The 139,352-nt window shown below is 57.9% G+C and overlaps 2 protein-coding genes and 1 long non-coding RNA gene across 10 annotated transcripts; 2 read left to right on the top strand and 1 right to left on the bottom strand.

The window, feature by feature from the left end:
- Positions 1 to 51,161: 51,161 nt before the first annotated feature.
- ATP2B2 (ATPase plasma membrane Ca2+ transporting 2) lies at positions 51,162 to 122,606 on the top strand. Of its 8 annotated transcripts, none has more exons than XM_040995189.1 (22): positions 51,162 to 51,415; positions 70,973 to 71,170; positions 72,010 to 72,267; positions 72,825 to 72,950; positions 79,625 to 79,750; positions 81,079 to 81,111; positions 82,141 to 82,200; positions 85,719 to 85,760; positions 86,293 to 86,451; positions 88,161 to 88,375; positions 91,551 to 91,793; positions 99,007 to 99,248; positions 99,528 to 99,762; positions 105,809 to 105,988; positions 106,107 to 106,194; positions 107,508 to 107,614; positions 107,825 to 108,016; positions 112,175 to 112,388; positions 112,890 to 113,101; positions 113,195 to 113,302; positions 114,457 to 114,639; positions 121,536 to 122,606. In XM_040995189.1, exons 1-22 carry the CDS (start codon positions 51,217 to 51,219, stop codon positions 121,845 to 121,847), a joined length of 3,732 nt encoding a protein of 1,243 aa, XP_040851123.1. In that variant the 5' UTR covers positions 51,162 to 51,216; the 3' UTR covers positions 121,848 to 122,606. The 8 variants fall into 8 exon arrangements, with proteins under 8 accessions (XP_040851123.1, XP_040851130.1, XP_040851124.1 ...); XM_040995190.1 differs by lacking the exons at positions 81,079 to 81,111; positions 82,141 to 82,200 and adding exons at positions 81,191 to 81,196; positions 116,232 to 116,318 and having other exon boundaries at positions 51,217 to 51,415; positions 79,625 to 79,759; XM_040995194.1 differs by lacking the exons at positions 81,079 to 81,111; positions 82,141 to 82,200; positions 85,719 to 85,760 and adding exons at positions 82,907 to 82,918; positions 86,180 to 86,194 and having other exon boundaries at positions 51,217 to 51,415; positions 79,625 to 79,759.
- On the bottom strand, positions 121,642 to 124,743 carry LOC121166105. Its single transcript, XR_005885342.1, has 3 exons — positions 124,575 to 124,743; positions 124,103 to 124,177; positions 121,642 to 121,769 (listed from the first exon to the last, which is right to left on the bottom strand). It is a non-coding gene; the product is annotated as an uncharacterized LOC121166105 (long non-coding RNA).
- A 2,557-nt stretch (positions 124,744 to 127,300) lies between these two features.
- Positions 127,301 to 138,264, top strand: SEC13 (SEC13 homolog, nuclear pore and COPII coat complex component). The gene is made up of 9 exons (XM_040995186.1): positions 127,301 to 127,357; positions 128,206 to 128,250; positions 129,580 to 129,695; positions 132,509 to 132,660; positions 132,834 to 132,967; positions 136,473 to 136,606; positions 136,725 to 136,848; positions 137,279 to 137,425; positions 137,890 to 138,264. Exons 1-9 carry the CDS (start codon positions 127,355 to 127,357, stop codon positions 138,001 to 138,003), a joined length of 969 nt encoding a protein of 322 aa, XP_040851120.1. The 5' UTR covers positions 127,301 to 127,354; the 3' UTR covers positions 138,004 to 138,264.
- The last annotated feature ends 1,088 nt before the right edge of the window (positions 138,265 to 139,352 follow it).

Below are 139,352 nucleotides of genomic sequence, written 5' to 3'. Positions count from 1 at the left end.
GTGTGGGTGCTTAGCTGGCTGGAGAGCACATGAACTAGGAAGAAGCCTCCTGGCAGGGTGCACCGTTGACAGAGAGGGGTAGAGGGGCCTATGGCCAGAGGACACTGCCCTGGGGAGGACACATGGCCAGGGTCTCAATACAGGAGACTGGGCCCCACAGGGACCCTCCAGTGTGTCACAGTGGTGCTGAGCCAAGGTCCCAGGAAGGCTGTGTGGGCAGAGGGCTGGCCTTGAGGGCCCAGAGTTTGGATCGTGACCAATGGGCAATGGTGATGCTGCTGGTAGGTAGGTTCAATGATGTGACAAGTGTCTGAAATGTGACGGCATACAGCCAGGAAAGAAGCAGGAAGGGCTGTACCCTGAGGGGGGCGAATCAGGGAAGGGGACGAGGAGGAACCCCTGGCCTCAAATGGTGACCCGCTTCCCAGATACAGAAGGGACCTCATCCAAGGTGACACCGAGTTTCTTGCAAGGCAGCTGTTGGAGAGGGGTAAGGTGCTGGCATGACGCCATTCCTCAGTGTCACCAGCTGGGCCGCCCTCCATCCATGCTGGCTGAAGGAGTGCATGCAGTAGCAATGCTGGACGTAGCCACAGTGGCCACTGAACTCTTGAGTGCTGTCACAGTAGGGGCCCTTTGTCCCAATAGCCTCTCACCCCATGGGGGCCCATTTCACAGACTGGGAGGCAGAAACCCAGAATGGGAAGCCCTTCACCCAGGCTGGAGTCTGGATAAGGCCAGCATTCTGCACAGCCATTCACTTCTGATTCTGCCATGTCACCTGACTCCCTGAGCCAAGGAAACAACTGGTGCTTCAGGCTTTAGTGACTGACTCTGCACCCAGCCCCCCTACTCCTTCCTGTCTATGTGGCTCCTAGGATGGCTGCCTCTGAGCACATAGCCCAGCAATAGCCATTCTCTTGCTCTCTCTCCCTCCACACCTTGTTCATTTCTGACCCTGGTCTGTGACACACAGCAGATGCTCCGTACTTGCTCAGGAGGCTGCCAGGTGGGTGGCGGGGCCAGTTGTCAGCTTCTGGAAGCAATCCCAGGCTGCAGTCTCTGAGAGCCTGGAGGTGAGGTTGGGAACAGACGCAAAGTAATCGCGGGAAGAATTGGTGTGACGTAGACTACAGCTTAAGTTGGCCTCCGGGCAAAAAAGGTTTGAAGTCCTTGCATGATTTCCTTAATAATATGTATTTCCCAGGAACTTTGTGAAGACCCTGGGTGTGCATGGGTTTCAGATTTTGACATCAAAATAAGTTTATGTATGGGGTCCGATTTCTGGAACTTTCTAAAATGACCTCATCCAGCAGTGGTAAGGTCTACACATCCATGGAGCGAGCCAGCAAGAGATGCAGGGGCCAGGAGGCAGGGGGCAGGGCATACTCTGTTGCCCTTTTCCCCTTTAGTCCTGAGAGACTTCCTGGAGGAGGGAAGCTTCTAGGCTGTTTGGCCCAGACTCCTGCCAGCTGTTCCCGCCACATGGGCTATTTCTTTGAAGCTGCCTTGTTGGGCTGCTCCAGGTGCACGTGGCCGAGTTTCCCCCACATTCCCATGGACAGGGTGTCCTTGGAACACAAGCACTTCCAGGTAAGCAGGACCCTGGCCAGGGTGCTGCTGATAGGATCGGGAGCCTCGTGCTCGCAGAAGCGCCCGTCCCCCACGTGGCTCCTGGCAGAGGTCGCTCTTCTGGCTGTCACAGCATCGTGGAGGCCCCGCCTCACTTCTCTACCGCTCCCCACCTGGCCTCCCCACTCTGCCAGAAAGGGAGGTGCTTGCCTGCCGTGACCACCAACCAGGGAGCAACTGACCGGCAGCTGCCAGCCTGGGCACTGGGCATTGATGCTGAAGTCAAGAGGCCACAGGAGAGCTTGTGTCCCAAACCCTGATGCATGTACCACCACCTCCAGCCCAGGTATGCCCTACTGGGTATAGGAAATGGAAAAGCCTGCTGCCAGGGGAGGGACTTGCCAGGCTTTGAGTCCTGGGTACACAGGAGGAGGCCTGGCCCGGAGAAGCCCTCTGAGCTCTCAGCAGGGACCGGCCAGGCATGGGACAATCTGGCTGGACCCAGCTCTCTAGGGATTCTGTGCAACCTTGAGACCTGGTTTAGGTCCTGCCACAAGTATACTGCTTTGTCTGCTTACCTCACGTTCACTGTGCACAGTGGGGGTGCTAAGAACTGTAGTGGGGCAGATGGAGCCCTTCAGTGTGAGCTGGCCCTCCCTGAGTGTGGGGCGTGGAGCCTTCAGGTCAGCAAGGTGAGTGGGAAGGGACAGTGAGAGACACATGTTGCTGCCTGCACAGTTCACAGGTGTATCTGCAGAGGAGGCGGCCTCAGTTAATCTGGGGTGGCCAGGATCAGGGATTGAATCCTGTGTCTACAAACTAGCAAGCTGTCAGGCCCTCAGTGCCCTGTCCTTGCCTAGCTTGTGCAAGAGCAGAGAACAAGGAGGACTTGGCGGGGTGGTGGGGGCACCTGCTGTGGGGAGGGCACCTGTGAGGATGGGCTGGGGGCATATCCTGCTCTGCCCCACCCACCATCATCACCACCATGGCCGCATTCCTCCTTTTGTTGTGAAGGTTGGGACAGGATACTTGGGCAGGGACCCAGCTCTGGCTTCAGCTCCTCTACCTCTTCCCATGCCCAGGGAGCATTCATGAGGGAAGTGGGGGTACAGATTTGGAGGACAAAGGCCGGAAAGCACACAGCTCCTTGCACCCCAAGGAGGCTTCTTAGGGAGAGAAGGGCCCAGACTCCCAGTGTCCAACAAGGTGTCCCCAGGACTCTGGGAACTGCCGGGGTGGGGTCTCCTGCTGACAATGCTGGGCCATCAGTTGTTGCTCTCGGGGTCTTCCTCTTCCTGCACTGTTGGCAGAGAGGGACAAGTGGGAGGAAGGAGGAAGCAGGCAACCTGTTGCAAGGAGTACGGCCTCAGCAGTCATGATCATCGCTGATAATCACTCCCATTTATCGGGTCAAGAGCTTTTGGTCATCTCAGTTCATCTCCCCTGGTCCCAGCCTCGTGGGATGGGAATGTAATTGCATCCATTTTTTTCAGATGGGTAAATAAAAAGAAGCTGCTTCTCTGCCTTGCAGTGGGCAGGATGAAGGAGTCTGAGTGGAATGTGACAGGGAGGGCCAGGGCCCACGGCCGGTTGGAGAGTTCTCAGTGGTCTTTGAGCTATTTTTGGAGAGGTGTCAGATTATCAGTGCAGACCCCGCTGCTTCAAAAAGTTCTTAGAAGACAGAATTTAAAAGTCAGTTTACTTTGATGCAGAGAAATTTCAAAATCCATGTGAATGAGGGAATTTTTTTTAAGTTGGTAAAAAATGCATAGTATGGAAAAACTACACCCTGGTTTCAAAAATGTTTGCACCAACGTAAACTTTTTTTTTTTTTTAAAGATTTATTTTTATTATTTTTTTATTGGAAAGGCGGATATACAGAGAGGAGAGACAGAGAGGAAGATCTTCCATCCGATGATTCACTCCCCAAGTGAGCGCAACGGGCCGATACTATGCCGATCCGAAGCCAGGAGCCTCTTCCGGGTCTCCCACGCGGGTGCAGGTTCCCAAAGCTTTGGGCTGTCCTCGACTGCTTTCCCAGGCCACAGGCAGGGAGCTGGAAGGGAAGCGGGGCTGCCAGGATTAGAACCGGCGCCCATATGGGATCCCGGGCGTGCTAGGTGAGGACCTTAACCACTTGCGCCACCGCGCCGGGCCCCAACGTAAACTTTTAATCCCATTTTCTGCAAGCTTTTTCGAAGTCCCCTGGATGTTAAAGTGGGTGAAAGTGTCCTCTCCAGAGCACATGATGCTTTGAAAAATCTTCCCAGTAGCTCAACACATTTCTTCTGTTCAATTTTTTTTATTATTATTAATGCCACGAGAGAGTCACAGACCAGAGGAGTTGAGGCAGTGATGGGGATTGAGGGGACACGAATGGTGTCTGGGACAAAAAGGACATGGGGTACAACAAGGGAGATTCGAAGCAAGCCTGGGATTTTGCCGATGCCAGAGTCTCAGTTTTAATTGGCTGGTACTGAAGAATGTACTGCATTACTGTGAAATGTTGGTTGGTAAGAGAGGACCCTGGGTGAGCCAGATGGAGACCCCAGTACTGTCTTCACTATGCTTTCATAAGCAAGAATGCTCTGCCAATCAGCCAAGGATGTCCCTTGTACTGCCCCTTGTACTGTCCATTTGCCACCTCCAGGGTTCCGATGCCCCCACTGAGGGTGCCACAGGAGATCCATGGCTGAGACGAGCCACAGGACTAGTCAGTGCTGAAGCTGGAAGGGATGGAGCCCCACTTGTGGGCCTAGACACTGCCCAGCTCCCAGAATGCACCACTTCCTCCCGTCAATTCACCTTGCAGGGGCAGCCGGGACCATGCTCCTCAGGAGTTGCAGAGCTGTCAGAGAGGGAGACCAGTTATTCCCCTGGATTTGAGGATGGAGGGAGCTGACAGAGGCAGTATCCAGGCAGTGTTGGGAGCAGGGTGGCATCTTCCCAAGTTGGCTGGCAGCACCTTGCAATAGCCTCTTATTCACAGGGTTCGGTATTGGAGGGATGGGTGGACAGATGGGTGGATGAGCACATGGTGGGGGTGAGGGAGAAATGGGCAGTGTGGTGGGCAGGACAGCAGGACCAGGCAGGCACAGATCTCTAGGGTCAAGCTTTGGCTCTGCAGCCTCCCGCATGTGGCTTTGGCTGAACACTTTTTCTGTGCCTCACTTTCTTCATCATTAAAATGGGGGTGACAGCAGTGCCTGTGCTGCCCATGCCTGTTGACAAGATTAAAGAAGCGAACTGACATGGAGGCAGTAACTACGGGGGAAGAGAGACAGGCAGTGAGATTGGTTGCAGGAGTCTTCACAGCGAGAGATGGCCACTTGCATGAAGCCCTCAGAGTAACCACTTAGTTAAAAAGGGAGGAAGGAAGAGCTTCGTTGGATGGCCACAGCTCAGATCCGAGAGCCAGGCCCGTCGATGCACTTCCCTGTTCTTCCATGGCCTCGCCTGTGAATTGGCTGTGATAATGATGCCCCTGGTGAGGTTATGGTAATCAGGTATGTGAGTGAGTGTGTGTGCACACGTGTGTGGCTTACACGTGTGATGCGCCTGCTGGCATTTGGCGAGGGTTGAGTAACTAGGAAGGCTCCGTGCCAGGAGCGTCCACTCTGCATCCCTGAAGAGGCCGCACGCTTGGGAGAAGGGCTGGGTGTTACGGACTCTGAAGGCCGGCATGGGGGGGGGGGAGGGGAGAAACTGCCCTTCTAAGCTGGTGGCCAACAGCTGCCCGTGCTCATGGCCTCCCCCACCCCAAGGTGTTTGTAGCCAGAAAATCTGCATTCCTATTGCGCCGCCCTCCAGCTCCCAAACCCTGGCATTTAATTCTGCTTTATTTTAAGCTCTGAGAAAAACAAACAAATTTATTTTAAGCCAGCTGCTCTCGCGGTGACTGGTACACCGCGTGTGCTCGGGTCTCGCCCTGCCAGTTCGCTGCCTTCGGTTTTCCTTGCCGCTCAGAGAGGAGACTGAGGCCCAGAGGGAAACGGGAAATGCGCGGGCTCTGCTGCGTGTGAAGTGACACCCACCGGTTGGCCCCCAGCTACCCCTCCTCTGCTGCAACATCATACAGGACCTGGGTTGGCCCCCAGCTGCCCCTCCTCTGCTGCAACATCATACAGGACCTGGTGGGGGGAGGATTGGAGGGCTCCCCGCCAGGGGCCCCTTGCACTGTTTAGCCACCTTCATGGTTTCTGACCCAACAGTGTGGGAACCAGGTCCCTAGGAGCTCCTGACTGCCCTGGCTGCTGTAAACAGTGTTGGCGACAAGGAAGACCCCCATGCTCTAAGGTCACAGGAATCGCTGAAAGCTGACGGAGTTGAGGAAATTGGGCCATGTTGGGGTTGATTTGGAAGGTGTGTGTCAGCTCCGTTTTCTATCTAAAAGCTTCTGCTTGGTTCCCACCAACCTTTCTGAAACTCTACTTCCCCATCTGTAAAATAGGATAAAAATTATCTTCACTTCCCATAAGGCTGAGACCACACACAGAGAAATAGTGTTTATCACCCACCCAGCCGCCCACCTGCTGGTCAGAGCAGTGCCCTGGGGGCCCGGGATCCTGGCCTTGCTTTCCTGTTCATGTGGTGCCCTTGTGCGTCAGCCGGCTTGGGAGCACTTCATTTTGTCATGCCCCTGTTCTGGACCTTTCCACCAATGTTCTTTCCCTTAACTCTCAAAGCAACCCTGGGAAGCCAGCCGCACCAGCAGCAGCCCGCTTTGCAAACTCTGGCTCTGGGAACGTACTTGATGCATGCAAGGTCACACCAGGTGTGGAAGTGACCTTGAGCAATTACCATTGTGTTTCTGACCTACAACTTCCTGTCTGTCCCTGGAGGCTCAGGAAGCCCACCCAGGGCTGCTGTGAGGATGTGAGAGGCAGGGACCAAGGAGCAGGCTGAAAATCCCAGAGTATCCCGGAGTGCAGACATGAAGAGGAACCTGGTCACACACACTTGGCAGTGCACACACACAGAGGACAGGAACATGGTCATGTAGACATGCAGTTCATATACACACACAGGACAGGAACCTGATCGTGTGGACAAGCAGTGCATACACACACACAGAGGACGGGAGCCTGGTCACATGGACACAGCAGTATACACACACACACACACAGGAAAGTAACCTGGTCACATGGACATGTTATTACACACACACACATACGGAGGACAGGAGCCTGGTCACGTGGACACAGCAGTATACACACACACGCACACAGGAAAGTAACCTGGTCACATGGACATGTTATTACACACACACACACACACACACGGAGGACAGGAGCCTGGTCACGTGGACACAGCAGTATACACACACACGCACACAGGAAAGTAACCTGGTCACATGGACATGTTATTACACACACACACACAGAGGATGGGAGCCTGGTCACGTGGACACAGCAGTATACACACACACGCACACAGGAAAGTAACCTGGTCACATGGACATGTTATTACACACACACACATACGGAGGACAGGAGCCTGGTCACGTGGACACAGCAGTGCAAGTGCACTGTCTATGAGCTAACCATGTCAAGATGCATGTCTGTGAGTTAACCATGTGTGGCTAGGCCAGGCTAGAGCCCCTGGCAAGCTCTGGGTCAGCAGGTAACTATGGGTGCTCCTCTGATGGCTGCTCTCCTGACTGTGGGACCAGGCTCTGCCTCCCTGTGTGACTATAAGCTAGTGCAAGAATAGGCCTAACTCCCTGAGGCTGCAGGCCGAGGGATTAAGGACTGCCCCACTGTGTGTCCTGAAGCCCGTGTTCCTGTGGGAACACAGTTCTTCAGCTGATGCCCTATCCCAGGAGTCCTCAGCTGGGACTGTCCTGCCTTAATGTGGTCCACTGCAGGTCAGCAGGCAGAGGCACCTGGCTAAACCCACCTGCTTGCCCTCTGTTTCCTTAAGCTCTCCTCCACTCCCAGAGGCAGCAGAGTTCTCGTGTGCCCTGTTACCTGGCATCCCCCCTCCTCATTCTTGTGCTTGCTGCACTGCTGCCCCAGCCCCCTGCCTCTCCTGGGGGGCCCTGAACTAATTACAGACTTCCCTAAGCCACTGCGAGGAGAAGCTAATTAAATCAGGGTCGGCCATCCATTTTCTGGCTCTGGGATGGGAGCCCAGCACCACAGAGCCTTGGTGGAGTTTGGGAACGACGTTCAGCCCTTACAGCTGGGCCCGAGGAGAACAGGAAGCTGGGGCATTTTACCACCTGCTCCTGTGTGCATTGTCGGGGTGACCCTTGCAATCTGATTGCAAGCCTAGAAATTAGGGGTGCAGCCTGAGGAAGTGGAAGAAGTTATGGCCCATCACCTATTAGCAGGTGTATGGTGGGGGCAAAAGCCCCAGGCATTCAGTCCCAGCCCTGCCCTTGCCAGGAGAGTCCCTGTGGGGGGTCCCCCACTGTGACTTTCATCCCCTGCTATTCAGCTCCCTGCTTAGCTGTGTCCCCTGATTCCAGCTTCCTGTTAACACATACCCTGGGAGGCAACAGGAGGTAGCACAAGTGTGTGGGTGCCTGCCATTCTGAGTTCCCCACTGCCCACTCTGGCCCAGCCCTATTGGGACCAGAGCATTTGAGCAAGTGAACCTGCCAACAAGAGCTTGCCCTTTCCATGCCTTGCCTCACCCATAAGTAGATCAATAAATTTAAAACACCATGAAATGTATTGCACAGCCTCCAGGGTATAGCAGGTGCTCCACAGGGTGTCTCCCAGCCATCCCATGGTGCAGACAAATGCCAAGTGGCAGTGACTCCATTTGGCAGACAAGGTTTGCAAAGGCGAGGTCTCTGGGCCCTGGCCACACATTACAGTCCCATGGAGTTGCCCTGGCCACAGAATGAGGTCCCATGGATCAGGCCCTGGCCACACAGTAGAGTCCCATGGAGCAGGGCCTGCCACACAGTAGAGTCCCATGGAGCAGGCCCTGACCACAGAGTATGGTCTCATGGAGCAGGGTATGTGACCCCTGCAGAGGGCAGCCAGGCCAGAACAGACCTAGAGAATGAAGCAGGCCCAGGTGCCCTCAGAGGCACAGCAGTGACTGCGCTGGGAGGTGGCTATAAATACGGGAGGCTAGGGGCTCGCTAAGTAGGCCAGAAATGTGTGCTAGTCATTGAGGTCAGAGCGGCAGTGCGGGCTGGGCACCACGCATTCAGGAGCCTGCTTTCCCTGGGCTCCTGTGAAGCCAGGACACAGAGGCCAAAGGCCATGCCAGGCCAGGTGCACGCCCTCTGCTCACCTGGGGCACGTGGATGCCCACACTGAATGCTCACCTCCTTGCAGCCCAGATCCAGATCAGGTCCTCCCAAAGCCCTCCATGGCCAACACAGCAGGGACAGTCCCCCCAGAGGGCAGCCAAGAGCCATCAGCTTAGGAGATGGAGCCACCAGCTGTGGCCACGTTGACAGGAAGGCACGGTGGCGCAACAGCCACATGCCTGAAGACCACACGGTCCGTGGCCACTCGCATCTGCAGGGAGGCAAGTGTGGGACCCCTAGGATGCCCCTAGTGTGCTGATGCTCATGGTGCACCCTCGACTATCCTGGGAATTCACTGTTCCTAACGCATGGTGTACTTCTCTCAGTCCAGCTCTTTAGGACAGGTGACCTTTGAGAGATCACACGGACCCAAGACATGTCCCACCTTCCCCATATGCTATTGTGGACCTATGTGGGTGCTTGTGCTTTTAAGGAGGATATGGCCCCAACAGGCGTCAGATGCCTGCTGGCTCTTGCCCACGGGCTACTTGCAGACCTCCTAGCTGGGGGAAAGGGTCCTCCCCAGCTGTGATTTGTGTCCCTTGCTGTGCCTGCCACGTGAGGGCCAGGTACGGTGAGCTCTCGACAAGCCCTCCAAGAGCTGCCAAGGGCCTTGTGCATCCATTACCCTCCCGCCTGCTCTGCAGCCGCTGTATCTGTGACCATTGCCACCTCAGCAACAGGGAGCAAGCACTCTAGGTCATCTGTCTTTCTAAGGGCTGTGACCTTGGAGCCTGGGGTCAAGCACAGGACCAACAGATGATGCCTAACCTGCATTCCAGATCCTCCAGGACTCACTGGCCCTGAGATCCCCCCAGTGTGTAATTCGCCTGCCCAGGCGCAGGCCACCCCCTCATCGGTCAGAGGGGTGGGAGGAACTCTCCCTGCTCCTCAGGTGCGTGGCTTCAGTGACCCCCACCCCAACATGGGGCCCTGAGACCAGAGTGGGGAGCCTCCAGGTGTTAGCGTCAGTGATACCAGTGCAGGGCCCACAGCGGTGCAGGTGAGAGGATGGCCTCACATCGAGGATGGATGGAGAAGTCCCAGCAGCTGTGGATATGCCCCTCTCCCTGTGAACAGTGGGGCGTTCTGGCCCAGGCCATGCCCTACCTTCCACCTTCAGTCTACAGTGGCCCACTGCCTCCTATCCCTGGGCTTGATGGGGTTGCGACTGAGGCCAGAACTCCTACCTGCACTCACACACACGCCCCACCCCCTGCCCACAGCTGTGGCCAGGGCAGCCCTGAGGACTCCCAGGCGCTGGGTCCCAAACAGAGCTGGTGGGAGGGTTCCCACCTTGTTGGATTCCGCACAGCGACAGGAGCCGGTGTGACCTTTGCCATGGGTTATTTTTAGCAGAGCAGGTGAGGGACAATAAGAACCCGCATGGGGAGCTAACTATAAACTGGTGCCTGGAGGGGTACTGGGTTTTTCCGCAATGCTTGTCTGAACACTGTAGCTCTCGAAAGCACTGCCTTGCCAAGTGTGATGCTGGCATCTGCAGATGCCCATTGCACAGAAGCTTTTATCGAGGACGGACACCCTTAGTGCCCTATGCTGCCGACAAACAGCCACAGGCATAGCGGTGTGTGACCACAGCCAATAAAGCCAGCTGGTGCTGTGGTCACATAATGAAAGGCTGAGTGACTTGCCAGAGCCCCATGGAGGAGCAAGCAGGCAGGGCCAGGCCCTATGCCAGGCTCACCTGTCTCAGTCCCAGGGACCTTCCACTGTCCGTGGCCCCTCTGGTGCTAGAGGAAGAGGTGCTGGCAAGGCTGGGGTGCAGGCATGAACATTTGAGGGGGAAGATTCTGTGGGGGTAGGGACCAAGAAGAGACAGCAGGGGCGTGGAGGGAGCTGAGAGCTCACCCACAGAATTCCAGGGTGACAACCATCCCAAGTTCAGTGCTGTGCTATTGGGGTTCAACAACTAGTCCTTGGGGAAGTAGGTCTAGTGCTTGGGGTGGCTGAATTTGGGGGACCAGTATCCACTCCATCAGCTCTGGCAAGCCAGAGTGATTCAGGGCAGGGCAGTACAGGTGTGAGCCCTTGGCTGAAGTTCTTGTGCAGGCATTGGAGAACAGGGCTGGTGGTCTTGTTGAGGCTGCTGACCATGCAGGAGACAGGTGCCTGGCAGAGCCCCTGGCAGGCAGAGGCTTGCTGTGTTCCAGGGTGAGACTCTGTGACACACATCATTGCCACATTGTCCATGAGGAAATGGGCTCAGAGAGGTGCAGTGAGCAGCCCAGGATCACACAGCTCCAGGGGGTGTATTTCAGAGCCCTTCCTGGCCACAGGCCATCTGGCCTCCAGCCAGGTTACTGCCTGTGGACCTGGGTCAGAGCCAAGTTTCTAGCCAGGAGCTCACATTGGGCTCCCCCCATGGGGGTAGACCTGGCAGTCCCAGGTGGGTCTTGTCGGAGGTCAGTTAATGCTGCAGGAATGAACGAATGGCTGGCATCTTCAGATTTCTCCTCATCTTATCAGAAATCAGATGCCAGGACACATCTGTGCCTTCCCATATTCCTGTTTCCCAGGCACAGCGCTGAGGCTGCAGTTGGCTGGGTGGCTAACTGCAGGTCACCCCAGAGTACATGAAGAACCTGTCAGAACCTTGCATGCGTGGGCTCATGGAGGAGGCCAGGACTGACCCGTCATTCCAGGGCTCCTGTCCCCTGCCTGCACCCCCGGGAAAGCTGCCTACTGGTGGACTCACAGAGCCCAGGTGCCAGAGTAGCCCGCCAGGCCAGCCAACCCTGCTGCTGGGATACATCCCAGGGCCAGCCTGCTGCAGGTAGCTCGAGTACATTGCCCCAGAGCAAGCTCCCACTGGATTTACGGCACATGTTGGGGCCTCAGGCCCCCCTCTGTTCAGTGGCTCCAAGTGGACAGAAGGACATGACAACACATGCAGCTGCATGGGCCACAAGTCCACACCCAACAGGTTAAAGGCAGAGTCCAAAGAAAACTCCTGGACCCAGCACTCTGGTGAACTCATGGGAGACCCACATGTTGAGCAGCACCCAAGAGATCCACCCAGACAAGGTCAGCGCTGCCCAAGAACCTTATCCCCCAAGGACAGTCAGTTCAGTTGCCAGCCCCCTCCCAGAGGCTCCTGAGGCCTCTCCCTTCTCCTGCTGCTCCCCCTGGTCACCTGCAGGATACTCCAGCAGGACCTCCTGGAGCATGCAGCAAAGGATGGCAGGGTGGGGTGGGTTCCTTCAGGCAGGACTGCCAGGGGAGCACGGCATGGAATCTTGGGCCACAGCTCCATCTCAAGTCCCATGCCCATAGGGCCTGGGGCTGTTTCCTCTCTCCTGGCCTCCATCTCCCTGTTGGCCAGGTGGCACCCTCAGCTATCCCACCTGTTTTGGATTTGGTCAGTGTCTGTCTGGTGTTCCTGGCTTGGTGGCTGTGGCCTCCTCATGATTGTCCCTGGACCAGACTCGGTCCAGGATGACAGCTGCTTGCGTGAGCGAGTGAGTGTGGGAAGCCCTTGCCATTGGTCACTGCATCCCAGAAAAACCACCCCAGAGGCTGCTTTCTGCAGAGTGTGCACAAGGCCCCACTCTCCCCTCCTGTGAGTTCTTTGACTACTCCCTGGCTCCCAACTGGCCTCAGGGCTATTGCACAGACCAGTCTGTTGCCAAAAGCATGGCCTCTGCTTTCACTAGTGAGCGTCTGCTTAGTCCTCACATGCAGCCCAGCCACCATCCCTTTGGTGGAGTGGACCTGCTCCTGCCACGGATGTCCCAGTTCTCCACCACTAAGGCTAAGCTCCCCCTGTGTCCCCCCCACCTCCGCCGTGGGCAGCCAGGCTCTTTGTGATCCAGGCCTTGATAAGGAAAGGTGCTGCACAGCACCATGTGCTCGCACTGAAGAGAGGTGGTCAGTTTTCAGTGGGTTTTACACATGAGAAGTCAAGCCAGAGAGGTTGTGGGGCTTACACACAGTCGCACAACCAGTCACATGGAGCAGAGGTTTAGAGGTTTGAGCTGAGCCCGCCCAATCCAGCTCCTGGCTCTGCACTTATCACTGGCTTCCTCATCTCATCTGGGTTCAGTGGAGGATGTGGGTGGATGAGCCCCCCTCACCCCGTAGACCTACTTGACTTCTGGTTCTGGCTCAAGCTCGGTGACCCTAAACTCACAACCTGTGCCCTCCAGCCCTGGGCTCCCTCCCGCCATGGAATAGAGCAGGTACTCTGTATGTAGTCGGCTGTTGCAAGGGAAGTCGGTGTTGGGCAGGGGGTTGGCACCCAGGAAAGTGCTCAGCAGAGGGAGCCAAGGTGGCACCGTGGTCCTCCCCAGCATGCTGGCTGCAGTCCCAGCAACATCCACTTCCAGTCACTCAGCAAGTGGGCTCCCCTGGTGCCCTGCTGCCCCTGTCCTCTCAGCCAACCCTTGTTCTCTGCTGCTTTGGAGAGGCCCCAGTCCTGAGACACACTGCTGTGTGCCCCCAAGCAGGTCACTCTCGCTCTCCGGGCCAAGGACTCAGTAACAAAGTCTGCTGGGGTGGCGGCAGGCAGTGGCTGGCACAGTAGATGCTCAGTGAATGCCAGGTCCCCTCCCCTCTTATCTGACGTTCTTGGATCCATGGTCTCCACTTCCTCCGTCCCTTCCTCTTCCTCCTCCTCTTCCTCTAGAGAGTCAACTTTCCAGCAAGCGGGCACACACGAGATTTAATATTAACTAGGAACCCCAGCAGTGTGCCAAACCTTCGATGAGAGCTGAATAAACATTGTTGACCACAGGAGCCAAAGAAACGAATTGCTAATGCTGGCATGTCAGGCTCTGGGTGGTTGAGAGGAAGGGATCTCAGCCCCGCTGAGTACCACCCCAGGCTCCGAGGTCCTGGTCCCAGGACGGATGCTTCCAGATGGGGGTGTCTTAGTGAAGCTGGGGTCTCCCTTTTCTCTTTGCCGGAGGGACGCCCACTGACTGACGGGCTCTGGGAATAGCAGTTCCTAACCCAGAACCCAAAGAAGGGGTTCAGTGCACTGGGAACTTGGCAGTGAGGGTTGGGGCGGGAAGTGATGGCTCTCTGTGCTGCAAACCCACGCTCGACAGTCCAGCCAAGGACTACTGAGGCCGGCCATGTGCCCAGTGCTGGGGACGCCACAGCAAAGCAGACCCAGTTTCCTGTCCCCAGAGGGTCCCCTCACCCAGCACACGGACACATAACAAGGTCACTTGCAACTCTGTAGGGGGAGGTGGATGGTGGGGAGGAAGCTGGAGAGGCTTCTTGGAGGAGGGGCTGCTGGGAGGAGCAGGGGGTCGTGTGAGCCACAGGAGACATCCCTGGATTGGAACACCAACACCCCACCCCCATCAGCCCTGGTGAGGAGCTGAGGTTCCCACTGACAGCACACGGGAGCCAGGGCAGGATTTAGAGATGTGTAGGAAGCAGCAGACTGAGCTGGGTCTGTGGGTGTTACATGCCAACGAGGCACCATTTGCTGCAGAAGGCAGCTCCCATGAGGCTGTGTTTCCTGGGCCTGGAAAAGGCGGCCTCCCCCAGGGAGTCCTCCCGGAATTGCTCCTGATTGCCTAGGCTCCGTGTCCCCCAGGAAGAGACACTCCAGGTCTCTGGCTGGTTCCCCTTGCCAGGCTGGCCCCACAGGAAGAAGGTGGAAGCAGCACTGACAAGCACAACCCCCAGTCTCACACAGTGGGAGTGCCTGGCAGCCAAGGACCCCAGTTCTTGCCCAGCCATGGCAAGGCCCCTGGGCTGGGAGTGCAGCTTCACGCAATCCTAATTCCAACCCGGGCTCCCTGCTCACTGAATCAGTTCACCTCGCTACAACTTCAGCTCTCTCCCCTGTGCAGTGCAGCTGAGGCTCACACAGGCACGCCTATCAGAATGCCTGACACACAGTGGGGTGCTCATGAAAGAAGGACTGGGGGCTGCCAGGGGAGCCAAGCTGCAGGCCCAACCCCCTCTGTGGCAATAGGGGACTCAAGGGAATGGGGCCTAATGCCAGAGGTATGGAGTGGGGCCTGTCAGGGTCCTGGAGAGCCTGCTACTGGGACACCTGCCATTCTGCCAAGTAGGCATCCCTGGCCCCATCTTGCAGGGAAGCAAGCCGAAGCTTGGGGCAGCGGGAGTTGTGGGGAGGCACGGCTAAGCTCTTTGCCTGAGGTCACACAGACCATCAGTGAGGGGGCCAGAGGGGGCAGGAAGTCGAGCCACAAAGCCACACGCAGTCCCCAGTCCAATTAACTCAGGGAGTGGGGGTGGAGCCCCAGGATGGGAGTGTCCTGCAGGGGCCAAGTCAGGCGGTAGGGCCCTTGGGAGCAAGGGTTGTAGCCTGAGAGACCCTGGATTTTGTGTCTCACTCGAATGCCAGACAGGAATGGAGGGAGGGTTTCCCTGCTCCAGCGGAACAGGATCCGGTTCTGTCAGCCCCGACGTGTACCGGCTTCGTATTGCAGTGTCTCCAGGCCTCTGCTGCACTTCTGCAAGATGGGGGCAGCCTAGCATCCCTTAGGGCAATTTTTGGAGGTCAGACAGATCATCACCCCAGGCAACACCCTTGGTGGCCACCAGCCAGACCCCTGCCCACTTGTCTTAGGACCCTGAGCCAGGTAGGCGTGGGTGTAGCCCTGCTTCCTGTTCTCTGAAAGAAGGGGAGGTGTGCCCAGTACTTGGCTGCACCGCCCTTCTCTCTGTGCCCTGTGTGTACCTGGCGCATCCTCCCCCTGTGCTTGTGCCTCTACTTCAACTCCTGAAGGCTGATCACCGTGGCTTGCCCCCAGCTCCCACCCCTGGCAGAAAGCTGGCTGCCCTGCCACTCGTTTCTTGGCTCCTTCCCCAGCCCCTGTCTCTTGGTCTGCATCCCCCATAAACCAGATGGTGCCGCCACCCACAGCAGCTGCCAGGGATCCTGCGCTGGCCTCCTGCCGTGCTCCCCCTTTTGCCTGTGGGTGACCCTGACCTGCAGTCTGCAGGCTTCCCGGAGTTGCAACACTGGTGCCATTGTTTGTCTGGTTTCACAACAACCCTGCCTAGCCAGCACCCCTTGCACCCAAACATATCCTGGAAGGACAGGCCCCTAGGCAAGGGTGGTCGGAGACCCAGCAGGGATGTCTAAGCCAGGTTATCTACCCCCCCCCCAGCATAGGCTCAGGCAGCAGGCCACTCACCTGCATCTCAAACCTCCATTTGCACAACTGAGAAATGGGAGAGTGTGATGGGCATTCCTGAGGGTGGTTCCGACCCTTGACGAAGGACAGTCACTCAACTGTAGACTCATTCAGGTCTTGCCTGCAGGACTTGCTGTGTGTTGGAGCCTGGGACCCCAAGACACATCTGATGTTGTCCCAACCCCACAATGGAGGCTGTAGGGTGGGGTCAGAGCTGGGACAGCAAAGGAAGGAGCCAACTTGGGACTGGCGATATGAGGATGGGACATTAGAGTTGGACTTTGAAGAGTGAGTAGGAGTTCATGGGCCTAGAGGCTAGCAGTTCCTGCCCCTCCAACCACACTGCCCCTGGAGGTAGAGCATTGTCTGGCCACTGGCTATGGACCTAGCAGCTGAGGATACAGCGCCTGCAGTGCCAGAGAGATGGGCATCTGGCCAGGTGTCAAGTCCATGCTCGGGTTCTGGGGGTCTTTGACCACCTTGGGGTCTGCAGCAGAGAGCCCCACCCACCCAAGTTGAGGGCTGTGGGGGCAGGGACAGACAGGACACAGGATCTCGACCTCCAAGTGGCCTTATCAGAAGCCCACAAGCATGATTGACCCAGGGATGGTTATGCAGCCCTGCCCCTCCTTGCCTATGCTGGGCAGCCCAACGTCAAACAACCTGCTATTGCAAACTTCACTGGCCACTACAGGGCTGTGGGTCGTGGGGCCTCCCCAGCCCAGCCCTGCCAGGCACCAGTATACCCCAGCCCACGTGGGCCCTGTGCTGGGCTGGCTAGAGCCATTGTAGATTCAAAGGCCTGCCCAGAGGGCCAGCCGGCAGCCTGCTGCCTGGAAAATAGAGCCCCCATCTGTACCCTGAGATGGGGGCATGTGAGTTTGGTTTGGGAGCTTTGCCCCACCCAGTGCAGGTGTGGAGGCAACAGTCTTAGTGAGGGGCATTCCCACCAGGCTGCCTTCCCAGGGCCTTGGAATCCATCCCTGCCCTATGGGGCCAGGTCCCCATGTAAGCACCTGGGGTACAGTGGTCCTAGCATTAATGCCTGACTGAGGGGCAGGCAGGACCCTCTGATGAGGCGTAAGGGCCAGGGTGTGCCCAGTGGGTCCTGCTGGCCAGGGCCCTGCGGGCAGGCGCTGGAACCCGCTCCCTGCCACGGCCCCTGCGCACGGCTTGGTCTGATTTTGGTGCAGTGCAGACTTCCAGCTCCTCTAACGAGACAAATTGATAATTCTGTGCCAGCGCCGGGATGCAGTGGCTGCTCGTGCGGGCAGCTCAGAGGTGGGGTGTGGGAGGGAGGTAGGGACAGAGCACGGAGGTCCCTGGCCCCTGGGGTCTGCACCTGCCTGCTGAGGCAGTCACTAGCCCTGCTCCTGCCCCTTCCCCAAACCAGGGTCTAGTCCTGAAGTCCTGGCACCTCCGAGTGCCCAAGCTCTGGCAGGGCACCCTCTGGAAGAAGGGGTGGGCCACGGAGAAGGAGCCTCCCACACACTGTAGAGAAACACCCCTCGCCCACAGTGACCTTGCTGCTTAGGCAGTGGTCTCTCTCCCCCACCTCCAATCTGGAGTGCATGGGGCTAAGTGTCTACAGGTGAGGCAAAAGGAGAGGGGGCAGCTGCCTGGAGGTGGCGGGTGGGGAGAGGGCAGGGAAGGGGGAGAAGGGTCCAGCCCTGCAGACTTCTCCCTGGGCTCCCGGGACATGAAATTGGCAGCCCTAGGCTGGTCATGGATGCCCTGCAGAGAGTGTGGGTGCAAACCACCTGCTACTAGGCAAGCATCCGGCGGGGGGGGGGGTGGTCTTCTGCCCAGTGTGCTGTGGGCAGCCAGCAGCTGGTAGATGATGACAGTAAGGAGCTTGCTGTCCTCTGTACCGGGGTGGCCCCACAACCACAGGTGTGTTTAGACCTATTCCAGATCGGCTCTCCTATGCACCCTTTGTTCCCCAAGTCTGGGGGTGCCCTGACCTCTTATGGGGGTGCCCCTGCCCAACTAAAGGAGTCCCCTAAAAAGTAGGGTGAATATGGGGCCATGTGCACTGTATCCTCCCCGCTGTGCTCCCTCTGTCCCCGTGCCCCAGCCGCCCCTCAAGGGACCCCTAGCTCAGCATCCCACTCCCCTCCACCCCTGTGCCCTTGACATTCGCTCCAGCTTCTGGGGAGCGGACGTACGCCAGGGACACCACCAGCGCGGGTTCCCGCGGGAGGAATGGAAACCGCAAACAACGGTGGTGGTTCGGTCCTCCGCGCGCCCCTCCCTCGCCCCCGCCCCTAGCCTCCCTCCCTCCCGCGCTGCGTTTCGCCGTGGCAGCTGCGAGCTCGCCCAGCAGCGCCCCCGCCCCCGGCGCGGCGGGATGGTACAGTCTGCAGAGGGACCGCGCACGCCGGCCGGGCTCCGCGCGCGGCGCCAGCTGCCGCACCGCGCTCCGGGGCTGCCCGCCCGCCACCGCGCACCCCTGCCGCCGACTGTCGGAGCCCCGTAAGTACCGGCGGCCCCCAGCATGAGGAAATAAAAATAAAAAGCGTCGCGCTCGGCTTGCCCCTGCCTCGCGGACCCGTTTCATTTGGTTTCTCTTGGTTTCTCCAGTGCTGATGGTGGCGGCGGCGTGTGGGGAAAGGGGGGGTGCGGGGGGGGGGGAGCCGCTTGTTTATCTGGGAGCCGCGGAGGGAGACGCGGGAGCGAGGGTCCCTGTGTTGGGAGGTGGGGGGTAGGCGGAGGGCGTATGCGCGGCGGGGTGGGGGGGCTCGGGCGGGCGGCGCACGGGGTCTCAGGTGGATTGGGGACAGCTGAGGGCTGCAAATGCCCCCCGAGGATGTTACGCAAGGGCTTGGGAGCCAGTGGCGGCGAGCACGGGCTCCTCTTTCAGAGCTGTGTCCCAAAGAGAGGACAGCGACTGAGGGGCGTCCCCTGCCCACCCTGGCTGCGGTCCAGGGAAGGAGGCAAAGGGAGACCCCACCACCACCATTGCCGCCGCCGCGAAGGGTCTCCAACAAGCAGGCATGGGCTGTGCCGGCTGCCGGCGCTGGTCGGCCAGGGCAGGTGGCAGCAAGGCTGTGTTCCTGGGTCCCCTGCATGGCTGGTGAGGGGTGGCCAAGCCATTTTTGTAGCAGTCATGCTGGGTGGTGGAGTTGGCACTCCCGCCCGGAAGCCGGCTCCTCCTCGGTGGCCCGGCCGCTAGGACACCTGGGGCTCTTCCCTCCCTCCTCCCGGCCCGCCCCGCAGGACCAGCATCTGGAAACGCAGCACAAAGGTGGGCCACTGCCTCTTTCTAGTGGCCCGTGGGCGTGCTGAGGCCACCCTTTGCTCTGGGGAGGGGTCTTGGCGGCACACCAGGGCGCTGAGGGTGTAAAGTCCCCCACCCCTCGGAGAGGCCCAGCCCCTCACGACCTTCAGAAGGGTGAGTGAGCAGCGAGCCTGCAGTCACCCCCGGCCGTGAGGAAGGGGCTCGGGGGCTCCTGCATTTGCTCTTCGCTGGCTGGGAGGAGGCAGAGCTGACGTTTGGGGCAGTGCCAGTCCCGAGAAATTCTCCGTTGACGTGTGCGGTGGGAGGGCTCACAGCACAGACAGTGAACTTTAGAGCGGCAGTGGCTGGGAGGGGTACGACCTGGGGGCGCCGCGGGCTGTCAGCCCCACTGCAGCGCACTGATCAGTACGGGGCCACCGGCTCACTCCAGCCCACACGCATGAGCTCAGCCACCCACAAGAGCCTTGTCCCCGCCCAGATCATACGCATGGGGAGTCCCCAAGTCCACATGGATACCATAGCACCTGAACACAGAGCTCACAAGCCAGGAGACTGCACATCACATGCACAGGACACGCGTGCCCCTGGGAGTGCAGCATGCTGGTGCTCATACATACATGCAAGCAAGCTGCATACGCCTCCCCACAGGCACGCCCCCCAGACCCCAGCGAGGCATATCCCTGTGGAAGAAGCCCACAGGCTCCCAGGGCCGACCACGTGCTGGAACGCACCCACAAGGAAAGGTTGTCCGTACACAGGTGAGGGAGTCATTTCCATGGATGCCGCATGTACCCCTGCCTTTCATGCCCTTGTGTGAAGGGGGCCCTGGGGCCTGCCTGAAAGGACAGAGGGACACTGCGTCCACACCGGCCAGCGCCCAGGGCAGCCCCACAACCAGGAAGCCAGGCTTGGGCATGGCAGGGCCATCTGGGGATACTGATGCTTTTGCTGAGGAGGCTGCCCTGAACTGGAGAGGAAGATGGAGGGGTGAGCATTGCTGCTCCCCACAACCCAGACCTTTCCTGCCAGCTACCTCCTCCCACCAGGACACCCTACCCCTTGATGATGGGGTTGCATGGATTTGAAAGCTGGGGACCAGGGTCTCCTCCAGCAGCTCCCAAGTCCACCCCCCACCCCAGACCAAAGGTTGGAAAAGCTGTCTAGTTGGAGCAGATGCAGGGCCTGAGGTACTGGCCCTGCCGCTGCCCATCACACATGTGGGTCCAGGATCTGGGTGAACAGCCGGCATCCACTGTGCTCACTGCCCCACATACTTCAGCTGGCAGGTCACCTCCCAGCCCATTGTCCTCTCTGCCCCCTCCTCCAGGTGAGGATATGGTGTCCAGAGAAGTGAAGTCACCCAGAAAAGGTTACCTGGCAGGGTTTTGGGGAGGCGAGGCCATCAGGATTCTAATCAGAGAGTTTGGCATGTTGTTTTACAAGACTCCAAGAAAAGGATGAAGGCCTGTGGGGGAAGACATCCTAGGCAGGTGTGGCCTGTCCCAGGAAGCTGGGTGCTCCCGCCCCTTACCCTGTGGCCAGGTGTGTCTCCAGCCAGGCCCATCTCAAGGAGGGAGCCTGAGGCCTGGCTAGAGAAGAGGTTGGCCCAAGGTCATGCTGTTTTCTTGGCAGAGGGGGGATTCTGGCCGAGCTCCCTCAGGCCCCAGGTCCCTGGCAACACAGAGCTGCCTTGAAGCCTGGTTCCCACCAGGTACCTGGCCCCAGGTCAGAAGGACAAGAGCCCCAGGCCTGGCCTGCCTCTGCTCCTGGGCCACTCTGACCTTGGGGACCCTGCTCGCCTTGCCTGCTTCTTGGTGACCCCCTGACCCTGCCCTGCCTTCTCAGAGCCTTGGTCACTGCCTAAGGTTGTACACAGTCGTGAGATTGGTTTCAACCTGGAGCTGAAGCCAGAGAGCTACAGCCTGCTGTGATTGGGCAATTCCAAGGTCAGGAGGGGAAGAAGGAAAAAGTCTGGCAGGTGTCCAGTGATTCTGGGGGTGCTGGGGCTGTATTACCATAGGCACCCTGGGTTTTTACCCCTTCCACTCTGTACCCAGAGACCTGGGGGAGTTGAGGAGTGGACTGGTGGTACCTACAGGCTGGCTCCTGCTCTTGCCCCGTCAGTGACAAAGGAGACTGACCCTACCCTGGCTTCACCCTACCCAGCTTAGACCCTTCTTGTCGGGAGGCTTAGCTGTCAAGGGCAAAAGGAAGCTGCCTCTCGGAGGGCAGCCAAGAGGGCTACTCCAGAGAGACATGCTGGGCTTGGGTTCAAGGCCTAGGGCTGCTGCTGTTGCCCAGCTGTGGGACCTCAGGGAGACATGCTGATCTCATAACCCTCTCTGTTCCCTTCCCTGGAGCTGGGGCCCCAGACTAGGGCTCTGGGAACAGCGGTGACGCAGGCTGAGGACCCCGTGGTGCAGGACACAGCTCCTCCAAGCCACCCCAGCTCTGGAGCGGCATGGACTCCTCATGTATGTGTGTTGTGGGTGCTAAACCGCCCCCAGCGCCCCTGGCCCCAACCCTGCCTAAGGTGCAGTGCAGGGTGTTAGTAGGGGTCTCTGTGTCTCGTGCTGATGGCGTATGTGGGAGACGGAATGAATGTGAGATGTGCAGCAAGGCAGGGTCTATCTGGGCTGTCAGGGGGTGTAGAATTGAGACCTACTCTCGACTCTGAAGAGCCAAGTGACTCAGTGCAGTGTTTTGCCTCTCGCATGCAGACTTGGTTTTCTGTCCTGTAAAATGGGTGTGTGTTCCCCAGGAGCTGGCTGCAGAGGGACAAAGCCCTGGGCCCTGCTGCCTCAGGGCAGATGTACAGAGGAATAGCCAGGAAGACTCCATGGGATTGGAGTCCTACAGGCCTGACCAGGGCCGGAGCTGACTGCCAGGAAGGCAATGGAACAGCCTAGGGACCCTGAAGCAACAGGGGTTTGGAGGTGATGCTTGCCACGGGTAGAGACCTTGGACACATCGTGTCAGCCTCCCCCCACCCTGCACTGTGAGCTGACACCTTGCCCTGGCCCTCTTCAGGTCCTCAGTGAGCCCAAGGCCTCTAGCCCTCGGGGTCCTGGGGCTGCGACGCTGGATGTCTGAGGTATCTTCTCCCTCATGGTCATCAAACGCCATGTAAAAAGCCAAGGCCCAGAGAGGCTGAAGATCTTCCCCAGTCGCACAGCGAGTGAAGGGAAGCCAGGCCCCTGGGGCTCCTTGCCCTCTGCCACTTTAGGGGAGCAGCTCTGCACCCAGAGACGCCTGGGGCAGACACTGAACCAGCCCCAATAGAAGTTGGAGCCTGGGAGACCAGTACTCCTTCTAATCTGTGCCTCTGGCCAGCTGTCACCGTCAGTGTTGTCATCTGAAGAATGGGTGTAACAGCACGGAGCTCAGGGGCTGACTGCTGTCCTTGGTGGCTGCGGCCGGTAGCTAGCATGTCCCCTCTAGCACCTCATCCAGGCCAGGCCAGGCTTCATCCTGGGCAGCTGTGTGCAGTCAGACGAGTGACTTGGCCTGTTTGCTGGCCTGTGAAATGGGGGCAGCACATGTGCCATCTTCCCCACGGTGGGGAGAGGCACGTGGGGTTCAGGGACAGTGCTCAGCCTGGGATGTGGTCCAGAGCACACTCGGTTTCCTCGCCCATACCAGGGAATAGCGAGTGTTCTTGAGCAGCCGTGGGCGCCTGCGGAGTAGGCCAGGCTGGCTCAGAGCTGGTCTGCTCTGGGGGTGGTATATGCTGAGCACCTCCATACCCCTCCCCATTGCTGTTCCCCGAGTGCTCAGGAGTGCCAACCGCTGGCACAGGTGCGTCAGGTGTCAGGATTACGTGGACTGCAGGCAAGAGCCACACTGCTGTCCTATCTGAGTTTGGGGGCCCGAGACTGAGGGGTGTCCCAGAGGCTGTCGCCGTGGCTGCCGAGGCCCGGGGACAGCTGTGCATGCCTCCTCATTGTGTAAGGGTTTGCTGAGGTCGTGCAAAGGAAACACTTGGCTCTAGGCCCGGCCCGGGATCGATGATGGAGTGGTTTCCTCCGTAGTGTCCAGAGACTTGGGTTTCAAGCCTGAGGCCCGTGTCAACCTCTGTGTGACCTTGGGCGTGGAGCCCTGCTTCTCTGAGCCCAGAGTCCCAACATCCAGGGACCCATCTCGCAGTGTGTGACCTGATATGACGGGTGGGGACAGGCCTGTTCCTCTTCGGGGTGTCTGCAGTCATCTTCATGGGGACATGGCGTGATGGAGGGAGGTTCTGGGATTGGGTGATCTGTTTCGGGCCCCAGCACTGTGAGGCTCGGCTAGAAGGGGGCGTAGGGCTCATGGGTGCCTGGGCCCCCTCTGCAGGTCATCCTCTATACACCCTGACTGTCCACTGGATGGCTTCTTCCCAGGCAGGCTGCCTCCAGCCTCTGCATGCCACGCTAACACCAGTGTATGTCTGGCACAGGGAGGTGGTGTTTAGGTGTGGGATCCTTGGGTAGCCTTTTTGGGGTGTGTCCCAACCTGCCTCACACCTCCATGCTGGGTGGTGGCCAAAAGCATATGTGGAACCACTTAATGCTTGCTCCAGCTATCTGTCCCTGTTAGGAGAGTGCCCTTCCCAGCAGGTATGGCTTAGCGGTGGGCAGCACAGTGGGTAGGGACGATCCTGGCCACTGACCTGCTGTGTATCCTATGTCGAGACACCTTAGTCCCCTGAGCCATGAAGCGGGTGGATCAGTATCTACATGACCACAGGACTGGGAAAGAGCCTGGCTTGTGTGGGCAATGAAGGTGTATGCCTACCATGTGGCACTCTCCCCACCTTTGATTTTTTTTTTCTCTTAAGTTCCAGGGACCTTCAAAAAAGATCTTAGGAAAAATGAGATTAAAAGATAGGTTGTTCAGATTTAAAAAACAAAAAAAGTTTAGAAAGCCCAGCATAGATAGCGTCTTGGGAAAAGTTTGCAGAAAAACTCTTATGAGAAAGCTATACATGAAATGTCCAGTTCTCTCACACATTTCCAAAGTCTCCTGGTTGATGGCATCGAATTTCAGGGTTGCTTTGGACTAGAGTGAGAAATGCTTAGGAAGCTGGGTCCTTGTCAGGACTCCAGGCTGGTGGGAGGGAGCAAGCAGGGCCCAGCCATCTCCTGGGAGGATTTGTGCATTGCCTGAGGCCATCGGTCTCTGCCACCCTGGACTGCTGTGTGGGCTCAGCCAGCAGATGTGTGCGTCCACGCCCTGGTGCAGCAACTGCTTAATAAAGAACAGGTCTCAACCGGTGATGAGATTCCAGCCCAGGGAGGAACTGGACACACACGGGACCTCGGTCTCACCGTCTACAAGATGGAAATAACCAAAGTGCACAAGATGATGTAACAGAATGAATGTGCTCTGGCAGAAGCTGCAGAACCCATCCCAAGCTTCAGCCCTTCCAGTCGATGGTGGCCAGGCTCAGCCCTAGACTCAGACGACAAGACAATAGGGATCGAAGCCATGGGACAGCTGGGACAGCCGAGGCCCACGGTGCATGCTGGCTCATGCCAGATTACAGAGTGGGCTCCAGCAGACAGACGTCGACAGCAGTGCGTGTGTTAGCTCAGGATCCGAGGTGCCTTCTGAGAAGGGAGTCCACAGACAGAAGTGGCCTCAGCCAGCTCGGCACTCCACTGGGCTGATAGGATCCTCATCACACATGGTTCCACACAGGGGAAGGAGTGGGCTTGGACCACATGCTCTGCCCACCAGTAACCCCCACCTGGCAGAGCCTGCAAGCCAGACTACAAATTCTCCTGGCCTCCCAGTGGCTTCTTGGTGGTGGCTGCCCAAGTGGTCCAGCAAAACCTTCTGAGCGTGGCACAGGCCCTGGCTGGGTAGCCAGAGCAGGTGCCACGGCCAGGGCCAGGGTGGGAGGCAGAGACCCAGCCAGATATTCCAAGCGACCCTGGATGAGTCATGCCTTTCTGAATGTCAGTCTTCTGTGTTTGAGCCAGATGCTCTGCACCCCACAACAATAAATGTCAACTCTGGTTTTGCACCAGGCGTGGTTGCAGGGCTAGGGCTGGAGGGAAGGAGCAGGTGCCTGCGCCTTGGGCCAGGCTGCCTGGGCACAAGTGTGGCAGTGATCAGGAGGATTGGGCAGAGGGCAAGAAGCAGGTGGCGGCAGCTGTACAGGCTCCTCTGTGGAGAGCTCTGCATCTTGGCTGTACCCTAGTGTGGTCCCGCCATGGGCAACAGAATGGCCTGTAGCACCTGCATTAGAACCAGGTGGCTGTGCCCCTCCTAGGAGGCTCCGGGAGCCCAGGGGCTGGAATGGAGCCCTACCCTGACCACTACCTCCTGTGTATTTGGGATGCTTAGGCTGTGGGCTCCCAGCGTCTCCCAGCAACTGTCTGAAGGCCAGCAATGAAGAGCTCTCTGGGCCTCTTCTAAATTTATTGACTTCCCCGACTCACTCCAGCTGACAAGGAGGCTCTTCTGCTCCTCCTACCCCAGCCACTTGGGCTCTCTGAACTCAGAATGACTTGAATAAGGGAGCAAATATAAATCAATGAAACCAATATCAGGAGAACCTGAAGCAGTAGCAGGCTCCATGCCAGCCCCCAGAGATGTTCCAGCACCAAGCTCTCTGGAGTGAAGGGTGGGGAGTGCAAGGAGATGGAAAGTGGTCACTGAGGGTGGGTGTGCAGCTGAGACCCTCAGCAGGAATGACTCGCGGGTCAGGGACTGGGCCTCACCATCACCCTGTGGGGGTCCTTGAGGCCTCAGTTTCTCTGTGTGCAAAGAGGGGTCCCAAGGGTGAGTAGTGGTGGCTTAGGCTTTGCCGCTTCTCAGTGGGGATAAATGTAGTAAGGGTGACTTCTCTGCCCCCATAGGCTCTGGGGTGGGGCACCTGAGCCGAAGGAAGACATCAGCTCTCCCTGCCCCAGTCCTGGGCCTCTCGAAACCCATGCCTGACCTTCAGGTGCGTGAGGACAGCTGACCATGCTGGGCCCCTCTGGGGCCCAGTTCCTTCTCCACCCCACAGCTGCCACTGGACCCATCTACAGACAAGTTGTGTGATGGTCTCGTGGGAGCTGGGAGGGGCAGAGTTGAGGACAGAGCTAGAGTGGGGCTCCCCTCCAAGGTTGCAAAGCAGCAGCAGCCCCAGGCTCTGTTCCTGGTCCTGGCCACACCCTAACCCTCCAGGAAAAAAGGCAGTGCCTCTGGCCAGACTGCAAGCAAGCAGGGGAATAGAGCAGTTAGTGTCCAGCCTGTGTAGCCAGCCCAGCAGCCTGCAGAGGCATAGGGATTGGCTCAAGTGACATGGAGCCTGACTCCTCCCCAGCAGCAAGCCCAGGGCCCCAGAGCTGGCCATGCCCTCATCCTCCCTCCTGTCTCCCCAGCAAACACCAGTGACCCTCAGGGGTGGGGTGGAGGGCATGCTTGGGACAGCGCTAACCAGGAGTGGTTGCCCCTAACTGGCCTCCGTTTGGCATCTCTGGAAGGAGGGAAGTGTCCACAGCTGTTGTGGGAGCCATGGGGCTCCCAGGCACCAACCAAAGCTGACTTTCGGTGCCAGTGCCAGGGTTGGAGGAGGTCAGAAACCTCCATAGTGTGTGACCTTGAGCAGGTGACACCCCAGCTGTGCCTCGGTCCCTCCACCAGGCAGATGGGGTGAATGACAGCATCAGCTTCCTCGTGAACAGCAGCACAAACCTAGAGCAGTGCTCGGTGCCCAACAAGCTCCACAGGGTACCCAGAGTCAGGGTGGGGGACAAGGTGGGGTCCTGGACACCACTTCCTGTGAAGGCCATTCTGAGGGGCAGTTGGGCCAAGTGCAGGTTCTGTCTGATCTTGGTGCCACCATGAGAGGACCCTCCATGTCCCACCTGCCCTCTGGGAGACTCCCGGGGTCCCTGGTCTCCTATGGTACATGATCTGGCTGGGTGCAGGGGGCACGAGGAGGCACCTCTGAGGGCAGAGTGTTCAGCTGTGCCCCTGGTTTGCAGCTCCACCATGACCATGGTGAACTTGGTGACAGCTTTGGGGCTTTAAGGAAAGGCAGCTGCTCCCCACGTGGCCCACACGGCCAAGCTCTGCCAGGAACCCAACCCCTCCTTGCCATACTGCCACCAGCCTCCACCCTCAGTGAACACCCAGGAGCCATTGCTTGCTGTGTCCCTCCCAAACCACAAGGCAGCCAGAAAGGAGGCCAAGCAGCAACAGCTTAGAAAACCCTACTTTCCTTGTTTAAACCGCAGTCATCTGGCTATAGAAATAACACCAGCCTGTCACCACGCACGGGCAGCCACCAAGAACCTTGGCCAAAGGAGGAGCTTCCTCATCCCCAAGGCCCTGGGGCAGCAGCCTGGGTGCACCTGCTGCTTCCACTCAGAACAGAGCACGTGCCCTGCTGTGCTTGTTGGCCTTAGCTCCCATGGGTGAGAGCATCCCGTGTTCAGTCCCAGGCCTGGGTCCCCCTCATCTTCACAGCTATATAATGTTCCCTTGTGTCAGCTTTCCCCATTCATCCGATGACGCCCACCTGAGCTGACTGTGGCTTGTAGCTATTGGTAGTGTCACGGTGGACATGCGAGTGCAAGGCTCTCAGGAAGCCACCAAGGTGGGGTTCCCCGAGGGCCAGCAGGAAAAGTACCAGGAGTCCACCACAAAGGGTGACACGTGGCAGGGCACTCAGGCCAGCAGCAGTGGTGCAGGGCCAGCAGCACTTGGCTAGGCAGTGGGTTTAGGCTGTGTGCAGATGAGTTCTGGGTGGGCGGTGCTGTGACCAGAATGCCCTTTAAGACTTGCCCCTGGACCCAGAGAGGATGAGAAGCTGAAGGGACTAGTCTGAATAGGGCAGACCCCAGAGCAGGGCAGATGAGACTAGTGGGCTCAGGGACCAATGGAAGGTGGGAAAGGGGAGGCAGCTGGTATGGGTTGTTTACTTTGTGGGATTGGGAAAAGGGAGTGGGGAGAATTGTGAATTCCACCCCAGGGAGGGGCCTGCGTGTCTGTGTAATGAGGAAGAAGGGCTGATAGGGACAGACAATGGCGCACAGCCTGTCCTGGAGGGCCAGGGTGATGCTGGTTATGGACTTTCAGTAAGCAGCTCCACATGCAGCCAGAAGCTCACTGCCCTTTGGCACCTCCTGGCACCTGCAGTCCCAGGAGCAGAGACCAAGCAAGACACAGCAGGTGGCAGGCAGGCAGGAAACGGAAAAGGTTTGAGATGTGAGTCACAGAAACTTCGTGAGGCTTTGGAGCAGGGATGGAGCTAGTTACACAGGTTCCAGGCAGGAGAGACTGCAAGAACAGGATATATGTGGGGGCGGGCCACAGGTGTGGTGTACAGGAGAATGAGCAGGCACAGGTATGGGATACAGGAGGCAGAGTCAGGCACATGGGGAGCAAAGAGAGGGGGCAGGCCTGTGAGCAGGAGTGTGGTGGTGTGAAAGGACTTTGGAAGTAGTTTCAGATCATGGCCTGGAGTGATTCCTAGGTTCCAACCCAGCTGATGGCTCATGTGGACATGGACTAGCCAGTCCTGTTTCCTTCTGGCCATGCCTCACTTCGTCCATCCATTCATGAGCAAAATTTACCCAGCGCTTGCTCTAACCATAGATCCTGGGGCCACAGTAAGGATATGCCTGTGGACCTCTACCCAGGGACACAGAACCAACAGTGGTGGGGGTCTGGGGCTGTCATCTTTGTGCTGGGACGTGGATGCTCTCCACCTCCCACAAGGCTGCCCACCTTCTTGAGCACTGCTGTCCCCAGCCCTTGTCCTTGCACAGCTCCATCGGAGTTGTTCTCTTGTCTTATCAGAGGATTGTTTTGGGCCCTGTGTGCTCATGTGTCTGTGCCTCTGTGCAGTGTGCACATGTGTGTGTGCATGGCATGTGTGCCTAGGAGGTGCTGGCAGCTCTGCACACCTTAACCAGGATCTGGTGGCTTCCTTCAGCCAGGAGGACACTGTCTGGCAGTAGCTTGAGGTCACACAGCAAGCAGATGCTGGAGAAGTCGGGCCATGGCCGGTGGCCTTGAGCCATGCTGTGAGTAGCTCTAGCACAGGGGCTCGTGCAGTAGTTCTTTTTAGGCAGTGCTTTCTGGAAGGTGTTTGGAGGCCGGCCAGCGGGCCTTTTCCACCGCCATGGAAATTTCCAACAGTAGAAGCAACTGAAGTCTCCCGCGGCCCAGCGCGCGCCCACTTACTTATGACAAACAGCTCCTTGGTGGCCAGGCAGGGGACAGAGCAGCTGAGCTCCCAGAACATGGCCTGCAGGAGTCCTCCCACGAGACACTCCCATGTGTGTTGTTGATGGCACCCCTGGGAATCCCAGGCTGGAAACCCAGGCCTCAGCTCCGGGCAGCCCCTTGGGGCCAAAGACCAAAGCAGCTGCCTCAGACCTTGAGGCTGGGTGGGCCCTGGGGCAGGACCTGGTGTGACAGGCCACTCAGGAACTCTGCTTAGGTTGAATGGGCTGTGGGCAGAGCTAGAGGGCAGCAGAGAGGGAGACACAGTGGCCAGAGTGTAACCTTGCCACCTTGGCCAATCAAGTGAGTTCCCTGCAGGCTGATGCCCAGTCTGTAAAATGGGGACACTGGTGACATTATCACTGCTGCACAGGCAGCTGAGTATGTGGCTCTGAGTGACCGTTTGCCTGTTACTCCCCACTGCCCTCTATAGAGAGGCTGGAAGAGCAGGCGGCAGGTGCGCCTGGGAGCCTGAGAACCCCCTCCATCCAGCCACTGATGTGCAGGGTCGCTGTGGACAGGCGGCTTTTCCCCCGGGCCTCCTTGCCTTCCCTCTCAGCTTTGGTAGAGGACAGGGCGCCAGGGTCAGGTGGGAGGAATGTCACTTTCCCCACTGCCACCACCCCGTACACCTTGCTTGGACGCCAAAGGCCAGCCGTGTCCAGGGACCAGAGCAGATACAAGAAACTGAGCAAGGCCTTTCTCCAGCAGCAGAGGGGTTGGAGCGGGGGACCCCTGCAGGTGAGCAGCCCCCAAGAAGGGAGGTGTCCCTTCTGAGGTACTCTGGGCACACCCACAGGTCAGTAGACTGACCAGCAGCTCTGGGCCTCCCAGCCCCAGGAACTGTAGCTCCCTCTGTACTCCCATCAGTCTGTCTGAGACCAGGCTGCCCTCAGGCCAGCGCCGACCCACCTGGGAGGGGCAGGTGGGGGTGAGCACCTGCTGACCCAGACATGGGCTGTGTAGGCCCTGGGCTCAATTGAAAGCACGGAACCTGCAGTCCTGGACAGGTCTGACCTCTGGAATGTGGCAGAACTGGGCTCGACCCTGCTACCCTGGGCCCTCGGGCTCCCCTTCTGTCAAATAGACGAGAGAGCTTACAATTAGGTGGGCTGTGAGGATGACCAACAGCCCCGTGACTGCCGGGCCCAGAGCCCGTGATCACTCATTCCCCACCACCACCACCACCACCACCACCACCACCACCATTGCTGGGACATACACACACTGGGTCAGCTGCTCTGGACACTGGGATTTTACGGTGAGCATCCCCCGATGGCCTGGGCTAGCCCTGGTGGTCGTTGACTCCATCTTATCCCTCACAGAACCCTGCTGCCGAGCAGAGGAGACAGAGAGAGGCTGACATGAAACATGCAGGATGGAGATCGGTGTTGTGCTTACTGTAGCACAGGGCTGGGGTGGTCAGGGCAGGCTATGTGGAGGAGGGCGGTAGTGGTGAGGGAATGGAGGGGACAGCATGGGTGAGAGCTATGATTGGGGTGTGCCAGCTAGAGTCACGCCAGCCTCTGTCGGTCAACACACAGAAACCTGATGTGTTGACCAACTTGACAAATGGGCAGGAATGACGTCTGTCCCACTGCATCCCAACCCCACTGGCATCTGTGTTGCCATCAGACCTGGCAACATAGCCTCTCCGTGGCTGAGCTGGAGGAAGCACTGTGTAGTAAGGCCCAAGGTAAAGATTGTGGCAGCAGGAAGAGAGGGCCAGCAGGGCCAGAGCTCCCGGGCCTATCATATGGACCACATGGACCCCAGCATGGACCCCACACCTTCCCTGAGGACCCCAACAGGGACATGGGACTCTTCTGCCAGGGCTGGAACCCTCCAGAAAGTTTTTAAACAGGGAAGTGAGAGTGTCTGGTGCACGTTTGGGGGTGATGGTTCCAGGTGCTGTGAGCAAACTGGGCTGTAGGGGTGGAGGTGTGAGGGATGGCCCAGGTGACCCTCACTACTGAGCACAGAACTAGAGCCAGTAGGATGTGCTTAAAAGATTAGACCAAGCTCAAGGTCCAGGCTGGGTGTGGAGGCCTGCAAGACCTCAGCCAGGTCTGGCCCTGAAGAGGTGAAGGTGTGGGCGGGAGGCAGGTACCAGGCCCTGCTCAAGTTACAGAGCCCTTGAGCCAGAGACCTGGGGTCTTTCATTCGCTTCCTGTTCAGGCCAGTTTGGGTCCCCAAGCCAGGAACCTGCAGGAGGGCAAGGTAGGGCTGAAGGGGTAGAAAGGCAAAGAGGGCACCCACAGGGGACAGCATAGTCATGCTCTTGCCCCAATCCTGGTGCTGTGCAAGCCCAGGTCCCCTGCAGTGGTCAGAGTCTAGGCCAGTCTCCTGGCTGCCTTGGCCATGTGTTAGGGCCATGTGTGACATAGAAAGAACAGCCTGAGCACAGTCCCACCCCAGAGCTGCCCATTTCTGGCCCACCAGAGCTAATCCAGTGGCTGCACACCACTTGGGAATGGATGAAAGTCGGTGTTCAGGCAGCTGTGACATGGTCTTCAGCCCAGGGTTCCTCAGCTGTGTGTGAGCGTGACAGGCTTGGGGTGGACGTGGGCACTTGTCTTAGGCTTCAAGTTTATACACAGCATCTCCTCCTGACCCAGCAACCCTGCAGGGCTGGGGTCCCCTTTTGCATATGAGGAAACTGAGGCTGTGTGTGGAGATTTACATGATAGTTTAATGTAGTTTTCTCAGGGTTTGTGGGAACAATCCCATGGGGGGTTTGGTCTTCATCTTTAGGGCAGGTATGGGGGGGGAGGATGTGATCAGATCTGACATCTCAATGACCCCACAAAGTCACTGAAGTCATCAACATGGGCGCAGCCCAGGTCTGCCGGAGGAGCTGTGGGCAGGGAGTGCAGGAAGCAGGGGAGGCAGCGGGACGTGAGGTGGTGGGTGGGATAGCAGCAGCAGTGACACCTGACTGAGCAGCCGCCAGCAGAGAAGCTGAGGCCCTCGGCAGCAGCAGCGACCAGCCCCAGGCAGGGATGAGGGGTAGCGGGGAACCCAAAGGACTTGACCTTCAGGGAGGTGGACCTCAATCCCTGACCTCATACCATGTGCAAAATCGAAACAGAAGAGCCAGGGGGACATTTTCATGACAGCCAGACTTGGAGATGGCTTCTTGGCTTGTGACACCAAAAGTCCCGACAGTGGCAGACAACAGCACATCGATCAGACTTCATCCAAAGTGGAAAGCTTCTCTGTGGGGCCGGTGCCATGGTGAAGAAAACTGAGCGTCCCGTGTGGGTGCCGGTTCGAGTCCTAGCTACTCCACTTCTGATCCAGCTCCCTGCTAATGCTCCTGAGAAGGCAGCAGATGTCCCCCCCCGCATGTGAGAAACCTGGAAGAAGCTCCTGGCACCTGGCTTCAGACTAGTCTAACTCTGGCCATTGCAGCCATTTGGGAAGTGAACCAGAGTGCTGTCTCTCTGCTCTGTATCTCTTTCAAATAAATAGATAAATCTTTAGAATAAAAGGGACAATATCAGCTTCGTGAGGAGACAGCCCCCAGAAGCGGGGGGCAATGCCTGCACTCAAGAGTCTGAAAAGAAGGGAGCATCCAGAGATGTCAGAGGCGTGCTCACCTCACAGGAGGCAGGCGTGCAGCCAGGCCCCGCCTCGTGTCCGTAAGGATGTCCATCACAGAATCTAATCAAACATGAGTGCTGGCCAGAGTGGGGAACACCAGACAACTGTGCCTTACTGGCCGACGGTGCCTCCCCAGGGAGTTAAACATGGCCTAAATGCATGAGCCAGCAGTCCCGCCTCTGGGTGTCCCTGTCAGAGGGACTCGAGATTTGCACGCCTATGCTTCTAGCATTTATTCAGAGTGACCAGAAGGTGGGGACAGCCCAGCATCCATCGTGGAAGAGTTGATGAGTAAAACAGGGTGCATAAACTGAACATTACGAGCCTGGAAAAGGAGGCAGGCTGACATGGGTGGGCACGTGGATGAGCTGTGGTGGGAGCCTGGGGCGGGTGGACTGTGAGGTGATGGTTCAAGGGGCTCATGGTTTCAGTTTAGGGAGATGAGAAGATTACAGAGAAGGCGATGGCTGCATAGCCGCCGGACAGTGCCAAGGCCACTGTGCTGCACCCAGGGAAGTGGCAATGGGAGCCACACTTGTACTGTGCTACAAAGAATGTTGAGGAGAAGCAAACAAATTCAAACTGCACAGGGACTGCCTCTGGGAAGAAGCAGCGCCCCACTCCCAGACCCCAGGAGCAGGAAGTGGTGCTTCCAGCTGCCCTGCCCCATCCTGGCCCCCAGCCGTGGCCAGGGGTCAGTGAAAGGGAGGTTTGGCAAGAACTTCACACACTCCCCAGGTCCCCAGCTCCCTTCCATCTTCCGGATGATTAAATCTGTTGCAAGTGCTCAGGGTGATGATGAGGTTGAACTTGGTTGCTCTCTTTCTGTCTTGCTGCCTCCCCCTCCTTCTTCTGCCACCCTTGTTCCTCTGTGTTCCAGTGTTCCTCAGTGGCCCAGGCTCAAGCTGGAAGGGGTTAAGCTATGTGTGGATGGCACCTTGCCATGCATCCCAGAGCATCATCAGGTCAACTCAGGGGCTGAGGAAGGCTTCAGGGCAAAGCCCCTGCCTGTTCCCCGCCGACATCCCCAAGCAAGGGAACTGCCTGCGCCCAACCTGAACCCTGAAGCCTGGAGAGGTGCTTGTGCAATTGGCAGGAAGGACACGGGGGAGTGGGGCTGGGGCTGATGCTGACTTGAAAGCTTATCCTGGCCAGGGATTGGAGGACTACAAAGGCTTTTGCCTTGGCCTGGCTTTGTGTCTCCCTCCTCCTCCTGTCCTCTCTAGGACCCCGCCCTCTTCCATGGAGCTCTCTCTAATGACATCAGCCTGTCCTTTGAGTTCAACCTGGGCGCCTGTGGTCCCCGTGCCTCATGTGGCTGTCTTCAGCCAGGCGATTCCACTCCATCGATCACAAATCCAGGGTAGGATTCTGGTCCTGGCCACACACCTCCTAACATCCCTTCCCACCCTAGTTCCCACCACGGCTCAAGACATCTGCCTGTTCCCCTCTTTCCCATGTCTTGACTCATCGTATGAGTCCTGTCTGCCAGCCCCCACCTGCTAACACCCCTAAGACCATCTGTCCCCTCACCTGGGTGACCAAGAGGCCTCTTTGCTGCTTCCATTCTCTCAATCCCATCCCCAAGAAGCTGAGCTCTTGCCCCCTGGCTCCTATGAGAGGCCAGTCAGAAAGAAGAGGGTCTGCAAGGATCAGAGACGCAGAGGTTAAGGAAGTTAGGGTTTCATCTTAGTGGCACTGGGAAGTCACAGAAGGTTCTTGAGCAGATGAAGCTGCACTGTGACATTGCAATTCATATGCTGACAGAGGCAAGGCCCCAAGTCTTCCACTCCCTTTGCATTCCCAGGCTCAGGTGCAGAGCTGTGGGCAGTACAAGAGCCAGTCTGATGGGGGAAGGTTGGTCCTGGGCTGTGGGCAGTGCAAGAGCCAGTCTGATGGGGGAAGGTTGAATGCTGGAGTTGTAGGCAGTGCAAAAGCCCCTGGTCTGGTGGAGGAAGGTGGTACTGGGGCCGTGGGCAGTGCAAGAGCCAGTCTGATGGGGGAAGGTTGAATGCTGGAGTTGTAGGCAGTGCAAAAGCCCCTGGTCTGGTGGAGGAAGGTGGTACTAGGGCTGAGGGCAGTGCGAGAGGTCCTGTCTCACGGCGGAGGCGTAATGCTAGGGCGCGGACAGTGCATGAATCCCAGATCTGAAGGCAGGAGCAGGCGGGTATAGGTCTGCTTGCACTTCCCTGGGATGCAGCTTCAAGCCCGGGGGGGGTGGGGAGGAGGCATTTATTCTGAGATGGCCAAGGGAGGCTTCCCAGTGGAAGTGGTCCTGAGTGTCGGGGAGACAGTTTCCTTGAGAGAATATTTTGAGTCAGCAGTGGTTGGCTGTGATCAGGGGAGGAGGGGGTGTATGCTGGCAGCTCCACTCCCAAAAATAACCCAGATCGGAGGGTGGACAAGCCCTGCCAGCCGCCAGGGCCAGCCGGTTTCCCAGCCGGCTTCCAGCGGCCTTGGGATGGCCCTTGCCCTGGCACCATGCTCCTGGTGGCAGCAGGGGCACAGGAGGGGTGTCTGGAAGCAGCTCTCAGCAGGGCCATGGCCATCCCCTCAGCAGGGGACCCAGGCCACATGCTGTTTGTATGACATCTTCAGGACTGGCAGCTTGACCTCCAAGGCCACGGGCTGGCGGGTGGTGACTTCTCTGCCCTTGTGTCTGCTCAGGCCTGTGTCTGTGTCCCTCCACCCCTCCCTGCCTCTCCCTCCTGTCTCTTCCACTGCAGCCTCCCTATTCCTCCTCTGCCTTCTACTTTCTCACCCCTTTCTTCCCTCCTCTCATCCCCACTGATGATTTTCAGGACCCCTCTTGTCACCAGAATGCAGGGACAAGGGAGAAACCGGCCAGAGGTCCTGCAGTTCCCCCAACCCCATTCTGTCCTTGCAGCTGGGGATGGGAGCTGCCCTAGGCTTCCCCCAGCAGATGGAACACACTGGGCCTCTGTGGTTTGTACCCAACCCAGTCCAGGGAGTACCTACGGCAGCAGGGCCCCCAGGGACCTCCTCCTCCACCCCTCTGGCAATCCTCTGGGACAAGGCCCGCCCCTCCTCCGGGCCACCAGTGGGTCTCCAGGTCAGTATCCAATGTGCTGTCAGCATGGCAACCTGCGTGTCCTTTGCCGCCATGGCTCAGGTTGCGGGCCATGGGGGCAGCAGGGCATGGAGGGAGGCTGAAGGCCTGGGATCAAAGGTCAGTGCTCCCTGCTGGGCAGGTCTGGTTCTTGGAAGATGGGGAGCAGGGACCTGTCCCTCGGGAACCCTTTCTCTGCTGGGGCAGGTTGGGACAGAGTTACCTGGCGGGAGGGCCCTGCCCCGGTTCTCAGCGAATCAACCCAGGCCCCAAAGCCAAAGGGAAACAGGTGCAAACCAGGCCCTCATGCTCAGCTCCTATTGCAGGCAGCCGGGGCCCTCAGCACCCTGCTTTGCCCTTGCCTGGCAGCTACAAGCTGGCCCTTGGGGACCATGTGGGATCAAGGGAGCTGACCAACCCCACAGCCACACTGACCCAGGTCCCTGGCTGGTCTCTGCTTAGGCAACTCACTGCTCAGTCTTCTAAGTCTTGGTTTTCCCATCTGTGATATGGGCATGTCAGCAGTGCCTACTCCTTGTGTCAGCACTGAACCAGTACACCCCATGTGGCAGCTTTGCTTGGGGTCAACCTCCTCCCCTCGTTCCACATCCCGGACAGAAGTGGCTGCCCTTCCCACCGGCTCCTTGGGCTTTGTCCTGCCTCTCTCTTTTGTCATGCTCTCCTGTGTGAGATAACCTCCGGCCGACTCAGGCATTGCCTCATACTGAGGTATGTGGGTTGCAGCTGCCCCCTACCCCATCACGGCTACCCTCTCTGTTCCCATCTCCCCCTCCCTCTTGCCCTTGCCCAGGTATGAGCTCCCGAAACCTGAGCTCCAGCTGAGGGCAGTCCTGCGTCGCTGCCTGGCAACGGAGGCAGGGCTGGGAGGCTTGGGTGTCAGGGTATACAGCCAGCCACAGCCCTGGCCTGAAGGCACGAGGAGACTGTGGGGTTCAGAGCAGGGCTGCCTGGGCCAGCCTGGGAGGGACCCCCATATCTTCTCCTACCTGTCCAGGTTCAGCCTGTCTGAGAGGTTGGGGACTGCTGACCTGAGGTGTTTTTAGAAGGGGAGCATGCAGTCTGCCTTAGAGTCAGAACCCGAACTGGTGCTGGCTGCTGTCTCTGTCCCTGCCTTCCTGGAAGTTGGTGACCACTGCCCTGAAGCTCAGAGAGCTCCCTGCACTCTCAGGGAGCCTGGTGTTGGGGCCGGGGGCTCCCAGGGTGCGGTGCTGAAGCCTGGGGCTGCTCTGGGGGAAATCTTGACCTCCTTGTATAACTTTTAGAGGATCGTCGTCCCTCCCTCTGACAGATCTGTTTCGGCATTCCAGCGACTCCTGCGCTGTCTGCCTCTATTCTCATATCTGTGAGATGGGGACGATGATACCTGGCTGTGAGGGCCCTGGCATGGATTGGAGAGTGATTTGGCTCTTCTTGGTCTTCAGCGTCTGCTGTGTAGTCCTTGCTGAGCAGGAAGAAGCAAGGCCAGGCCTTTGGAGCATGGGAGCTGCCAGCTTCCTACCCAGTCACTGTGCAGGGCACAGCCCTGGCCTGAGGTCCACATTAGTGGAGACGAGAGAGGCGGCAGTTCCTCAGCGCCCAGGCCTAACATCTTTCCCAGCTCTTGGTGTCATCTGTATGGTCCCCGAAGTGACTGAACGTGTCTGAAATGGCTTTAATGGGGAGTTCTCTGGTCTCAGCACTTTGGGGTGGGAGTGGAGCAGGTAGACACAGACAGATGGAGGAGGGTGTGGGATCTGGCACTGCTAGGAACCCCCCCCCCAGGCACGTGACCTGTTGGGCTTCAGTGCCCTCTTCTGTAATGTGGACAACAGATCCCTCTGCTACAGGGTCATCCAGCAAAGGATCCCTTCAGCCTGGTCCCGGTGTCTGCCGCTGGTCAGCAAATCTGCATAGAGTGGCCACCAGCCAGGCTGCCAGCAGGGACAGTAGCCAGGCTTCCGGCTCCAGGATTTCATCCTTGACTTCTCCCAAACACAGGCAGGGGCTGCCATCTGCTTCCCATCCACCGCTCCCACCCAACCTGGCAGGTCAGCCAGAGCCCCCTGTAGTGCTGGCTTCATGCTTGTCAGCAGAGGAGGTAGAAAAGGCCCGTGGCAGGCGTGTCCTTGGGCAGGTCCTCAGCCACAGGGTTCCCACAGCAGCTCCTTCCCCATAACACCCCACACTGCTCCGCTAAGTGGAACCAGGTCTAGGGATCCCTGAGTGCCAAGAGTACAGCCTTGGGCCCTGCAAAGGCTAGCCAGGCTACACTCTGGCTCTGTGACCTTGGCCGGTTACACCCACCCAGAGCCTCAGTTGCCTTATCTACAGAAGGAAGGGAACAAGAGCCTCTCCCTTCCCACCATCCCTGGGGACTGGGGTGGGCCCTGGCCAGCTGGCAGATGGCAGCCATGAACTTGGGGTTCCTTTTATCACTGTTGCTGTTGACACTCCCCTGGCCATCTCCTGAGCCAGACCCACATTCCCCGTGTGCTCTTGCGGTTGGGTGGGTCCCTGACCAGCTCATCATTGTACTCATCTTTGTCCTCCAAGGTTCTTACAGACACCATGCAGGCTGTTGCCAGGTGCGGGCTGCATGTGTCAGGTGTGCTGGGACCTAACGGTTCAGGACACTGACAGTCAAGCCTGAGGAAGAGGTCAGTGGCTCTGGGCAGGGGCAGCATAGGGCTCCCAGGAGAAGGGGCCCCTGGGGCTGAGTAGGAGGCCCCCCCTGGCAGAGCAGCAGGAGGCAGGTGCCACAGCAGGTGCGTCACAGGTGGGTCACAGGCAGCTCTTTTCAATGTTTTTAATGAAGCCCTCCGCCCACGTGGATGTGCAGTGGTTGGAAGATGCCTCTGGCTGATCTACATTGTCAGTGTGGATGTAGAGCAGGGCAGCTGCCAGGTCTGCTTCCCCAGACTCCGACCAACCCAATGCTAAAGACAGCATCAGTCTTTTTGGAACCATCTGCTCCAACCTCATGATTTTACAAGTGGGGAAATGGGCCCCGCAAGGGAAACTAGTGGAGTGGGGACAGCTAACTGTCCACAGTTGGGCTCCGCCCAGCACATGCGGTGCCTAGGCCCAGAAGCCCCTGCTGTGTCTGTGTCTGCAGGCTCTTGGGCCACCCCCATCTACCCTCACTGTAGGCCACTGGTCCTCTGGCATGGGTTCTCGCACGCTTCAATCAGAAGCATCCCAAGCGTACTAGGATGGATGCCATGATGTTGCCCAGCCACCTCCCAGACCGAGAGACTCACCCCATTCCCAAGTAAAGCTCTCTGCTGTTCCCTGGCTCCCTCTCACACACACATTCTGGAGTCTTTTCTGAGACACACTTTGTGCACGTCTCAGCACTTACCCCATTCAAGTGTGCTCAAACACACAGACACAACCACTGCCCATCTGCTGTGCCGGGAATACACACACACCTAACAGAAGAAGGTTCACACCTGTGCACACATAAGTTCCCTTCTGTGCACACATATACCTGATACAGGAAAGCTCACTCCTGTGCACACACACTAACACACAAAGATTCCGTGGCACACAGGGGCTCACGGCTGTGCACAGACACCTGGCTGCCCAGGACAGCCTCGCACATACAGACACACGTGTGTGCACACATAGATGTGAACTTAAGTGGCAGAGCTGTTCTGTGAAGCACTGAGAGTGGGTCAGAAAATACCCAGAAAATGTCACATGATAAAAATTGCAGCTGCCTCTGCAAAACTTCACCTCACCCTGCAGAGCTTTGCAACTACAACATTGGCGTCAGCCACCGTGGAGGCGGTAGGGGGAGTTCCTGCCCAGGAAGGTGAGCAGACATGGGCAGGACCCGACCCAGGAGCTCTCGATGCCAAGGGCATCACAGGTGTCTGGCCCCCGGCATCATGTGAGCTCCCTGGAGTTTAGCAAACAGCTGCCCTTTCTGTGGCCTCTCTGTGGGGAAGGAGTCTGGAGTCCCCTCGCCGTGCAGGAAGTGGTGGTTAGAGTCCAGAACTGTACAGACCTGACCCCTGAGCCAGGTCTAACCCATCAGAGGGAGACAAGAGGGAAAGCTCCCTCACAGGGATCCTACGATGGAGGCCCCAGCTGGGACCCTGCAGAAACCAGCACCCCAGACTCCCGCATGGGAACAGCCACAGTATGACCTCAGGCCTGGGGTCTGAGAGGCACAGCCCCTCCCTGCTCCCCCCAAACGTAGGTGTTTGGGGGATCAGAGCTCCCAAGGACTGGTGAAGGGGAGGGAGCACCGTGGGTCAAGGAGGGACTTTGGGATTTCTGGGGTGGAGTTTCCTGGATTCTTGGAAGCACCTCGCTTCTGATCTTGAGCTCTTTCATGTTCCAGCTGGACATCAGACCTGGTCTTGAATCTGTTTAAGAAGCTGAAGGGATCAAACCAGGGCTGCTGCTTGGCAGCAAATGGGACAGGGCATCTTCCCCTCCCAGGGTTAAGGGAGGCCAGAGAGTCCTGGTTAAGGATGAAGGAAGCAGTGTCTGGGAGTCAGGAGGCTAATGATTTAGGGCCTGAGGGCCCTGGAAGGCCCTGGCCTGAGCCCAGCTGAGTAGCACCTGCTTGGTGGCCTTAGGCCAGCACCTTCCACCCCAGGAAGAAACTGTTCTATATTCTGTGTGTCTCTGGCCTGCCAGGCTCAGGCTGCATCCCGAACTAACCCCCTTTGTCCTGGAGTGGATGTTGTTGTTCCTTTATTTGGGGACATGACTACTGAGGCCAAGGAGCTGTCACTGTCCATCTTCCCTAAAGGACAGTCCCTTTGATGGCAGCAGAGTAGGGCTTCTAACCCAAGTTCCTCTGTCTACATCCCAGCTCTGACAAGGCTGGAACATGTTATGTTGGGAGTCAGATGAACAGTGGTCAAACCAGGAAAGACACCCTGGGCCGTGGAGAACTTGGCCCCGAGACTACAGACCTGGGGATGCACCAGTGAGCTGGAGCGCAGGAGGAAAGAGAGGAGCATCTCTATGGCCCTGGTCCAGCATGGCAGGAATGGGGGGACGTGTAGTGTTTCTGCTCTGTCCTGGTCTCTTTTCACTGCTGGGTGTGGGGCCTGGGCATCAGGCCCAGCCCCCCGCATAGTTTTAGCAAAGCTGGGGTCCCCAGGGCCTGTGTGCCCCTGGGAGCTGCATGTGTGTGTGTGCTGGTGCAGATGGCCGGTGAGCACAGTGAGCAGCATCGCCCCCACCTGCACCCCCTTCTGCCGAGGGGACCGGCTGCACTGGGAGGGTGATGCATGTTATTTTTAGAAGTGTCACCATCTGTTCAAGGTGCCGAGTGGGTTCTGTTCGTCTCCGCAGTGGCCAGGGCTGGCCGTGCCAAACCGGGGGAGGGCTGCGGCAACAGTCGGGTCCCCCACGGCCACGCTATGGCTGGAATGGCTGCTAAATGGCCACTGTCCTTTGGAGAGGCGAGAGCCTGAGGGGTTCTGAGAACCCACAGGGATCCCACAGGGCATAAGCTTCTGGGCTCTGGGACTGCTAGGAGCTGATAGCTGCAGGGCTGGAGAGGGAGGTGTCAGGGGCCCACGTGCTCCCTCCTGGATGCTGGGCCGGAGCCCAGTGCCTGCCCCTGGCAAGTGTCCTGGCCCTGACCTCAAAGATTAGGGCCGAGTAGGAGACAGGGAGAGGGGGACGAGACAAGATCCCCAGGACATTGAGCTGGGATGACAATGGTGCAGCCCTGGCCTACGTGGTCCAGGAGAGCTGGAATGTCATCCCACTGTACTTCCACTGTCTATGATTCAGAGCCAGGGGAGCTTCTGGTTGACGCCTGCCTAGGCACATGTCCAGCAACTGTGTAACGTTGGGCAACCTTTTCAACCTTGCAAAACCTTACCCATCTGTGAGATGGGCTTTAGGGGCAGTCACGTCACAGGGCTCAGGCATGGATTGGCTGCCCTGAAGCCATGGCAGCACCCCAAGAGCCATTGTTGCCAAGTTCCTGCACCATGCCAGGGTCTATTTCCATAACAGAATCAGCATAGAGGGGACCAATCCTGTGCTGGGACAGGGACACCTGGGAGCTGATTGCCAGGACTGAGTGAAGCAGGAGGCCAGACAGACTAAACGTACCCCAGGGCAACATGTCAGGGAGGGGTGGAGGAAGTAGGACTGGCAGTGAGGAGGGGGCTGCGTCTTGCAGCAGAAAATTGGAAGCTGGCAGAAATCAGAGTCTTGGAGGTTAAGGATTGGTGAGTGGGAAAGTGAGAGGCAGAACTTTCTGGGTGGTGGAACATGTGTGTGCTGTTCCTCACCTAGGGAAGTCATGTCATCCCGTCATTCGGCAGCCTAGGGAGTCTGGTTCAGAGCTGTGATTTATAATCCAGAGTGGTCTGAAAGTGGCCAAGGCGGTGGGGCGAGAGCCAGCCAGCCCTGACTCCTGGCTCCATCCAGGTCTCAGTTTGCTCACCTGTAAAGCACACACAGAAGATGCTACACTGTGTGGCTGTTGTGGGATGAGATGTGTCCCCAGCCAAAGGCAGCTCCTCCCCCGCAGCCGCTGCTCTGTCCGTGACAGTCACTGTCCATGTTCCCTAAAGGACGGTATGAGGCTGATGCCAGGGACCTGTGGGGGGAGTGAGGAAAAGGACCGGGACCTGGAACCTCCTGGGTCTGGGCATCTGGCTGGCGGGACAGGAGGGAGGCACCAAGACGCTGAGCCACAGAATACCTGCTAGAGCCTGGTCCTCTGGGGGAGCTTGGAGTCTAGAGACCTGAAGACACCTGACAGCTGGTGCATGTCGGCTCTGGAACTTGGGGCAAGGGCTCAGGTGGGAGCCACTGTGTTAGGTTGCAAGTGGGAGCTGGGTGCACAAGGCTGCAGCTGGTCCCACACAGAAACCTGCACAGGCCTGGGCATGTGGGGTCTGAGATTCCCAAGGAGAGAGGGAGAGACATCCACCAAGGCAGGCATGTGGAGGCCACCAGCTGGAGCAGTTGTCCCCACAGCCTGCCCAGGGCCGGATCTAGTGGGATGTGGCATTTGTATGGAACCAGAGATGGCTCTGAGCCAAGGCTGGACCACAGAGCAGGCCAGGACTTGACCTCAGGTCCAGGCCAGTCCCAACTACGCAAGGAAACAAGCCCCTAGGGGTCTTGGAGCCCCCAGAGAACCAGACTGGTGGTTCTGCTCATACTAACTGCACATGTCCATTCACATGTCCTCCTCTAGCAGGTGTCCACACTAGTAGCCCTCAGAGGCTGCATGTTGAACGGTCCAGACCTGGGGTCCCCACAAGGACCCAGCTGTGAACACAGATGTGCCGTCCAAGCTCCCAGCTCCTCTTCTGCTACTGCTACTCCTCTTCTGCCTCTAGAGTCCCCTCCTTCAGGGATGAGGCCAAGTTGTGGCCTCCCACCGAGAAGACTGCATGTTGAGATAGCCTAGGCTCAGGTGTGGAAGGTGACAATGCACTGTCACCAAGCCAGGGGGCACCTCTGCTATCAACCGAAGGAGATAGAGCCAAGGCCATGGGGTCATGAGAAGCAGGAGCTGAGATGCCACTTGCAGCAGCATCCAGAGTCCTTGCAGTACCCACTCCGTGCTGGCTGCTCCTCCCTGAGGATCCGGCAGCCATGCCCTTGGCTTCCTTTCCCCCACCACCTTCTTGCTCACTGTGGTGAGGTTTACTGGTCTTGGCATGCCTAGGCCGGTGTCCATCCGGCTTTGGGCTGCTGCTTCTCAAATCAGAACCCAGGTTCGGCATTCAAAGGAGTCTCCCAACCTCCACGTGGCCCCTGGTACCTCTGAGGGCAACATTGTCCCCTTTCACCCCCAAGCAGGAGAAACCTGAAGTACATTCAGAATGCCAGCTCTTCAGTATGTCCCCAGTGCTAGCCATATCTGGAGGGAGAGGACCGGGCTCAATGCAGAGGGATGAATCACTGATGGCACAGATGGCCCTGGTGGCCTGCTGTGGCATCTCCATTGCTTGCACCGAAGTGACCCTCAGGGTCCTCCTGGCAGCTTAGGCCTGTCCACTGCAACAGCGCCCTTGCTGGACACAGCAGCACCAATATCGGGGGGTCAATTTCCCATGCCTGTTCCAAGCTCAAGGAAAAGGCCTTCTCAGTGTCCCCCAACTCGCACCACTCAGACCCAGCACCACATCCAAGGCAGCGTCTTGCCCTTGGCCTCCAATCCCTATGCAGATGGTCAGCAGCGCTGTTCCAGGCCTCTTCTGGGACCCTGGTGACTCTGCGCTCTGAATTGACACCATCGCCTGGGTATAGCTGCCCTCCTCACCCGCCCCCGCCAGCACCACGCCCAAGGGACAGCTCCTGGTGCAGCTGGACCCCTGGTACAAGGTTCTGTCTTTCAGCACCTGTACCACGTGGACAGCTCCTGCTGCCCTTCATTGTAGCTCAGCTCCACAGGGGAAGCAGGGCCTGTGATGATCAGGTTCCTTGACCTCAGCCACTCAATCTCTCGCTGACATCCACCTCTGCCCATCCATCAGCACCCTGACCCCCCATTTTCCTCCACACACATAGATCCTTGGGCTCCTGCCTGCCACGGTTAGAGGTAAAGCCTGAGGACTCACCAGCCATCCAGGGACCTGCTATGTGTCATGATCACGCTGTCCACAGCAGAAAGCAGAAAGAGGGCAGGGGCATGGCCCACCACGAGAGCGGTGTGTATGAGCCTAGGAACTGAGAGGAGTGCCTGTAGTGGGAAGTGCTGGTTCTGCCCACCTATAGGGGTGCTGGCAAGGCCTGTGTCACAAGTCCCAAAGTGTGTGACAGAGTGCTGGATATGTTATGTAGCAGCTGTGATGTTAGTCTGTCTGTCCTTCAAGTCCTGATTGCACTCCATGGGGAATGAGGGAGACAGAGGGTGAACGGGACAGCATAGAACCTCAAGACTCCAGGCCTGGACAGTAGCCATGCATGTGGCTGGCCCTGGGGAGCAGTGTCCGTCCCAGAGAGAAGGTCTGTCCCTAGCCTCTCCTCCCTGCAGCCTGGCACATCTCCACCAAGCTTCCTGACCTCTGTCTGCTAGCAACCTTCATGTTTTTGTTGGGAAGCTTTGTTAAAAGCTTCTAAAATCACAGACAGCATGAGAAGTACAGATTCCAGTAGATGGGCCCTTCCCTGCAGGGGACCAGGGCAGCGCATGTCGGCATATGTCTCCTGTTGAGCGAATCCCTGCCCCCTGCCACCTGGTGCAGTCTCCTCCTCCAGCCTCCAGCAAGCAAGATGTGGCTGGCCACTGGGCCATCGTTCCTGTGGGAGCTGCAGAGACGGTCAACTGGGCAGCCCAGGCGACACTGTGGCCTCCTAGAGGCAAGCACTGGGGCCGGGAGAATCCTGGAGGAGGGTACTAAAGTGATTCTCCGTGGCTGAGGAGTTGCTGTGCCCTGGCATTCAATGGGAGAGGCCCTTGGCCTGTGCTGCCCCATGAGCTGATGGAGGATAGGCCCTGGGCCAGAACAGGTACATGAGCTGTGTCAGTCCTGTCTACATGGCTTGGCTGTCTGGGTGTCCTCAAAACCCCAGCTTCCTTGCCTTTGAAGTGGCCTTGGTGACACCTGGCAGTCCACAGAAGGCCTTTGCAGCTCCCCCACCACCAGCAGGAGTAGTCAAGCCAAGACCTTGTTCCTAGGCACGGACCACTCTGGCTACATTCTCCTGAAATTGGCACTGGGCATGTGCCTGTGGCTTTGACCGTGGAGCTTGGTAGGGGGCCCTTGTGATGAAGTGAGCAGACACCAAGGGAAGCTGAGCACCTCTGTTGCTCTCCTGGGGCAGGGCCTGAGATATAACCCTGTTCTGTTGGATAGATAGAGGGTGAGAGAGATGGACAAGCGAATGGATGGAGTTGCACAGAACTGAGTAGATGGGTGGGTGGATGAGGAACTGGATGGGTAAGCTGGTTGACAGGCGTGTGTGAGATACCTGCCAGCCAGGAGTGAAAGGTTATCCCACCTTGGAATGCTGGTGGCTCTGGAGAAAGGGGCAGGGGCAGGGGAGGGAGCTGACCCTGGTGACAAGCTGAGGATGTGCCCAGCCCTGCCTTGGGCACTGCGTGGAGCTGAGAAACTGTGCGAGAAGCCCTGGCCAAGGCCCCTTACTGTACCCAGCCCTGCTTCTGCCACCTGTGCCTTCGCAGCTCGCGCAGGGCTGTTTCTGGGGGATTTTTTTAGATTTTCCTTTTCTGGTTAGCAGATAGGAGCTGGCTAAAAATAGCACTCTACTTGCTTCTGAGGCTCCAGCTTCCTCTCCCCACTCTCCCTGGGAGAAGATGGGGCAGGGACAGTCATCAGCACACATGTTGCCGGGCACACTCACGCTGCAGCCCACCAAGTCCAGCAGACCCCCTGTGTACCTTGCTCTCTGGGGCCACTCCCCCCACGGGGACCTGTCACATACACTCACACAGCCTTTCACACTGCTCCTAACTAAGTGAGTCCCAGACCCTGTGCCCTCCTGCTGACAGCATGGACATCAGAAAGCATTTACACACACCCCCTGCATACCCTCACCCTACACACATACACATGGCCTACAAACCCACACTCACTACACGTACTCACACACATCTCTGCACACCCTCATCCTATACACACACACCCAAAATACCCACACCCATACATGCCCTGCGCACACACACACCCTATATACCCACATTTACTGCATGCACACATGCCCTACACACTCTCACCCTGCACACCATGCAGACTTGGCTGCCTCCCCCTACACTCTCTTTATCAAGCCCTCTATCTTCCTCATGTGTGAGTGAGACTGTGCTATGGTCAGGTTCTGGAGACTCTAGACCCCCACTGAAAGGAATCTGCAGCTGTGGAAGGGACTAAAGCAGCCCCCCACCCCCTATCCCAGTGCATGCAGAAAGCCAAGTTAGCATCAGCCCACAGGGAGGAGGCAGCCTTGAGTGAGAAGTGCCTGCCCGGGTCAGACCTGATTTTGTTCACAGCCAGCACTGCTGGACCCAGCGGTGACTCAGTTCCCAAGCCCTCCTGCCGCCATGAACTGAGCCGAGCTTGTATCCTTGCTCCTTCACACAGCCCTGTGGGAAGGGGGAACTGAGGTGTAGATGGGGCTCAGAGCCCTGCCCAGGGCACACCAGAAGTGCCAGGGCCCCTCAGCCTCAGCTGCTGCTGCTGGGATGAGTCCCTAGGGAAAGTGGCCTGGAAACCCCCGTCTTCAGGAGGCTCCAGGCTCCATGCATCTTCAAGTAGGAGGATCCGGCCTCCGGGAGCTATTTTTAGCACATCCTTTGCCACTGTCCCCGCCACCATCCCTCCGTTAAGATTCAGAAAGCTGTTGATTTGGCTTGTTTTGTGGGGTTTTTTTTTTTTTTTAATTCTTCCTTCAAAGGATAGATTTCCGTCTTTGTTAACTTAACTCCCAGGAAAGGGCTGTGCCTGCATCTACCCGCCTGCCTCCTTGCAGGCACACCCACCCGTGTCCTGTTCCTGAATCCCTGCCCTGTAAGCGAGTAAAGAGGTCAGCCAAGGCCACACTGCGAAGTCGGGACAGCCATCCTTGCTGGAGCTAGGTCTGCCCGGGGCCTTGCAGGGGCCTGAGTCAGGCAGGGTCCTCTTCACTCCCCAGGCTGGGGCCCAATGAGGTTAGACGGCCACTGTAGGGTCACACAGTTTTGAAGTGGCCTCCTCCCCACCCCACCCCCACTCCCTGCCAGGCATTTATGTCTCTGCCTGTGCCATCTGGCAAGACGGCAGGACAAGTCCTATGGGAGGAAAAGCCTTGCCTGTCAGCTCCTGGGACTAACTCCCTATCGCAGCAAACCCACCAGATCAGGAGAATCCTCATCTAATTGTCCCCTGACCTCCGCTGTCAGCAACTGAAAGGCAGGGACCAAACAGGTGTCTGGAACCTTGTGACAGGATGAGTGGGCACATGGTTGGACAGAGAGGTAGGCAGGTGTGTGGCCAGATGGGTGAACGAGATTGCTGTTGATCCCAACACAGTGGTCGTTCAGTTCCTTGGTGGCCAGTGAACTTGTGCCTGCTGTTTGATCACAGATCTAGTGGCTGTGAAGCAGGCTCAGCTCCAAAGGTCGGGGAGGTAAATCATTAGTGCCTGTGAACCACACCACAGGTGGACGGAGTCCCTGGTGGCCAGCAGTGTGCTGTCATTCCCCTGTGCTGCTTGCTGTAAGCCACCTCATAGCAGCAGGGTGCAGGATCCCCAGGAGAGGTGGCAGGTGATCTAGGAGGAATGCACCTGCCGAGATTCTCATCTCAGTTCTACCACTGTGGAGCCAGTGGGGAGGCGGGGAGGGCCTGGCCACCGACCATGCCCTCTGTGAGCCTCAGTTTGCTCCCATGCTCCATGGGGATAAATGTACTGGTTCTTAAAGCAGCTGTGTATTCACCATGATGACCCAGTGTCAGCAACATGATTCTCTATGTTTCACAGGAAGTAACTTGCCTGGCCTCATGGTGAGGTGGATGGTAGATGGTCACATTCCTGACATTCACCTGGCCCACACTTGAGGCTCAGTTGCTGGTCACCAAGACCTCCTGGGCCCCACGTCAGTCCTGAGTTTGGACTAGATGGAAGGGGCAAGCCTCCTTTGTACCCTCCATCTCTAAGATGGCAGTGCCTATTCTAGAAGGTTCCCTGCCAGATGGCCTCCAGCCCCTCTCACAGGGTGGGGTGGGGAGGGTGGTCCGTCCACCTTCTTCTGTGCACTCAGCCCTAGCCATGAGCAAGGCCCCAGGCTACCAGGCCGGTCTGAAGGAGCTTAGCCTCCCGGCTGCTGCTCCACCCTTGTCACACACTGTGTGTGTGTGTGTGTGTGTGTGTGTGTGTGTGTGTGTGTGTGTGTGTGTGTGTGTCGGTGTCGCTGTGTCCAGGTCCTATACTTCCACAGAACATTGTGGTCCTGGGCAGGTAGCAGAGCATGCATTGCCAGAACCAAGCCTCTCCTGCCCAAAGCCCAGAGCTCAAGTTCTGAGACTTTTCCTGCACCTCTGGCAGCTGCTGATAGCTCTCAGCTGAAGGAAGGGAGAGAGGCAGGCACTGGTCCCAAGTGCCACACAGCCACACTCGCCCCCAGAAGGACCCAGATTCCTGGCCTGGACCCAGCCAGTCCTTTCCTATGGGTAGTGGGTAACTGTCCAAGGTATCAATTATCCCCTGACTCTTCCTCACTTGTGCTCTGCAGCAAGTGGCATCATCCCTGTGGGCCACATTCTGTGTATGAAGTGGGTCCAGCCACAACGTCCACCCCACAGCATCCTGGTGCTCAGTGGCATGCTGCCTGCCTGTCACTGGGCAGCTCTGTCAGGCGCCTCATCCTGGGAGCCGGCACAGCTCCTAGCCCCCACGGACCCTGCGTACACTCCATGTACCCAGTGTCCGCCTCCGCAGACCCCCTTTGCCATGCCTCACTGACTGAATCCCCTCTGGAGTCTGTGTTCCTGTCTTGAGGACAGGGTGGGGGAACAGGGGAGAGGGAGCAGGAGCGCATAGGTAGGGTCAGAAGTGGGGCTGCTGGCAGTTTCTGGGATGCTCTGGGTCCCTTGTGGAGGCAGCATGCCTGTCCGTGTGTGTCCCACTGGCATCCTTGAGCAACAGTCCCTTTTGTGCAGCGGGATGGGCTCCCTCCACCCCAGCAGGGTAGGGGTGGGGGACGCAGACTGCAGCATGATTGACAGATGGAGCCATGAGACAGTGGCATGAAAGGGGCTTGCCTACAGCCCACAGCTTCGGTGCAACTAGATCTACATCCTCCCTCTTAGCCCTGCCAGCCAGACCCTTCAGGGAAGGGGGCGAGTCCTGGACCAGACACTGTCCCTCTCTGTGTCCCAAGTTCCTCACCAGGAAGACAAGTTAACTCTAGAATGTCTCCAACTCTGAGATTCATGGAAGAAGCCAGATGGCAAGCAAAGGAGAGAGCAAAGGGGGAAGGGGGAGGTGGGCTGGGATGGGGGACCCGTCCCTTGTTCCTCTCCAGTCCCTCACTGCCCTCGGCCAGCCCAGGATGGCCAACCACCCAAGGACACTGGGCAGGACCAGTCCCCGTGCCAGGCCCAGCCGAGCTCAGGAGGGGCCCTTTGTCACCCAACGCTTGCCGGGGCCTCGGCCACCGGTGTTGGGTGTCCGGGCGGATTGAATTCTCCCTGGCAGTCCCATAGGTGCTGCACCCGGCAAGGGCGGCGGGCAGGCGGGCAGGGCAGGCAGGGGCTCCCAGACACAGTGACCGCTGTCTCTGGTGCTGGTCTGTGCCCCCTCCCCCGCAAAGGTGAGGGCTCCAAGGAGGACCTGTATTTAAGGGGTCCTCATGAGTATGCATGAGCTGGCTGCTCTGGTCAAGCTGCGGGTGGAGGAGGGGGCTCTTTCTCTTTCTCGCAAGCCCTGCCTGGGAGACTGAGTGTGGAAGGAACAAGGGAAAGAGAGTGTGGGCAGGCATGGGCAAGGGAGGGGCTGTGTGTGGAGTTGGTGAGGGGCAGGCTGTGTGCTTGGGAGATGGCAGCATCACTGTGCTATGTGTGTGTGCATGTTGGGGACAGTCAGAGGAAGTGGGCTATGCAGGTGTGGAGTACATAGTAGGGGTCTGGGAGGGAAGGGGAGTGAGTGGACCCAGAACCACTGCGGTGTGCACAGGTGTGTGCTATGACATAAACAGGTCAGGGCAGGTGTGTTGTGAGACTGTGCCTTGGAGAAGAAACTCTGTGGGCACCCAGGTGGGCACCAGTGACATCTGGATTGCTGTGCATGCTAATGTGCCGGGCAGGGCTGCCAGTGTCTGGGTCTATGTGTCACCCTGGTGTTCTCGGGCACCTGTCTGTGTTGTCCCCACAGGAGCCGCCACTGCTGACCATGTAGATGCCAGCTCTGGGCAGCAGCATGGGCCCCACTGGATGGAGACTTGTGGGTCTACAGCCCTGAACCCCTCCAGCCCCCAAACCTCATCCCACACCCAGCATCAGCCCTTGGTGGTGTTCTGTGCCGCAGTTGCCAGCCTGCCTCGGCCACCCAACCTCCCAGAAACCCCGCTGGCCAGTGAAGGTACGTGGAAGAGAGTCCCACGCGGCTGCCCTGTCCAGCGCTGACCCTCGGGTCCGCCCGGGAAGAGACTTCGGCAGACATGGGTGACATGACCAACAGCGACTTCTACTCCAAAAACCAAAGAAATGAGTCGAGCCATGGGGGCGAGTTCGGGTGCACGATGGAGGAACTCCGCTCCCTCATGGAGCTACGAGGCACAGAAGCCGTAGTCAAGGTCAAGGAGACGTATGGGGACACGGAAGCCCTGTGTCGCCGCCTCAAGACCTCGCCTGTGGAAGGTAAGAGCAGGAGACTCGAGCCTGAGGTGCAAGCTACCACGATACCCTGTGCTGGGAGTTCCAGGGTAGGCCCGGGGAGGGAGCCTCATTGCAGGCATGGTCAGATCCAAGCCACCTATAGAGAATGCTGGGAAGGGGGCCAAGTCGGGGATGTGTTTCGGGGTAGGCCTGGAGGGTCTGCCTGCTGCATCGTAAAGCTCAGCTCCCACCCCCTGGCTCTGGGAGGCTCTGGTCTAAGAGGCAGGACCAGGAGGGGCTCCTGCTGCCCCCTGCTAGACCATAGTGTTGAATTAGGAGTCCACCTGTGCAGCCCCCACAAAGGAATCTCTCTGGGGGGCTGCTGCGCAGCTCCTGTGGCTGCCGGGTCCTTTTCCCCTGCACAGCTAGCCTGGGACTAGGGATGTCCAGGGCTTGGGACAGCTGGGAGCCAAGGAGCCGTGGGGTTGGACAGAGCAACGGAAAGATGGGCCATGATGGGCAGGGCCTCGGACACCCCACATGTGCTGCCCTGAGGATGGGTTCCAGAGCTGCCAGCGGGCAATGAGATTTCCAGAGAGGAAACTAAAATGAGTTCATTATCAGCAGAAGGGGAAACAAAGCCCAGGTTCCAAGGGGTGACTTCACATGTGGGAGGCAGGTGGCCTCTGCATGGCTGTTCCCCCTGTGGCAAAGGAGAAATACATCTCTTGTATCCTGGCCCTGGCCATGGGCACCACTGGACGTGGACCGTGCCCACATGCCCCCAGTGTGTGTCTGCCCTCGGGTGTCAGCAGCAAAGGCTGGGACGGCTTTCCCTTCTGTGGTGGCCTAGCACACGGGCTGAGCTGGGCCAAGAGTTAGTGGTTTCTTGTTCATCCTGCTGCTGTTGGATTTGGATTCGTGTGGATGCTGGGGAGAGAGGAAGCTGTGCGTGTAGCCTAGTGGTTGAAAATGGCTATGTGTGTCCATTGGGTGGACATCAGCTCTGCTGGGCTCCCAGCCTGAGGAGGTCCCCCAGGCCCTGGCAGAAGGGTTCATGCACACCCAACTGTCATGATGATACCCGTTGGCCCATGAGGAGGCAAGGATGCCGACTGCCCTCTGCCTGTGATTGGGGATCAGGAGAGCTCAGGCGAGTGTGGGCCCTGGCTCTGGGGAGAGCGAGGTAGAGAGAGCAGATGCCTGTGAGGCCAAGCCAGGAACCTCAGATTAAGAAACTCTCCCTCCTCTTCCACCAAAAAAAAAAAAACCAAGTCCCCAGCAGTTGAACAGTACATGACCACTCCCTAGCAGGAGCAGGGCCACTCCAGGTGGGTCACTGGATCTGTCCCCTGTGTTTGCCCTATGCCCAGTACAGCACCTGGTCAGGGAGCTCAGCATTCCAGTGCCACACTGGAGTGTGGCCATAGAGTACGCAGGGTGCAGGAGGCTGCACAGCTGGGCTCAACAGCAGACTCTGGCCTCGCCCTGTCTGGTCCTCCTATTTAGATAAATATTTGGCCCCAGGCACTAATCACAGGGTCCAGGTTTACCAGCTCCAGATACAGACCCAGGTTGGCTATTCCAACAGTCCCAACCCGCCAGCCATGTTCTGCTGTGGGGAATGGGGGTGAGGGGACGTCCTGCTCATGCTGAGGATCCCGTGGCCATTAGCCTGCCACTCTCCAGCCAGATTAATGCAGGCAGATCTCTGTGACTGATGGATAGCGTTGAAAGCCTTAAAAAACAAAAAAAGTTAGCTGCTACCTGGGCCACAGGGTATGCGCCTAGCTCCCAGGGCCCCACGTTGCTGGGCCCTTCCATGAGAAGGCCAGACTCTGGTACTGACCCATGGCTGCCTTGTCCCTGCTCTGTCCCTTTGCTCCTCCACCACGGTCCTGCTCAGTGCCCATTCCTCCCTTGCCAATCCCTGTCCACACACCCCTTCCAGCCTAGCACTGCCGAGGTCTCAGTGGCTCTTTGCCGCTCTTGACCTCCTCTGCCTTCTGGGTGACCCTCCTCCATGCCCATGTTTGGAGATTGCGCCCGCTCAGCCCCAGTGAGAGATGACCCTGGAGATCCAGGAAGAGTGTCATCAGGTTAGAGCTCAGTTAGCTGGCAGTGCTGTGGCTGCGGTACTAGTTAGTGATGAGGGGAGGGAAAAAGAAAGGACAGAGGCTACAGGCCCAGGGAAGGACAGGATACCCTATGTCACCCTCGGGAGCCACTGGCTCTGGCCAAGAGCAGTCTGGCCTGGGGAAGTTGGGCTAGATAACCTAGCCAAGGCAAGTTTGCTGGTGGGGCTGGGCTGAGGGGGTAGGGGTGGATGAGACCTGGGAGCCAACGCCAAGCTTAATGTGACTCAAACGGCCTCAGAGAGGAGACGGGGCCAGTGTGGCAGGTGAAATATGCGGAATGGAGAATGCCCACCAGCCGGCCCCCACAGGAACCCCAGCTCAGTTCTAACACTGACAGTCCAAGGCCCAGGCTTGGGTCAGATCTGGGGCCTGGAGTGGGGAACTCAGTGGGCTGCTAAGGGGCCAGGAGTGCAAGTGCTGACCTCGGGCGAAGTACTTCCACCCTCCCAGCCTTGGTTTTATCTGCTGTGAAGCCTCCGCTCAGTTATTTAGAGACAGGGAGCTGAGAGTTCTTGGAATATTTTCTGGATTTGACAGTCTCGGCTTCAGGACCCTGTCTGGGAGACAATGAGCTCAATGCGGCTTTGCCAAAGAAGGAATTGTCCTGTGGCTTACACAAGGTGGGAAGTCCAGGGGGAAGTCTGGCCTCTTCCTCTGTCTTCTGTGCAGACTTAGCTTGGGCAGGCAAGCAGGCAGGACCTGACCCTGTAGGGGCTCTGGAGGAGGGTGGTGTGGGCAGAGCAGTGGGAGGAGGAGCCCTCAGGGCCACAAGGACGCTCCCTCCAGCTGCTGCCATCTTTCTGTATTCAACACAGTAACACCCAGGCTGTGTGGTAAGCCGCAACCCTGTCCCAATCTTCCTTGGTGCCTGTCACTCACTCGCTGACTGCACAAGCATGCTCGCTCTTGGGACCCCGCCCTGCCCATGCGTGCCTCCTATGGGATTCACAGGACCTAGTTCTGGGTGCGGGAGAAGCCCATCGTAGAAGAGCGCCTGGTTCTGGAAATGGGGGCTTCATGGCTGTGCACAGGGTCCCTACTCTGAGTGCAGGAGAGCCCCACGTCAGTGGAGAGAAGAGGGCCAGGGAACCAACAGGAAGAGGCAGAGCTCCTCCTGGTCCCTAGCCCTGGGCTCCCAGAACAGTCCTGGAAAGCGGGGTAGAGACGGGGATTGGAAAGCAGGCCACCCTGAATGCTGCCCTGGTAATCTAGCTGTGGTACTACTGATGGCCATGGCACTAGTTGGCAATGCTGTGGCTGTGGTACTAGTTAGTGATGGTACTAGCTAGTGATGCTATAGGACTAGTTGGTAATGTCATGGCACTAGTAATGGCCATGGCAGTAGTGATGCTGTAGCACTAGTGATGCCATGGTACTAGCTGTAGCTGTGGTACTAGCAAAGGTCATGACACTAGTAATGGCCATGGTACTCGTTAGTGATGCCATGATACTAGTGATGACTATGGCACTAGGGATGCTGTGGCAGTGGTTGTAGCATGCTGTTGGAGGATGGTTCATTACACTGCCTCTCTGCACGCCGGGTTCTGTGCTGGAGTCTTGCGCTGTGATTTCTCGCAGTCCTCACTGTCACCGCCTCTGTGAACCAGGAGGTGTTATCCCACTGTCCCAGCTCACACACAAGGAAGTGGAGGCCCCAGCAGCAGCAGCAGCAACACTAACAAGCACCCCAACCAGGGTGGCTCCTGAGTGGGCACACGTTTCCTCCTCTGTCTGCTTCTGAGGAAGACAAGGACAGTGAGAGGTGGGGTGGGGCAGGTGGACGCCAGGCAGCCCCCACCTGGATGGACAAAGAGGAATGGACTGCAGAGTCAGCTCTGGACAGTGATGGCAGGAGCGGCACCATGAGACCCGTGGCACAGCGGGGACGAGAACAGAGGCCTGGGGCTGGGCAGGACATTGGGTCCCTGGTACCCAGGCTGGGGCAGGGGGATGCCTGGAATAGGATTCCAGAGTCCCACCCCACCCTGGACCACAGCCAATCCTTTATTGTTTGATGTGATGAAGCATCCAGTGGGATTTTTTTTCTTTTTCTTTAAGAAAATAACAAGTTGAAAAACTCTGTGGCTAGAGCATAGTGCTTAGTCACGGCAGGGTGGGGGGCCAGGTCAGGTGAGTTCCCGCTGCTATCTCAATGACAGACAATCTCCAGTTCCCAGTGCCCCCACCCTCCCCTCACTGGATTCTATCACTGAGCACACAGTACAGCCAGCCCTGCCCCCGATGCTGGGCCTCAGGCACCTGCTGGTAACCAAGCAGGCTGAAGCACTCTGTCCATCCACCTGCTGTGTTCACACTGGGCTGGGAGAGGGTGGCCAGTCTGACCAGGCCCCCTTGGATAGAGACCCTGTCCAAACTGCCACCTCTTCACCTTGTCTGTGCCTCTGCCTCCCCATGTGGCAGTCTCGGGACCCCCACAGGACCACATGGTGTGGAATGGTTTACCCAGCCTCCTGGTGCCCCAGCAGCACCAGTGCCTGGCCAACCGGAAGTAGCTCCATCTCCAGCATCTCGGACAGCCCCTCCCCAGCTGGCAGCTTCAGGGCCCCCTCTCTGCTGGCTCCCTGAGGCCTGGCCCAGTGCATCGGGGCCCTGCCAGCAACAGTCTGAGTTCAGGACCTGTGTCGTCCATTCACTGTTCCCCCTGCACCTCCTCTGTCACGCAGATGAGGTGACACCTGCAGGCTAGATCAGCTCTAACTTCAGCAAACCCAGTGTCACTCCCATACACCAGCCCCAGCCTCCAGAAACTCAGAGCTCAGCTGGGAGTGAGGCAGCCACGCTCTCCAAGGCTGCCTGGTCACCCAAGAGGCCCAGATAAGGCAGTCAGCTCCTCCACCAGGGCCCACTACCCCCATGATTGTCTTACTATCCTGGTCAGACCCAGAACTGTTTACAGTGAATAAACATGAGCACCACGGCTCCCCACACCAGCTCTTCCACCCCCAAGGGAAAGCCCCTGGAAATACCTGTTGTCCCAGAAGCTGTTGCTGGCTAGAAAGGCTCCGTTCTTCCTGGAAGATAGCTCTGGATAGGATGCTACAGAGTGAGGGGCAAGAGGATTGCCCAGAGGAGGCAGCATCTGGAAGGAAAGCTGAAGGGGGCAGCAATGGTATCAAAGCACCTGGGTTGGGGTCCTGACTCCTTGGTTTCCAGTTCCAGCTTCCTGATGGAGTGCACCTGCCAGGCAGTGAGTGGGGGCTCCGCCACCCACAAAGGAAGCCCAGATGGAGGTGCAAGCTCCTGGCTTCAAGCTGGTATAATACTGGCTCTTCTAGGCAGATGGAAAAATGTGTGTATGCGTGTGTCTTTCAAGTAAATAAAAATAAATTTACTTTTTTTGTTAATGTTAGAGGACAGGTGAGCAATATTAACAGACCCAGAGGCAAAGAGGGAGGGTGTGTGACCAAGGGCTGTAGGCTGTTCTTCTGGGCTGGGCTGGGGGGTAGGGAGCAATCAGAAGCAATGACTTGCTGGATTTGCCGACATCCTGGGGGCCCCAGTGCTGGGAAGCTCTGCAGGAAGCGCTGTCCACATTATCATCCTGGTTAATTCTCCCAGCCACTCTGTGAGTAGGCGCTCATGAGATCCTCACCCACACAAGGGAGGAAGCTGAGGGGGGAAAAGACCCCTAAAAAGGGCATGGGTCCATGCGCAAGAGCAAATCCAGCAGGGCCTCAGGAAGGAAGGAGTTGGAAGTCCCCAGGCCTGGGTAGGGCAGGCCTCTGGGGCTGCTGTCTGGAGAGGCAGGAGGACGGCACAGGGGAGCAGTCACACGGCAAGCTGGGGAGCTGCGAGAATCGGGGTGGTTGCTTGATGCCTGCGTCCTGAAAGAGTGGCCTCCGATCAGCACCCCAGCAACCTGATGCAGTCCAGCCATTTCCTCTGCAGCCACACCTGCAGACGACATGTTGTGGATCAGATTTCCTCCTTTCATCCATTAGCCATGAGCGTAGGTCGTTGACCAGGAGCATGAGACTTTGGGGCTCAAGCCTTTCACTTGGGAGCCCTTGGGAGAGCCCTTAAATACCAGTCCAAGCCATAGCGGGGCCTTGGGTGACATCAGCTACTGAAGCAGGCAAAGAAGGAGACAGAGATGCCCAGGGCGTGTCTTCTGCAGCTGCAGACCCATCATGAGATGAGATGGCCTCGCCGTGGACTGGCAGCCGCTAGACACAGTCACTGTGAGGAAGGGAGACTCTGTGATGAAGGCTGGGCTGCTGGAACAGCTCTCCCCTCCACACAGCAGTGTGGCCAAGCATCTGAGGGACTCGTGGGGCCAGAGTCCTGGGAGGACCCTCAGGGGCCATCTCAGGAGGCAGAGGGAGAGGCTGCCATCTGGGAGAGCAGCCCTGTGACTCACGGTGAGGTCACGGTAAGGGGCACTGAGGCCTCTCTTCCTGCTCTTCACTGTCACTGTCCTCACACCTCCCACCCACTCACGACTGTCTGTGTGGGTGCCCAGGGCAGGGGCACAGTCCAATGCCACCTGCCGAGGAGCACCTCTGTGAAAGCTGCAACTTGGAAGTCACAGTGGTGGTGATGGGAGCTCAGGATAGGATGTACCTTTCCCCAAACACAAGGGTAGCCCTCTCCCCGAGACCTGGGCTGGTGGTATTTGAAGAAGGATCCCTGAGGAGAGGGGAAGATCACAGGGACTCTGCCTTCTGATTGGGAGCAGTGTCCTTGTCAAAAAGGTCCCCACTGGCTCCTGGCCTATACTCACAGCACAGAGACAGCATCTGTGGTGAGCTACGACCAACGTGGACAGCATGGTGCAGGCACCTGGCCCAAGCCAGGTCCTGCACACGTCATCTCCTGCCCGTGCTACCTTCTGCAGGAGTCTCTCTCAGTATAGGGAGCTCCTCTGTGTGCTAAGTTTGAAGACCGAGGCCCCAAGAGGCTGGACTGGCTCAGCTGTCTAATATCAAACCAGACCCTAACCACACGCCTGTGCAGTACTGGAAACTCAGGGGAGGATATTCAGAAATGCTTGACATAGGAAAACAGGTCCCTTTAAGCCTTTGAAATGTTCTAGAAAGTGGTTGTTTCAGAGACCGTGAAACTTCGGGGATGAAAGCTGGGAAACAGGTGAACCGTGTGTGATATAACATGAACCATGTGGGGGTTGGCAGTGCCCGTCAGCTCTATAGAAAGATGCAGTGGGAGAGAGATGGCTGGAAGCTTCTAGAATGCAAAGGTGTTTGGGGCTTTAGGGCGATGGGGAGAGGTGACAGTTGTCCTCTTGGCTTGTCTTTGCCTCGGTGGTGGTGATGTCGCTCACAGGCGGGCCAGCTGAGGCTGCGGGAGACAGCCAGAAATCCCAGACTGGCTTTCCAGAAGGAACCTGGGGGCACGCAGGGCTGAAGGGGCAGGGCTGATGCAGCCAGGCGCTCTGGGGAACAGGGGGCTGGAAGAAGTCCCTTGTGGGGACTGTGTGTAGCCCTGGCACCTCTTAGGGCTTCAAGTCCTGCTGGGCTGGTGCCTGATCAGCAGTGACGATGCCAGTTTCCATGGCATGTGAACTCCACGGGACCGCACCAGGGTTGGAGCCTCAGGGCAGACAATGTGACTGGGGGGCTGGGGCCTGGTCACATCTCAGCTAGTCCCCCTCAGCAGGTGGTCTCGGAAGTGCAGGAAGTGATGTGTGCGAGTGATGTGTGGCCTAAGTCACACAGCTGGGCCCACATGAGGCCAGACCTCCTGAGGAGCGTCCAGGACTTTGCACCCCCAAAGTGGGGAACCCCAGAAGCCTGGCAGTTGCCGGGTACTCCAGAACACTGGAGCTCAGACCACAGATGAGCCAGGGGCTGGGCTGAGCCCAGAGCCGCCAGGGAGCATCTGCCTCATTTTTATATAAGCTGCAGGATCCAGCGTGGTCCTAGGTCTGCCTGCCATCCTTTTGCATATTCCCTTCCCCTTTTTTCGTCTTTCCTCCCAGCTCCTCTCTCCACCTGCTCAGTAACCTGTGCCCCCTATGCCGTGGTCTGCAGACATAGCCTAACAGCCCCCACCCTGTGGCAGGGGATCAGCTGTCAAGGTCCCCTCTCCCCATCCCCAGCCTGCAGGCACTCAGGAGTTTGCCCACTCCACTGGTACTGTTTGGAATTCTGGAACACACAAAAGATTGAAGTGAAAATCATCAGCAGTGGTCGTGTGGTCCCTGCTTCTTAATACACCCCCGTCCCTCGCCCAATTGGAGCCTAACGTCAGTCAGAGCCAATAGAGAGGTCCCCCCACCTCCCTGTACAACACCCTGGCTGTGCCTCTTTCTTGTGCCCCACCCTCCTGTCCCCTCCACGCCCACTGCTGAGAACCCAGGCCTGGGGCCCAGCCCAGGCCTGGAGGGTCTGTCATCTGAGCACATAAGGCTGGTCCCTGGCACCTGTCGCCAGCCTCAAGCACACCTGAGCTCGAGTGAGCTCCACTTCTCCTCAAAGCCACTGAGTCCTCTTGAAGTCCTGGGAGCTCCAATTACACGGAGCCACCCAGGCACCACCACCACAGTCCTGAGAGCAGGCACCAAAAGGCCGCTGTCATGTGCTGGCTCCACCGTAGGTCTGTTTGATCTGGAGCCAGCGGCCTGCACGGCTCCCAGGCGTTGCTAAACTGTGCTAACAAGACCCAGTCGGACGCAGTAATGGGGACAGTGCTATGGCCAGGTGGGAGGTTAATGGACACCTTGCCTGCAGCTGGGCGGGCCAGCCCAGGGTTGAATGCTAGGCTCTTGGCCTCCTCTCTGAGTGCTGTGGCTGTCTGGGAGAGGAGGGAGGTGGAGGCCAGGTCCAAGGTCAGAGAATGACAGTGCACAGGTGGCATCCCCGCCCCAGTCGCTGAGTGCCCCCCACCCCCGGGTCCCCCAGGCCTGAGAAGTTCCTTCCTTCCCCTGCTGTGCCCACTGAAATCCCAGAACCTCAGGAGACAGGCCGGTTCTGTCCTCAGGTTTTGTCCCTGAAAAGCACCAGAGATGGCAAGTCTCTGCTGCCGTGCTTTTCAATAATGGATATTTTTGTCTTTTGCTATAAATACATGCGAAAGTGGGGCAAGCATTTGGAGCAGCCGTGGAGGCGCTGCCTGGGATAACTACATCCCATTGGCGAGTGCCCCAGCAAGTCCTGCCTCTGCCTCCCGGTCCATTTTTCCGCACATGCGCACCCTGGGAAGTGGCAGTGACGGTTCAAGTGCTGGGGATCCTGCCACCCACATGGGAGACGTGGATGGAGATCCAAGCTCCTGGCCTCAGCCTGGCCCAGCCCCAGCTGCAGGCACTTGAGTGAACCAGCAGACAAAGAGGTGGAAGATCTCTGTCACTTTCCCTCACCCCCATCTTTGAAACACATACATTTTAATTTTTTTATAAGAGATTTATTTTTTTTTCTTTATTGGAAAGTCAGATATATAGAGAGGAGGAGAGAGAGTGAAGAAGATCTTCTCTGTGAAGATTCATTCCCCAAATGGCCGCAACAGCCACAGCTGCACCAATCCGAAGCCAGGAGCCAGGAGCCTCTTCCAGGTCTCCCATGCAGGTGCAGGGTCCCAAGGCTTTGGGTCGTCCTCGACTGCTTTCCCAGGCCACAGGCAAGGAGCTGGATGGGAAGTGGGGCTGCTGGGACATAAACCAGCACCCATATGGGATCCTGGTGTGTGCAAGGCAAGGACTTTAGCCACTAGGCTACCATGCCAGGCCCAAACACATACATTTTTAAAAAGACGAAGTTTTGCCTCCAATAAATGCTGGCCGAAGCATATGCTGTTTGGGGGTGTTGGGCCCCCTCCTGTTTGTTTGGAAAAGCAAAGTCTAGAAGGAAACAAGGGGAACATCTGGCCCTGGGAAACCCACTTCTCCCGTGACCCATTCATGCTGTGTTTCCTGAGCACCAGCTATGGGCTGACCAAGCAGGAGAAGGCTGTGCCCTGGTATTGGGCAAGTGAGAAAGCAGGTGGGAGAGACGGCGAGGAGCCCAAACCTGGCAGTGAGGCCTCTAGAGGGAAGGAGAAAGGGACTGGGGGAGGGAGGAGCCGAGCCTGGGATTGGGAGGGTGACCAGGGGATGGGAGAGGAGAGCTGGACAGGGGCTGGGACCCGGGGTCCAGGGAGGGCGGTCAGGGGATGGGAGAGGAGAGCTGCACAGGGGCTGGGACCCGGGGTCCAGGGAGGGTGAGCTAGGCCAGGCCACAAGAGTTTGTTGAACATTCTTGCTTCATTTGTGCCAAAGCTGAAGGTTCACTCCTGCAGGCAAGACGGCTCAAGCTTTGGAAGGGTCAGAGCAAGGACCCCATTTGAACCCAGACAGAACGAGGGTCTGTTCGCTGGTCATACCACTCACGGCATGGCAGGAACCCCAGCTGCTGTCCCCCTGTGTCTTGGCACTCTGTTCTGTTTGCGCTGGCTGAAACAGGCGCAATAGGAAGTGGCTGGAGGATTTGCAGGGAACACTGGTTCTCCAAAGAATCTGTGAAGGCCTGGGAAGATGTGGGTTCCTGGTTGCTAGGTAACAAGGTACAGACTAGCATGGGGAAGGGCAGATAATCACCACCACCCTCCCGCAACGACCCCAGCTCACCCAAAGCTTACCCCTCCCAGGCAGGAGGCAGAACCCCAGGGACTCACACAGAGGTTAGCCGGACAGGACAGCGATTACTACTAGGATTTCACTCCCAAAGGGAAGGGGGAGAGAAGAGTCTGTGTCCAGAAATGGAGGGGCAAGTGCTTTGTAACCATGGCCCACACTTTTGCCACAAAGAGTAGGTGCAATACGCTCACTTCCTGCTTATCGTCACAGTGGGCTGCCATCCACGGTCGCCATTGTACAGTCGGGGAAGCTGAGGCCCAAGGGCGTGACCAGGATAGCCTGCAGACACAGGGATGACAGATCAAACAGGACATGTGAGCCATTTGCTGGAAAGCTGGCACAGAGTCTGTCTTCTTTCTCGGACCCCCGCCACGCTGGATCCTGCACCTTATACAAAGATGAGGCAAAGACCTAAGGCTGTGGGAAAGGGGTCATCCCAGGAGGACGCTTGTCAAGCACAGGAGTGAAGGAGAGAAGGAATGAGTGGGCAGCGGCCGGCAGATGCTCTGGGGAAGGCAGTGAGTGTCAGGATTGACTAGTGATGTCTGCCATGGTCGTGGAAGGAGGGAAGAAGGTGGCTTCTGGGTTCTCATTGGCGGGGAGAGAGAATGATGTACGGGCCCAAGAGGAAAGAGACAATCCAAGACGCAGCATAGCAGCTGACTATTGGGATCAGCCCGCAAGTGCAAGACACACAACAGATTTGCTCATGAAGTTGCTGAGTTGTCTGAATGCATAGAGCATTCAGGTGGGGCACCTTGGGGACCACTGTACCCCAGGCTCCAGGACTGGGAGCGAAGACATTAGGAGACACAAGCCAGTCCCCACCTGCTTAACCCAGGCTGTGGCAGACAGCACTAGTCAATCCCAACACTCCACAGTGGGGAGCCCTGACTAATCAATGTGAGACCCAGAAGCCAAGGGAAGGGGGCAGATGGGGGTGAGTACTGGGTCCACAGAGGTGGAGATGTAGTCCTGGGGGGAAGTTTGGCCTTTCCTCTCTGTAAGCCTGGAAATGCAGGAAGAGGAGGCCTTGTAGCAGTGAGATCTGCTGCTTACTGTTCACTTGGTTACTGTGCAGTGAGAGAGCACTGGCTCTTAGGAAAAATAATGATAATATTCTGGAAGTACAGTTTGCTGACCATTTTCCACCCCTGGTTCATGCTCTGGGCTCCCTCCCAGCCAACAGGGAGGTTGCTAACCCCGCGTGGCAAACTAGGGCACGAGCCGGCCTGAGAGCAGTCTAATGTTTCTCATCCTCCAGACTGGGTTTAGCCACTGCAATGAGGGGAGCAGAGAGACGGGGAACAAGTTCTGAGTCTCCTCCCCAAGACAGCTCCAGAAAGGTCAGTGGCATCATGAATGAGCAATGTGGTCACAGGAAGACGGCCAGGAAGCCCCCACTCTGCCTGCACTGGCACTGGCCTAACCCACCAATTTCAGCATCAGTCCACATTGGGGTTCCCCCAGAAACAAAGCTCGAGTCTCTAGCATGGGGTGCAGGGGGCTGTGCCAACCATTGCCAGCAGAACCAGACACTGTTGCCCAAGATGCATAGCCACCTGAGCTTCAATGGCCTGCAGCCTTCAGTAGGTGGCACGCTGGCCGTGCTGTGTGGAGCCGGGGACTGTCAGCTCTATGCACAAGTGTCACACTTTGTGGCTGTATGGTTCCCCCTCACCCCTCACCATGGTGTGAGTCTGTGTGTCCCTACATCTGTTGTGCTCATGTTTGGGAGCCAGCTCAAGAGGCAGTAGTACAAGGTCAAAGAGGCAAAGAGAGAAGCCCAAACTGAAAGACTGTCAGGCCAGCTGCTGCTGCGGTGGTCAGCCAGGGCGGCTGTGGCGTGCACCCAGAAGGGACCCCTGCTGCGGTGGTCAGCCAGAGCAGCTGTGGCGTGCACCCAGAAGGGACTCCGTGGGGTCTAACATTATGCCTGCTCCTGTCCCCTGCCTCACAGGGTATGTGCCTCCAGTGGCTTCTGGACTCCCTGCTCCCCATGACCTCCCTACTTCTGGGAAGATCCTGGGGATGACACAGACTCCGAGGGTGCTTGGGGCTTACCTGGTTCCACCTGGGCTGGGAGGCAGGGACACTGAGAGGATGTGAGGGTGGAGACGACAGCGACTGATCATGGCGCCTGGAGCTGGAGGCATCTCTGCCACGCTGCATCCCTTGGGTGCTTTCTGCCTCTTGAACCCAAAGGCTTATGTTCAGGGTCTGGACCATTGGAGCCCATTTCCCAGATGAATAAATTGAGGCCTGCAGCTGTACGTGTCAGGGCTCCATCCCCTTCTGTAAACTGGGGGCAGCAGTGTGAGGCCGGAGATGAATGAGGTGATGGTGAGTGGGGATTCCGAATTGCCTGTCATCAGGAGCTCGCTGTTGCCTCTCTGTGGTCTCTGGGTTTGCTTCCTTGCTCTGTCATCCTTCCCCATCCCCTCCCTGCCCTGTCCCCCACTTTCTCCTCTGGAAGGGGAGTCTATTTACAGCAAATGCCCCTGCAGTTCTAGTATAGTCCTCAGGCACCTGAACAGTGAGGTTAGGGCTGTCCCAATGGCTAAAACCACAGGCTTGTTCCTCCCCAAAATGCCCTCAAGTGGCCTTGGAGACCCTGGGGCCTGTCTAGACACAAAAGGTCACGTGGCATGGACTCTGGGAGAAGAGGGATCCAAGGGCACCATCCCCTCCCCCTGCTGCCCAGCCGAAGCTGCCTCTCTGAGCAGTGACTGTGGAGCTGAGCTCCAGGGCCCGTGTTCCCTGAGCACCTGCCACTACCTGAGCACACCAGGGAGCTTACAGTCAGCCAGACACATTGTTACCAAAATGGTGATTTATGAAAAGGATTTCCGGGAAGCTGTGAGATGGCACAAAAATGGTGGGGAGGGTCCAGTCTGTGTGAGAGGGGGCAGGATTTCATCAGAGAATGGCAGAGGGACAGCGGGAACGGCATGTGCAAAGAGTCTGAGGCAGGAAAGCAGAACAGACACACAAGCTGGAGTTACCAGAACCTGGGAGTGGGGAGGGGGCTGCGAGACTGCAGGGAGGGGAAGGAGCATGGCGTTGCCCTGCGTGTGCTGGGGGCAGCTGGAGGAATGGGAGCATGGGCTTGACCCCAACATAGCACACTTTGCGATCCTCAAGTGTTTTTCTAGGGTGGACGTTGAGGTTCATGCTGCAGACAACCACATCCCCCCTCAGAATACTGGGGAGACACCCAGCCCCTGTGCATGACCGCAGCTTGCTGTCGCTGTTCCCCGGGAGGGCAGCAGCAATGCCTCAAACACTGCATTCCGGCTTCAGCCCCAACCCTGCCCTGGCCGTGGCACTTAGGAGTGGGCCAGTGGGTGAGAGCGCTCTCTCACCCTGTATTTTTCTTTCTCAAATAAATTTTAGCTATACTGAGAAAGAAAGCATTCCCTGTCTGAGGAGTGGAGAAGAGAAAGGGGGAGACTGGCCACCAAAGCCATTAGCCAAGCAACAATGTGGCCTGGACATGGGGAAAGCCAGGGGACTGGGGATGGAGGGCAGGGCCTGGAGCCCGCTGGATTCTTTCCCGGGGTGAGAGGACCAGTGGATGGGAAAAGACCCTGCTGGGAGATACAGACAGGGCACACAGGGAAGTAAGAACAGGAGGAGCACACATTGGGTGGCTTGCATGGCTGGCTTGTCACACTTTGTCCCTCATTGTCACTGGGTGACCAGGCTCTGGGCTGGGCAGCACAGCCACACTGCAAGGAGGTCACCCCTAAGATAGCCACAGTTTCAGCCTGGGAGTGCTGGACCCCCAGTCCATGCCATGCAGAGGTTATATGGATGCATACTTGTGATTTTTGCTTGTTTTGTTGAGATTTGTCTATTTATTTGAAAGGGAGAGTTACAGAGATGGAAAGACAAAGATCTTCTATCCTCTGGTTCACTCCCCAGATGATTATAACAGCCAGAGCTGGGCCAGACCAAATCCAGCAGCTAAGAGCTTCTTCCCAGTCACCCACATGGGTGTAGCGGCCTGAGTGCTTGGGCCACCCTCTGCTGCCTTCTCAGGCTGTTAGCAGGGAGCTGGATCAAAAGTGGAGCAGCAGGGATATAAAGTAGGCAGCATGTAGAATGCCAGCACGGCAGGCACTGCTCTACGTGCTACAACAATGCCTGTTCCTCCCCCGATTATCTTCTTCCAGTGTGCAATGATTTGCCCTGCAAATTAAACTGTATAACATATTGCAGAGTGGGTGTGGTAGGTTCACCTGCTGCTTGCGATGCCCACGGTCCCTACTGGAGTGTCTGGGTTCAAATCCCCTCTCCTCCGCTTCTGATCCTGCTTCCTGCCAATGCATCCTGGAAGGTAGCAGACAGTGGCCCAAGATGGAGCTATGGGCCCCGACTTTGTTCTGGCATAGCCCTGGCTGATGCAGGCATGTGAGAAGTGAACCAGGAGGTAGAAGTGCTTGCATGTGCATGCTCTCTCTCGCTCTCTCTTTATCTGTCGCTCTGCCTTACAAATAAAAAGCAAAGGCAGGGCCTGGCGCAATAGCATAGTGGTTAAAGTTCTTGCCTTGAACGCACCAGGATCCCATATGGGCGCTGGTTCATATCCCAGTGGCCCCACTTCCATCCGGCTCCCTGCCTGTGGCCTGGGAATGCAGTCAAGAATGGCCCGAAGCTTTGGGATCCTGCACCCACGTGGAAGACATGGAGGAGGCTCCTGGCTCCTGGCTTTGGATTGGCTCAGCTCCAGCAGTTGTGGCTGCTTAGGGAGTGAACTATCAGACAGAGGATCTTCCTCTCTGTCTCTCCTCCTCTCTGTATATCCGCCTTTCCAATAAAAGAATAAATAAATAAATAAATCTTAAAAAAAGGGAAAATGCAAATGCTTCTAACAAAACCAACCCCTACAATCCCTTGTTCAGCTCAGCCAACTGTACTTCCCTTTCAAGTGCTCCCAGAGCTGCCATCTCCGTGAGTGTGGAGTGGCCCCTCACGCACTTTCTGGCTGCATATTGCACGTGGGAAAGTATCCACGCGTCTTGAAAGAAGACACTGTCTTGTTTTTCTGTTTTACAAAACTAGAACCACACCGTGTGTCGTGACCGGCAGAGTTTTCCCAGTTTGCTTCTTGGTTTTGTGTTCCTACAAGCTCCTGCCTGCACGTTGCCAAGGCTCTGCATTCCAGAGGCAAGCCATGTGGAGGACACAGTTTTAGGACTGGGTCATGGTGTGCAGAGACCAGCCTGGAGCCTCAGAGTCTGGGGTTCAAGTCCTGGCTTGCGCTCTGAGACCCTGAACAGGAAGGACTGTGAGTCTCTGAAACACTGTGAACTGGTAGACACGAGTCATGCCACGTGTGTGCTCACGTGTGCACCCCTGGTGCCTGCAAACCCAGCATCATGGGGGGGGGAGCCACGAGGTCAGGGCCTTGTCAGGGTAGCACTCAAGTGCCTTCTGCCCAGGGCCTAGTTCTTAGTGGTTCATCGTGGTACTCAGTGGTACTTAGTGGTCCTGGTAGTAGTAGTTTATGGTAGTGGCAGTCACTGTGGTACTTAGTGGTAATTAGTGGCAGTGCTTGGTAGTAGCACTGTTTCACAATAGTGGCAGTAATAGTAGCAAGAACCATGTTCGTCATTTCTAAGGGCTGCCATGTGCCAGGTGCTGCTGACGCACATCACATTCCTGGTCTTCTGTAGCTCCTGCCACATGCTGGTGCTGCTGTGCTCACCCTGCAGAGGAGGTGACTGGGGCCCCGAAGGGGAGAAGGATGCACTGGGCACTCGCTCAGGCCATAGTGCAGCTGGGACCTGCTCTGAGGCCCCATCCCGGCAGCCTCGGCCTGCTGAGCAGCTGCTGCCCTGCAGACAGGGCCCTGGCTCTCACCCCATGACATGCGCTTGCCACAGCACCTGGCCTCAGCCCTCTGGGGATGTTTCCCATGAACCAACCAGGCAGTAGGGCCAAGCCAGCGGGGCCAGGGCCAGGGCTCCTGAGTTGAAGTCGCTGCTCTAAGCATGGGGAGATCCATTCAGCTGGGCAGAACTCAGCTCCCTCTGCAGACACCCCCCTGGAATGTGAGGTCAGAAGGTAGCGGGACCCTCCCTGTTGCCCTCCCCAAGACCAGGCACCCCAGGTCTCACTGGAACCCAGGCTGTTGGCCTGAAGACCCCTGTGTGGGAGAAGGCCCTGCCCAAGCCCATGCCCCTACCCCCGGTCACCAGCACAGAATGTCCTGTCTAAATGTCCCTGTCCCCCTCCTCATCCTCACCCCTACCTGCCCGGTTTCCATAGCGATCTCCATTGTGCGTCTGCCTCCAAGGAGGCGTACAGACGACAGATGTTCTCCCATGGGAACAGTTTAACAGGGGGAGAGGATCAGCAGGATGGAGGTTGCAGGCACAGCTCAGGCCGCTGGGCCCTCTGGGATGGACAGAGGTTCCAGCAGCATCCCAGCACACAAGGGGAAGAAGCCAACAGAATGCAGTGTCCAGGGAAAAGCTGCTCTCCCCTGGATGTGTGATGCTGTGTAGGGAAGGTCGGGCTCTCCTAGCCTCGACCCAGCATCTGCTGCCTCCCAGGTTGTCCAGCAGTGGGAAAGCACAGAGCTGGAACTTCCATGCCAGCACTCTGTGAGATGGGAGGTGTCTTAATTGTCAAGCTCCTGCCAGGGACGGGGAAGAGTTGTTCTTTAAATTGAGTCTACAGTGCCTTTCCACACTTGTGCCTGCTCCCCAGAAGATGCAGGAAGGTGGGGTGTCCACGAGAGCTAGCCCCTAGAAGGAAGGACAAGTGGGCTAGGGCAGGTAAGCAGTTGCACCTGTGGGTCTTCCAGACCACCATCTGGGTACAGGGTCCCAGAGCCAGCAGCGTGCTTGCCACCCACATCCTCAAGTCACATGTGGGAAGCTGAGCCCCTGAGGGGCAGCCACCTAGGGCAGGCACCAGGCCTCTCTCAGGCCATGTACCCCCCAAAGCTCTGGACCAGGTTCCCACACAGCCTAAGATCAGACAGGAAGCCCACCACCTTTCCCTGTGCCAGCCATGGGCCTGTGATGCTCTGTAACCACAGAAAGCAGGCCCCACCGTGGCCGTGGGATGGCGAAACCAAGGCATTGAATGGCTCCGAGCTGGGGCTGACCCTAGCCAGCTGAGTTCAAGCCCAATTGGTGCTCTGTGGACTTGGTTCCAAGCTCCAGGTTCTCCTGTGTTAAGAGAGGGTGAGGATGACCCCAGCACCTGGCCTCCCACCCTGGTCTGTGTTCTGGGGTGCAGGCACCTAGCATGGGACAGGGGCCTCAGCTTTGCCATGGTGCTGGGCTGGCCCCAGATGTCAGGGCCCAGCAGCTGCAGCTTGACCTCATGGAAGCCTTACTCTGTCCATCTGTGAAACAGGCACAACCCAGCCCTGGACCCCTTATTACTCACTCACAGCGCAGGCAGGATGAGGGCACTGTGGGGCTTGCCAGGAAGCAGACAAGGTCCAGACAGACTTCTTAGGGAATGAGCTGGAACTCCCTGATTCAGCCCCAAAAGGACTGGGACCTTGGAGCCCCAGACCGGGGAGGACGCCTGGAACAAGGCTACTGGCCACCAGGGACACACAGCTCCACAGGCCGCTGAGCCCTCTGGCCCCCCCCAGAAATGAGATGAAATGAGTGGATGGGTGAGGCAGCAAGCGACAGGTGTCAGGACAGTGGGACGCTTGTTCCTTTGATAGTGAAAGGTTCCACTGCTGGGAACCTTCTGCTGGGGGTCCCACCAAATCCTCCTCCTAGGAGGGGCCGTAAGCCAGAGGTCCAGGAGGGTGGGTGTCCCTCCCCGAGGCACCCTTCTGGAGATGCAGGCAAGTTCTGTGGGCTGGCCTCAGTGACGGGATTGGGGATGACCCCTGCATTGACACCCCAGGCCAGTCACAGTAGGGAGGGACAGTCCTTAGCCTCCAGGATCAGACCCTACAAGGCAGGATTCAGACCAGGACTTGACCACAAGGCCTCAAGGACCAAGTCAGCTGTGCACCTGTGAGGGGCCAGCTTAGCTAGGAGTAAGGGTTGTAGCCACGGGGCGGGGGGGGGGGTCCTGTGGCTGACCTTGCTGTGTGGACAGCAGCAAGGGCCATGGCTAGCTCAGCTGGAGTGTGGGCAGCAGTGGTGGGATGGTGATTGGGTGACATGGGTAGCATCAAGCACAGGCGAGCTCCTTTCCTTAACAGGCAAGGGCCATGAGGAGCTGTGTCCCCAAGAAGGACAGCATATGGTGGGCGGAGTTAGGTCAGTGCCAGCCGGGGACTGCCTAAGCTGGGCTGGTTTGTGACCGGATTGTGAAAGGTGGGGTTGCAGGTGTAGTCCTGAGACCAGCGGTGAGGGCTGCACGGGCCACACCGCCTGCCAGGTACATCAGAGGAGTGGCTTGTGGCCTGGGTGGGAGGTGGGCTACCAGGGTGGATGCAGTGTTTTGTCTATGCTGCTGGAGGCTGTGGCTTGGGGTCTGCACAGAGCCAGATGCTCTGTGGGTGCTTGCAGGTTGAACCTTCGCCCCCTGGGAGCCCACCCCGGCTTGTGGCAGCCTCCCTGCAGACTCACATGGGGGTGTTTATAACTAGGCTCCAGGCTGGCCAGGGCAATCCGAAAGAGTGTCACTTAATTCCAGGAACAGAGACTTTCCAGATGGGGACTATAAGGCTCAGAACCCTGATGTGTTTTGGGGGGCCGCTGTTAGCCCCCTGCGTCATGTCCTGGCACTCAACAGGAGGCACCATTGGGGCCTGAAATGCGTGGAGGTGCTGGGTGCACCCCGCTCAGAGCCTAGAAGTCACCTGCTATGTCTACTCCTGCCCCATGTCCATCCGTCAGGTCCCCCATCCAACTCATGAATGTGCCTTGTCCATAGGTTTGCCAGGCACTGCTCCAGACCTGGAGAAACGGAAGCAGATTTTTGGGCAAAACTTTATACCTCCAAAGAAGCCAAAAACCTTCCTGCAGCTCGTGTGGGAGGCACTGCAGGATGTGACGCTCATCATCCTGGAGATCGCCGCCATCATCTCCCTGGGGCTGTCCTTCTACCACCCACCTGGCGAGAGCAATGAAGGTGAGATGCCATTCAGCACTTCCTGCAGCCCCAGCGCCCACTGCAGCCCCAGCTCCCACTGCAGCCCCAGTGCTCCCCGCAGCCCCAGCTCCCCCTGCAGCCCCAGCTCCTGCTGCAGCCTGAGTGCCCATTGCAGCCCCAGTTCCTGTTGCAACCCCAGCACCCATTGCAGCCCCAGCTCCGACTGCAGACCTAACACCCACTGCAGACCCAGTGCCTACTGTGGATCCAGTTCCCACTGTATACCCAGAGCCCACTAAGACCAGCTAGACCTGGCAGTTAAGACCCCCAGTCCTTCTACCTGGGCTAGGCTCTGGCTGCTGCCCTCCCTGTGCCCCTGGCCATCACAGGCACAGGCAGAGCCTGCCCTGAAGCACACATGGCATCAACTCCCAGCTCCCCATCTTCTCCCATGATTCCAGCCCCTGTCCACACCCACTCTGTGCTGGGACACCCCTGGGACCTCACCCTGCTAGGATCAGCACCCACAGCAGGTCCTTGATGTGACAAGTGACTGACCCATTTGACAGACAAAACAATTGAGGCTTGGAGAGGAGAGGCCCTTTATCCTAGACCTCATACCTGGAGCAGTGACAGGAAACCAAGGGGCTCAACCAGGTGATTTAGGCACACAGCCTGGCTCCCTCCTTGCCCATCCTGTCTGGGGAGCAGGCTAACAGTGTGCTCTGTAGGGGACCCGTGGTTTGGCTCTAGGCACCGCAGGCAAGCCAATCACAAGTGCTTGTCGCTTGGGCCAGCTGGACTGGAGATCCCAGTCTGTGAGACCCTTTTTGTCCTCCCTCCCCCCACCACCACCTGCTCCCTTCTGCTCCCTGCAGGATGTGCCACGGCCCAGGGAGGGGCAGAAGATGAGGGCGAGGCCGAGGCAGGCTGGATCGAGGGGGCTGCCATCCTGCTGTCGGTCATCTGCGTGGTGCTGGTCACGGCCTTCAATGACTGGAGCAAGGAGAAGCAATTCCGGGGCCTACAGAGCCGCATCGAGCAGGAGCAGAAATTCACAGTGGTCCGGGCTGGTCAGGTGGTCCAGATCCCAGTGGCCGAGATTGTGGTCGGGGACATCGCACAGATCAAGTATGGTGAGTGTCCCGTCTTGGGGTCTCCGTGGGGTGGAGTAGGTACTTGCTGGAGGAGACAGGTTCCAGATTCCATTTCAATCAGAAATGGCAGCTGCACGGCATGCATGCCACCAGTCCCCAGATTGCTGCCCCAGCAGACATTACTAATCAACACTTCTCCAAGGCTCCCTGGTGCCCTAATGAACTCTCGTTCCCATCCTTGGTTTGGCTGCTGACAGAAGGCTGTAGAAATAAAGGAGGTGCTAGAGCAAATGCAAGTAGAGAACCAGACAGCGCTGGGTCAGTGCTAAGCATGGCCACAGCCTGGCTCCTGAAACCCTGAACAAGACTACAGAGGGAGTTATTAGGGAAATTGAGCTCTGAGTGCAAGCTGTATGGAGCAGAACACCACCTGCGACCCAGCCGCAGCCCTGCCACATACATGCTCTTTCTGCTGTGAACCTGCAGTGGCATCATCTTGGGTCTGCCACCTTGGGTGTACCTAGCCCCAAGATTCTCACCTGGAACGGTCTCGGGCCCGCTATGAGCCTGCTGACCCCTCTCCTTCCTCCCGCCAGGCGACCTCCTCCCTGCTGATGGCCTCTTCATCCAGGGCAACGACCTCAAGATTGATGAAAGCTCACTGACCGGGGAGTCCGACCAGGTGCGCAAGTCCGTGGACAAGGACCCCATGCTGCTGTCAGGTGAGCCGCGGCCAGCGGCGGGAGGGGGCCCCGTGAAGTTCAGCAGCTGTGGCCCTTTTTGCTGGCATCTCTGGCCAGCTCAGCCCTGGGGGACAATGCTCTCTCTTGTCTCCAACTAGCAAGCACTAGGCCTGTGATGCCCACTCCCATTCCCAGGGCTCTGGGGCTGCGGCAGCAAGTACACCTGACCCTGAAGTCCTGCCAAGTGGAATTTACCCACTCGGGACCGGGTTTGCTGAGAAGCCAGTGCTGGGGGCTGTCCAGTGACAAACATCTCAGCTGTCCATTGTATGCCAGATGCCAGGGCCAGGGCCGCAGCCCGGAGGAGCCTCAGCCAGGAGAGGGGAGAGGGATGACATTGGGGAGAAGAGGAGAGCAGGACAGGCTTCTGGGAGAGGTGATGGCGTGAGGCCATGTGTGCATACTGAGGAAGAATGGAGCAGGGCCATGCAGGAGCAGAGTGCAGCAGTGAATGAGCTGGCCGAGAGGCTGTGAGGGCCACGGTTGAGAGCGTGTGGTTACCGCAGGTGAGGGGGACTCTGCTGTGAGCTGGTCATGTGTTGGCTCTTTTAGAACTTCACGCTGGGAGCAGAGGGCAAGGGAAGCAGCAAGGAGATCCTGTGGGTTGGGGTGTGGGAGTGGCCAGGTGCAACACCTCCCCAGAGGGCCACCTTGGCCACCCTCCTCCTGCCTGGGCACTGGCAGCCCTCTGCTCATATTCAGTGCAAGCTCAGCTGGCTGCCCTTGGAAGCCCCTAGCCGGGATGGTGCTGGTCTGCAAACAGCTCACCACTACGTGATCAGTCAGTCAGGTGAGAGGAAGAGGTTGTGAGAAAGGCTGATGGGGAGCAGGCGCCCCAGAAGGGATGGCTCTCGTGGGACATAGGAGAGAGCCAGGTGGCAGCTCCATGAACCTGGTGATCTAGACAGGTGGGGCATACTGAGGGCAGGGGAGACATAAGGAGCGAGCCATGGCTGGATGCCCAGGGCAGGCAGAAGTGTCCAGGCAGTTGGGAGGCAGCAGGACGCTGGGCAGATAATGTCTGGTTCAAAATCCCTGGGTAGCTGCAAGTACAGAGTGCCTGGAAAAGGCGGGTCAGGCAACTGGCTTGTGGCAGATCATAGGGTCCCTGGGCAGGGTTGGGAGAGCTGAGCACATAAAGATGGCCTGGCAGAGTGGCCGGCCAGGGAGTGCAGAAAGGCCGAGAAGGTATGGGACAGGAACTGTCAGAGCCATTCAAGGCCTGCCAGGTGGTGAGCTCCTTGTCCCTGTCATGTGAGCCAGGGTCTGTGGAGACTCCTCCTTTCCCTCTCCCCCTTCCCAGTGGTCTTCCTCTGGCCACTTTACTCACTATATACCGGGCTGTGTGGTCAGCCTCCCTCCTCCAAAAAGGTCTTGCTGGCTGCTGGGTGGAGCCTGAGCTTGGGGTGCAGGAGGTCTGGGTTCCAGTCCTGCCCCCTGCCCTGCACATCTTCCTCGGTGTGGGTCTCTGTTTCTTCCTGTTGATGTGGCAGCAACCCAGGCACATGAGCTGTGTGTGTATTTATGCAGGAGCTCCAGAGAAATGCGTTTCCCTCCTTGTTTCTTTACGAGCATCTCCCATGTCCACCTCCTTGAGCGGTCCCCTCTTTCCCACACTCAAGCTCCTCCTCGCCTGCCCCTAGATGGGCTGCCTGCTCCGTGTGGCTCCCTGGACTGCAGTCCCTGCCGTGCTCTGACCGACCCACGTGTCACAGGCTTGCTGGGGCTCGTGCTTACCGTGGGCCTTCACTTGAGCTCCATGAAACCCAAAGGGGTGGGCTGGGGCCTCGTTGGGTCCCTGTGGTGGATCATCTGTCATTGCCCTGGCTCAGCCAGAGGTCAGCAAAGGATGCTCACACTGTGGCTGTTGCCCTAGAGAGGCTGTCCCCTGGGCCAAAGCCTCACGTCCTTGTTGGAACCGTCATCCAGATGCCTTGGGGACCCATGGGATACTGGCTCAGCCACCGTCCCCACTGTGCACTTAGAATTGGCATCATCACAGTGCTGTCCCCTGACAGCCTGGACACTGTCCCCTTGCTCAGGGTTCCCACCCTCCCAGAGCGCGCACAGCCCGAGCTTCTTCCCTTTTTAACCCCTCTGGTGCCAAGAATTCATCTCTTCCAAGGGACTATTGGGTTTTCACTCCCTTCCATGAGCATCCCTCCAAAGCCATGGCCCCTCCTCAAGAAATGGGAATGAGGAGAGCCCAAAGCAGGATTCAGATCCCCTAAGAATGCTTGTCTTGTTTCAGAGTAGGCATGTGGGAGCTCCAGGAACTGGGGGAGGGGACAGAGCCATTCATGAAACTGTGATCTGGCAGCCTAGAGTATAAACAACGCACACCTGACCATTTGCAACACCATCATCCTCTCAGGACCACCCGTAGCCCAGAGCCAGTGACCCAGCTCCTGCAAAGGAAGGGCTGTCCATGGGAAGGAGCTGGGCCTGCCACCTCTGCCGCCGCCGCCGCCGCCGCCACCACAAAGGGAGCCTAGAATGACTCTGTGACTGCCACTCAGCCCGCACTCTCTCCATTACACTACCCTGCCTCTTGTCCACGAGAGGCCGCGGGGTGTAGTGGATAGAGCACGGGTCCAAGTCCCAGCTCCAGCACTCCTGACCATTTCACCCTGGGCTCCACTGCACCTCTCTGAGCTGGAGAGGCTGCAGCTGGGCACTCGGGAGGCCCCTGCCCTGCATCGTCACTGCCGTCCACCACCGTGATACTCCAGCCTCCAGCACAGCCCTCCTCCACCCAAGAACACTGAGCAGGCCCTGCCTCTTCGGTCCTATGAAGTTGCAGCCAGAACAAGAAGGGCCTGGGACCCCTGCCATGCAGCCCCTGCAACCTCAACAACCCAGGGTGCTCTCTGGGCTCAGGAACCCCAGCTGAGCTGAGGGGTGCGCCTGCATCTCTGCTGCCTGGTCCAACACAGGGGTGGGGACAAAGGGATAGGATGGTCCCACTGGCCCCTTCTCTCTCTCAGGACTCCCCCTCCCCGACTCTGGCAAGGGTCACAGCTTGCACCCTGCAGCGCTGCTCACAGGCTACCATGAATCTGGGTGCTCTGCACACTGCCGCAGCCCCAGATGAAGATCCAGCTCAACCACAACTCCTCGGGAGCCTGAGCTTTGGCCGTGCTTCCTGGCTCTGTCTACCTGCCCTTTGCCTGGGCCCTGCCTCCCAGCCTGGATGTCTACATGCTGCTGCTGAGAGGAGGCCTCAGTTAGCTCCCACCCCATTTTACAGAGGGCAAAACAGAGGTCCAGAGAGGATGCCATGTGACCTCAAGCTCTACAGCACATTGAGGTCCAAACCTAGCCTGGCTCTTCTTTCCAAGCCTAGTTCCCACCCCTGCCACACACCACCTCCCACCTGCCCAAGCCTCAGTTCCTTCCTGAGCAACTTGTACACTGGTGTGAGTATTGAGACACATTGGTGGGGAAGGGAGCCTGGCTCATTGTTGGGGTGCCTGGCTAATTGTCAGGGTAACTCAGCATCTCCTGTTATTCCTGCTATCTATGCCCTGTGACCTCAGGCAAGTATGTCCCTTCCCGTTCTCTGTGACCAGCAGGTCCCCTTCCCCATTTGCCGAGCTCTGATGTTTGTACCCCTTCTGCCCAGCCTCACAGGCATTGGCCAGGGTGCCCCTGTCAGGCCTCTGGAGGGGTGGTGAGAGCTGGTCAGCCCAGGGCTGCTCATCCAAGAGTGTGTGGCTCAGCCTTTCGATGCTTCACTGCACCTGCCTGGGGATGGAGGAGCACCATCACCCTGCCCTGGGAGTGGCCAGGGAGCTCATTCGGTACTGGGAAACTGTGCATCTTTGCAGTGTGGTCTCTGAGTTTAGCCATCTCAGAGGCACTCCCTGTAGGCACGTGTGCATCGCACATACAGATTGCAGCCCCAAAGACCATACTGCTGGAGCAGCATGCCCATGTCTCTGTGCCCCCGGCATGCATAGCCATGAGAGGAAGCAAGCCCTCACGGGGGCGCAGAGCCTTGGTCATACCAGAGGCCTCGGGTGTCATTGTTACAAAAACCACAAGCCAGAGAGCCCAAAGGTGCTGGCAGGAGTCACACAGAGCCTGGGGGTGGGGAGTACAGCGGAAACAGGAAAACCGAGTTCAAGAAGCAACCATGGAGCATCTAGGCATGGCTTTTGTCGCTGCCAATGGGAGGCCCCCAAACACTGCCCGACAAAACTGGCACAGGACCTGCTTGGCACACAGTAGGAAGTGGCCAGAGACCTTGTGCAGGGCCCAATGAGAATCTCATGGATGCCTTGGAGAGAATTTTTTGCCTAGAGCAGTAAAAGTTGAAATCAGAAAACCGTGGGTACCAGTGAGCCATTGCTGATGGAGCAGGTTCTAGCTGGCCTAGGGGCTCCCAGGGTGAGCACTGAGCCTTGGCAGGTGGCTCCACCTGGGCTAAAAGGACTGTGCTTGTGGTAATCTGTGTGTGTACATGTGTGTATGTGTGTGTGGTAGGGGCGCTATGGAAAGACATTCCCCCACACACAGCCCTGAGACATGGCAGTGGGGACAGGGCTGTGTCTGCTTCAGGCAGAGACAGTGGATGGAGGTGCTGGCCACGTCCTGGGCAGGGCCCCTGCTGCCCATCCTCAGCCTACCATTCTCTGCCCATTGAGGCCAGAGCTTCAGCAACTGACATCTTTCATATTCTTTTCTCAAATCATGATCAAATGCACACAAGATTTTCCATTCTGTCCACAGGGTGCACGTTGACCTTCACTTTGTTGTCTAATGGCTTCCATCCTCCTCAGAGAGCCCCCAGGGCCTGTTAAACCATGGCCCCATCCTCATCCCCAGCCCCCATTGCAGGGACATCATATGAGTGGAATTTGTGCATTGATTTGCCTTTTGTCAGTGGCTCATTTCATAGATGCCCATGCCCTCAGGACTCCTTCATGGTGGAGCATGGACAGGGCAACACTCCACAGGTGCACATAGACCTAAGTAACATTCCCCCTTGTTTATAGAACTGAGCAGGATAGACAATGGCAGCTGTGGATGGCTCTTATACTCTGTGGGGCATGTAGATGCCTAAGTAGCATCCCATGGTGTATATGAATGGCTGAATGACACCCCACAGTGCACGTGAATGACTGAAGACACCTCACAGTGTACATGGATAGCTGAGTGACACTCCACAGTGAACATGGAGGCTGAATGACACTACACAGTGAACATGGATGGCTGAATGACACTACACAGTGAACATGGAGGCTGAATGACACTACACAGTGAACATGGAGGCTGAGTGACACTCCACAGTGAACATGCATGGCTGAGTGACACTCCATGGTATACGTGATTGACTAAATGACACTCCACAGTGTACATGGTTGGCTGACAACCTGTGATGTTGCCATATCTCCTTTTTTCATCTTTTCATCTTGTCCTCTCCCTGCTTCAAGTTTCCAGGTTGTCTTGAACAATTTACTTCCTAAGCCTGCACAGGGGAGGACCTGTTCTCGAGCTGCATCGAGAGCATAAAGAGAAATCAGAGACAACACAGAAGCTGGACTTCTCTGGCTGAGGGCCCGTGCAGTTGTCCCACAATCTGCCAGAAGAACCCAGTACTCCCAGTGTAGGAATCCCAAAGCCCTGAGTTTTCCTGCAGTGTCCCTGAGGAAGTCTACTGTGGCCATATGCAGAACCCAGCTTTGAAACACATTAGGCAAAGCAGTCAGAAATGGGCACTTGTGCAGCAGTAAGGACACACTTGAGATGCCTTCATCTCACGTTGGCATGTCTGGGTTTGTGTTCCAGCTGTTGCTAATGTAGCAGTGCATGCCACAAGGGCCTGGGTTCCTGCGTTGCTCATGAGAGACCCAGATGCAGTTCCCAGCTCTTGGCTGTGGCTTGGCACTGCCCTGGCTTTTGTGAGGTAGAAGGTACTAGGAGGGAAACCAGAAATGAGCTCTCTCTCTCTCTTTTTGTCTCTCTTATTCTGTCTGTTCCTGCCTTTCATGTGAATAAATGTATTTTAAATAGTAGAAAACATTATTTAAAACTTGGGGTGTCATTATGTGTGTGACCCTTTATTTACATACTGAACACAGCCTCAGTAGCTGCTTCTGTTGTAAATCAGCAGAGTCCCAATAATATCAGCAGCAACCACACGTTGATTTAAAAAATACCTGTAATATGGATGCCATGTGGGGTCAGCTCTGTCATGCTCCTGGGTCCGTTGCCTGTGTGCTTAGTGGGGGTGATGGGTTTTACTGGTTCTCACCCAGGCCCACAGGTCCCCCTGAGGATCCTTCCACTGATATTTAAGGGTAGAAAGAGATAGACGGAGCATTAAGCTCGGTTGGTGTTGCTCTACTGGCTGTAGAAGAAGCATGGAGACATCTTATTCTCAAAGCCATCAGTGAAGAACATGGGGAATGAGCTCCCTGCTTGGCTTGTGAAGGTGGGACAGGAGCCCCCAGGGCAGGGTAGAGATGGCATGTTTCCCTGCCCGACGAGCAGCACTGTCCTGAGGTGACAGCAGCTCAAAGAACCCCACCCCATCCTCAGTGTGACCTTGAACCAGAAGCCGGCAGAGGCCTCGTTTCTTCCACCACTCCTTTGGGGAGGGGGCTTCGGCTGTGTAATAGTAACCTGGCCTTCATCTCCTCCCCCAGGGACCCACGTGATGGAGGGCTCAGGACGGATGGTAGTGACCGCTGTGGGGGTTAACTCTCAGACCGGCATCATCTTTACACTCCTCGGGGCTGGCGGTGAGGAAGAAGAGAAGAAAGACAAGAAAGGTAAGCCCAGTACCTCCCTCTGTGACTTGGAGATGAGCTTTTAAGGCCACAGTTTTCCTCTTTGTTTACTCAACCAGAGAGTTACCGAATGCCTGTTATGTCCACACCCTGTTCCAGGAGCCATCTCCTGTCTGCCTGAGGCCCTGCCTGGGCCAGTGGGCTTCATCTGTTCCATTCCAGGTTTTTGTCCCAGTCTCTGTCTTGTCTAGTCATGTCATAGAGAACCGCCCCCCCACACACACACACTTCCCTTGTAGGCAAAGCCAGAGGAAGCCGAGCACCTTGTTGCATCTCCTGTCTTAAGCAGTAGGAACAATCCCCATCCTCACCCAGATGATTCTTCCTCTTGAAGATAACATTCCTGTTCTGTGGGCTCCGATCAGCACAAAGGCAGGGGTGCATATTCCAGAAAACCCTAATCCTATCACCCCAAGGACCCTGCTGTGAGCTCCTCACCCCCATACTCCATCTTGGAAATAGCACCTGCTCGATCCACGAAAGGAAACCCAATACTCCAAATCAAAAAAGGAAGTCAGGGAGCAAAGGAGGTGGCCGTTCCCTGAGTTTTCAGGGCAGCCCTCCTGCTTGCAGCAATCAGAGCACACTGAGACACAGATCCAGTCAGAACTGGAGGTTTCTTGTGTTCTGAAGGCAAACCCCATTTCCTGGTTCAGTTCCTACTGACAGGAGCAGTGGAGCTGAGCTGTGATCTTAGGAGTCAAGAAGCTAGGTTGAAATGAAAGAGGGATTCCTGGCCAGAAGTCCTAGAAGGTGTCAGGACAGTGTCTATGCACTCAGAGAAGCTGTGGCCGGGGTGGCCAGTTCTGCCCTGGGGTTCATGCTCTTGGGCAGATTTTGAGCAACCAGAAGGGTACAGCACCTGTACCCTTTTCCTCAGTCTCACTGAGCTCCAGGGGGAATGTCAGGGGACTCAAGCTCTCCCAGGCCAGATGTGGGCTGTGAAAATGCTTGTTGAGGCACAGGGCCTCTGTGGTCCCAGAAGTGTGGTTCTGGCTCCCTCACTGAGTGGGTACCAGCACACTGAGGGCCAAGGAAGACTCAGCCTTGTGTGGAATGGAGGTGGGTTGTGGAGGGGCTTGCAGAGAAAGTAGGGGTAGGGACCAGGGCTTGGGCTGCACAACCAGAGCCGGGTGCCTCCTCTGGTTTTCATCACATGGCTCCAGCAACATTGCTCAGCCCAGCTGCGTGCTCAGGTGTGTAGCTGTGTGTGTGCGTCTATGTGTGTGTGTGTGTGTGCATGCACACGTGTGCAAATGAGGCTGCTTGTGCTCCTCCTTCATTAACGTGTCTCAAACATCATCACACAGGTGTGAAGAAGGCGGATGGCCTTCAGCTTCCAGGTACAGTAAGACACCCTTCACGCAGGGTAGGCGGGGGCGTTAGGATGAGCGGCAGCCCCTGGACACCTGCACACCTTAGAGAAAGGTCCACACCTGCTGGAGGCTGTACCCCCAAACTCCCTTCAGTGTCCACAAGCAAGGCTGGCCCTGCAGGGCAAGCCAGCTCCCCCCACCTGCCAGCCCTCAAAGCACTCACCATACCCAGCTGCACCACCATCCCCATGACACCCTGAGCCCCACCTGGGGGCATGCATGGCTTCGCTTGCCACCATAGAATCCCTGTGCTCTAGCAGCACCAACAGAGCCTGTCCCAGCTTCCCCTCGCCACACAGGAAGGATCCCCTCACCCACCATGTCTGTGACCCAACCAGACCCAAGTCCCCTTTCCCCTCCATCCCCCACCAAGGAAGAGCTGCAGGAGGTTTTGGTCATCACATGCCATTTTACATCTCACAATTAAAAGCCAACTCCCCAGCACCTGTACTGCCTCATGTGCAAAACATGCCCTACTTGATATCACCTTGCCGTGGTGGGGTATCCTATGTGGTCACCAAGGCAGTCTGTGGTTTGCTTGGTAGGGAAACAGGAAGCAGCCAAGAGTAGTGGCTCCAGGCTATGGGTGGCTGGATCCCCAAGCATATAGTTAACAGTGACAGTGGCCTCAGCACATGCCACTCTGCATGGCCCCTGAGGGCTCTGCTGGACTGGTTCTGACAAGCAGCAAGACCCCCACTCCCGCCACAACCCCCACTCCCTACTTTCTGCAATGGGGAGCCCTGCCACTTGGCTGGAGCCCCCCAAGATCCAGACTTCACCCCATCACCCATGCAGCCCCCCTGAGTATCTTCAGTGCTTTAGAGCCACTCCCCAGTGCATCTGGGAGCACTGACCAGCACCCTGCAGCCCATCTCTTAGCTTCTCACTCTCCCAGGCGGAGCCGCGGGGTGGCACTGCCCGTGGGATTGCGTCTCTGTCGTAGTTGTTGGTCTCCATTGTGACGCCCTGCATTTCCATCCCTCCCACCCACAGCGGCCGACGGTGGGGCAGCAGCCAATGCTGCCGGTAGCGCAGATGCTGGCCTGGTCAATGGTACGTCTCCAAAAGGGTGTACCCAGCCTTGGGTAATGGGCATCTTGGGGCTGTCTGTCCCCCATGCTGGGTCCACTGTGCGTGGACCACCCTGGGACAGCCACCCTCTTTCACATTGGGTCAGTGCTTAGGAGCAGAGCTGTCACAGGGGAGACCACACTGGGCCCTCTTGTGGCTGCAGTGGACATGATGTTGTCTTCTGATTAGGACCCCACGAAGCAGCATCCCTCATCCTTGGCTGACCTTCTCCTAAGTGCGTGTTTTGGACCCTGGCTTTGGGAAGGTGGCGTGGGGGCCAAGACCTAGGCTGACCCTGGCACTTGGGTCCCCCAGCCCACACTTCAGACATTGATGTTAATATTCCCTTGAGACGGGGGACCCAGACCAGGATTCAACCCCTTAGTCGCCTATTCCGTGCTGTCCTCCAGCATGGCTGAGCCACTGTAGAATTATCTTCCTCTTCTCTTTCACGGAGCAAGCAGGCAGAGGGTTGGCTTGGACTTGGGCCTCGTTCTGTTTCTGGGTCCGGACTGGTATTTCTTGCTGTCGCCTGTGCTGGAGCATTTGTGGGTCTGTACGTTCTTTTCTTCCTTGGGGTGGCAGGTAGGGTTGTGGGCCAGGGTTGCCTCTGCATCCCCAAGGTCAGGGTCTTCACCTCCTTCTACATAGATTTCCACATCTCCGCACCCTCCCACCTGCAGAGCAGAGCAGGTTCCTGGTACCCAGGCACCCTCCCTGGCCCCAGCATCCGTCACAGGAGACATGTGAGGCCAGGAGGATTCGGGCAAGGGACAGCAAGCCTGTATCTTCCTGCATCACTGTGTCCCGGACCCTGGGCAGGGTATTTCTCAACCTTTCTGTCCTTGACTCCTCACCTGTCCTGCAGGTCACACAGACTCTCGTTTCATCCCAGGGAGGGCTGGACCATTTGCCTCCAAAGGCACCTAGCAGGTGTCAGTGTGGGTGGGGGATGGTTGCAGGCACAGGGCCAGGAGGGAGGCCAGCTTGGGGGATGGGAGGCAGGCATGTCCACTGCCAGGCTGGAAGTCCCCAGTGAGTGAGCACACAGACCTATCCACCCTTGCCAGCTCCCAGACGATAGGCACTTTTACTTCCAGGCTATAGCAGAAACCACAGGAAGCTTTCCAGAACTGCGGGGAAGGCAGGAGGATTCCGTTCCCTGAGCCCGAGGCTAGGCCAGGTGCTATTGCCGGCCATCTTGCTGTGTCCTGTGACCACCCTGGTTCATTTCTGGGCTTCATGGAGCTTCGGTGCCCTCTTGGCCAGCTCTAGGGGGATGTGCATGGTTGCCTCTGGGAGGCAGTGGTCGGTGCCATGACCCCTCACAGTGTGGACTCAGGGCTGGATACCTGGCATCCCCTAGCAGTGGACACAGGATCTGACGCCTAGGCATGCCCTGGCAGCTATAAGAAATGCAGAGTCTCAGGTCCCGACACAGTAGCACTCTGTCCAGACAGCGGCCAGCAGCCTTGACAAGGGAGCAGGCAGTGACAGTTGCCCACTCCCTCCTCACAGACATGCTGTGCTGTGAGGAGAGAAGGGGACATGGAACAGAGAGATGTTCCATTGGAATGCACACACAAAGAGATCCATGCATAGCTTCTTGATCATACACATTTCCCGTGAGCGTGTAGCACCCTGTCCTAGAAAGAGGCAGCCTGGGAGCAGGGGTCACAGTGCCCCGACTCCCACCTTGGATGGAGAACACGCGGGGCCATCATCACTGCTTTGTTCCCAGCATGTGTGCCACGTGTGTGGGGAACCCCAACCTCTGTCATGGTTCGGACAGACAGCATGGCTGTTGGCTGCTGACCTCTGCACACTGCTTGTCCCACATCATCTGCATTCCATCCCATCATTTCACAGAGGAGGCACAAGGGCGAGAAAAGGCATTTCTCAGGTATCCAACCAGCAGTCTCTCTCCTCGGTGATGGCCGACTAGGCACCTCCACCCCACATTCCTCACAGCCCTTGACCCTCGTGGTAGATCTGTGTGGCACTGGGAGCCATTGCATCAGAATCGAAAAGTGACCTGCCCAGCATCCCCAGCTCCCTACAACCACAGCCTACCCTCCAGATTTCCCTGGGGTGGAGCTGGCTATCCCACCGTAGTTTGCAGCCACACAAGCACCACTTGGGCCAAGGGAGTCCCACAGAAGTCCTTTGCTCTTGAGAGCCCAAGAGCCATGTGCCTGTTTGGCCACACAGCCACAGTGGGCATGAGAGAAGACGCTGCCAGCTTAGTTTGATGGGTGCTAATACCTGGGAGTGTTGGAGCCGTTCGAGGTAGCTTGCACATCCAAGTGTCAGAGTACGGGTGCCCCTGAGCCCAATTAGGAGAGGTTTTGCTGAAGGCCACAGGTAGCTGTTGGTATCCTCCCATCTGCTCTGAGCAGCTCTTTTCTCCTGTCTTTTAACCTAGCAGAGTGTCACAGGCATGGGCAGTATGAACACATGCTCTAATGAGAGGGGCAGAGCCCAGGGAAACTGCTTCTCGTCTAAGCCACCGAAAGGCGGGGCCAGGGAAGACACACTGTGCCCCTCCGGTTGTTCCAGAACATTCCATAGATGCCAGCTGCTTCAGGGACCCTCAGACTCAGGGACCTCGAGAAAGTGACACAAGCCCTTCAACAGATCGAGGCTGGGCAGAGCAGGTAGTCAGGACAAGACCATGTTCTGGGCTCAGAGGGACCAAAGGGGCCAGAGGTGGCTGAGAGCCTAGGAAGCCCAGATCCTGCCTCTGTGGGCCTGAGTGACCCAGAAGCACCCCTGGCCACGGAGCCTGGGGGAGGCCATGAAGGCAAATGCATGCTGGACGCATGCTGGGGTCTTGTGGACACAAACTCTGGCCTCTGACTTCCACCTTTGGCACAAATTGTCTGAGTGAAGCCTCCCTACTCCAACCCCCTCCCCAGGGACAAAGCCCTGCAGTGGGCCCCAGTGAGAGGGGTGGGGTGCAGTTGAAAGAGGTTGCAGCTGGTGAGGGGCACTCTCCCTGCCCTGACCCCCATGCCCATCCTGCTGGCCAAGGCTAGAGGGAGGAGGAAGTAGAATCAGACATCTGGGCTAAGGGATGTCTGGGCCTCGGACCTTGTCTGAACTGCCCTCTGCTATCTCTGTCTTTCTGCTCTTTTCTTCCTTGGGAAAATGAAAAAGCAGGAAGCACAAACCTCCCCTCAACCCCAGACCCTGTAGGCAAAAGGGCTGAGCACCCCAGGCAGTCTGAGAGCTTGTGGGCTCTTCTTCCTGCCTCCTGCAGCAAACACTGCCCTTTGACCCGGAAGAACTCCAGCCCACAGCCACCCCAGCAGGAGCACCCTTTCCTGCTCTAACAATCAGGAGTTTCTTGCCACACCACCCCTGGCATTGGCCCAGCTCTCGGCCCCCAGGGCTGGTGCGCTGGGCCCTACCTTCGTCTGCTGTCCGTGGCCTGTTGCGTGTCCGTGCTGACGACTGTGTGCTGTCTGTTCTCTGTTGTCCGATTCTCTGTCGTGTAGGTAAAATGCAGGATGGCAATGTGGACGCCAGCCAGAGCAAAGGTAACTGCCGCCTTTCCCGGCCCGGGCCCCCGCCGCCCTCCCCTCCGGGGCAGTCGCGGCCACTGGGTGTATGGCTGTGGCTGACAACATCCCGGCATCTCTGTTGCCCATCCTGCTGGGACTGCAGTCTGGCTCCTTGAGACCAGAAAGAGGAAGGAGTGGCCAGGCAAGGGCCAGTAGGCTCTGTCCAGAAAAGTCACAGAGGCCGTCCTAGCTGGGAACCAGGACATGGCCGTCTTGGGGAAGAGCCATGCCTCCTTGGGCTTGTCTAAATGTGGGACCAAGGGGCCCTTGAAAAAGGTAAAGAGTGGAGAGGTCCTTGCCCACTCCTGCTGGCCAGAGCATACCCAAAGGATCATGTGTGGCCCCTGCTGGAAGAGGCAGGTCCCCATGTCCCACTCCCATGCCAGCCATGCAAGAGCCCAGCAACAGGGGTGGGTGCCTGCATGCCAGGAGCCCTGAGGCTGATGTGTGTGTGTGTGTGTGTGTGTGTGTGTGTGTGTGTGTGCGCTGTGTGCTCTGCCCACCGCAGCCAAACAGCAGGATGGTGCAGCCGCCATGGAGATGCAGCCCCTGAAGAGTGCAGAGGGTGGGGACGCCGAGGACAAGAAGAAGGGCAACATGCACAAGAAGGAGAAGTCAGTGCTGCAGGGCAAGCTCACCAAGCTGGCCGTGCAGATCGGCAAGGCGGGTGAGTGCCCAGCAGTGGGCAAGCCCTGGTGCCCTGGACTTCCAGCAGCTGGTCCAGTCCTGTATACAGGCAGCACTCTCTAGTGCTTATGCACAAGGAGAAAGCTGAAGGCATGGGCTCTGGGTGTAAACTGTCCCGACCGCACTCAGCTGCAGCTCTGAGAATGTAGGCCACCCCCTCACCCAGCGCCCCGTCTCTGTTCCTTCCTACGGCAAACACGCTTCCTGGTCGTCCCTCCTCTCCCCACTGCTGTGTGCCCAAAGTGCTCCGCACTGGGTATGCATGGTAGTTATGGAGAGGCCAGATCCTGCAGCCTCAGAGCTCTGGGCTGCGACAGGTTCTCTTAGGTGTGTGGGAGCCATGGAAGAGGTTTGAGCAGGGGAGGTCAGAGGTATATGTGGGCTTGGTCACAACCTCCTGGCTGCCATGCAGAGGAGAAGCCGTAAGGGCACCCCGTCTGCCCCAGGGGAGCCCCAACCCTCCCCACACAGCCTTGGCCACCCCTCCTGGGTAAAACCATGCCGCCCATGGAGGCTGCCCCACCTGGCTGCTCCATGGCTGTCTCTCCAAGCTCTAATTATAGACGCCACAGCATGGAGAAAGGAGGCAAATTACAGGCTCAGCCGTCTATATTTAAACATGGAGGGAGGGTCTGGTGACAGCTCCCCAGCCCCTGCCGCTGTCACACAGGGACAGAGCTGGTGCCTGTCCACAGCTCCACAGCTGGAGCACAGGTGGGCAGTAAGGGGGCCTGAGGATCTCCACCATCATCGGCAGCGGGCTGCACCTGGCATGGGACAGGCAGACAGTGAAGACCCCCAACAACCTGCACCGCCCACTCTTGCCCCACCCTGGCCAGGTCTCAGGCTGAAGTCTGTGAGAGCAGCGTGAGGCAGGCAGAGGAGGGCTTTTTGGAGAGATGTCCTCAAGGGGCCCAGGCAAGGTGGTCGTGGGGAAGAAGTCAAGCGCTGACCCCATCTCATCCCCGGGGAACATCTGCGCAAGGCACCCTGACAGCCACTGAGCTTCAGGGCCACCACCGGGCCCCTCCTGACAAGGGGACCCCCACTGCCCATGCTGTTCCTACTCCAGCAGAGGCTGCAGGCATATGCCTGCACAGGTGACGGGGGATCCAGGCTGCAGCATGTCCCAGGTCCCCTCTCTGCTGGGAGCAGTTCCCCCAGATGTCCCCTCCTCCGAGAGGGCTTCTGCCACCCCAGCACAAGGGGTCCCTGCCACCACCTCATGCCACTTAGTGGCATTTTTTTCACAGAGTTCCCCTGTCTGTGTGTATGCAGCTCTTGTGTGCCTCAGGGCAGGAGCTCTGCCTTCAGGACTGTGGAATCCCGAGTTCCTACACCGGGAGCCCCAGGTGGCCTCACACATGTTATAGGGGGCCCCAGAAAATAATTGTGCAATCAAGGAACCCAGTTTGTGGTCATTGCTGTGTGAGCAGTCCCATTACCCACTGAGGTGCTGGGCACATGCTTCCCAGGCACTGTACTAGGTACTACGGCTTCATTCCCATGCCTGAACCCCTCAAACCCATGGGAGGGAAATGCTGGGCTAGCCAGCATGGAGTCTGGGTGGTAGGTGAGAACCTTGCCCAAGGAAAAGGAGATGGGAGGGCTGGGGAGTGAGGTGGGGTTTGGGGTCACTTGCCCCCACCCCTACCTACCCTGCCTGGAGTAGGTGTCCCCCTGTTGCAGGCCTGGTGATGTCAGCCATTACGGTAATCATCCTGGTGCTGTACTTCACCGTGGACACCTTTGTGGTCAACAAGAAGCCGTGGCTGCCCGAGTGCACACCCGTCTACGTGCAGTACTTCGTCAAGTTCTTCATCATCGGCGTCACGGTGCTGGTGGTGGCTGTGCCTGAGGGTCTCCCGCTGGCCGTCACCATCTCACTGGCCTACTCGGTCAAGGTGAGAGAGATACACATCTGACGTTCCCTGGCACCCAGGGACCAGTGCTGGGTGTGGGAACGATGCTAAGACGATGTGTGGAGGCATGACAGGGGTCTCAGAGCATTAACCAGCCCCTCACCCCAAATCCAGACCCCACTGCTCCTCAGTCTCGCCCGCTGTTGCCTCGTCCAGATGTGGGCTCAGCAATGCCCCATTTTTATCATTGTGAAGAATGCGAAAATGTGGGCGGTATGCAAACGCTCCTGGTTCTTACTACTGACGAACAAGTTAGCTTTTAAAATGAAAGAAAATGCAGGCTGCACTGTGCCACCCAAGCCCACCCTGGCCCAGCAGCTACTGGTGAACCAGTGATCCCACAGTTCACATCCTGGAAAGAGGGAAGCCAGAAACAAATGGGCCAGTGGGTTGCAACAGAGGCCCCACCCTAGGGCAGGCACTGACCAGCACTTCAGTCTGTATCCTGGGCCGCCTGGGGCTGCAGAGCAAACCAGAACCTGCCCTCCAGTTGCTTGGGCCACAGCTGGAGCTCAGCGTCTCACCCTATGGGTCACCTCCAGTTCCCACCCCCAGTCCCATGTCTCCCTCCCACTGGCTCCTGCCTCCCTGCAGGGGCCCAGGCTTTTCCATGGCATTTAGAAACTGGCAGAGCCACCGGAGGGCGTCAGTTTGCAAGCTGGAATTTGGGCTGGGCTCGCCCGATGTAATTTCAGCCAGAAAAGAGATCTGCCGGTGGGTGCCAGAAAGCGGCAGCTCTCTGTAAGGGATACAGCCCTTATCACCACCCCACCTTGGGGTTTTCAAAGAAACTCCATCCTCCAAACCAGAGCCCACACGGGGCACATCACAGGGCTCCCCAGGGAGCCTAGGGGCCTGGGGCAGGCAGCTGCTCCATGGTCATAAGCAGGGGGTGCCCCACAGCTGCCCACTGAGAGTTAGCACCCCTCAGCTCCCCAAGAGCCGGTGGGCAGATCAGGGTGGATGCTGCGGCGGGCCTCTGCCTCCACAGCTCCTGGCACCCTCAGCATATTTGGATGGTGTCATCCAAGTAGTCACGTGACAGACTCAATACAGTGCCTAGCTCAGGAGTGACAGAGGGGCTCTGGAACTTGCTGAGGGCCCAGACGGGACCCCTGCAGCCAGTGCTGCCTGCTAGAGAGAGAGAGAGAGAGAGACAGTGACTGCATTTTTTTTCAGAGTAAAAGGAAACAGGTGAACCCCTTGGCTGATAAGCTTTTATTTCAGTCGAGATGCACAGATTATTATCAATGCAATGTGGAATCAACTTGGAAAACTGGGAATGAGCCATTTCTTTTAGATTTCTCTTTTTCACACCATTTTGTACATCCAATGTGTACATGGATGCTTCAAAACGTTCCTGGAAAATAGAATTAAAAGACAAACTTGTTTGGAACCCCCCCCCAAAAAAAAAAAGATTATCAAGAATTTTTTCATTACACTTTCTGTGAATGTCCTAGGGACCCCTTATGTGCATGGATTGTAATGTTTTGATCCCAGAATAAGCTGAATTCTTTGTTCGATTTCCCCACACACCTGCTGAAGTGCCCTGGTATTTCATGCCCAGCCCTTGGTGGCCCCACAGGGCTGCTGTCTCAGGCAGGTGCTGTTACTCCCAGCAACTAGAGGAGCCCTCTTCCAAGGGGGCCGTCCTGAGGCCAGGAGTGATCCCGGCTGTGAGGCTGTGTTCAAAGCCCAGCTTAAGAGCTCTTGCTGGGAGTTTTTCCCTGATTGAGTCCCTTCGCCTGAATGCTATCCAGGGGTCAGAGTGAAACACCAAAACCCCCTCAGGTGTCCCAGAACCCTTCGAACATCGAGACGATGGATGTGTGAGCTTTGCTGAACATCGAGACGGTGCATGCGTGAGCTTTGCTCACGGTGGTGTTGCCCATTCAGAGTAAAACCGTGACATGCACTTACTCCTGCTATGATCACAGAAGTCTAATAAGAGGTGTGACAGCAAGGCTCATAGGAACGTAGACCTCAGTGCAAAGTGTTCTGATTGCACTCTTAAGAACCCTTGTTAAGGGGCCAGCATCAGGCCTGTGGGTAGCACGCCCATATGCAGCACCAAAGTACCTGACTTCCAGCTCCGTGCGAATGAGGATCCTGCGGGGCCATGGCTATAACGCCAGTGGGTCCCTGCCACCGGCCCGGGAGACATGGGTTCAGCTCCCAACTCTCAGCTTTGGTCCACTTACTCTTGAGCAGGCATGAGGGGTAAGAACCAGCAGGTAGGAGTTCTCCTCCTACCCCTACAACCCTCTGAAACTCATAATTAAAACATTTTAAAATGCATCATTGTCTACAGTTCTAAAGAGCAGTTCAGGAGGGAATCCTCCCCCACCCACTCCTGTGACATGCAACAGAAGGCAGCAAGATGCTTCGAGCCCCTGGCCCTGCCCTCTGCCCACAGCAGGACAGGCTGTGGGAGAAGGTCAGCTCTTTGGGGTTCACCCATTGGCAATTGTGCTGACACCCAGAAGAATCTAGGAGTGTGAGAAGATTCCATTTCGATGACAGACTGTGAGGGCTCTCCAAAAAAAACCAGTGGGAACTGTTTTAGGAAAATGCCATATGGATTTCAAAAGCATGTGTGGTGAAGTAATTGCCACCATTTTTCCTGCTCTTCTTCCTGCGTGCCTTCCAACCCTCATAGAGCAGGAATTCCTTCTGGGTTGCACCTGGTGGTGGGGCTTTCTTTTTTGTTGCGTATTTGGATTGCAGGGAGCAAGCTGTTAGATTGAAGAGACAACAGAATCCATAGATGTGAAAAGGCAGTCATGCAAACCTGGCTCTGTGGAAGCACAGACGCCCCAGGTCCACTTAGTGTTGGTGAAAATGAATTGATAGCGCAGACCAGGCAGCCAAGTCACTTGGGAGAAGCTCCGAGAAGACTACCCAACCTTAGCTGTTGTCCTTGTCCCTTTGTCTTCCATAAAGGATGTAGATGATTTTGGCAATACAAATGAGTGAATTTTATGAGTCAAGTATTTTAAGAGGTTCAGCAAAGACAAGGAAGGACACACACAGAGAGAGTGGAAGAAGCTGCAGCAGATGTGCAGGAATCTGGGAGGCCCAGGGGCTTGTCGTGTGTCTGCCTGGTACCCAGGGTGGCTCTCCTGACAATCACCCTCTCACCTGCCCTGCCCCCCAGAAAATGATGAAGGACAACAACCTGGTGCGCCACCTGGACGCCTGTGAGACCATGGGCAACGCCACAGCCATCTGCTCAGACAAGACGGGCACGCTGACCACCAACCGCATGACGGTGGTACAGGCCTATGTCGGTGACGTCCACTACAAGGAGATTCCCGACCCCAGCTCCATCAATGCCAAGACCATGGAGCTGCTGGTCAACGCCATCTCCATCAACAGCGCGTACACCACCAAGATCCTGGTGAGCAAGAGAGCAGGTGCCAGCTATGTGTCCAGTGGGAGGAGTCTGCCACGGGTTCACATGAAAGTGCTGGGCAGCTGAGCAGTGTGACGGGCATCTCCACATCCTGCTGATGGTGCAACATAAGTGACTTGCTTGCTTTGTGTTTGTGTGGCATTGGTACATCTGGTGTTACCAGAAGAAAGACACTTGTGAGTCATGTCCAGGCCGCTTGCTATTTGGCACAGGGTTACTTCTGCTATGTGGCACATACCCCCAGGATAGCCCAGGTGCCCCAAATGGCAGTGTCCAGGACAATTCTGAAACCAGCACTCCCTACACCTGCGGGATGGTTTATGTTCAGCCTGCAGTCCCATGGGTGGATCGATGTGCTAGGCAGTCCTTCTATTACCAACGGGGCTCTCACACCCAACTGCAGTGCTTTGCATGGACAGCCTGCAGGAGCAGAGATGTGGGCTGACCAAGCATGTCCCCACCTGGGCTGGCTCCTGTCGGCTCTGTGTGGTCAGCTCACCTCCGGGAGGCTCACCTGGCCTTGTTCACACGGCTGTGTTGGGGTTCTGACAGGGAGTAGAAGCATGCATGGTCTTCCGAGGCCTGGCTCTACCTTGGCCCTTATGGCTCTGCACTGACCAGCGTGGGTCTGGAAGCCGGGCCTGGTTTGCAGAGTGGGATAGGAGACTGTGTTGGCTGGAGGGGATATGCTGTGATAGGCGAGGGCCTGGGCGGAAAGAGCCAGTGTTCACACCAGCACCTTAGGCTCTGTCACAGTGGTCATACATTTGGCTAAGAAGGAGGCTCCCTTGACTGGGATGGTGGTGAAGCTCAAGCTGCCTCATGATGGAAGAGTGTTTAGATGCAGAGAGACCGGAAGTTCCCCTTCCACGCATGCCCTGGCCTTGCCCCTGCCCCCACCTCTCCAACCAGCTGCACCCTCCACCTCCAGGTTTGGTGGGTGAGCACTGCCAGCGACTTTTTGGGAACAGGGAGGGGAGCATGAGTCAGCAACAAGAACCCAGGGCTGGAGGGGCTGGAGGTGGTGGGGGACAGGGAGGAGGCGATGGCAACTGTGCGCCTTCCCCAAGGCTAAGCAGCCTCCAGCATCGCCTGAGCCGTGGGCTGAGGAAGGCTGGATTGACAGCCGGCAGGAGGAGGCAGGTGATCAGAGAACACATGCGCACGGTGGTGGAGGACTTGGGGTGATGGTGATTTTGTCTTCTTGCCGAACAACTTTGTTTGGTTTTGGAATGGCGAGATGTCATTAATGATGTCATCCTGTGGACCAGGAAAAAAAGCAAGGTGACTCCCCAGCAGGCTGCTGGCCACAGGATTGCCGCTGTTTGGGGGCTGGGCTCGAGAGACGTCCACAGCACAGCCAGCACCTTCTTCCCAGGTGTCCCCAAGGCTGAGTCAGGCACAGAGCATGGGGCTCCCCAGTGCACCCTGGAAGAGGTGCAGATGCATAGGCTGTGGACAGCAGGACCTGAAGCTGGGGCTCTCAGTTTGCAATCCTGCCAGGCACCCAGGTTTCTTGAGGCACCTTGAGCCCCGGCATCCAGGGTCCTCTGTGCCTGATTTCCTGGGTCTTCCCTGAAAACATCCTGGCCACGTGGCTCCGGTCAGGGGAGCAGCAGAGCAGCAGGCAGTGGCTGAAGCTACACAGCAGAGCCGGGTAGCCTGGGTTCCAGTCACCCTCTTGTTGCCTGTGAACACGATTCTAGATGTCTCTGTGGGAAATGACAGATTGTGAATGTGAAATGAGACATCGAGCAGTCAGTCAGTGCTCAGCACCAGCCCATGATACAGATGTGAAATTACTAAGCGAGCAAGACTGTAGGGAGAGGGAGAGATGGATGGATGCATGCATGGGTGGGAGTTTGATGAATAAGTTGATGAATGAAAGTGAGATGAATGGGTGGGTGGATAGAATATGATAGACAGATGGATGGACAGATGGTGGATGGACAGATGTATGTATGTATGGGTGGGTGGATGTATGGATGATAGAAGGATGGATAGATGGATTGGTGGATCTATGTGTGTATGGGTGGGTGAATAGATGGATGGATGTGGATGAGTGAATTTATGTATGTTTGTATGTATGGGTGGATAGATGGGTGTGGCCAAGAGATTGCAGGGGTCTTATCTCAGATCAGGCCATGGATCAGGATGGGACGACTCTGTGGGTGTCCTGACCCCCAGCCTGGGAATCACTGGTTAAGAGCTTCACCACAGCTCACTCGGCAAACAGGCATGCAGTGGTGTGGGTGGCTCTGCAGGGGTCAGAATGCAGGGAGCAGCAGCCTGGAGGCCCTTCACGGGCAGGGTGGTGGAGGCTTCACCCCATCAGCTCTGAAAGCCACAGGGGCCTTTTCCTTTGCTTTCCCATCATCACGAAAGCTACATGAGTCACATTGTGTTTAGAAGTGGCTTCCTGCCTCAGAAGTCTCAGTGATCCTGCCTGGGGTCCACAGCCTGCCCGCTCTGTGTCTTCCCTGTGAACACAGGGACCTGTGCCGGGCCCTGCTTGCTGCTGCCTTGCATTTCCCCAAACCACACCAGGGCTGCGAGAAGCACCAGCTCACCTGCTATGTCTGCCCGAACCAACTCTGCAAACCAAAAACAGCCAAGCCGCCTTGCTTAGAGCGAGCAAGTGGACGCTGCAGTTAATGTGTGAATTATTAAATCGCAGATGCACTTTGGCTCACCTAAATGGTTGGAAAGTTTCTGGCGTGGTTCCAAAGATAAGGGTTGTTAGAGAAAGGACACCTGGGGCTCACAAAGTGGCTCTGGAGGGAGAACATGCCTGGTGGGACAGTTTTCTGAATAAATGTGGTGCCTGCTCTCCAGAAGACCCCCAGGGAGCCCCAGCATCCCTGCCGATGACGTACTCAGGGCGTGGGCAGGAGGCTGGACAGAGGAAGGGCAGGGGTCTCCGAAGCAGAGACCGCCCTGGACCTCTGTCTTGGGCTGTACACTCAGGGCTCAGTCTTCTGCCCAGACGAGCCCCTGGGTATTCTGAGTAGAGTTAAGTTAGGCTACCGCCAGCCCAGGAGTACTAGGAGTGTGGAAGGCTCTGGAAAGGGCTACAATGAGCATGAAGTAGCTGAGTGTTATACTCAGCACAGTTTAGTTTTGGTGCTTGGTTTACTTTTTTTTTTTTTTTTGCTTTTGTCTTGCAAGCACCATCTCTAGGCCAAGAGTTTAAAGCAAATCGCCCCTGACAGGGAATTGCTGTTTTTAACAAGAGCTGTCAGTTCCTGTATTGCTCCCCTCAGCCTACACACTCAAGCAGGCACACATAACACCTAGGCCACAGTCAGCAACGTGCCCCACGCAGAACACACAAACACCACCATTCACAACATGCAGAACACAGAAACACACACCACACACCCACATGCTACACACATCACACAGATGTGTGCCAGGGTTCCCATGTCCAGCTCAGCCTGCACAGCACCACTTGTACCCAGCCTCTTGGGAAAAAAAGAGCCCGTGGTTGCTGAGGCCTCCCCATCTGCCCAGGAGAACTGTGGCCTCACAGCCTCAGGAAAGAGGCCCTTAGGTGCTGATCCTGGAGCTCCGATTCAGCCAAGATTCCCTGCTCTCTGATGTTCAGCAATGCTGGTGACCTGCGGGGCGAGTGCTAAGGGGCAGCTTCTGGCTCTACCACCAACTGGATGGCTGCCAGAGACAGACAGTTCTCACAAAGGGTACACACACTGCTCTCAGTGCAGCTCACCCTGCCCTGGGGTGTGTGCTTATAAAATGGTGGCAAAATGCAGGCACTATCGCACTTACCACAGGAGCCAGCCTTGTAGCACAGTGGGTCAGCCTCCACACCAGCTCCATTGCTTCCAGTTCCCTGCTCACATGCCTGGGAAAGCAGAGGAGGATGGTCCTTACTACCCACATGGAAGACCCAGATGGAATTCCAGGCTGCTGGCTTCAGCCAGGCCCAGCCCTGGCTATTACAGCCATTTGGAGAGTGAAACAACAGGTGGAAAGGTGAAAGATATTTCTCTGTCTGTCTCTCCCTGTCTGTCTCCCTCTGTCAGTCGGCTCTTCAAGAAAGTAAACAAACAAACAAATAAATAAACAAAGCCTTTTATTAAACTTGACCGCCTGGGCCACCCTTAAGATACACTCAAGTGGCATTCAGTACATTCATTCTCCATTATTCATCTTATAGCTGTTTCCATCCTGCAAAGTGTGTAGATCTGCTCTTGGAGTCCCTGATTGAGTTATTCTGGGCGTGTGTCCAGAACTGAGTTTGATGGATTGCATAAATGAGAGCCGTGTTTCATTCTTGAGGAACCTGCCACACTGTGTTCCCCTGCATTCCTACTAAGAGCACACAGGCTCATCCCGTTCTTGCCCGTGTATGTTACTGTTTCCCATCCTGACTGTGTGAGTTGCAGAAGTTTTTCATAACTTGCAGCTCCTGAAGTCACCAGGTTTTCTTCTTGGCTCCGGCCACACATCCCAGCCTCTCAGAAGAGGAGCATGAATTGTCCTCAGCAGTTTACAGCTATGGCTGCACCTGGCACTCCTGCAGGGCTCAACACCTTGCAGGGGATGGGTAATATGCTGGGGGATGCCAAGAGAAGCTGGAGTCTGGATGGTTAGAACCACCCAGGCCGTCACAGGAAGTAAGCGTCTTCCTGGGCCTTACTGTTGCCTGCCCCTCACCCGGGGAGAGTCCCTTAAAGCCCTGGAGATAAAAAGGATCTTGGAAATTCTCCAACAAAAGCAAAGCCTCTGGGTTTGTCAGGATGAGAAGAAAAATTAAAAAGCCAACAGAGAAGAAGGGAGGGTGCCTGCTCCTTAGTAACATGTGTGGGCGACTTCAGAGCTCAGGTTCAAGGGAACAAATTGAATTATGGAGGCGGCAGTTCTGCTGCTTGCCACCACAGGTTGTTCAGAATTCTTTTAGAGGAGAATAGAAATGCTTCCCAGAGGGTGACAAAACGCTGCGTGTTCTGCGGGCCTGACTGCTCAGCTCCTCAGGCACATAGGGAAGCAGGCACTTTATTTAAGTCCTCCAAGCTGTCATTTTCTCTCGTTAGCAGAGAGGCTAGGGCACCTGCTGTGGAAATGCATAGAGCTCTAGAAATCGCCAGAAAGTGAGTCATACGGTGGTAAGGACATGCGACTTAAGAGAGTGAGCAGAAAACTCCTGCTTTGCCATGCAGGACCTCAGTGGGCTCAGGTGGCAGCATGTCACATCTCTGCCTCTGCAGACTTCCGCAATGTTCTCAGGTGGAGTGATGGGTAGGGTGTGATGCCTCGATGGAGGACAGGTGGATATAACGGCATACTGCACAGACAGAAGGCAGCTCCCAGTGTTTCTCTTCCCAGCAGCCAGTCTCATGCCACAGCAGACTGAGCCACGCCTTATCACACTGGGATCTCGTATTGGAGTGCTGGCTCAAGGCTCAGCTGCTCCATTGCTGCTGCACCTGGGAAGGCAGCAGAAGACGGCCCGAGTGCCTGGGACGCTGCATTCACACGGGAGACCTCGTTGGAGTTCTAGGCTTCTGGCTGCTGCCTGGCCCAGCCCTGGCTATTTTGGCCATTTGGAAAGTGAACATTGGGTAGAAACTCACTCTTTCTGTCCCTCATCATCACTTTGCCTTTCAAATAAACGGATACAGGTGTTTATTTGAGAATTTTTAAAAAGTAGAATGTATTTTCCCAAACTTTGGGCAGAGGAAGCTGCCTCAGAGACCCTGTGCTTCCAGTGAAGTCTCATCAGCACTGGCAAGCGAGGAGCCGGGACAGGTCAATGGCCCATGGAGCTGGCTCATGGGAGAACCACTCCCCTGCGGCCACTGCTGACCATCCCTAGCTAGGCCAACTGCAGGGACAAGGGCTGCCCTGGCCGTCTGGCTCGCTGAGCTGTGCCTGCAGAGCAGGGGATGTGGTCAGGCCCAGGGAACAAGGGCCCGTCCCATCCCTGAGCAGCAGCCCTCTCCAGCATCTCCCTGGGCGGCTCTCTGGGCCATATCCAGGGACACAGATGTCTCACCACTATCTCTTCCTCCTTGCCCATAAACCACCTCAACTTCCATCACTAAATGTTAATTTTTTAGTTGTCATTGAATTCATTTATTATTTACTCAGGAGAAGGAGGGACAGCTCCCATCTGCTGGTTCACTCCTGCAATGCCTGTGGCTGGATTGGGCTGACCTGGGACTAAACACAGAGGCTGGAAGCTGGTTCCAGTCCAGCTCTCCCACATCAGGAGCGGGGACCCAAGGGCTTGAGCCATCACCTGCCGCTCCCAGGATGAGCATCAGCAGGAAGCCAGAATCCAGGGAGGAGGTGGGGCTTGAACCCACGCACTCTGTGGCCATCCTAAACAGGGGCCCAACAGCTCCGGAGCAAAAGCCCCGCCTGTGTATTTGTTACACGGCGTGTGGCTGTCTGTGTGTGCATGTGCAGACGCACGGGGAAGGTGAGATTATTCAGCCACGAGCGGGTCCCAGCCGTGGCACCGTCTTGTTAACCTCCAGTCATGCATCAAACGGAGGGAAAACCTCGTGCTGTGTGCCAGGCTCTGTGTTGGGCCCTGGAACCCAGAGCAAACTGTGACTCGTCCTCCCAAGGCGGTCTGTGCCAGCAGAGGGGAAGGCACAGAGGCCAGAATCAGCTCAGCCCCGACAGCACAGGCTGTAACAGCTCAGCTCACACAGGTGGGGCCAGGAGAGGAAGTGGGAGGCACCAGGATCAGGCAACTGTGGTTAGTATCTTTAACAGGGACAGGCTGGAACCAGAGATGCACACACAAGTCTGACAGTGAACAGGAAGTGAACTGAGTTGCAGAATATGTCCCTGTTCTAAGAGGAAGTGGACAGACATGACGATGGGAGGCTAAAGTGCAGGAAACTGCCAATATTTGAGCAGCATTGCAGCTTCATTTGGCTCAAGCAAAGCCAGAGTCACAAGGGCCAGCCCAGCGGTTCCAGGGAATAGTATGCAAACATTAAAAAGACAGACTTTAGGCACACACAGCAGTCTGCCTGGATCTTGGGAGTGGGGGCTGATGCTGAGGGGACAGGCTGGTCCCCTAGCACTGCATCATATGTCTGAAGTGATGCTAGCGTGTGGTGGTGGAGAGCTTAGGGTGGCCACGACCAAGGAAGGGTAAGAAGGAAGGGTACCCCAGGGAGCCCTGTGCTGAGTCGTATCCTGCCTCTCCCCACAGCCCCCTGAGAAGGAAGGCGCCCTGCCCAGGCAGGTGGGCAATAAGACGGAGTGTGGCCTGCTAGGCTTCGTGCTGGATCTACGGCAAGACTATGAGCCGGTGCGCAGCCAGATGCCCGAGGAGAAGTTATACAAAGTGTACACCTTCAACTCGGTGCGCAAGTCCATGAGCACGGTCATCAAGCTGCCGGATGAGAGCTTCCGCATGTACAGCAAGGGTGCCTCGGAGATCGTGCTGAAAAAGTAAGGACTGCCCCGCCCCCACCCCTGGAGGCTCCGCCCCACACGTGGTCCCGCCCACAAGGCCCGCTTGCACACGTGGTCCAACCCATGAGGCACGCCCACACGCGTGGCTCCGCCCATGAGGCCCGCCCACACGCGTGGCTCCGCCCATGAGGCCCGCCCACACGCGTGGCCACGCCCGCCCGCGCCCCCGCCAGGGCAGAATCCTGCAGAGTCCGTCAGGACCTGAGGCGTTCTGAGAACTTGGCTGGACCTCCGCCTGCCCCTCCCCACCCCCAGGTGCTGCAAAATCCTCAACGGGGCGGGCGAGCCCCGGGTCTTCCGGCCCCGCGACCGGGACGAGATGGTCAAGAAGGTGATTGAGCCCATGGCGTGTGACGGGCTGCGCACCATCTGCGTGGCCTACAGGGACTTCCCCAGCAGCCCCGAGCCCGACTGGGACAACGAGAACCACATCCTCAGCGACCTCACCTGCATCTGTGTGGTGGGCATCGAGGACCCCGTCCGGCCTGAGGTAGATGGCAAGTGGAGTGACCCGGAGGGGCCAGGTGGGAGGCCAGTGGGGTGACCTGGGCCCCTGCCACTCTCCAACGGCCGGCACAAGCTGTGCTTGGTGTCCATGGGCCAGCAGGCCACCCCAGGGCGATCCCCTAACCTTGAGCGCAGCTGCCGGGAGCTCTCTGATCACGGGTCTGGGGGCTGCCTGTCTTAGAGGCCTCCTGCCCATGCCCACGGGTGCCAGGACCCAGAGTCCCCGGGAGCCAGTGTGTCAGGAGCAGGCCTGTGGCGTCCCCTCAGCACCTGTGGCTCACCCTGCACATGCGTGCTGTTTGTGAGTCCACAGATATACCTGGGCAGCCCCGTTGGCAGCCGTCATCACTTGCCTTTGTTGGGGCTCCCAGGGGCGCCCACAGTGGGGCTCGGGTCTGGGAGTTCGGGGCTGGGGGCTGTGGAGTGGGGTGGCAGGGTGATAGGGTGTGTGAGGCTGTGGGGTTATGGGGCAGGAGAGCTGGCTCAACCCCAACGGTGCCATGGGCTTTGTGTTCAGGCCAGCACGAAGGACTAGGCGTCCAGCAGGCCTGGGCGTTGCTCACTGTGCTGCTTGGGGCAGTTGTGCATCCTCGCTGAGCCTCCGCTGACTGGCACAGTGCACTGCAGCACCTCCTCTTCTAGTTCTTTCTAAATTGCTGGTGACTGCCCTCACCAGAGTGTCCCCCGGGCTCAGGGGCAACTCGAAACGGCAGGTGGGCCCAGGGTCCCTTGGTGCCTTCCGGCTCTGGTGCTCGCCCCCTCTGCGTCCTAGGGGACGTGCTGTGTCCCCCATCTCGCCCTGCCCCAATGTGTGTGTTTAGACACTCTCCAGACAGCAGGAAGTTCCTCAGGACCAGAGTAGTCAGGTGACGCAGACTCCAGTCCCACCTCCCGTTCCTTTGTCAGGAGGCCTTCCTTTTCCCCGTGGGAGAGGAGGGAACATGTTCTGTCCAACACACCAGGAAGGGACGGACCCAGCTGGGCTGTAGGGGGACACAGACCCGTGGAGAGAGGGGCCCCGGCCGGGCTGCTGGAGGGGACAGACCTGTGGAGAGAGGGGCCCCTGGCCGGGCTACAGGGGGGGACAGACCTGTGGAGAGAGGGGCCCCGGTGGGGCTGCAGGGGCAGATCTGTGAGGCAGCACCTGCTGATGAGGCCACGGACCTGGGAACTGAGGAAATGGCCCATGTGCTTTTTTAAATGCTGGTTTTCCAGGATGGACAGTTTGTGTGAAACCAGTGAGAGGATACAAAAACACACCATCACTCCCCAAGGCCACTTCCTTTCCTGCCTCACAGGCCCTCAGGGTGACCTCCTGTGATGGAGTGTCCATGCTGTCTCCTGGCTCTGAGCATGCCCCATTGTCCAGGTCCTCCATCACCACTGGTAACGCCGGAAAGTGGCCACTGCCGGAAAGTGGACTCTGCCTGTTTCCCCATGCCGCAGAGGGTGAACCCCTCCCTGACTTGCCCAGGGACCCCCACAGAAAGAACCCCAGAGAGGCAAGGATGTCAGGCTGTCGGTGGTGCCTGTGGCCCTCGAAGTCCTTAGCAGCCCTGTCCCCAAGAGCAGCAGACACAGCCACAACATGAAGCGCCCACTTGTAACCTGTTCCCCTTGTGACAGGGATCTAGGGAAATTATAGTGAGAGAAGCCTCATTTTTGAAAACCAGCAGTAATTTTATTCCTGTGGAAAAAACGCTTCCCCCAGGCCTGTGTCTGGAGGGTGGGGAGAGGGGGTCGAGCCTCCATCGTGCTGGCTCTTCAGTGGTCAGGACATTGTCAGTGAGCAGTGATGACAGAAGGACCTGCCTTCGCTTGGGTTTCCAACTCCAGAGCCTGTGCATCAGTTCCCTGCCTCCAGGCACAACCCAGGCCAGCCCAGAGCACTGCTGGGTAAGAAAAAAGACCCTGTGAGAACTAACTAGATGTGAGCAGTCAGCCTTGGAGAGCGTGAGCACCCTGTCTGGTGTGGAGGCGGGCCCAGCTGGGAGCCCCAGAGTCCCTCCCAGGTGGTAACAGGTGAGAGCTGTCCTGACCTTGGGCATGCCGGCACCCAGGGCTCCTCTGGCTACAGAACAGAGGGCACCTGGCTTCTAGGGGCACCTGCTGGGCACCTGACCCTGAGCGGGCTCAGAAGGGGCCTTCCACGCCACTGGGGCCACTAGAAGCATCCTTGCCCATTCCTGCTGTGAGTGGCTGCAGGAGCCAGAGAGGCCATCTGACCGTGGCTGGCCACTTCTCGGTCCTCACCCCACTGCAGGGCGACCATGCACAGGGATCTGTGTTTCTCTTGCGAGCCTGAGGGAGGCGCCCCTGCAGGGAAGGATCAGACCAGAGAGGTAGTGCGGTCACACACAAAATGTGTGCAAGGTCAGTCCTCCTTCCAAGACCTGGGGATGGAAGGGGGAGCAGCAGGTAGCTCCGTGGCCAGGTTCTGCGCAGCTGACCGCTTTGCTGTGCCTGCCCCAACATAGGCGAGGGTCTCTAGCCCATGAGGACTCTGCGCAGTTCAGTAGGTAGTGTCCCTGGAATCCTGGGTCTGGATCATTTCCAGGCCAGCACTGAGTGGTCCAGTCCTGTCCTGGTGCCTCTGGGCGTTCCCTAGGGGACACAGCTAGTGCCCCGAAGTGTTCAGCGCTGCTGAACTGTGAGGCCCAGCAGGGTAGGGGGTTCTGAGCTTTCATGGTTTAGGACGTGGTCACCTAGCCGTGATGACACACACACATGGTGGACACCCACAGCAGAAGACAACAGTTTGCTAAGGTGGAGGTGACAGCTGGCTGGCACCTGCCATGGGCTGCAGACAGGAGCCTGGGCACGCATGTGGTTGGCTGCTCATCTTCCATATTTATATATATTTTATTTTTAAATAATGATTACATGGTTTATCAGGGTGGGAAGGATCGAGGTTTAGGGAAAATTGGGTGAACTCATTGCTTCCAAATTTGCGATTTCCTTTTGTTGTTCCTGGGGGAAGGGGAGAGACAAAGGGGGAACCACTCATGACTTTCCACACGTTCCAGTACCAGGCATGAGGGGCTGCCAGCTCATATCAACCCAGACTCTCAGTGTGTACACTTTCTGAGGGTTCTGTCCAAGTGGCGTGGATAGTTGCCAGTTTCACTGATCCGAGGATGATGTCACCCTCCCAATGTCCGTTGGCTCCATGCACTGAGATTTCTTGCTGTCATCATTTGTTTGGGGTCGTTGCCCTATTCTGCTTTGGCACCAAATGTGCTGCCATATTTTCTATTTCAAAATAGTCCCTGTGTCCACTACTCCACCTTTTTCATTAAGTAGGACATGTTCTTGCAGGTGAGCCAAAGGGACTGGGCCAGGCATCTTAAGTATCACTAGATTCCCCCTCCCCTGAGCTCACAAACTTGGCACCCACCTAGTAGGCGGGCCCCAAGACCCGGGCCGGGCGACTCAAGTCCCACCGGATCCCCCACCCCTGGGGCTCACGAACCTAACATCCATCTATTAAGTGAGCTCCAGGACCCAGGACAGGAGACCCAAGCCCCAGATCCCCCACCCCTGGGGCTCGTAAACCCGACACCCACCTCACAGGTAGGCCCCAAGACCCAGGCAGGTAGCATGAACCCCCACCAAATCCCCACCCCTGGGGTTCATGAACCCAACACCCACCTAGAAGTAGACCTCTAGACCTAGGTCAGATGACCCGAGACCCGCTGGCTTCCCCACCCCTGGGGCTTACAAAACTGACACCTAGGCATCTAGTTGGCAAGCCTCGGGACCCGGTCCAGGAGACCCAAGCCCCACTGTATCCCCCAACGCTGGGGTTCACGAAACCAACACCCACCTAGAAGGTGGGCCCCAGGATCTGGGCCAAGCAACCCAAAACCCACCGGTTCCCCCATCCCTGGGGCTCAGGAACCCAGTCCCCACCACCCAGGTGGGCCCTAGGACCTGAGCCAAGCTGCCTGAGCCCTGTCAGATCCCCGTCCCTGGGACTCACGAACCTGGCCCCGCTGGGCCCAGGCTGGCATGACTCGCCTCACCTCAGCGTCCACACTTTTATTGCACAGACTGGCCTAGTTTAGTCTGCCCCTACTCCAGCTCCTGCTGGTGGGTGCTGCAGCCTACCCCAGCCCAGCCTGATTGCTGTCCTGGTCCTAATGCGAACTGGCTGGTATTACGGCCCAATCTGGCTCCTCCTGCCTCTTGCCCTTGTTCTCAGAACTACCAGTGGGTGTTCTGTGCTGGCCCAGACTGGTCTGTCCCCAGACCTGACCCACATGTGTGCCAGCGGGTACTGTAACCTGGCATGGTCTGGGCTGCTCCTTGCCTTGCTTCTTGCACTCACCTGCAGGGACTGCATCCCAGTGAAGGAGTTTCCCAAGCTTCTCCATCGAGTCTCCTTCTAGTGGCAGTTCTCGCACACACCAGTGGGTCGTGGCCCAGGCTGACTTTGTCTACTTCCTATCCTGACAAGATCACTTGCATGTTTCCTGAGGATTCTGCGACATCTCTCTGTGTGCATGTTCCTTTTCTGTCTTTTCATTCATTTTCATTTTATCTGAAAGGCAGAGACAGAGAAAGATCTTCCTCTTGCTGACTCTGCTTTCCAGATGCCCCCAAAGGCGAGAGCTGGCCAAAGCCAGAAGCCCACTCCAGCTCTCCTGCTGAGCGTTGGGGGCCCAGCACTTGGGCTGTTGCCTCCTAGGCTGTGCATTAGCAGGCAGCTAGAACCAGAAGTGGAGCTGGGGCTTGAACCTGGGCCCTCTGATAGGGACACCAGTGTCCTGAGCAGCATCTCGGCCATCATGCCCAAGACCTGCCCTTCCCTTTGCCAGAATAGCAGGTCCTGCAAGCACGCTGGGAAGGCATCACTTGATGCCCCTATAAGAAGATACCCGAGGCAGCTGATTTGATTCCAAGTCCAGTATGTTCCGGTGGCCCAAGTGAGGGAACAGGCAGGCCGTGGTGGCGTGCATGCCAAGGAAAGCATGACATCGGGAGCCACAAAGAGGAGAGCAGGGGGGCTGAACTGAAGCCCTTATGACAGTCTGCCCACGCCATAACTCAGGGTTATGCAAAACTAGCTTCTGAGGGCTCCCCAGGGACCCAACCACCTCCCACTGGACCCTGCCTTCTCAAGGCAGCACCACCTGCTGCTCACAGCACCCTGGGAACCACAGCTTTGGCACATGGGCCTTTGGGGACTCCACAGAAATACGCAGACCACAACAGTGACATAACTTGACCTCTATAAAAACCCTTTTTCTGAGTAAGGTCACTTCCATGGCCGCTGGGATAGGGAAAGTACCCTCAGGCCATATGTGTCCACACTGTCCCAGTAGCGGTCAGCAGACAGTGTAGGAGTGAGCTCCCTGTCCTCTGACAGGAATCCGGCTTCTAACTCAGCACTACCAGGTCTCAGGCTCCAGTGTGCTCAGTGTGCTCTGGTCCACTCACGATGCTCTGAACAGATGCACCTGGTTGGTGTATGATGTGTCACACACGGTGGGTTGATATGTGTGTATACTAAAGGTGGTGGCAGCTCTGAGCTCATGTTCATGTCCTTACTTGGGGAAATCCTCAGATCTGAATGGATACCCCGTGGGCCCAAACATGAGGCTCTCATTACAGGCAGAGACCCGGTCCTCCTCCTCTTGGGGAAGTAGCACCATCTTCATGAAACATAACTGTCACAGTATCTACATCTTGGAGCAGGTCCAAGTCACGTGCGTTCCCGCCCAGGCTGGTAGCTCCAGGGATGTTTATTTCCCAGTCAGGGTCACCAGTGGTTCCAGTTCAGGGAGAGCTGTGGTGGTCAAATGGTGGTGCCCGAGTCCACATCGAGGCTGAACCAAAGGATGCTGTAATTGATGAGCAGTGCCTGCCTGGGCACGGGAAGGGAACAGGGCCCATGTGCCCTTAGGCACTCCCGGTGATCCCGGAGCAACTGCCCATGAGCAAGACTCACAAGGAAGTCATCCAGACAGGTGGGGAGGGCCTGCCCAGGGAGTGCCCTCCTCTACCTCAGCTGCCCTCCTGTGCAGGTCCCAGAAGCCATCCGCAAGTGCCAGCGGGCAGGCATCACTGTCCGCATGGTCACCGGCGATAACATCAATACGGCCAGGGCCATCGCCATCAAGTGTGGCATCATCCACCCAGGGGAGGATTTCCTGTGCCTAGAGGGCAAGGAGTTCAACCGGAGGATCCGCAACGAGAAGGGGGAGGTATGGCACAGGGGCAAGCGTGGTGGGCAGTGGGGTGCTGCAGAACAGCTGTGCGGGCAGGCCTGGAGGCTGACTCCTCGGGACCTCAGGCCATCTCCCTCACCTCCTTCCCGTCCAGATCGAGCAGGAACGAATCGACAAAATCTGGCCAAAGCTGCGGGTGCTAGCTCGCTCCTCGCCCACGGACAAGCACACCTTGGTCAAAGGTCAGGCATGGGGGCCCACCAATGGCCGGCGGGGGGACAGGGAGGCTGTGAGGCTGCCCGTGCCTACAACCCCTGCAGCAGTCTGAGGGCTGGCTGGGACCCACAGAGCAGTTCGACTCGATTGATACGCATATGATGGGCACCCCATACCCCTGCGTCACTGGCTTACGCTCCTAGTCTGGCCCCAGAGTCCGTGAGTTTGAGACCCTCAGTCAGCTGGACTTGAGGCCCCCAAACAGCACTTATGACCAAGACCCCAGGGACTTGCCCTGCCAGAAGCCAGAATCTTCCTCTGTATCTCCCACTGGGTGGCGGGTGCTAGGCACGGCTGACATCACACAGCCTGCTTCATGTCCTGGCCCTACCACCCACCTGCCCGTCTGCTGTGTCCTTCACTCTAAGACTCAGTTTTCCTCTATGTAAAATGGCCATGATGGGACCAAGTTCTGATTGGGGTCATCCCAGAGACATCTCAAAGGTGGACAGAGATGGGCCTGGGCAGGAGTTCCCTGGCCCGCCCGCTTTCGGCCCCGCCCACACTGGGCTCTCTGACTGCTCCACGATGAGAAGGGTAGGAGAGTGGGGACCAGCTGGCTGCAGAGAACACATTCCACACATGCAGCCACGCAGCAGTAGGAACGTGGCTAGCACCTGGGGCAGGAAGTGAGAATGACTTCCAGGGTGGGTGGGTTTAGACATGGCTGTTAGCCTGGGGGTGCTGGGTCCAGCAGGGATGGGCCCAGGTAGGGGGTGCTGGGGGACTCTGGGAGCCAGCTCTGGGTGATGGCTTCCAGCTGCAGAGTAAGAAGGGCAAGGTTCAGGTGGGCACCCGATTCCTATGTTGTCTATGGGCCTCTCTTTCCAGCACCCAGCACCCTCTACACTTGCCCCACAGTAACACCAGCTACCTGCTCCTTCCCACCAGCACCCCCGGGCCATGGGTCCTATGTGATTAGGTCATTTGCTGAAGATTTGTTGGGAGTGAATGTCTGGAGACATAGCTGGAGAGAGATCAAAGCCAGGACAGCGGGCCCAGCCATGGCCTGCTCAGGCACAAGTGGTCACCATGGAGAAGAGGTGCTGGAGGCACCCATGGGTCTCATAGAGGTGGGGTTGGAGGGTAAAGTGCAGGGCAGTTAGACACAGTGCTGGTAGGTGAGCAGGTCTCCCAGGGTAGCCATTGTGCCCTGCAAGTGCCAGCAAGAGCCACCATAGGAGAGGTGGCCTGTTGGGGGTCAGAGAGGAGCCCCTCCTGCGGGTCAGGGCCGGCCCTGCTCCCCCTGTCCCACCAGTGCCGTCTGCTGCCCTTGCAGGCATCATCGACAGCACGCACACAGAGCAGCGGCAGGTAGTGGCCGTGACAGGAGACGGCACCAATGACGGCCCTGCACTGAAGAAGGCTGACGTGGGCTTCGCTATGGTAGGAGCGACTCCTGGGGCGGGCAGAGTCTGTGACTAATGGGGGGGACACTGGTTCACACCCAGCCCACCTGCATGCCCAGTCCCCAACCAGAGGGATAGGGGCGGGGCATGCTGAAGGCAGAAGTGGGGACAGAAAGAGGAGATTTCTGTGCAGTGTGGCTGAGGATGTGTAGGGGTGAGGACAGCGGCTCCATCCCTGTCCCCACAGGGCATTGCGGGCACAGATGTGGCCAAGGAGGCTTCTGACATCATCCTGACAGACGACAACTTCAGCAGCATCGTCAAAGCCGTGATGTGGGGGCGCAACGTGTATGACAGCATCTCCAAGTTCCTGCAGTTCCAGCTGACGGTCAACGTGGTGGCCGTGATCGTGGCCTTCACCGGCGCCTGCATCACCCAGGTGGGGTCCTAGAGTGAGGGAAGGGGCAACAGAGTCAGTGCTGGAAGAGGGGGGTACCCACCAGCAGAGCAGCTGTTGAAGGCCAGGCGCTTGGGTGTGGCCATAGTGCAGGGGACCAAGGAGATGAGATTCAGGGACTGTGTGTCTTTCCTGACGTCTCCCAGCAGAGAGGACATGGCAGACTTCACATTGTGCTGGCCTGACCCAGCACCATCCTGAGCATGGTGTAATAGGAGGGCAGGAAGCTACAGAGACCCTGGCTGGGGTACGGGACTTAGCACAGAGGGAGTCAGAGGCGCCAAGGGCTCTGTGCTGGTCACCTTCTCTGGGTGAGGGCACAGCCTATGGGTGTCTGCAGCTTCACCCCACACTTACCCCAGCCCCATCAGCTGCAAACTATATGATCCCCATTTTTTTTAAGATTTATTATTTATTTTTATTGAAAAGTCAGGCAAACAAGGAGAGACAGAGAGGAAAATCTTCCATCCGTTGATTCACTCTCCAAGCAGCTACGACTCCAGATGTGTTCAAGGTGATGACTTTAGCCACTGGGCTACTATACTGGGCCCAATCCCCATTTTTAAAAAAAAAAATTTGTTTGAGGGCCTGGCATGGTAGTCTAGCGGCTAAAGTCCTCACCTTGCACATGCCAGGATCCCATATGGGCACTGGTCCTAACTCCGGCAGCCCCATTTCGCATCCAGCTCCCCACTTATGGCCTGGGAAAGCAGTGGAGGATCCTGTATGCATATGGAAGACTTGAAGAAAGCTCCGGCTCCTGGCTTCTGATTGGCTCAGCTCCAGCCGTTGCAGGCACTTGGGGAGTGAATCAGCAGACAAAAAAATCTTCCTCTCTGTCTTTCCCCCCCTGTATGTCTGACTTTCCAATAAAAATAAATTTTTTAAATCTTTAAAAATCTTGTTTGAAAGTCGGAGTTGCAGAAAGGGAGATCTTCCATCTGGTGATGCATTCTTCCAGTGTCCACAATGGCCAGGGAGGGGCCAGGCTGACGTCAGGAGCTTCATCCGGGCCTCCCATGCAGGTGGCAAGGACCCGTGTGTGTGAACCGCCTTGTGCTGCCTTTCCAGGCACATCAGTAGGATCCAGGGACGTATCTTGCTGAGCTGAGCTGTAATAGCATATTGGGTTGGTGTTGGATGCAGGCTGGTAAGACAGATCTGGGTTTCCCCAGGGCCCAGTTTGATCTTCCTGTTAGGACACCTTGCTCTGAGTTTGATCCCATACAGAAACCTTCTGTCTTCAGGGAGAGAGACAGCACCCTCCCCTTTGCTGGCTGTGAGCCTGGAGGGGAGTAGTTCCCTGATAGTCCCCAGGTCCGCAGTGAGGGGAAGCTCATCCTGGGGAAAGGATCTTTTGATGGACAGGTGGGTGGGTGGGAATACAAATAGTGAGGGCCGTGTGGCTTCCAACTCATGACTCTCCCCTTATCCCCTCAGAGATTTCCACCCTTGATCCTAAGGTTTGCCGAAGGGTACAGATTCGCTACCTACCTCCTGATGATTAGGGACTCAGGCTTTGGCTATCTTGGGTCCGGAACCCCCTCCCTTTCCTGTCTAACAGGTCCGTCCCTCTCACAAGCCAGAGAATGTTGAGTTGGTGCCAGTGGCCACGTCCCCACATGGACCTCATTTCTCTGGAAAGCTGTAGAATTCCTTTTACCCTTTGAAGCCTTGTCAAAGATCCTTGGTTCCCTGAGGTCACCAGACTTCCCTCTGGTGTTCCTCTGCTTTGCACAAGAGTCTGCAAAGGAGGTGGCCCAACATGCGGTGTGTGCACCGAGGTCAGGGCACCCCCACGGGCTCTGGTCCCTGAGATCTGAGATCCTCACGTGTCCTAAGCCAACTAGATATGCAAGTACAGGCCCCCTGCCCAAGGCCGTCAGTGGGAGCAAGAGCAGATCTGATAAAGGCAGGGGTTCCTGGAAGGCTCGGGTGATACTGGCCTTTGGAACATGGAAGGGTCATAGGCAACAACAGCCCTGGACTGCATGCTTGTCCCAGCCTGGCCAGGAGGAGCCAAGATGTGTGTCCCCTCATCCCACGCAGCTACTGGGCCCTAGATCCTGGGCACTTGTCATTCCATTTCAGATGGCATTGTGAAGCAAGTGACCAACCCCTGACCTACACAGTAGTCCTGCCTCTGGTCCAGTCCCAGCCAGACCACGTGACCAGCAGTTCCCAGCCTGTAGACCCTGGTTCCCAGACTGTAGACCCTGGATGCGTGTTGCTGGCATTCTGGGCACCTCAGCCTGGCAGCCAGGCCTTCCCTGCAAAGCCTTCTCCCAGGGTCCACATGGTTCCCATGCCACAAGCCCTGGATGCTTATTGCTGCCATTCTGCTCAGCATGCTGGGGCAACAACTCAGATCCAACTGGTCTTCTCCCAAGGCCCATGTGGCTCCTGCTCCCAGGTGGGCACAGGCTGGCAACCAAGCCCTGCCCACAGGGCTCCTGGGCTATAGACTGGGTATATGCTGCCACCATTCTGGATGGCATGGCTGGGAGTCCAGCCCCAGCCCATGCAGTTCCTGGTCAGCAGAGGCAGGTGACCAGCCCAGGCCTGCCAGGCCCTTTCTAAAGGCCCATGCGGTTTTGCAGGTCGCGGGCCCTGGGTACTTGTCTGTACTGCTGCAGGTTCTATGGTTGGGCCATCAATCACGGCCTAACTGGCCCACTCCCAAAACTCATATGGCTCCTGCCGCAGCCATTCCAGGTGGACTGTGGCCAGACAACTAACCCTGATCTGCCGTGCTGTGAACTCCTAGGCCTCAACCCATGGGGGTCCCAGGGCCCTTGTGAGACCATGATTGGGTAATCAACTCCAGCCCCTCTCCCAAGGCCTATTCAGTTCCTGCTCACAGGGAGAGGGGAGGGCAGGGTAGAAGGAACCCCTTGTCTTGTAGGCTCCTGGGACCCCAGTCTGCCTGCTGCCCTCAGGAATCCAAAACCCCTGCTGGAGTAGAGAAGGTGGGCCCCCTTAGCACAGCTGATCCCTAGGGCCAGAGTCTCCCAGCCAGAACCTGAGCAGACATATCCCTGACCCCCAGGAGCCGGGCAGCACCCCAAGAGCTTCGTGCCCTGAGAATGTGCTCCTCTCCTGGGTAGGGCCCTCTGGGGTCTGTGGGTGAGCTGCTCCCTCTAGTGGCAGCCTAAGGACATGCTCTTCCAGCTTCTGGAGGTGCCAGCCAAGGGACCCAGGCCTGAGACCAAGGTAGTGGGAGGGCAGGTGGACTGACTCTGGGGCCTGTGTAAACAGAGCAGACCAAAGGACAGGAAGAATCAGGAACAGGAGGCACTGGAGCTGAGCCAGGCAGCCTGGGGCGGGGGCAGAGGGGGTAGGGGAGACCCCGGGAGCCCCTCTAAGGGGGGACAGCGGGGTGGGAGCAGCCAGGAGTGATGGGCTTCCTAGAGGGCAGAGGTCTGGCTGAAGAGGCCCCCAAGGTCAGGGAGGGCAGCGTGGAGATGAACTGGGCTGAGCAGGTCCCAGAGGGAGAAGGCAGCAGGTGGAGGAGCAGGGGCTGAGTGCAGAAACCCCGGAGAGAGGGAGCTGGAGGGGCCCCTCAAAGGGTGACCTCGGAGAGACACTTTGGAGACACAGGAACCCAAATGTGGTCCACAGAAGGAGGGCACATGTGGGTTCACTGCTTCAGGCAGTGTGGAAGATGGTCTGGGACCTGTGTGGACGGTACCAACAGTGTCACTATTGTGGCAGGTGGGCGGGCACGTGCCTGACCCTCCAGGGCTGCCATCCCTAGGAGCTGCCAGAGCCCACACCCATGTCGCTCTGAGCTGTGGACATACACATAGCTGTGATGAGAGGAGAAACTGCAGGCAGGGGTCATAGGCTGGTAGAGAATGGGCAGGTCTGGCCTTAGCTGGGAGATGTCCGTCCCTCTGGACAGAATCAGGAAAGGCAAGGGCCCCCAGGGACTCCACTTGTTCCTGGGGGGTATGGTTGAGTGGGTAATCTGGGCTCCTCCAAAGAAAACTTTGGGGAACCTGCTGTGTACCTGTCTACCCTGTGGGAGCATGTGCTCACACCCTGAGCCCTGCCCAGCCAGAGCCTAACACGCCCACCCTCAGTCCTGCCCAGTGCCTGGCAGGTAACAGTAACAGCCCCTCCTGGCCATGTCCCCAGGACTCACCCCTGAAGGCGGTACAGATGCTCTGGGTGAACCTCATCATGGACACGTTCGCATCCTTGGCTCTGGCCACCGAGCCGCCCACCGAGACCCTGCTGCTGCGGAAGCCATACGGCCGCAACAAGCCCCTCATCTCACGCACCATGATGAAGAACATCCTAGGCCACGCCGCCTACCAGCTCACCCTCATCTTCACCCTGCTCTTCGTGGGTGAGTCCCTGCCCACCTCGCCCCCAGCCTACTGACTCCACTCACATGTCTTCTGCTGCACCATGCCCAGCCAGGCCTCATCCCAAGAAGCAGCCTTTGGGGGATGTTCTGGGCACCTGCAGCTGTCCCGTGCTCCCAGGACCATCATCCAGCCAGCCTAGAGACACCTTTTACGAGCCATGTCCCTGACACCCGAGCTGGCCTATTACTATCATCAGAAGTCCACAACAGGGTTGACTAAAACACTGCCTACCATGACAACCCCTCTCCAGAGAAGGGGCTTGGTCAGCCCCACCACTGCCCAGAATACACCCACCCCATACTCAGCCACGTGCCCGTCCAGAGCACCCCTGCTCATCAGCCAGCCCCTTCCCCACCCAGGACACACCTGCCCCTCACCCGGCCCTTCCCCCACCCCGGACACACCTGCCCCTCACCCGGCCCTTCCCCCACCCAGGACACACCTGCCCCTCACCCGGCCCCACCCTCTTCCCCTGGCAGGCGAGAAGCTGTTCCAGATCGACAGCGGCAGGAACGCGCCGCTGCACTCGCCGCCCTCGGAGCACTACACCATCATCTTCAACACCTTCGTCATGATGCAGCTCTTCAACGAGATCAACGCCCGCAAGATCCACGGCGAGCGCAACGTCTTCGATGGCATCTTCCGGAACCCCATCTTCTGTACCATCGTGCTGGGCACCTTTGCCATCCAGGTAGGGTGGAGTGGGCGAGCGCTGGCTGAGTGGGGTGGGCTGAGGTGGGCTGGCCCACTGAGCCGTGGCGTCTCTGTCCCTCGCACCCTGTAGATAGTGATCGTGCAGTTTGGCGGGAAGCCCTTCAGCTGCTCCCCGCTGCAGCTGGACCAGTGGATGTGGTGCATCTTCATTGGTCTGGGAGAGCTCGTCTGGGGCCAGGTGAGTCCCCGGCAGGGGCAGGGAGCACAGCCCCATGCCAGGTCTACCCCCACGGGAGGCCGCAGGCCAGGGACAGTTCCTGGGGGTGCGCCAAGACTGGACACTCACTGTGCCTTTCCTGCACATCAGCTTTTGAAGTGTCAGTTGATTTCAGAAGCCAGTGTGGCCTTGCTGACATGCCTGGAGCAGAAGCTCATGACAACACTAACGTGATGAACACCGTGTCATAAAGCTATCCAGAGGCCCTGACTGCCAAGGCTTGTGGGTCAATGAGGGGCACACTCAGCATCCTCCACTTGGAAACCTGTAAGGGGGTCCTTCCAGCTCTGAGCCCAGAACACTCTCCTACACATCCCCTCCTTGTGTTTAGCCATGTTGCAGGTGCACAAGGACACACACACAGCCCAGAGGTCCCTGGTCCAGACCACAGCTCTGGGGATGTATACAGAGCTGGGCCAGGGCCAGGGGTGGGGAAGGCCTCATACTGCTGGGCTGACATCCAGGCTGGGGCACCCAGGGCTAGGAGGTCATCCCAGGCTAGACTAAGGATTCACAGGGACGTAGTACTCAAGATGGACAAAGGATGCGTCCCAGGAAATAGTCAGCTGGAGCTCACTGGGCAGTTCCATTCCCTGGGTTCCTTCAGGGCAAGTCTGCTCTGTCTACACCCCAGGGGAGCAAGCTCTCCGTGTGGAATCTGGGGGGAGCACAGGTCAGTGCCGAGGGATGCAGCGCCCCAACAGTGAGCGCTCGGGCTAGCCTGGTCCCAGTGTTCAGGAGACACAGGGGCTCCCTGAGGCCTCAGCCTTGGCTGAGCTTTTGGGGAATAGGAAAAGAAGGCAGCGACCTTCCCAGGCCATGAGCTCCTGTTCCCTGGCTTGGGTGGCCTCAGGATTCAGCCTGGGAACCTTGCAGGCCAGCCACAGGTCAGGCTCAGGCACAGCAGCATGGGCGGCCCCTTGCCTGGGCACACCCAGGCTCCGAGAGGCCACTGGCTGCCCCAGGTCCAGTCACCAGCACGGCCTGGGCCCCGTGCCCCTCCTGGCCTAAAACACCATGGTTTTCCATTCTGCCCTGCTCTGGACACACAGAGGGTGGGAGTGGCTAAGGCATGCCTGGGCGAGGGGAGGACTCTGAAGACTGGTCCTTCACAGGTCATCGCCACCATCCCAACAAGCAGGCTCAAGTTTCTGAAGGAGGCAGGCCGGCTCACACAGAAGGAAGAGATTGCCGAGGAAGAGCTCAACGAGGACGTGGAGGAGATCGACCATGCCGAGCGCGAGCTGCGTCGCGGCCAGATCCTCTGGTTCCGAGGCCTCAACCGGATCCAGACTCAGGTACCGGGGCCGGCGGGCGAGCCCAGGCCTGGCTGAAAGGACCATGTGCTCCAGCCACCCTTGGCCGGGCTCTGGCCCGAGGGATGGAGGCTACTGCTCTCCCAGGGCCACCACCCCATTCCTCACATACACCCTGGGAGCCACTGGGCACACCAAGTGGCCTATCCAAACAGCTAAGCCCGAGGAGGGATGCTGTGGGTCTCCCAAGGATTCCCCTGGGCGGGAGAGGTTGGGGTGGCCTGAGGGCTAAGGTGAGGAAGGGACTATGGCTCCCAGCAGTAGGGCAGGGCAAGGCTGGGCAGAAGCTATGAGCCAGGGCACCCCAAGGCAACCCAGGGCCCAGTGGTCAGTGGTGAATCGCAAATGCCCCACCTGCACACACACATCCTCTACCCGCTGAGGGGCCTCAAATACTGACCCAGCCCACCCAGGGTGAGGAGCCGCCTGGACACACACGTGGATGCCTGTGAACATACATGCCAAGTGTACAGAAATGTACAGATGCATGCCCACCTGCACACAGACACATTCACACCAAATACACACATCCCCGCATGCCACTTACATCCACACATACCTGCCATGCCAAATACACACATCCCTGCATGCCACTTACATCCACACATACCTGCCATGCCAAATACACAGGCACATGTGTGCGTGCCAGCTAGGTACACAGACACCCACGCATACCAAGTAGACACACCATCTGTGCCATGTGCCAACAGGGCACTACGAGCTGCTTGCAGATTACACCGCTACCTGGCCCCGGGTCTGAGGTGCTGGGATTTATAGGCGATGTCACAGCCAGGTGAGGAAGCCCACACTACCTGGAAAGGTGGAGCCAGGCATCCTATACACCAGCCCCACGCCCTGGGAAAATGTGACCAGCAGTGGCCCCCGAGCCTGACACCTCAGTGTGGCCCAGCACCTGGGCTCCATCCTGTGCAGCTGCAGCAGCTCACCTAGGGTATGCTATACCCACATCCTATCCCCTCCAAAATTGGCCTCACTGAGCTTTTAAGGCCTGTAAAAGGTGGCCAGAGTCTGCAGGCCTCTTTTTGTGCCTTGTAAGCATGTGACACTGAGGTACGGCTTCAGGCCTGACCAGCCATGGGCTCCCCACCACCCAGTCCCTCCTGTGCCAGGTCCCCATGCGTGGTGTCCTGGGGGACCCAAGCACCTGCCTCTAGGTGGGTGCTCATGTGAGCCAGGGGTTTTCCCAGCTGCAGATGGCCCTGAAATGTGGGCGACATCCCCCTTTAAGACAACAGACTGGACTCGGGCAGCTGGCCCAAGTGGCTGAGCTTGAGTTTAGGGCAACACCTTTTGCACCCCACGTGCTCCCAACTGCTCGGATTCCATACCTGGTTCCAAAGGGGGTTGAGCAGCCAGCCCGTCCCCTCTGGGGCCTGGAGCTGACAGAGGTGGTTCCAGGCCTTGGGATGTACCTGGTATTTTGTGTTTGGTGTAAGTGGTGTCATTGTCCGTCATTGTCGTCGCCGTGGCTGCGGCTGTCCTCGTGGCACTGTCAGTCATGCAGCTGCTGTGTGTTCCTCTCGCAACCTGTCTCGTTCTCTCCTCCGTTGCAGATTGAAGTAGTCAATACTTTCAAGAGCGGGGCCTCCTTCCAGGGGGCTCTGCGGAGACAGTCCTCGGTCACCAGCCAGAGCCAGGACGTAGCCAATCTGTCTAGCCCTAGTCGCGTGTCGTTGTCCAATGCTCTTTCCTCTCCGACCAGCCTTCCTTCTGCTGCAGCTGGGCGTGAGTGTGACTCCTTACCACCTCCGCCAGCCCCCGGGCCGGCAAGCGGGCAGGGGCTGGGGTGTGAGAGGACGTGGGGGGTGGCTCATCCCTGCCAGGCCTAGGGGCCACTGCAGATGACCCCAGCTGGCCAGGAGATGGGAGCCAGTCTCACAGTGGCAGTCAGGCTGTAGGCAGGTTCAGAAGGTCCCTAGTGACCAACAAGAGGCTCCCCATTGGTCAGGAGGGGTTCAGTGATCAGCTGGTCCCAACCCATAGTAGGGCCCCAGGGGATGGCCATTGAGGGGGCACAGGGTCCGGGGTGTCTTCGCCCCGGAATGGCCTGAGGGTCACAGTCAGCGGAAGTTTACTAGGAGTCAAAGAACTTCCTGGGGTCACAGTCCATCACAGAGGGGACATACCTTGACAGCTGAGCAAAAAGGTCACCACAGGTCAGAGGTTTCAGTCAGGGGTCCCAGGACACCAGGAGGCCCCACCCCAAGCCAAGCAGGCCCCACCCTGCACCTGCCTCCCACCTCCTCCCGCCACCCAGGGTATCAGTACCTGCAGCAGAGGCTGCCAGTCTGTTCAGCTTGACCTCAGCTGCCCAGCTGGGCTGGGGCAACAGGTCCATGGATTTGGTCTGAACTTGAGTGTGCTGCCTTTCCTCCCCTCCCCAGCCCTCGCCTGGCCACCTCACCACCCCACTCCTGACCTGGGGCCTTCCATCGCGGCGGCATCTTGATCTCTGGGGGACTCTTCGCTGTCCGCAGGCCTCCTGTGCCACCTGTGCCAGTCGGGCCTCCCCAGGGCTCCAAGCCTCATCTCTGTCACAATGCTCTTCCTCCCATGTCAGAACACCCTGTCCGTTAGGGTCAGAAGCCGGTGTGGGGCCAGAGGAGTGGGCACACACACACCGTGGAGCGTTGGGGTCAGGCTGCATGCTCTGGGCAGGAGACACTTTCCCCTCCCCCTCCTCAGCTGGGGATGCCCCATTAGCCACTCTGCCCCTCCCTCCCTTGGCATCACGTGGGCCCTGCCCTTACCAGAGATTTTCAGTGCAGTCGAGTTCCTTCTGGCTCTGCCACCCTTCCTGCGACTCCTACATGACCTGGCTGGGCCAGGCTTCAGGGCCCATACCTGGCTCTGTGTCCATCTTGGACCATTCTCTTGCGTGAGGCACCACCCTCACATGACCACTCACCGACCCCAACCCTTGGGTGCCCTGGCAGCCTGCAGAGTCCTCTCTAGTGCCAAGCCAGAGGAGCAGGCCTGCCCTTCCGGTGGCCTCATTTCCACCTTTGCCTTCCCATCCTCAGAGACCCAGACCTCAGAGACCCCTGCCCCACCAGTTAAGTCACTCATCCCCTGCCTCTACACACATCTCCCTCCAGGCCAGCCCAGCCCCTCTCCTAGGGGGACCCCAAGCATGGACTGGCCCCCACTAGGCACCTCAGCAGAGCCTTAAAGGGCTGTCTCCCTGGCCCCAGCCCACAACCCTCCCTGCTGGGGACCCTTGGAGCTGGGTAAAGCTCCACCTTTGGCTAGGCCTCAGGCCACCCTCAGAGTGTCCAGTTCCTGCCCACGGTGCCAATATCAGCCTGTGGAGTGCCTTGGGATCTTAGAAAGAGCCTAGCCTGCCTCCTCCCCATAGACACTGCTTCCCCAAGAGGTCAGCACAGCCCCGGCAAAGACCCTGACCCCTCATTTGAAACCTTTTAGCACTGTCACTTCCTCTGCTTTCCAGCACCCCCAAGAACTCTAGGGCCAATCTGTCCCTATTCTTCAGGGACCAGGCTGCCCCACCCACCTGGACAGTTTCCCGGCCAAGGAGGGCAATCCTACAGACCCAGCAGGGCTCAGGCCAGTGTCCCCTGCGCCAGGATAGACCACAAAAACCAGGGTCAGGGCAGGGAGTGCTGGGAACTAACCTGCTGACACCCACTCAGGACGCCAGGTCGAGCCAAGTCCCTGGACTCATCACATACCATTGCCACAGCCCCAGGGTGCATGGAGGCTATGGCGAGTGGGACAACGCATGTCCACCCTCCTGGCTTTTTCAGAAGTGTGATTGTTCCCTGCCCTAAAATTGCTGACACTGCACACTTAGACCCCGCTCCATGGGTCCACAGCCACAACCCCTCCCACAGCTCATGGCTGAAATGGGTAGAGGGGTGGGCTTCAGGAAGACCCCCACCTAGCTAAGAGCCCCCAACCTGCATGAGGACTGACTCCAGGGACCCTTATTTTCCCTCAGGCCCTCACTGCTTCTCAGAGCCCTGAGGGGTGGAGGATGGTCTGGGCCTGGGGAGCAGAGTGCCTTCAGCCACTGCCTTCCCCTGCTGTGCTCAGCAGGGCTGTGGCAGGCTCTGTGTTCATCTGCCCTGGGCAACTGTGGACGCTACCCCCAGCTAGACAGACAGGGCCCCTCTTCCCCCCATACCCCTCTGCATCTGTAGTTGCAAGGAGTGCTGGTGCCAGGACTGGGGCCCTTCTGGGGCGTGTAGGAGACAGGCAAGCAGCTTTGGTGACTTGGTTGGTGCAGCCGGGGATGGTTGAGGACGTGGCTTGCGTGGGGGGGCCCGGGCCTCTGCGTGAGGACGTGGCTTGCGTGGGGGGGCCCGGGCCTCTGTGCTATCTGAATATTGTATGTGTTTGTTTCCCCAGAGGGCTAGAGAACCCTGGACACAGAGTTCAGCAAGAGAGAGTGAAATTAAAAGAGGTTGTGAGTCTTTACCCTTGAGCCTGACATGAATGTGACTCAGTCCCAGACTCTTGGCTTCCTTGAAGCCGGGTAAACATTCGAGTATGTCGCGAGCCCTCAAAGTGGGGCCTGGTGTCCCTTCCTCACCCTCTGACCATGACCCCGGCCCTGTGCTGATGACACCAAAAAACCTTAACACCCCACGCCTGAGCCCCTTCCTGCTGCCCACCCCCAGCCCAGACCCCAGCCTTAGGGTTGGCAGGGAAAGGGGAGGGAGAGTTCCTTCCTGCCTCTCTGTTTCAGCGCAGAGAGAACTGGGTGGAGACTCGAGGTGGCCATTGGCGGGGTGTGCCCGCAGTCTCGTGCCCACAGTCTTGTCCAGAGCAGCTCGTTCTCTGTTGTCTCCATGCCAGGGGGAGGTGGGCCGGGGGGGGGGTCTCATCTCATTGTGTGTCATCCCCCTGCATTGTTGGTCACATGACAGGGTCCTGCCACCCCCACCCCCACCCTCACCGGTCCCAGCCAGCCCTTGAGAGCCCTCGGCTGGGCCGCTACAGCCGAGAGGGTTATATCCATCTTACGGCGAGGCCAACTGAGGCCTGCACCGCTTTTTTTGAGTGTTCACTTGAGAAGCTCAGAGTATGAGTAATCTCTATAGACTCATCAAGAGAGAAGCCAGGGAGGGGGAAAAGAATCAGAGCACCCTAAATGGGCACCATGGGAAGCCAGCACTAATGCACAGGGTAGCTGGCTCTTACCTGCCGCCTGCTGCCTCTCTTACTCAAAGCAGGATCCCAGCAGATGGGATCCTGAAGGTCCCACCCCACACCAATCCCCCACACTGCCGACCTGCACATGTGGAGGAGAAGGGACAGGGCACAGGGGACAGGGGAGTGAGTAGTCACGAACCAGCAGGCGCTGGCTGACGGCCCCCAGCTTGCAGCTGAATCCACCTCACCCTGTGTGCTGCCCTCGGGAAGGCAGACGAGCTCGCCCTGCACACTGGAAGGGCTCCCGTGGGAGCGTTCCTCACCCTCACAGAGGGTCCTTCCTTAGCAGCACAGGCTTGGCTGGGAGTTCAGGGCCTAGGACTCCCCCACAACCGTGTCGTCCAGTCTCCCGCCCCCTCCAGGCAGCGAGGCCCTGCTCATGGGCACGTGAGTGCCATCCTCCCTCCTCCACTTCTCACTGCACTCCGAGCAGAGGCTTGGGAGAGAGAGCAACCCATGCCTTTGGCCTGAGTCCCTTGAGACGCCACCCCAAGGACACCCCTGCACCCCAGGAGGCAAGGCAGCACAACCAGAGAAGTGGTGTGGCTCCCATGTAGTCCAGGCACCAGGAGGGGCAGAGCCAGGGCTCAGACCCAGGTCTTTCTGCCTCCGTGCCCAGCACTTTCCCCACCAGCCTGCAGGCTCAACAGCCAGCCTCCTTCTATTGGGGCAGAGCCGATGCTCCAGGATGGGAAGTCCCCCTGCAGACATGGCCCCCTTCCCACCTACAGCCCTCCCCCAGGACTGGGTCCGGCCACCTGATTCTGGTTCCAGCCTCATGTTCTGGTTTTGTGCTTTCAAAACACAAGGAAAGAGACCACCCCAGGATATGTGGGTCCGTAGAGCGAGCCCCCCTGACTGGCCAGGGCTTTGAGTCTATACTCGAGTGTTTACCTCCCAAATGCATGAAGGAAAGAAGCGTGGGTACCAGCGGCCTCTGTCCACACTGTCCAGGCTTCCGCGTGTCGCCGTGTGTCCGTCTGCGCGTGCTGTGTGCTTCCTCGCCTCGCGTGGCATGCTCCCACCCCGTGTCCTGTCTGCAGCTCTCTGCTTCCTGGCTGTCTCTGGCCTGCACTGGCTTGGGTTTGCCTTGCTGCCCTCAGTTTGATGTCCCCACTGTCAGCCCTCATGTGTCCTCTGTCACCCTGGCTCCCCCAGCCATCGCTCCTTCCTGTTCCCTGTCTGTGATGCTTAACCTGGTCCATGTCGTGTGTGTTTTTTTTTAACTGCGTGTGTTTTATTATTATTATCACTATTATTATTTAAGATGAGTTTTCTCAAACAGCCTGCCCTTTTTCCTCCCACCTGGCCCACCACCCCTTCTGCATGGTCAAAACTTGCTTTGAAGTTAACCAGGCTCAGTCTCTCCCTAGGTCTGGGGACCCTCGCCCCACCCCCCACCAGTGGACGACGCCCTTGTTAGCTGGTAGCTTTCGTCATCCCTCCCATGGGTGCTATGAGCCACCCCAGCTAACACACAGCCCATGGAAGTCCATGGTCTGAGCCCCCTCCATCACCCCCTCCCCACGTTGGGCTGCTGAGACTCCAGCCGCCTTCGGGCACCTCCTGACGTGGGTCCCTGAGCCCCCAGCGCCCGCTGGCCCCAGGGTGGCGCTTTTGAGCCCCCAGCGCCCGCTGGCCCCAGGGTGGCGCTGCTGATGCCCGCGCGTCCCTTGCAGATCCGCGTCGTGAAGGCGTTCCGTAGCTCTCTCTACGAAGGCCTGGAAAAGCCCGAGTCTCGAACCTCCATCCATAACTTCATGGCTCACCCTGAGTTCCGGATTGAAGATTCCCAGCCCCACATCCCCCTCATCGATGACACTGACCTGGAAGAAGACGCTGCGCTCAAGCAGAACTGCAGCCCGCCGTCCTCGCTCAACAAGAACAACAGCGCCATTGACAGCGGCATCAACCTGACCACCGACACGAGCAAATCAGCTACCTCTTCAAGTCCAGGGAGCCCCATCCACAGCCTGGAGACGTCGCTTTAGCTGAGGACCCTGTGGCTCCCTTCATGGCCCCTGTCCCCACCTGCCCGGGCACCCCAGCAGCAACAGCAACCACAGGAAACCAAATACGGGCGAGCTGGCCGACTCCCCTTCCCGCCCACAGACCCTTCCTCGGCTGCCATGCTGTTTGAACTCTCCCCACGGGCCTGCGCCACCTCGTCTCCCCGCGTGGATGTCCTGGACCCCTGGAGCCTCCCCTGGTTTGGTTTGGTGGGGGAGGCAGGCAGGGGAGCAGTTTTTTTCTGTTTGTTTTCTTGCGGGGAACTGCAGACTCTGAGACTTCACCCAACCCACTGGTCTGTGAGAGTTTGAAATGCTTGCACCGCATGGTCTCAGTTGTATTGATTAATTTAATAACTTTTTTCAAATCACAGAGCTTAAGTCACCTGATAGAGTCTGCACCACCGGAATCGAAGAACTCACTAGACACTCACGGGATCGTCTCCATTCCTTTGTATCTATATCAGCGTATACACCCCGCCGAGACTGTATACGTCCATATAGATGGATAGATATATATATATATATAAATATATATACATGGATATATAAAGTTTCTTTGCCGGCATGTTGCCTTGTTTCAGCTTAAATTGCTCTATTTTAACTTATTTATGTCCTAAAAGGAGAATGTAATTTGTTTACAAATCTGTAGATAGCGTCTCTGGCTGAGTGTGCGGTCCGGCTCAGTGGCCGGGGAAGCGGCTGGGGCCCCGCAGGCACCTGCCCCTGGATCGCAACCTCCTCCGTGTGTCACCACCCACAGCCTCGCTCAGAGCTTGCCTGCCTGCCAGTCCCGTTCCATGACGTCATGGCCGCCAGAGGCACCACCGAGAACCAGTCTCTAGAGGCCGGCAGCGTGCTCACGGAGTGCGAGGAGAAGAGGAGCTTCACCCAGGGTTTGTGGGGCCATCAGGAGACCGTGCCCCAGGGGTCCTGGCGGATACCCAAGGCAGATGGGGTGACCCGCACGGAGTGCTTCCCCCTCTGGCCGGTCACTTGGTGACAGGGCTTGCCGCCGCCATCTCTGCAGACGCCCTCCTACCCGTGCTGCTTAGAGCGGATGAGCCTGCCTACACGTGTGCTGGCGTGAAGCCAGTGTGATCTTTACACCAAACTCTTCCTGCAGTCACAGCACATGCTGGAGCCTTGGGACAGCAGGCCTCGCTTCCCCAGCCAGAAAGCCATCACGTGACCCCCCAAGGAACAGCAGGTGCGAAGAGGTGGTTCTCTGCCCCCTTCCCCCAAGATGACTTCAGACAACAGTCCTAGTAACCTAACCCCATTGCTAAGAGCTTGTCTCATTGTGTGTAGGCCTCCTAACCGCTCAGCACTTTGTGGGTCTCCACTTTTTTCATAAAGAGAACTTTTGTATTGAATACAGAGTTTGCTTTGAGACTTTTCAGCATTTCCGGTCTTTTTTCCATAAACTTGTACAGTGCAAAAGACATTTTGAATACCATGATCGACAATGTCCCATGCTTCCAGGAAAAACCAACACTTCCCTGCCGCGCTTGTGAAGCCCACCCCTCCCCCAGCCCCTTCTCCAGGCCCAGAGAGCCACTTGGGAACAGAGCCATAGTCCGCTGTGAGGCCCCGCGCGTGTAGGGGACGGCCAGGGTCGGGGTTCCCAGTCAGCCCCCCCCCCCCGCGCCCAATGAGATCTCTGCAGCAGGAGGCCCTTTGGAGCCAGAGAGCCACGGAGGAAGACAGCACTCCTGAATGTACCCTGCACAGCTACCGCACGCCCCCCATGGGTTTGGGCCCCACACCACCAAAGCCAGCCCACCGCGCCCCTCCGAGGCAGGAGCCACCTGCACCAGGCCAACGTGGGGTAGCCTCGGAATGCGGTGTTTTCTTCAGCGTCTCCTTCAGAGTCACCCATCTTTCCCCTTCTTGGTTCTGTCACGTGTTTGTGACACCAGGACAGTGGAGTTCGCATGTGCCACGCTCCCGGCTCACCCACCCGCCCACCCAGAGCCAGGATGCAAGGCAAGCCAGAAGGGTTGACAGAAGCCACTGAGGATGCCCGGCATGTGTGCTGGTCTACACACACACGTACACACGCGATGATCGGTGTGTCAAGTCACCACAGTACAGGAAGCTTGCACTCGGCATCCTGTGTCTAGCAGCATGGGGCACGTTTGGCAGTTTGCCCCACTAGGGGGCAAACAATGTATGGCATCTGTTTTTATGGCTTTTTTTTTTATCTAGACAATAATTGTAAATAAAGAACTCACCGTCTCTATGCAGTGCTTCTGCTTTCGCTGGCGGAGTCTTCGGGCTCCCGCAGCATGGTTCTGGGGTTTCTGTGGCTTAAAAAAAAAAGGAAGGAAGAACCATCAGTTAGATCCCAGCAAACACCTACTCTGTGATATGTTTTTCTAGCTGCTTAGCTGCTCTCCTGTCCGCACTGAGCTCTGAGGTCCCGCCTAGCACACAGGGATGGGCAGGGAACCCAGCGGCAAGTCCCAGGACTTGGGTCATCCACCTGCCTTTGGAGGCCCCAGGCCCCCTGTCCGCCCCTCCCCCCATCCCTCCATCCAGAGAATCAAACCCCAAGACCAGCACTAGGAGTCTGAGTCTGTCACCTGGGCACCCTTCTCATGGAAGAGCCCCCTCATCCTGGCATCCTCTGCTGATCTCTTCCCTAAGTGACCCTGTCCCTATGTGTCTCCCCGACACCAGCTTCCCAAGTTGAATTCAAGTTACCATAAGTGGAGGATGGACAAGTCTCTTCCACTCTTCTTTTGCAAAATTGGTTGTTCTCCCACACCTGCTTTCCCACCCCAACTTCTCCGTGCCACCATCTTCTTGCCATTGCAGGGTCGTGGGCAGAGTGCCCTGTCAAGGACAGTGCCAGCCTGGTGCTCTTCCCACCATCCCACCTACCTTCCAGCTCCCTCCCCCCACCCACCAGTTATCTCAGTCTGCCACCTTGGCTGTCCTGGGGTACATCCTCCAACAGCCCTGATCCAGATGAGAAAGAGGGACACCCCCTCTCCAAGACCTGGCACTGGGAGATGACAAGAGATCACGTGCGGTCCACTTGGCGCCTCTTCAGGACAAACCCCAGCTCCGGGCTCCTCGGGCTTTAGGGTTTTTTCCTGCATTTTTCTGTTTTCGTCTGTTCCAACACCCTCAGGGGCAGAAGTTGCTGGCCTGGGCCTTCTCAGCACCCTCCTGTTCTCCCCATACCTGCTGTGTGTGCAGGAGGCGGATGGCCTGGGTGCAGTCTTAATGGGCCTCCCACCATCCCAATATCTCCTCGATCATAGCACCTCAAATCCTACCACGAGACAGGCTTGCAGTTCAGGGGGGCGTTTCTCCGAGGTTGGAGCAAGCCAAGGCCACAATCAGCATCAGGAAGGGCCCACGTCTTTCCCCCAGTTCACAGCAAAACCTTCCTAGTGTTGGGTCAAAGAGGAGGCAGGGGCCCAGGAAGGTGGGGCCCGGCCTCAAGAAGCAGATGTTTGGGGGGGCCTTGGGCACACCCCACAGCTCCTTGGCTATGCTGGACATCTGTGGTGCTCCTGCTCCAGGTCTGGCCACACAGCTCACCCTGGTGTGAATGGACTGGACAGTAGAGTCGCAAGGCAATGCTGCTGCCTCCCGCGGGGATGTGGGGGGCCGGGCTGGGAACTGACTGTGTTCTTGATTGTACCCCTCTCCATTTCTCTGTATCTCTGGCTGTGCTATTTGTAACCACTGGGACTTGTCTGCCTTTTCTACACTATACTGAACAATAGCAATAAACACACGCGCGCAGGCGCAGACTCGCGCCCATCCCACGCTTCTTTGCACCCCACGCCCACCCCCACAGGAGGTCAGAGCTCAGGGGGGGCCCTTTGGCCTCCTCCTTACATGCCCCACCCTGCCCCCAGGCTCACCCCTGTGAACAGCCACTGCTGGTTCCAAGTGGGTTTAACTGCCTTTGATGAAAAGAGGAAGGCTGGGGGAGCCGGGAGGAAGCCTGGAGAAGGAGGAGGAGATGGGGCTGGGAGGTGAGGAGCACAAACTAGAAGAAGCTGAGAGGGGCCTGCTGTGGGGTCTGGGAGTAAATGGAGGGGGGCAAGGAGGCCCTATGCAACTCCCAGATACAATTCCGCAAGCTAGAGTTCATTTCACCTCAATGTTCACTTCCAAAGGAGACACTGCAGGCTGGCACCCATACTTGGAAAACCCAGAGTCTGCAATGTCCCAAAGGTTGTGGCACTGACACAATGCCACAAGTGGAAAGTTCCACTCCCAAAAGCTTTACCTGAAGCCCAGTGTTAGCTTTTTTAGCCACAAACCCAAAAGCCAGTCGTAGTAAGTCACTCAAAGAGATATTTATTTCAGCCGGGCTGGAGGGAGGGAGTGGAGGTAGCCATGGGGTAGGGAGCAAGCAAGAGCAGAAAAAGCAGAAGCAAGAACACAGGAGGAGGGGGAGGGAGAACAAAGAGGCACCTTTATAGCCTCGAGGTGGGCATGAGGAGTGGGGGGGTCCAGGATCGGCAGGTGCAGCTGTGGGTGGACACCAGGGCTAGATCCTCAGGGGATTGGTGGAGCAGTTTTACCTGACGGTCACTAAGTTTACTCAGGCAAGTGGGCCTTAAGAGGGCTGACACCTAGTGCTGGGCAAACAGGCATTCAAGCTGGCACTGAGTCCAGGGTGGCAGGATCAGGGCCTCTGTTGGCGTCACTCCTCACACCCAGTTATTCGACGCTATATGAAATGACTTCCCAGCTCTGTATCCACAATTGGGTCCCTGTGCAAAGATTGCCAAATCTGAAAGATCCTAACTCTGAACGCATGTAAGATCCCCGACATTTCAGACAACGGCTGATCCACCTGCCTCAGTGAGAGAGGGAGATGGCGTGGAGGCTTAGGTTCCATTAACATCCCTTTCCTGGTGCACTCTGTGGGGTCTGAGGACCCCCTACCCTCTCCAGTTAGGGATCTGGCGCCCAGGACAGCGACTTAGCCCCTGTCCCATGTCACCTGCCTCTGATGTCTTGAGAAGACCTTAGGGACGGGGGAGCCCACGGCGGGGTAAATTGCGAGTCGCGTCCTCATGGGGCCGGCTCTCGGGATCCTAGGGCATCAGACTGAGGGGACAGTAGGGAGCCTCCAGGTCCCTATGGCTTCAGACAAAGAGGCACCAGGGCTAGTCTGTCCTCCTCTACAGGAAGGCCTCGCGCGCCCAGCACCGCGGGGCAGACCTTTCTGTCATTTAGGAGACTCAGGGAAAAACAGGGACTTTTTGAAAAGCCGGGATGGGCTGGGGAAGGAAGACCCACAGCGTTCCTTCGGGGTCGCCATGGCAACCGGAGCCCCGCCCCTTCCGAGAGGGCGACGCGGAAGGGCCGGAACCTTTGTGCTCGGCAAGCGTGTGGCTGCCCGGAAGCTGCCGAGCACGGACCGGAGGCTCGTCCACCCGGCACCGGAAGTGAGCTGCGTGGAGGCGCCGCCGGGAGTTGCCACGTCCGAGGCCGGTTGCGCCGCAGCCATGGTGAGCCCAAGGGGTTGGGGTTGCCCAGCCGCCTTCGGGCCGTCCTCACGGGCCTCCTGGGTACCTGCCCGAGGGCCGGTCGGCTCCCCGGCTCCGCTTGGAGCCGGGGCGAGGGGAGCGCTGGCCCTGGCCGGGCGGGAACCCCGCGGGCGCCGCTGGCCTCTGCCCTGGACGCCCGCCCTGCCCAGGCCAGCGTGAGGGCCGAGGGGGGTGAGAGTGTCCAGCCGGGCCGGCCTGGCCGCCCTCCCGCGGCCGGTAGCGGGGAGCCCGCCGTGCCCGGGGCCGCTGCCTCCTTGAGCGGCGGGTGCCCAGGTGATGCGGCTGTCGGTGTTCACGCTTGGGCAGCCTCGGTGCACCTGCGGCGGCCCCGGGCCTCGCTCCCGAGGGGAAGGCGAGGCGAGGCGTCGTGCCTGGTGCGGGACCAGCGGAGCGGGGTCCTGGGAAGCCGGGGACCTGCAGCCGTCTCGGTTCACCTGCCTGCCTCCCGCACGGACGGCTGGGACCCCGGTCCGGGCCCCGCTCCTGGGGGCGTGGGGACCCGAGCTGCCCTTGCAGGGTGCTGGCCCTGGCGGTGGGTCCCCACTCCACACTGGAAGGCCGCCGGCCCTGGGGGTCGCCCCGGGGCCCCTCCTCCTGGGGAGCCAGGCCTGCTTGCTGGCCTCGTCCCTGCTCGGTTCCCCTCCCCACTGGCAGCCGAGCCCCTCTGGCCCCTGCGGGGCGCTCTTCCTGCTCGCTGCTCTGGGCTGAGGACTGCCTCGGACGCCTCTGAGCCCTCCGTGGGGTGTCCGCCCACTGAGAACTTGGACCTGTCGCTGCAGTTGTTGAGAGCTGCCTGTCTCTGGTTGTAGGTGTCAGTAATCAACACCGTGGACACCTCGCACGAGGACATGATTGTAAGTACTCCCTCAGGCTTCTCCGAGGGCAGCATGCGCTGTGGGGTCGCCGTTCTAGATCGCGCCGTGGTGCAGTGGTGAAGCTGGTCCACCTCCCAGTGGTGTCCCCCGAGTGGGCAGGGCCCTGGCAGCGCAGCACCCACTGCAGGGGTGCAGGTTGGGGGTTGGGAGGTGGTCTCCTTGCCTGGCTTCCTCCGGCCGCAGCCAGGGCTGTTAGAAGAGGGAAGGACGGTGACTTGGTGCAGAAGCACAGCTGGGGGGGGGCGGACAGTGGAGCAGCCCGGAGCTACTGGACCAGAGCTCCGTGCCCAGGGTGTGTCCCGAGAGGCCCAGCTCGGGGTTAAAGTCTCCTGCAGGAAAAGCACACACTCTCCTCTCCGCATGGCCCAGCAGCACAGGCCGGCCAGGGCAGGCCCGGGTCACAGCTGGACTCGGTCCTGAGTGGCTCAGCTGGAAGGGTCCCAGGGCCAGGGGCTCCGAGACTCCCTGGCCAGTGTGCATTTCGTCAGGGACAGTGCGCAGGTGGCAGGTGGCACCTGCTCGCGTGGGTGCAGCTCGAGGCTGGGCAGGGCTGAGCGGCAGGTGAGCATAGTTGCTTACTCTGCGTGGGCCACCTGCTGAGGGCTCGGCGGGGCCGCTTGCCTTCCCATGGTCTCTGGGGCAGGTGCTGTCGCTCAGCCCACTTAGAGCGAGCTGAAGCTCCAGTCAGAGCTGAGGAGGAAGGAGTCTGTCCTGGTGGAGCTGGCCCTCCCCGGGGCCCCGACAATCCTGCAGGGAAACCAAGGCCTGACAGGGGGCCTGCTTTCCCTGTGGTGGGAAAGGGGTGTTGAGGCAGATGGATTGGGGCGTCCACAGGAATGACAGGTGGTAGTTCTGAACCCTAAGGTGGCCGGGGCAGTGGCCCGCGCACCTCCAAGAGACGAGGAGCTGTGGGCAGGCCCAGCCTTAGGTCTGGGTGGTCAGTGGGCATCGCAAAGTGGTAGCAGCAGTGTGGCAGGCATTCTCTGGGTCGTGGGCCCCCCATCAGGAGCATGACAGGGCCACGGCTCCTGGGATCGGGGACCCAGATACCCGGCTGGGGTGCTCTGTCTGGGCTATGGCAGATCGCGGAGCACCTGGAGACCCCATGGGCTGGCTGCTGCCCGGGTGTGTGCGGGGTCTGTTCCCCCTCAGCTGGCTGCTGCCCGGGTGTGTGTGGGGCCTGTGTCCCGCTGGACTGGCTGCTCCTGCGGCCATGGCTTGTTGTGCTGTATGAAAAAGTCTCTCAGAGCAGTCGTGGGTGAGGTCAGCTGTCGGCAGGCCCACGCGACCCCGACCTGTCTCCCACAGCACGATGCTCAGATGGATTACTATGGCACGCGCCTGGCCACCTGCTCCTCTGACAGGTCCGTTAAGATCTTTGACGTGCGCAACGGGGGACAGATCCTCGTGGCTGACCTCAGAGGGTGAGTGTCAGGTGGGCCAGGGGCTTGAGGGGCACCGGAAGGTGTGGGAAAGTCCAGAGTGCAGACACCTGCTGGTTGTGCTCAGCAGTGAGCAAGATTGGGTCCTTAGTTGATGTCCCCAGGCTCGATACTTTGTGGGGTCCGGTTAGAGAAGCTGTGCCCAAACATAGACGTGGACTGGTGGCGCAGGACCTTTCTTGTGGGCCGGGGCTGCCTCCTGCCTGCCAGGTCGTGGCACTGCCCCTGGTGTGACACATGCGGTGTAGCAGCTGCTGCCACGGGGACCAGTAGCAAACGCTGCTGTGTGCATGTGCCTCGGGAGCATGGCTGGCACGGCTGTGGAAGCTGGTGAAGTGACCATTCCCCTGGCAATGCTCGTCTGCCTGTGGCCGGGGATAGAGGTTCAGGAATTTTTACAGATACATGTTGGCCTCTGATGGCCCTGAGGCAGTGGGCTCGCCCTTGGCCACGTCTCTGCTGCCTTTGCTCGCTGCAGCGGCCAGTCCCTCACCAGGCCTGCCTGGGTGCCAGGAGCCCCAGGCTTTGGCAGGTAGGGCTGAGGAGTGCAGGGGGTGGGAACAGTCTGCCCATATTTTTGTGGCTGGCATTTAGCGTCTCCTTCACGGATGGGACAGGCTAGAGACCCTCGTGTTGGCCTTTGCTGCGCCTGGTCCCCTGCAGAGTCGCAGCAGCTGTGTCCTGTGCCCGTGGCTGCCCTGCCCGCTTGACTACTTTGTCACTTCCTTGCTAATTGAGACGTGTGGGTGTGTGCCTCGGGCGTGACGGTCCACTGCCCTGGATCCCCGTGAGCCCAGGGCCCCGTGTGCCGTGCTCTGAGAGGGTCCTGCACTGACAGCCTGATGCGCATGCGTGTGGGATAAGCTAGAACATGGTCAGTGTGGGCCCGTCTCCCATGGGCCCGGGAGACGGGCCTCTTCCAGGTGAGGCCAGTGCCTGTCGGCCCGCCAGCCAGTTTCCTGAGTGTCCCTCGGTGTGTGTGCACACGCTTGTGGATGTATGATTCACGTTTTTTGCTGTTTTTAAAGATTTATTTATTTTTATTGGAAAGTCAGATTTACAGAGAAGGGTGTACAGGACGATCTCTCATCCGCTCTTTCACTGCCCAAGTGGCCTCAACAGCTAGAGCTGAGCCGAGCCGAAGCCAGGAGTCGGGAGCTTCTTCTGGGTCTCCCACAGGGGTGCAGGGAGCCGGATGGGAAGTGGAGCAGCCGGGACATGAACTAACGCCCAAAGGGATCCCGGAGTGTGCAAGGCGAGGACTTTAGCTACTAGGCTACTGTGCCAGGCCCAAGATTTATGTTTTTAATTTTCAGACAGAATGTTGAATGACAAAGATTTATTGTTGCTGCCATGGGTTGAACATGATTCAGAAATCTTTTTATTATGAAAGGCAGATTTTACAGTGCATAGTTCACAAGTGTAGGCGCTGGAAGACGAGAGGGACCCCGAGCCCGCCCTGCCGGCGCCGTCAGCCGCTCCCGTGGCTGCCTCTCCTTGATGCTGACAGATGTGCAGGTTCGACGCCGTGGGTCGCTGGCCCGGTTCTCCACTCCCCTGCTCCGACTCGGACAAGCTGTGCCTTTAACCTTTCTGTTGGCAGCTAAAAGTAGGACTCAGCTTGTTCAAAACCCCCGCACGAGCTGCCGTCTCGCAGCTCACAGGGCAGGCTTCCCCAGCGCGGGAGGCAGCCTTGACCTTCGGCGTCCTGAGCCACTGGCCTTGGAGCTGCCCTTCATTCCTCTGCTCACAGTGTCCCTGTTGCCCACCAGCTTGATGCCTGAGTACCTCTCGTACTGGCCACGCCTGCCGCTCCCTGAGTCAGAGCAGTCGGGGGACAGCCCTGCCTTCTGTCACCCTGCGCTCTGCGTGCCCCCCTCACCTGGCCTGTCGCTGCCCCCACTCCCTGCCGGCTCTCCCTCCCTCCACACAGGGCGCTGGCCTCCCTTACCTGCCAGGCTGACAGCCTGCAAAGAATGCACCCACCAGTCCCGCTTCCAGCTTGTCTCTTTTCTCTGTTTTACGTTTCTCCATCGCACTTAGTGGGCTTTTGTTTATTAGGTTTTTGTGTTTATTGTGGGCTTTCTGGAGATTGCGGGTTGGGGCGCTTGAGGGAGGAGACATCCGCCTGCACCTCTGGGTCCTGCTGGAGTCAGGGCCCCACACCTGGCGCAGCTGGCGCAGTGTGCTGCCTGCTCGGGTCGTGCAGTCCTGGACAGGAAGCGGCACGCACGGACCTGGCTCCGCTGCCTCCGTTACCTGCTGACGACTGGGCCAGGTTCTGCTTTGTGGACACGGAGGGAGCTCCGGGCATGTGGCCTGGGAGCTAGCAGTGTTGTGCCTGCACGCCCGGGACTGCCCCAGGAAAGCAGCCGTTCCAACGGGGTGAAACCCCAGAGCCCTGCTCCTGGCCTGAAGGTGAGGGTGGACACACGTGGCAACCATCCCCGGCTTAGAGAGGTTCCTGTTCAGAGCCTGGCAGCAAGCAAAGGAAGCCAGCACAGGAGACCTGGGACCGCAGGCTTGTTGAGGGGTTAAGGTAGTGGAAAGACAGGGCCTCCCCAGGAAAGTGGCTGCAGAGGTGGGTGAGGGACTCCGTCTGCGGGTGTTCCTGGGCCCGAGGTATGCCCGCTGCGTGTGCTTCACGAGTGGAACTCCCGCGGGCCAGGTGCCCTCTATTGCCCTCTCCACGGGCTGGGTCCCCTCTGTGACGCCCTCCTTTGGATGTTGTCTGCTGTGTGAGGTGCTGTGGGCTCCTCGGGCGTACTTAGACGGCCTCGGCCCTATCCCTGCAGACATGAAGGGCCCGTGTGGCAGGTGGCCTGGGCCCACCCCATGTATGGCAACATCCTGGCATCCTGCTCCTATGATCGCAAAGTCATCATCTGGAAGGAGGAGAATGGCACCTGGGAGAAGACACATGAGCACTTGGGCCACGACTCCTCAGGTACTGGGGAGGAGTGCCTGCTGGAGAGGGTCCCATCCCTTCCTGGGGAGGGCCTCCATCCTCAGGCGGGGCCTGCTGTGCTGTGGGACACAGTGGCAGTGGAGGTGACACTTGCATCTCTGGGATGTGTCTGGCTGCCTACTCAACACACCCTCTCCCTCCTCCCTCCACAGTGAACTCGGTGTGCTGGGCCCCGCACGACTATGGCCTCATCCTGGCCTGCGGGAGCTCAGATGGGGCCATCTCACTGCTCTCCTACACTGGGGAAGGCCAGTGGGAAGTGAAGAAGATCAACAACGCGCACACGGTGAGTCCAGGCGCCGCCCTGCCGCAGGCGAGAGGGGCAGGCGGGTGGGGCGGGGCAGCCAGTGGCAGCCAGAGCTGGAACTTTGTCTTAACTTTTGAAAAATTGAAAGCACAGCGTGCGCACACAAGGTAGTGTGGCTCGCCAGCTCACAGGGAAGCCCCTGCCCCGGGTAGCCACTGCTCCACTCCCGGACTCTGACTTGGCCTCTGTTGACCCATCATGTTCCTGGAGTCAGACCTCGTACAGGCCATGTGCCCGATATCTCCCTGGCATCACGGGCTTAAGGCTCAGCCAGGTCGTGACCGGGATGGACACTGTGTTCCCTCCTGAGTCTTGAGCATTCATATTCCGGGCTCCTAGACATCTGCATGTGTGGTGGTCGTGGAGCCGTGGACGCTTCTGTGTGCAGCTGTGTGGTCATGCACGTTCTGTGTCTGGCTGTGGAGGCTACCCACAGTCGTCACGCTGCCTGCCACCGACGCTGTGAGAAGTGTCTCCCATTGCAGCCAGGTGCTCCCTCGCGGTGCTGTGATTTGCATTTCCCTGGTGCCTGCCAGGACTGGTCCTGTCTCCTGTGCTCACTGGCCATGGTGTCCACCTGTGGTGTCAGGAGGAGCAGGAACCTGCAGGGCCTCTCAGGAACGGGCAGAGGGGGCCCCAGGCCGTGAGGATGCACCCAAGGCCCCTGCGTCCTGGACCAGGAGCCCCCTCCCTACTTCCTGCCAGTGTACACCCTGATGGCAGGAGGGGTGGCTCGGGGAGTTGGGCACTTTTCCGTGGCAAGCCCCAAACGGAAGAAGCTGTCATCCCAGTGTCTCAGGTCGGGTGTGCCTCTCTCTCAGGCCTGAGACTGCAGAAGGTGCGAGCTTGTGTACTGTGGACAAATGTGTGGATGCTGGGAGTGGCACTGCAGGGCAGGGGGCATCTGGGGAGCAGTGTGTTGCTGATGAGTGTCCAGGTTCTGCACACCGCCGCAGGGCAGTCCTGGGACGCGGTGGGTCCAGAGTGGGCAGCGGTAGCGGGCGAAGGCATGCATGTGACAGGGAGCCTTCTCTGCTGTCTCCCAGGGAAGGGTGGGGTGTCCCTGACGGGGAAGTGAGTCCAAGGAGGGAGTGTCAGCCCGCCATCACGGCCGCCTCTCTTCGTCTCAAGACCTCTTAGGGCTCTGTCTTGGCTAGATGCGCCCTGCAGTGGCCACAGTGACAGCAGTGACAGCCATCAACCTGGTAATGTTTGGTTATTTTTGTTGGAAAGACAAATCAGGTTTAGAGAGGAAACACATCTTCCGTCCGATGATTCACTCCACAAGCAGCCACAACAGCTGGAGCTGAGCCAATCTAAAGGCAGGAGCCAGAAGCCTCTTCCGGGTCTCCCACACGGGTGCAGGTCCCAAGGCTTTGGGCCGTCCTCTGCTACTTTGAGGCCACAAGCAGGGAGCTGGATGGGAAGTGGAATGGCCGGGACACAAATTGGCGCCCATATGGGATTCTGGCACCTTCAAGATGAGGACTTAGCCCCTGAGGCATTGCGCCAGGCCCTGTTGATCGATTCCCAAGGCACAGTGACAGAATGTGAAAATGCATTGTGGTGCGGCAGGTGTAGCCACTGCCTGTCCTGTTATGGTCCAGCTTTCCGCTCTGCATCCTGGGCATCAGTGAAGGTGCCACGTGCTTGGGTCCCAGCAAGTGTGGGAGATGCAGGTGGAATTCTGGGCTCTGGCCTAAGCCTGGTCCAGCCCCCGCTAGTTCAAATAGACAAAAATAAAACCGTACGTGTAGTTAGGACAGGGTAGGTACCTGGAAATGCTTTAGAAACATGCTTTGAATCTTTAAGGCAGAGTGGGAGTTGTGGGGGGAGATATTCCAAGTACTGGTTCATTCTCCAAAGAATTGTAGCACCTGGGACTGGGCCAGGCCAAAACCAGGAGCCGCTTCCGGGCTTCCCACGGGGGACCGAAGCACTTGAACCAGCACCCACGTGGTACCAGCACCGAGGGCAGCAACAGCGGATCGTTTACTCCACTGAGGCTAAAACACATCTACCAGTCACAGTGTCAAGGCAAACAAGCGTGAAACGAGGTGAAAGAAAAGCCGGCTCCACAAGGAGCTGCCCTGCGTGCCATGAACACTGGGACAGGAAGTGCAGGGGGCGAGTCAGGTGCTGGTCACTGTGGGGGACAGACTGTGTGTCAGGAAAACCACATGTGGAATTCCAGGTCTGAGTGAAACCACCACTTAACAAGGAATCAGATGTTTAAGATGGGTATGTATAGGTAAGTATATTTGAGATGCAGAGTCCATCTTCCATCTGCTGGTTCACTCCCCAGATGGCCCCGCAGCCAGAAGCTCTGTTGGGGACCTAAGTGTCTGAGCCACCGTCCACTGGCTCCCAGTACTCCAGCAGGAACTAGATGGGAAGCGGCACAACCAGGGCTTGAACCAGTGCTCCAGCAAGGCATGTTGGCATCACAAGCTGCTGCCTACCCCTGCCACAGTGCCAGTCCCACTAGGATGCACTATTAGGTGGCTAATCCTAGATGTAGGCCCGGCAAGATGGCTCAGTAGCTAAGTTCTCCCCTTGCAACTGGCTGGATCCCATATGAACATCAGTTTGTGTCTGGCTGTTCCTCTTCCCATCCAGCTCCCGGCTTGTGGCCCGGGGAAGCAGTCGAGGACGGCCCAAATCCTTGGGACCCTGCACCCACGTGGGAGACCAGGAAGAGGCTCCTGGCTCCTGGTCGGCTCAGCTCCAGCTGTTGCAGCCATCTGGGGAGTGAACCAGCAGATGGAAGATCTTTCCATAAATTTGATCTGCCTTTCCAACAAAAAATAAATACTAGAAAAAAAATTGTTGGGATAGGAAGAGACTCGTGGCCAGGGTTCCGTTAGTTGCAGGAGAGGAAAGGGCCGTGCAGCCTGCAGGAACGGTGCAGAGTTAGGGCGTGACCAGCAGTGCTTGCCACAGAGCCTTGGAGTCAGCCATTCTGTTTCCTGTGGCTTGTGGAACTTTGGGGCCGCAGTGTGCCCCCACCATCGATCCTGAGAGCTCCCCGTCCCTTCCTTGAGTGAGAGCTGTGGAAAGAGGAGGCTGTGATGGCCTGTGAGGCCAGCGCTGTGTCCTGCTGCCGGAGAAGCGGGGGATCGGCTTAGCACAGGAATAAAATGCCAGGACGCAGTCGTGCCAGCAGAGGGCGCGGAGAGCAGACAGCGCCGAGGCGCGGCAGGAGCGCCTGGAGTTTTGCAGGGGGGCATGTGCTCAGGTTTTTCCGTTAGTAGGACTTCTGTTCTGGACTTGGCGGGGGGGTGGGGTGCTGCTCTGGCTTTCTCCTGGGGTGGGGGTAGCACACAGGCAGCACTTTGAGGGGGACAGCGAGTCTGGACGTGTCCTTGTTGGACCATGTCGAGGTAAGCTGAGCAGGGCTGCTGGTGCCCATCAGTGGCCTGACAACCCAGCCCTGGGTCCTGGCAAGGGTGACCACTCATGGGGGCCCCTGTGCCTCCCCCAGATCGGCTGCAATGCTGTCAGCTGGGCACCCGCTGTCGTTCCGGGAAGCCTCATAGACCAGCCCTCGGGGCAGAAACCCAGTTACATCAAGAAGTTTGCCTCGGGAGGATGCGACAACCTCATCAAGCTGTGGAGGTGAGTGTGCGCCCGTCCGTGCTGCTGCTTAGAGCCCTGTGTCCAGCGCTGTCAACGTGACTCCTGCAGCTGCGCACTGCACCAGGCTAGGGCTCAGTGTGTCTGCGGTCCCCGACAGGGAGGATGAGGATGGCCAGTGGAAGGAGGAGCAGAAGCTGGAGGCGCACAGCGACTGGGTCCGTGACGTGGCCTGGGCCCCCTCCATCGGGCTGCCCACCAGCACCATTGCCAGCTGCTCTCAGGTAGCCCTGCCCCACCCCTGGGACAGTCCTCTTGGGAGGTGGCCTGCCCCCGCTGAGGCAGGGATGGCCGTCCTGGGCTGGGAACAGAGGGGTCCAGAGCAGGTTAGAGGGAGTGACAAGTTCCCTGACAGGTCAGAGGGCAAGGTGGGGCCCTGGGAGATTTACCTTTCATAGATTGAACTTAGGAGACAAGCAAGCTCGAATGGTTAAAGTTTTTTTATTCACAAGCATGACACGTGGGATGGAGATACAGGCAATGGCTTAACCCACTGCTCTCAGCAGCCCCAAGCTCCGTTTTGAGAATGGGAGCCCGGGGAAAACCTGAGAAAACTGCAGGGAGTGTCTGTAGCTAAGTGGGAACTCTTCCCTCGGTAAGGGACTGGGTGGCGGGGAGCCCCATGTGGTCACCCCTTGCTGCTTGCCTTCCCAGGATGGCCGCGTATTCATCTGGACGTGCGACGATGCCTCAGGCAGCACCTGGTCTGCCAAGTTGCTACACAAGTTCAACGATGTCGTGTGGCACGTGAGCTGGTCCATCACTGCCAACATCCTTGCAGTCTCAGGGGGAGACAATAAGGTATGACCCCCTCCGTACACCATGCACTCAGCAGGAAGCACGTGAGACCCCTAAACAGCGGGTAGAGGGTACCCCCAAATCACTCGTGTGCTGCATGAGTAACAGGCAGCTGCAGGGGGACAAGGGTCCCATGTGTGAAGCAGAGCTGCGACTCAGGGACCTGTGAAGTCCCGGGCCGCCCACCTATGCATGGGGGTGGCACAGACGCGCTCGGGACCAGAGGCTTTGCCTGCCGTCCAGAGCGCACGCTGGGGGCTGTGTGGTCAGCTTTGCTCTGTGGGAGACGCTGAGTCTCTGTGGTGCAGGTCCTCCCTGGGTTCCTAGGAGCTGCTCAGCTTCACCCTCACATGGCAGCTCTGGGCTCTGCAGGGAGAAGGTGCCACTGGCTGTGCTCTTCCAGGGAACCGAGAGAAACCTGGGAGGGGAGGAGAGTCGGGGCTGGGAGTGACTGTGCTACCTTGCAGGTGACACTGTGGAAGGAGTCGGTGGATGGGCAGTGGGTGTGCATCAGTGACGTCAACAAGGGCCAGGGGTCTGTGTCCTCGTCCGTCTCGGAGGGCCAGCAGAACGAGCAGTAAGAGGACAGGCTTCCGGGCTCAGCTGAGCGACGCTGGCGAGGAGAGCACCGAGCGCCCCGAGCCTCTTCCCGGGGTAGGGGCGTCTGTCCACCGTGCGTGGCTGCGGCTGGCGACCTGCCCTGTGACAGCCTTCACACAATGGGAACTGCAGAAGATCTTCAAAGCAGTTATTTTAACTATTTTGGGCCATTTTTTATGTAACTTTGGGTTCAGACATTATTTGGGGTTGTTTCCAGTGTAATAAAATCATATTGCTTCTAATCGTGCTGCCCCCCAACTCCACGGCCAGAGCAGTTCCACTGGGCCGTGCGCAGGTAAGCAGGGACTCCTCCGGAGCGTCTGGCTGGAGCCCACGGGAGGGAGGGAGAACTGCGGCTCCCACATCCAAGCCTTCCCGGAATGTGAAATTGCTCCCTGCTACTAAGGAGGCAAAGCGCAGGCCCAGGAAGGCGCCCTGTCCTGCTGCCTGCCTCACCAGGCTCTGCCCAGGCAGAGCAGGGCTGTGCCCAGCAGGCTGACTGCCAGCACCGGGCCAGGCGAAGCTGCTCCAGCGGCTGGACGTGGCGGAGGAAGCACACAGAGCTGAGCAGCAGTGCCGGCCCCACAGAGCACACCGGTCCCACCCCCGTGCTGCGTGCATTACAGTAAACCAACGGAGGGCTGCTTCCTGGCTTCAGGAGGTGAATTAAGCAAAAAAAAATCAAACTGATCAGGAAGCACAAAGACCCCCAAATGACACACAGGACCTCACAGGCCGCTTCTAACAGACTTGTGAGGGAGGGGCTGTGCCGCCTGCAGTGCCAGCATCCCCGGGGCACTGCCTCCAGCTCCTCTCTGGTTCCCTGCTAATACACCTGGAAAAACTAACACAAGACAGTGGAGTTCTTGGCTCAGCCTGGCCACTGTGGCCATCTGGGAAGTGACCCAGCAGTTACCTCCTCATCTCTGAGAATTAAAATTCTTGGAACCCATGTAGCATTGCCTATGACACATTTGTCCTGAAGTCTGAAAACACAACATGACACGCGCAGTTGGACAGAGGACCCAGACAGGCTGAACAGGCACACCCAGCCGACCGCCAACACCAGCAAGAGGAGCCTCTCCGTAAACTGCTGGGAGATGTGGCTGTCCACGTGCGGAGCACTGTGCCCTAGAGGAAAATAAACTTACCAAGTGCCCACACTGCACCAGGATCACAATGCCGAGTCCTAACCTTGTGAGCAAGACCAGACAGGTTCTGTCAAAGCTCTGGACAAGGAAGAAGACGGTGAGGAGGCACACAGCACGGGCGGACTCATGGGCAAAGGCCATGGACCTGCTGAGTCTGTTACTGATGTTGAGAGAACTTG

This window comes from Ochotona curzoniae, unplaced genomic scaffold (genome assembly GCF_017591425.1).
Source record: "Ochotona curzoniae isolate NIBS_2020 unplaced genomic scaffold, NIBS_Ocur_1.0 contig_908, whole genome shotgun sequence".
In the NCBI taxonomy this organism is placed as follows: Eukaryota; Metazoa; Chordata; class Mammalia; order Lagomorpha; family Ochotonidae; genus Ochotona; species Ochotona curzoniae.
Note: the sequence above shows the minus strand (reverse complement) of the source record. Positions and strands in the feature narration are given on the sequence as shown.

Coding starts and splice junctions, on each gene's coding strand:
- ATP2B2 (XM_040995190.1), top strand. CDS start 51,217: ATGGGTGACATGACCAACAGCGACTTCTACTCCAAAAACCAAAGAAAT. Junction 51,416..70,972: donor CAAGACCTCGCCTGTGGAAG/GTAAGAGCAGGA, acceptor CCTTGTCCATAG/GTTTGCCAGGCACTGCTCCA. Junction 85,761..86,292: donor GGACGCCAGCCAGAGCAAAG/GTAACTGCCGCC, acceptor TGCCCACCGCAG/CCAAACAGCAGGATGGTGCA.
- SEC13 (XM_040995186.1), top strand. Junction 128,251..129,579: donor CCTCGCACGAGGACATGATT/GTAAGTACTCCC, acceptor TGTCTCCCACAG/CACGATGCTCAGATGGATTA. Junction 132,661..132,833: donor CTTGGGCCACGACTCCTCAG/GTACTGGGGAGG, acceptor CTCCCTCCACAG/TGAACTCGGTGTGCTGGGCC.